Raw genomic sequence first — 142741 nt, forward strand, 5'->3', positions numbered from 1 at the left:
TCAGACTGCAGGGTGCTCTGGGAGCTGCTCAGTGGAAACAGCAGCAGCAGGCACAGAGCTGCCAGGCCCGCCATGTGCCTGGTCGACTGCTACACCTGCAATAAAAACGACACTTCTTGCAAAAATACAATCAATTAAAACAAAAAAAATATCTTATGCTACTCTGATATGGGTTTTTTAGTTGTTGGTTTTTTTTTTTTTTTTTGGGCTGATGCTGATCATTGGTTATCGCCTTAGATCGATAGCCGATATTTTATATACATATTTTTTTAATTAAACTTTATTTAACCAGGTGAGTCCTATTGAGACTGCAACATCTCTTTTTCAAGGGAGGCCTGGCCAAGACGGCAGCAGCACCGAGTTACAGTTAAATACATCAAACATTTAGAAACACAAACATTATAAAACATACAGTAACAACTCGTCAAGCAAACAGGAGGAATCCTAATTGGCTAGGAAGGACAGCTTTTACATACTCCGATGGACTCTGCCGTTGTACCCTTCACAACATTTTTAAAAGGCCTGATCAGGATCAGCTCTTGTAGCTGGAGTTCAGACGGCAAAACATAAATTACAAGTAATGTTTTAACAGCATGGCATTGCAGGAAATCTGTCATTCATAACTAGGATTCTTTATCAATAAGGCTGACTATAGCTGGATATGTAAAATAGAAACAGGAGTGATTAACTCAGGACGTTCTCCCCTTGAGATTGAACAGTTTGTCTCCTGCTGTTCTTTTTTATTTTCCTAATCTTTCACTATTCTGTCGTGTCACTAATTATTGTTTTTCAGATTCTATTTCAGGGTCATCTGTGGCTGCCTTCTAACATAGCTGTTAGCGTAGCCGTAGCCACTGTGAGAGAGGCTCATTTCCAGCTTGTGTTTCAGTTTTTTTAGTCTCTGCTTGAGAAACATTTCAGAGACCAGAGAGTGACGACAGACAGGGAGAGGCATCAGAGGTGAATAAGCGTAATCAATTTATCAATAATCAGTAAATAAAGATGCAGATAATCGGTCTATCCCTACTTTACCTACTGTGAAAATAACCATTTGCTGTTTTCTCCTGCTTGTGCGTTACCTTGCTGCGCTCACCATAAGCCCCTTTGTGACCTCAGGTGTTCTTCCTACTTGGATGTAGCAAATCCCACCCAGTCCTGCTCCAACAAAAAGAGGCCCCTGAAACCATTTAAGAACGTCCCTGCCATACACAAACCCTCACTGCTACACAAAGCAAATTTTGCAGACATTTGTGTTTACCTGAGGTCGAAGCGAGGATGTCGTTGTGCTGTCTGTCGGGTGTTGGCCCTGTCCTCTCTGCCTCTCTGGCTGACTGAACTGAAACCGCATCCAAGACGACCAAACTCCCCGGACGCCTAACATTTCCACCTGGGAGCAGTTCTCCACACAAGCATACACATGTGGAAAGATGGTTTACAGGTGCTATGTTTAGCTGGGAAAAGATTTCTCTAATCGAGTGCGATAGAAAGTTCTCCACTTTAACAACCTCTTCAAGTCCTGACCTTGAATTTGTACATTGAACAGAATAAAAAAATAAATTAAAAAAAAAGTGGAGATGATGATGGCAAATCTGGATTTCTATTCAGGTCTTATTAAATTTATTTTAAAAAGAGCCACATAATAACGAAATGTGAAACTAAATTAGAGCGTTAATCTTGTTACTGAGGTCATTAGTGTAACATGAGTGCAACAGAGCTCCCTGCTGACACACAGACGAACTGCCGTAATCTGTCTGTCGGCCTGAAGGAAGTGTTTAAAGCTAAATCTGTTTGATATGAAGTCCAAATATGCAAAAAACACATTATCCAGCAGGATTACCTGGATAATGAATGGAACTGTGAAAATGTAAAATTATTGGGACGTGCGTCTCCCATCTACTAAAAATGATTCAGACAAGCCTTCCCAAAAGACTTGAATTACAACATATATAATGCAAATGAATTATTTTTCAGGGTATTGATTACTCGTCTATGTTAGTAGAGTTTCTGGCAGCACAGAAATACACTGCTTAGGCAACTTAAACCGTCTGATATTTGGTTTGAATCACTTCTCAGCAGTACTGGTGGTGTGCGTTTCATTACCGTAGTCTGCACAGCCCTGCAGGGAAACTGTTCAAGGACTTCTAGATAGGAAAGAAAAACAAAGAAGTGCACAGGCTGTTCACCGTATCAGACAATGAGAACAGTGTTGTAAACGCTACAACAGGTCAGCCGCCTCAGCACACATCCTGCTAGCCTCCAGGTTCATGTTTCGTGCCACCTGCACTTGTTCTGCAAACATGAGCCGCCACAATAACACAATCTGCCTTCAGTCCGTCGGGGATGGGAAGGAAACGTTTACAGATCTGTGACTGCACAGGTCGTGAAGCAACAAATGTCTACATTGTGTTTACATGGTGTGCACTTAAACAGCGCTTTTATCCAAAGCGGTTTACAATGTGTTTCTCCTTCACACACATTCACACACTAATGGCGACAGAGCTGCCACTGGGAGCAACTTCGGGTTCAGTGTCTTGCCCAAGGACACTTCAGCTGTGGAGGGGCCGGGGATCGAAGTGCCAACTTGCAATTGGAGGACAACCCGCTCTACCACCTGAGCCCTACCAGTTGTCTTCCATGTTGTCTTTGTTACAGCTGTTCAGATATTTACCTCGTCACAGGTCTCGATGTGCTTCAGCTTTCCCAGGCAGATAACAGCGCAGCACACAGCAGGTGATGGAGGAGTGTTTTTGTGGAGAACTTGATTGCAGGAACGCTCTTCACTCCTGCCAGCGACTCTGCAGCTTTAAGTAAACGATAGAGCCACCAAGCGCTGCAACAGAGAAACCTGGAACTGCAAAGGAAATGTTATTGATGGTTCATGGTCACCAAGATAAAGGAAACATTGTTGTGAAAATGAAATATCTTCACTTCTACCTAATGATTCTAACACTTCATTTCTTAAAAAAGGATTTTTAAAGCAAAGAACTTTAGTGTGTACAAAAAAACCACAGAAGTCAGAGCACAGAATAGAGTGCTAAAAGGTTTTTATTAAAAGAATAGAAACACTTGACAGAGCAGTGGCTTATTACACTTCCTTAAAAATTTATATTACACATATTTATATTCAACACACTATTGATCTGCCAAAAGAAATGTTCGTAAAAACTATACACATGCTGGAATTCTTTTAACGTTTTGTTCATTCAGCCCTTTTAAAGTTAAAGGCACCCAGAATTCAACAGCATTCAAGTTCATGATGTCAAGTCAGTTTGATAGTAACCCGCTGAAAGAAACAGAAAAAGTACAGAAAACAAACTACGAGATGTTTGTCACCTGAAATCAAGTCTAGAAACTATTTTACAATCATACACTACACTGACATGTGAAGTGCTTTGTGTGGCTTGGTGTAGCATGTTTCAACACACACAGAACTACTTTACTTTCCACATGAGCTTCACAAAAACATACAGTCAAATAATGCTTCATGCAACTTTTCAATTTACTAAAAAAAACTAAACAAAGCAGGACAGACATCCCACACATGGTCAATTACTTTGTTCTTACAGTTTTTACATTATATACACATTTACATTACAAACAGAGTTTACCTTATTGTTTCCACCATGCTGTCACTAGAAAAAAAACTGTTCAGAGTCCTTGTGCATGTGTGCGCTAAGGCTGGTCCGAATGGTAATTTCTGTTCTCCACAGGCTCTAGCACAGCGAACCGATAGTCGGCTAGTCGGCTCCAGCCCTAGTGTGCGCTGTAACACTGAAGTGCTGATTGATTTTTATCTCCACAAACACTCGAGACGTTATTCATCAGCTGTTGGTCTGAATGCAGAATGTCAACATGCATGTCTTGTGTAAACTGTGCAGCTACACCTGCTTACTGTATGAATACATAGAAAACAGCAGCTCTGGACTCACTTGTGTTTCAAGGTAAACATGGTTAGACAGCGTTTGTGTCGGGAGCTGCATTAAGGTCCAGTGTGGAGGATTTAGGGGAATCAGTCAGCAGAAATGGAACAAGTTTTTAAATGCTGTAATGCACTTTGCGTTGCTGTAATGCATGAAAAGTGCTACACAAATAAAATTTGATTTGAAAATTCGGTTCATATTTACATTCACAAAAGTGTATAAATTACCTGAAATGTTTTACATTGAAGGGGCAAAGGCTGTAGGTTCTCCCTGACTCTTGGAACTGAGGGTGAGTGGGCTGGTTGCATCATAAATCCTGCACACTGGACCTTTAATACGACACCTTGAAGTTGCACTTAAACCTTAAGTGTGGAACTTTTGTCTCCCCCTTCTGGCAGTGAGGGTAATTACATAAACACAGTCAACAAATCCAGGGTTTTTGCTCCTAGTCGCTGTTGTCCTGTCCTGATATGTAGCATAGTGTGGCGTACTCCGTCTCTAGCTGTAGTTCCAAGTAACTGTCGAGCAAATTTAATGTAATATTTTAGCGTGCCCTCGATGACCAGTGATGTGCGCCTTCTTCTAAAGGCCCGCAACGCTACCTTCTGCTCAGGGGACCCACAACAGTACAGCGAGGCCACAACAAATCTGAAGAGGGGCGTCAGGGATGCGAAAGCCAGACACAGGCAGAGAACTGAACATCTCTTTGAAAGCTCCGACCCCCACCGTGCCTGGCAAGGTCTGAGGCGTATCACCAAACGAAGCCATAACAGCAGCCCAACCAGCAGCAGCAGCAGCAACTCTCTGGCTGAGCAGCTTAATTCCTTCTTCAGTCGGTTTGAGCAACAAACCCTCCAGCCCCAGACACTGACAGTCAGCCGCTCAGCTTGCAAACTGCGGAGGTGAGACACGCTCTCCAGAGCATCAGCATCCAGAAGGCAGCCGGTCCAGACAGGGTACCAGGACACGTTCTCAAAGACTGGGCTGCAGAGCTAGCTGAGGTATTTACAGACATCTTCAACTTAGCTCTTTTGCAGTGCTCCGTCCTCATCTGCCTGAAAACATCCACCATCCTGCCAGTTCCCAAGCAAACTGCAGTGACTGAGCTTAATGATCACAGGCCTGTGGCACTGACGCCTGTAGTCATGAAGTGCCTGGAGAGACTGGTGCTCAAACACATCAAGGCTTGCCTTCCACACACTCTGGATCCTCACCAGTATGCCTATAGGAGCAACAGGTCTACTGATGACACCATCTGCACTGCGCTCCACACCGTACTGCACCACCTGGAACACCCAACTCCACATCTGTCTGTGGATGATGGACTTCTTGACCAACAGGCCTCAGTCAGTCAGGATGGGCACGCACCACTCCTCCACCCTGACACTGAGCACAAGTGCCCCACAAGGCTATGTGCTCAGCCCCTTCCTCTAACCCCTGTACACACATGACTGTACCCCAGCACATAACACCAACACTATCATCAAATCATCAAAAAACACCAAAGAACTGATACTAGACTTCCAGAAAAAGAAAGACGCACACACACCACTGTTCATCAATGGCGAGGAGGTGGAGAGGGTGAGAAGTTTCAAATTCTTGGGCACCCACATCACAGAAGATCTAAAATGGACTGTCAACACCAACATGCTGGTAAAAAAAAGGCACAGCAGCAGTTATACTTCCTGAGAACACTCAGGAAGATCAGCCTGTCCCAACACCTGCTTGTGGCCGACTACCACTGCACCATAGAGTATTGTGACTCATGGCATCCTGACATGGTACGGGAGTTGCTCTGCAGCAGACAAATCACTCTGCAGCGGATTATAAAAACTGCACAGAAGATCACCAACTCCCAACTACCAGCTCTGGACAACATCTTCACCACTCGCTGCCTGCAGAAGTCACACGACCCCTTCCCACCCTGCCCATCTGGCAGAAGATACAGATCCATCAAAACCCGCACCACACGACTCTGGAACAGTTTTTACCCCACAGCCATAATCACACTGAACAATGAAAAACACTGACAGTGGAAGTGCAATATTTGAACATTTGACTGTCCTACTGCATTGGCCTGGGTACATTTGGTACTGATGTGAGTGATGGTTGAGTCCGTGTCCTGACTGTGCACCTTAATTTTGTTGTACACGCGTGTATAATGACAATAAAAGTATCTTGAATCTTGAGCAATATTTTGAAACGTTACAAAAAATAAAAACAGAGAATGACTTGTTTCCAAACGCTTTGGATCAAATAAATTAGGATGTGTAGCATTTTTGGAAGGTGGTAGTATATGGCTGTAATAAATAAAACAATTGTTGGTCAACTGCTTAGAAAAAAAAAAAAAAAACGCAGAGGAAGGAGCAGAAACAAACAAATCTTTGGCCATCTACAAGAGAAAACTGTAGAGAAGTCCTCGGAAACTGTTTTCAATTGGGCAAGTTGGAAATGTTCTTTAATGTCAGCTGGTATTGGTCAAGTTTCATTCTGTTGAAGACTACGGAAGAAGTGGAATCAGCTGACCAGTGTTTCCATCTCTCACTAGGCCTGTTATCTCGTTTTCAAAAGTCGAAACCACATAAAAACTCTTTAGCAAAAATGGAAAAATTTTTACAAATTTAGTGGTTTACGGTAACTTCTTCTAATGCAATACTTAAAAAGACGCAGAAAAATATGATTTGGAAACATGGCTTCTGTCTCCATAGTTGCTCCCATTTTCAGGTGTGGCAAAGCAAACAGCTATGATGGAAAATTTGACTGATAGTGCATCAGTGCAGGAATGTTGTCGCAGAAAGGCTAAATCAGCAAAGCTTGAACCCTTTTGGCAAAGGCTTGAATTTAGCAAATTCATTTGTTTCATTTGACCACACTACACTCTCTCTGCAACTGACTCTTTCCTGGTGTAACAGTCTCTATAAACTTTTACTGTGCTGAAAAAATTCATGTGACAGCCAGTTTTTGAGGAAAACTAAAAATCAACATGAAAGAGCTTTAAACTGACCTCATGCAGAAGAGGTTTTGGCAGTAACTGGCTGCAACTCTGTCCCTAAATGAGTAGTGAAAGATTGAAAAGCTGGCACAGTGGTTGGTAGATTTTCAGTAGCAGGTGGGGATCATTGAAATTAAGTACATATTGATGCAATTGTGTGTTTTTACCTAAGTGAAAAAGACCAATACAGATGTAGGATATTTAAGATAAAATGTTGATCCAAACAGCCAAACAGCAGGACCATGACATGTCGTCTATGGCTTCTACTGAAAACGAAGAAACATTGTTTTTGCTCATTTAGACAACTCTATAAAATCAACAGGGGTTAAAAAAATGTTGTAATTCCACCTTGTAAGTATCACAAAGAAATAAATTATTTGTTCATTATTATCCATATTAAATATTTTTAAAGTTTTACTTGCTGGAACATTGTGAGAAAACCATACCCTCTGGATATGCTTGGACTGAACCGAAAAAAAAAGAAAAACGGTTTTAAATATTGAAATGTTGTTGCCTGTGCACTAAAAGCTGTGAGACAACAGAATGGTCCTTAAAAATGGCCCATTTACATGTTTTGTGCATACTTTAGGTCCTCTCCATGATGTCAGTCCAAAGTTTAGGAAACAGAAGCAGCAACACCGTTCTTTAGGTCCAGTTCTGACATGTCGGTCAAGGGGGTGTCGACAGTGCTAACAATGCTGTACTGACCAATCTCTGTGTCTCTGGATGTCGGTTTTCTCCTGTCCTGCAGAAGAGCGTGGATCAAGGCAACCGGGACGGGCATCATGGCAAATATGATCAATGAAGCCAGAACAGCCAGAGCCCAACCAGGATATTCCAGATCCTCTTCAGAAGCCTGAAAAAGTAAATCCAAATAGTCAGTGGAGAACCCAAACAACCAGTAGAGCATTACACATTCTTCATCGTGTTGTTTCTTCTGAATACATAAGTACAGCGCCTATAAAAGGTATTTAATCCACTTAAAAGCTGTCCCCTTGTACTCAATACTGACTTGAAGGGAATGAACACTTATGCAATCACTTATTTTAAGTGTTCTATTTTACAATTAATTGAAATTACTTTGTAGAAATCTGTTTTCAAGTGGACTCCTTTTGTAACTTTGAATCGGGACTGTGGGTCCAGAGAGAGCAACAGGCAGCTTGTTGTACTTTGTAGTTTTTGATGTGCAGAAAAAAAAACTTTCTCAAGGTGCAGCATGTCTTGTGGCTGAACCGCCTGAAGCTGATGATGATTTAGATGGCAAAGAATATTATGTTCAGACTCCACTGAACTTAAACTACACACAATAACGTAAACGCATTTCAAATATTTGTTTTAAGTGTGTGTGCATATTTTTTTTCCACGTCAATAAAATCCTCCATACCGTCTCCTGGTTCCATGCCTTGTAGGTGGGGCGTTTAATAAACATGCGGATAGTGGTGGCTAACAGCAGCCCCACCATGGCAAGTAGGCAGATGTATTTCCACAGGTACTTGTAAATGACAGAGGGACGCCATCCCAGCATTGCCTCAATATCATCAAGGAATCTTAGGAAAATTTAGGGGAAAAAAACAAAAAGAAGATTCATCTTTCTGAAATGCAATGCTTATGACTTGTATGTGAGGAGGCTGATGAGTTAAATTTACACTGAATTTCAGGTGCACACAGTCGGAATAGAAACCTCACCTATCAGCGCCATATAGCCAAGATACACTGAAGGTCTCAAAAACCACGACAATGATGAGGGGCAGAGTGGCGGAGTAGTCGTCGAACATCGTCACAAAGTAGTTCCCACAGCGCTGAGTGAAGAGCAGGCCAATCACAAAGCCAACGATGCAGCTGAAAACTGTGACAACAGCAGAACAGACATGGAAGATTAAAAACAACTTCTTTAAAGAGAGCATACACAATCATACACCTGTGTTGTCAATTTCATATCTTTATACAAATGAGACACAGACTGTATGGTAATATCTTATGACTTTGTCCATAAGTCTTCCTGCTGAAAATGTGACACCAATAATGAAGGGAAAATCATGCATTTAAAAAAAAAATAATAATAATAATAATAATGTATCCCTGTTTGCTTTAAGCATCTGGGAAGGGGCTGTTGGGCGTGCAGAAAATCTTGCTTAGCTTTAGCTCGAAGACATGTGGTGAGACACTGGCTGTAACTTACTGTGCAACATAAAAGAAGAAACACCTGCAAACAGATAGTAAGATAAGACGGCACTTTCCAAAAGCACTTATTGAGTGACATAAAACAGACATCTAGTTGAGGACAGCGTTTAGAGTTTGGCTGTACTGAACTAATACCTGAACTGCAGAATCAAGATTTCACAGTTTAGACAGATATGCTGTCTTCTTGGTCACTCAGCTAGATCACTATGTTGAATCACTAATGTGATGTTAATGCATGAAGTGGGACTGTTGGTCGCAGTGATGTCACGAAGGCCTGCCTTCATAGTTGTGCTAAGGAGCATATTTTTTAATTCATTTCTTTAAGAATCTGCTTAGAGCAAACTGTTTATGCTTGGCAAATTATTGAGACATGTAAAATAATGTGAATTTAATTAAATATCATTATATTATGGGTAGATTTGGTCAATTTTCCTGATGGAATGGCTTTTTAAAGGTAACATGAGCCCTTAACCTGCTGGTGGGTAGTGGGATTAAGAGGGTTAATGAGAAAAACAACAGTAGAGGGAAAACAGGTGCTTACTTGTGAATTTGGTCTTGTTGTTTGCCAGAGTTTTGAAGCGATCAGTGAGGGGGGCGAGGATGCCCTCCATAGTGCCGAACATGGTGCTGAGTCCCAAGTTGAGCAGCATGAGGAAGAAGAGTGCGGACCAGAAGGGGCTGCCAGGCAGGAGTGACATGGCCTCTGTGAAGGCAATAAAAGCTAGCCCTGTGCCCTCGACGCCCTGAAAACAAACAGAAGAGCCTGCTTTAATTTGCATGTACTTCAACCAAGTATAAAATAATCCTCTAATTAATCCAAGAAAATCATTCTTTACCGCCTGCATCTCTTTTTCCAGGTCACAGTCTGTTAAATTGCCAGGGACTTTACTTCCATACTGTTTAAACCAGGACCTGTAGCCTTCCAGAGCAACAGACCTGGGATCAGAGTAGTTGAATTCTGGCATCAGGCTTCCGTCCACATAACCGCTGTGGAACTGTTCTGAAAGCTCCTTCAAGTTGCTAAAAAAAAAAAACAACAAAAAAAGCCAAAAGAATGGAAAATCATATATTCAATAATGTAGAAATTTGCCCACATGTTGTACACATGATATAAAATGCCAGTGAAATCAAGCATAGATTGCACTACTCTGCCCAACATACCTTTCTATACATGTTAAGACCTTTTCTTTGGCGCGGAAGCCGAGCACAGCAAACACCACCAAAGTGGCCAACACAGATGTGAGGAAGTTAATGAAGGAGACAGTGAAGGCATCACGATGGCAGTTGTTGTTCTTGGGATTGTAGGAGGAGTAGGCGATAATGGACCCAAAACCAAGGCCCAAGGCAAAGAAAACCTGCGTAGCTGCCTGCCGCCACACCTGCACATCTGCCCAGAATGCCAGCTGTGACAGCACAACGATAAAAACAGGTGGGTCAGAAAAATATTGATATCCCCTTTCTGTATATTAAACTAAACATTTTATCAGCGGATACCTTGGGGTAGAACATGTGGGATATTCCCTCTAAGGCCCCATCCAGCATTAGTCCACGGACGAGGAAGCAGAAGAGCACCACGTAGGGGAAGATGGAGGAGAAGTACATCACCTGGGAAATGAGAAGCAACGATTACCTATCAGCACAGGCACTTTTGGTTAAATCAGGGGTCTCGAACTCCGGTCCTCGAGGGCCGCAATCCTGCATGTTTTAGATGTCTCCCTCTTCCAACACACCTTATTCAAATGATCAGGATCGTTATCAGGCTTCTGCAGAGCTTGATGATGAGCCGATCATTTGAATCAGGTGTGTTGGAAGAAAGAAACATCTAAAACTTGCAGGATTGCGGCCCTCGAGGACCGGAGTTCGAGACCCCTGGGTTAAATGGAACAATTCTTCGCAAGTGGCTCCCTATTTTTATTTCAAATAATTTACAGGAGCAAATGAGCTCATTTCTACAAATGTCCATTTTTCTTGTTAGCACTCTAATAAACTCCTCTCCCCAAATTGCTTGTTTATATTCTTGCATGCTTATGTGAAGCACCTTTTAGTTAGGTCTCTGATGAATTCTACCAATTATGCTGCTATAGCAACACATTTTCCCCACAGAGAGGACTAAAGTTTGAGAACAAGACTATCAGGTTCATAAAAAACATACTATGCTTGGGCGACTGTACAAACACCATTTAACGTGTCAAAACAGGTGAACGAGGAAGTGTGAATATGCTTGCACTTTCAGTTGTTCTTCTCTACAGTTCCGGCTGCATACTTGTATTCAAGTCATAAGTGTGAACGACACATTAACAAACAGAAACCTTAACAGACAGTAATACAAGGAAAGCTACAGCCACAATCTTCACCGTTAACCCCTCATTGTTTCTTGTAATGTGCCTGTTGCTTGTTACAAACCGAACATATGGCCATTGTAATCAATACGGCATGTGCTTAAGTCTGTTATCAGCTTGCGTGGGTTTAAGCCGTCTCTCTGATATTAGCATCAGCACAAAAAAAAAACACAACTTCCACTCATGACATGTTTACTTGGGCTTGTAAATCTGAATACATAGATGATGAAAAGCTTTGCTCCACATTATTTTCTGTATATCATAAGGCATAGCACTACTGAGACGTGACTGGCTCATATGTTGGGAAAAACACACCACAGTATTAAAAAAATGTACATTTATAAAAATGTAAAACACGTAATGTGGTCTTAGTTTGAAAGCAGGTTAACACATAAGCCCACATTCCACAGATTCTCTCACCCGCACTAACCCTGAAATCTAAGCCCGACACATGACAGGGATTTAACCCAGCTCAGAACGTCCACACGAAGAGAACAGGATGCAATTTTGTCAGTAAGTCAGTGATTTTCAGGAAGACAAACTTCTCTTCACATTTCTGTTGTTTAATGTTCAGTCCTGCACTGAGCTAATTCCAAAGAAAACACGATGACATTTAAGGACGTACTGCCAAGGCACTTGTAAATTTAAAGATTGAGTATGTGGTTCAATAACCAACATGTTCAATATACAATCACACTAACTCTCTCCAGCATGACTTAAATACAAGTTTAAACCTTCTCAAATGGCACAGCTTCCATAACAGTAAAACATTTTGAAAGTCAGAAGTCACAACAGATTCCACACGTACCTTGACAGAGGACTTGATGCCCTTGAACATTCCCAGGCACACAACAGTCCAAGCTGCCAGCAGACAGCAGACGATGTAAACATTAAAAGAGCCCGTCTCATCGATTGAGTCTGTGATGTCCAAAGCTTTACGGTACCAGAAATACGATGTGGGAGAACTCTTTTCACATTCTTTTACTGGCATGGAAAGAAAAACAATATCAATTACTCGTCGTGCATGTGACACATGGTTAAATAAATGTAAAATTGGATGACGTCCCACACCGTGTGAGCTCCGAACCTTAACTCTGTGTGTTTACCTGTTACATTCCTGTGTTCTGGACACGTTTCCCAAGGTAAAGGGTACTGGAACGAGTTCCCAAGATAAAAAAGACTCCATGCAAGGATCACATTGTAGTAGAGGGCCACAAAGAAACAAACCTGAGAACATTTAAGAAGATGATTATCACGTTGATTTAAAAATTACATCATGCTGTAAAGGAAACCCTTGCTACTACTTTAATAAATCAATCCGACTTGATTTATGAAACACTTTTTCACACAAATGTGACATGAAGGGCTTTACAGATGACAGAAATAAAAAGGCAATTAAACAATGCAAACAATGCCCCCTACCCCCACCAACACCATGTTAGAAAGAAAGAACTCAATAAAACAGGGACTGAGGAACTGACGAGACACCATCATAAACAAACACATGCAATAAGGAAACACCAGAGGCATGACCTGGCAAAGTTATAAAAGTAAGATACAACAATAATTAAAAAAAAAAAAAAAAAAAAGAAAGCGATAAGGATAGATAAAAAGCCAAAACATAAGCCAAAATTCACAAAAGCAAAATAATAACACAATGAAAAACAACAAAGTATTAAACAATGGATTGAATAGAATAAAATATGTAAACAAATGAATAGAGAGAAATCCATAAATAGAACAACAGAGCAAGTGCTTTTCTCTACAATTACAGCTGTTTTCTGATATTTAAGGGACAAGAAGACAGACACCACATTTTTAACAAACAGTAGCTTTAAAGGAAAGTTATGGCCTGCATCTTGGCAGTTCGCTCATTTTTGGGAATAAAACCAGTACATGTCATCATATCATTGCTCTCTGTCTGAACACAGTTTATTTATAGTCCTACACGGGCAGCACATGTGTTTTTCTATACACAACTACACCGCACACTGAAGTTTAGGTGGACTACACAAAATGACACTTGGGAAGAATGCTAGTTTAATTAGAAGGAGGGTTAATCATTTAGCAGTTGTTAACTTACCACGCAGCTGGAGTAGCCGATGCCTGCAAGCCTGGGGGAGATGTACCTCCACACTCCGATGCTGCCCTGTCGGATGGCTTGACCCGCTGCCAGCTCCAGGAAGAACAAGGGAATGCCCACAATCAGCATCAGCAACACATACAGCAGGAGAAAGGCTCCTGAGAAGAGGTAAACAAAGCTCCGTCAGCAAAAGAGCACCACATTTGACAACGAGACACTTTCTTTTATTCACGCCCCAGCAGGATTTTACCTTCTTTTTACCCCAGTTTTCAATCTAACAATGCAAACACACAAACACAATTGTTTCATGAGTAGTTTTAACAGTTGCCAGTTAATGCATTTACACCCACAATTAAGCACAATAATATTAGCGTCTCTTTTATCACGTGCCTGTACTGCGGTAACTACGTCAACCACCTACTTTCCCATTCTAGTAAATACTGTACAGAATATATACTATATATAAATAATAACACAGAAGTTAAAGTTACAGAAACTCACCTCCTCCATTCTGGTGGCACAAATATGGAAATCTCCAGACATTGCCGAGCCCGACGCTGAATCCCACCTGAGCCAAGAAATACTCTATTTTACTGTTCCATCCTGCTCGCGTGGACGACGAGCCCTGCTGGCTCTCCTCACCAGCGTAGCCATCGACCTCTGACTCTGCTGTGCCCGTTTTCTCATCATCGGTTGGCAAAGGCTGCTTCTCCATCTGAGACCAAAGGAGACAACAGAAAAACAAAAGAAGAACATGAAGTACAATGAAAAAAGAATGTGGCTGATTACGTATCCAGACATCCTGCGATTATTTTTAGATGTATAATTAGGGATAAAACTGATTTTTGTCATTGTCAATTAACTTGTTGAGTATTTTCCTCAATTAATCTATTAGTTGGTTGGGTTGGAAGATGAATATTGTGAAAAATGTCAACTAGTGTTTCCCAGAACCCGAGATGACGTCCTTAAATGTCTTGTTTTGTAGATAAATGAAAAATATTCACTTCACAATTGTTGCGGAGCAAAGAAACCAGAAAATATTCACATTTTTTTCAGCAAAAGTCCAAGAGTTTAGGTTTTTTCTTAAAATTTCCAAAACCGATTTACAGAATAGTTGACAACTAATTGATAAATCACTGCAGCTCTTGTCAGCTGTGGCATTTACTTGTAATCCACAGATTTATAAGATCAGATTGCACTTTAATTTTCACCACCAATGGTGAAACTCACTTGTTGCAGCTGTATAGATACAGGAAAGAGCACAAAAAGGTGACAGGAAGGAAAAAAATAGAACAAACAAACTATAAAAAAGGAAGAGCAGAGAAATGCAATACAACAGAGCCACACACACACACACACACACTATGTACACTATAGATACATATAATGGATACCATGATCAAAAATTTAAAAAAAGATAAAATAATAATAAAATAAAATATGGTATTATATGATATTGCACATAATTGGTGCATTACTACTCAGACTCCAGAAACCAGTGACTGATTTTATCTTTTATTTATTTTATTGAGTACACCTGTTTAGAAGCTTGCAATAAACAGCATCTTTACCAATATTTTCATGCTAAATTTGATTTGAAATTGATTTTGAGATGTGAGATGTGTTAATCCTAATATATGGCTTTGGAGGCAGTAGTTAAGATTGAAATATATTATAAAAGAAGGTTTTTTTTTCTAATATTTGATCTCACTATTTACCTGAGTGACTATGCTGCGTTAGCTTCAGCTGAGTTACACCGAGGAGCTAGCATCCCTGCTGTCCCACCAGGTGGTGATTCACACTGAGAGCTTTGAAACGCAGGTTTGAAATAATCCCTGACTAGAACAGGGGTCCAGATAGCAATTCTTTTAATATATATATACTTAACATTATAGCTATATCTTCACTTAAACCGAACAACGTCCGTTATAACGACTTTGTACGTGCAGTAACACAAAGCACTGGACGCTACAACACGTCAAAGAGCATCCTCGGCTACTTGTCTTTGTCAGGACTCACAGAAAACAAACGCTTTGGACAAAACAAACTCACCTGTCTGCCGGTAAACGTCGTTAACGTCGTGGAGGTAGAAGAAACAACACGACGACCACACCGGAGCTAATCTGATATCCTTCGCTCACTGATAACGAGCACGTGCGGCGCCCACTTCAACAGTTGCTCTGCTGTGAATCATGTCGCGAGCGCAGCTAATCTCCTGTTTCTGTCGTTCACATTAAATTTAGCATCACGGGCGCTAATTAAACGTTAATAAACTCTAAAAGTAAATAAAAACAAACACATGTGTTGTCTCCGCCACCGTATTCTCGCGCTTAAGCGGTGATGCCGTCGTGCGTGGGATTGTTTCTTTCTTCCGTGTGATGCAACACCAGCGCCACACCCACTACATGGTGCGTTCACGGGCTGCACGAAATCTGATCACTAAGAGAGCTGCATCCTGAAGGCACAGACAATATAACTTTATTTGTGTAGAGCTTTAATAAACAGGGGTTTACAAAGTGCTTTGCCAGAGAAAGTAAATGAAGCATGCTCAGAGGACAGGAAGCTAGGCAGTGAGGCCAAACTAAGGAAGGCAAAAAGTGAATGTCAATACTAATAAATATGAATACAATTATTAAAAATAAAACAAACTTTTATTGGCAATAACAATATCACATGAAAGCAAGTCTATAAAAATAGGTTTTTAAAGATGTGATTTCTGAAGAAATCACAGATTCTGCAAGTCTTATCTCCTCATGGCAGCTTGATCCAAAGTTAAAGGCCATTTAGATTCAGAATCAACTTTATTGACTAAGTGTGCAAACACAAGGAGTTTGACTCTGGTGCTTTCTTTATCTCAAAACCTTCTGCTGTGTGTCTTCACTATAGAAATCATAAAATAATTTGGTCAAATTAACTCACATTTTCTAGTTTATTTTTTGTAAACATCCGAGTTTTGCAGATTTCCTAATAATTGAATTTAAAATGTATTTTTTTGGAAATTAAGTTACAGCTGTTTCTTGTCATAATAATTAAAACAATACCAACCATGACAAAGGTTAGAGCTGAATTTAGTTCGACTCATGATCGATGATCACTGTAACCAGATGCAGCGTCACAGATTGTTTTTGTCCCGACTCTGGTCAAAAGTGGCTTCAACAGTTGTGGCTGTAAGTTGTCAGTGCTAAATGAAGAAGAAACTCCCCTGTCCATGTGACCAGCTGATTCAAGTCTTTATCTTGAGTTTGTTCAACTTGTTTTGATCAAGTAAGTATTTAGTTTATCCCAGCTAGCGTGACACTTTCACAACTCATAAGATGACTTTGAATTAATTCATGAGCAGGGGAACTTTCTTTGCTGAATGAATTTGAAATGATTTACAGCGTAGATGGGCTTTTTAAAGTAATCAGAAAAATCTTGAAATTAATCTTAAAACACATAAGGAGCTAGTAGTGAGATGCCAGGACTGGGGTGATGTGCAAGAACCAGCAAATCTATAGAGAAAAGGATAATAAGTGTATATGAAGTGTAATGAATGGAATATGCATTAAAAATAACAGAATGGACGCAAATAAAGATCAAGGAAAGTACAAGTGGACTCATTTAAAGTACTCCTGAAAATAAACCTAATAACTTTGCTGCTTAAATGTCATCATGAAAGGCCTTCAGAGGGGCTTTTTTTCCCCCAGATTTTGTGACTTTTTCTGTAAGTGAATGAGCCGAACGGTTGAGTCCCGAAGGTTCTCACATGCACATGACTGAGCCTGAACGCAGCATAAAGCGAACACGTCTTTCAGATTTAGTTTTCCGACACGTGTGACTGTGTGATGCCAGGTAGATACAGGTAGACTTCAAAAGTGAAACTGGGATCCGAGAAATGTTTTGTTGGTTTAGCCACAGCAAAAATAAGACATTAAATGGTAGGTTCGCTGAAACTAATGAAGAAACGTTTAACTGGTAGATTTCCATGTTTGGCAAATTGCTGCTTTTCTCCATTTTACAACTAAAACTCGGTTTTCAGAGTTTATTTTATAAAAACAAACAAACAAAAAAACAAACAAACTAAAAACTCCAGGCTGATGCAATAGTGTCACTCTGCCCTTCAGTGACTGTAACAGCATCAGTGTTTAGATAATGTACAGATATAGAAAAAGTGCGTCCAGTCACACTGACCTGGCACTGACATTCTTCTGGTCACACACACACACACACACACAGACACACACACACACAGACACACACACACACACACACGCATACAAACAGTGACTCGTGAGCAGTGTGTGCCACGTATGCCTGCTCTGGAGGTAAATAAAACCCAGTCTGCTGTCCTGTCACTAAACAACTCACAGACTACAACATCATTTACGCGTTTGGAAACAGCAGCATGCATTTATGAGTAAAAGATAAATACCTCGCGGTACCAAACAGTAGAGACTCTTGGAAAAGTTCTCCGAATGTCCTCAAGCCAAAGTCAAGCGGTGAAGTCGCCCGCTGCTTCACCTGACTCGTCTCCGCCCAACGTCTCCCCGATTGGAGAATAAAAGGGAGGTCTGTCTGCTGCCCATCCAGCTCTGTTATGAAATGTGAAACCCCACTTTCCCATCTCTCCCCACCGACCATACGTGTGTTCACTGTATGAGACGTTTAGCTTGTTTTCTAACTCTAAAGTTACTAATGTCCTGCAGCGATCTCACACAGAAAGAAGAAAGAAGCTTTTCATTTCGCACCACTTCTGCTAATAGTCTTTAAATGAACCGATTTAAATCAAATATAACATAAGATGGGATCAGATGCACCTTCATTGTTCCACTGAAGTGAAAATTCTAATTGACACTGCAGCAAATGTATGAGCATAAAAGAAAAACATTTCCATAAATACCTACACATGAGATCCAAAGAGCATCTACGCATATAAATAATAAAAACAAAAAAAACTGATCTGTGCTACAATCCTGTTTGTACACATGTTCAGTATCAATTCCATAGCATACTGAATATACTTTCAATTTAATTTTATTTATGTAGCACCAGATCACAACATGTGTGATAGATAGATAGATAGATAGATAGATAGATAGATAGATAGATAGATAGATAGATAGATAGAACTATATTTGTCCACAGGAGGCAATTAAAAAGGCACGAAGAGCAGGCAGTGTAAAATTGACCTAAGAAATTAAGTAGAAAAAAGAAATCAAGACAAGAAACATAAATAAAACAAACAGGAATAAATATATACACACATATATATATACAAATGTAGGACAAGTAAGATAATAAGAATAAAAAAATAGAATGAAGAAAAGAGAGAAAACACAAAAACGACACAAAAATGAACTTCTTTTTGTACGGACACGTGCATTACCTGTGTGGTTCACTACACATATATGTGCAGTCATTGTGTATTCAGGAGTTGTGTATGGTTGTAGAGTCTGAGGACATGAAAACATCCCTCCACAAGCTTTGAAGCATAATGTCTGTGGTTGAACATGCTCCTGAGAGAGGATGTACATGCAACCTTCCAGCTTCCCTCTTGTCCTCTTCTCTGTCTCCACAACGTTCAGTCCAGTCCCCACCACAGGACTGACTTTCCTCACCAGTTTGTTGGCACCACAAGTCCTGATGTCACCTCCCCAGCAAAGCACAGCAACGGAGATGCCACTGGACGCTGACGACTGGTAGAACTTCTGTAGCAACTGAGTGCATGAATTTAGAACATTTGAATTAAAACATGAAAAATAAAGCAGTCAACCAGCATGAGTATTAGTTTAGATTGTAAACTCATGCAAAGGTCGTGACCTTAGTTTTCTTAGCTACAGTCGCCCTGCACAATTACCTCAAATGTGTGAAATACTTAGACTTGTCAGTATGTAGGTGCACAGGAGAGAGGGAGAATAAATATTTTTATCGCTAAGGTGGAGTGGTAGCTTGGGCGGGACTGCATCATGTGACACACCTCTGCTTTGTCAGAGCTTTAATACCAAAGAGAACAGAGAACAGAGCGAGATACCTGCAGACACACAGAGACTCGGAACAGGTTTTGCTGTCAGTGTTATCCAACGTACACAGCTGTTAACATCAGGGGTAAACCACTGGAAGCATATCGACCTTGGTAAGTTGGTTCTAACTCTGTTTTCAATCATCCATCGCTGTAGTTGTTTTAACACTTAAGACTATTTGATTCTCAGACACGTTCAGTAGCTATGAATCAGAAACTACAGTGGAAGAAATTGTCATTATTGATTCATTATCTGTAGTAAGTATTCAAACTACAAAAATGAATCCACTGCTGATGGAGTATTTTTGTCCATTTGATTGAATCTGAAGGTTTAAAAATGTGGTTTTGCTGAAATCAAAAACATTCTGTCACGTCCCTATTGACTCGACTAATATAGAATATTTCACAAAATATCAACTCTTATGTGACCTTTTTGCTTCCAAATGGTTTTTCATTTATAGTATCTTTGGTATAACAGGAAAAAGTGCTGAAAGGTTGATTTAAGGCAAAAGTTTTTTCTTCTTCTATTTTAGACAGTATTTTAATTTTGCCCACTTAATAGCAATGTGTATAAATGTTCACGCTTGCTTTTGTCACTTACACCGTCGCAGTCTTTCATTTTGAAATATGTACTTAAAACAGCAGCCCCACCGGTTTGGCACTGACTGTGTAAACAAATGCCCGGCAACAGTGATATTTTCTTGGTCAGACTCGTCCTCAGGATGTGTAAGTGATACTAGACGTCTGCTCTCATTGAGACCGGTGATTCCTGTACTGGTGATCGGACGGAGGAGCAGAGAAACTAAACAGGGAGAGATGCACTCTGCTGTAGACAGACTGGTTGGGCGGCTCAGTCACACAGTGTAATCCCAGATCTGAGGCACAGACACACTGAAATAGATCGAAACACGGGGAAGGGCGAGTTTGAATGAGGATGTTGATTTTATAGGTGCTGGTCATGACCTGTTAGTTTAGAAAAAACATTACTGAAGATTGATCTCCTGAGATCCTGAAGGAAAAGAACCGACACAACAATGTTTAAATATTTCATTGAAAGTAAAAAAAATCCTGCATTTAAAGTCCTACATATGAGCAGCAAAATGTATTTAAAGTATTAAGGTAAAAGTAGTGGTTTGGTCCCTCTGGCTGATATATCATTATATATGACATCATTACAACTGAAGCCTCAGCGTGTCGGCAGCAGGTTACTGTTGTAGCTGCTGCCGGGTTCAACTACTTTATGTTCAGTTTTATATACAGACACAGCACATAAATCTGAGGCGTCATCAGATGATTAATGGGAGAGGAAAGAAGAATAACACATTTCAGATGCACAAATCTGGTTCTAGTTTTTGGACTTTGTCTCTCTAATCTATCATTTTTGGTGAGATGTCGGATCATTTGAACGTTTAATGAAATGAAACCATGTGAGAAGTTTAAGCCACTTTTTGGTGGAGCTGTTAACAACTCACAGACATCCGAAATGTGATCAGACCACATACTGCTTTTTATAAGAACCCAAAAAGGTTGGAAACCACAGGTTTAATGCTTAACAGTGTGTTGTCCTTTAAAGGCTTGTTATATAAGCCGTTGTGTAAAATCTTCATCTTACATGTAGCTAAAGCTGTCAGAAAGTTGAGTGTTTGTGTCTGAAATGTAGAGGAGTAGAACTGAAGAGTTCATTCGCAAAAACAGAGAACTCCATCTTCACAAACCTTCAGAAAACCCACCTTTCCATCGTCTACCTGAGACAATATCCATCAAACTGAAGTTATCTCTATTGTTGTCATTTCTACTGTCAGATCCACTTAACTTCAGTTTGATTGATTTTATCTCAAGCAAACAACAACAAAAAAAAGTTTTCTGAAAATCTGTTTTTGCAAATGAACTCTTCAACTATTAAGCAGCATCAGATGGAAATAAAAAGTATCTCAAACTTTTGTGTCAAAAAAAGGTCAGGTTATGTACTTATTTCCACCACTGACATCCGTAGCACATAAACCATCGACATCTATGCATGGATCATAGTTACCTTCACAACACCTTTTGTAATTCCACCTAAAATGTTTTATGAATTGTACAAATATTCTGTTCCTTCCCTCCAGCTGTATATTCACAGAGAAGCTGCTCTAACTCAAACATCTCCAGAGCGGCTGACACCGCGGACGCAGGATGACAAACGTCACACGACATCTTGTTACCGTGAGTCTCATCTGAAGTGCATACGTCTTACATTAACCCATTTCCTTGATATTTTAAGATGAATATCTCCTCATTTCCTCATCGTCGCTCCTTCCTCGTTATCTGCAGCACCTCCTGACGTTCTCGCTCCAGGACGGAGACGTCCAGAGCGTAGAGGAGGCCCAGGCCCGTCTGTCCTCTCTGGCTCAGAACAAGAAGCTGTGGAGTCAACAGATGTACCTGGATGTTGGAACGGAGGCCATTCATCTCCGAGACATACAGAGCCAGGTGATGAGCAGCTGTGTACTTTTGGTTCATTAATTGTTTCTTTTTCTTTCTTTCTTTTTACTTGATGCTTCTCCCACACTTAAAAAAAAAAAAAATCCCTTCTGATCATTTACTTGCTTTTAATGCATCCCATGTTATCAGAATGTGGCCAGAAATATAACATAAATGTTCTCTTTTTCTCAACAGATTATTGCCTTTCCCACTAAACTATTTCATCATGTTTAAAATGTTCATTCAACATATTATTTGCCAGCTGCCAACACTAATTCATTGTGTAATGTTAAAGCTATTTCTTCACCTCTAAGGTACCAGATTTACAGCTTCTAATCCAACTTGATGTCTTAATATTAAAATGACTCAAAGGTATTATGTAACGTTAAAGCAACTTCATTACGTCGCCACTACTTCTGTAAATCAGACTTGATTTGTTAAAGTTAACCCTGCCCAAATGTGTACATTGTTCTGTTATGTAAAAATACAAAGACCTAAATATAAAAAAACAGAGCTGTATTGCATCTTAGAGGCAAAATATTCTACTTTTTACTCCACTGTATTTATTTCACTTTAGTTACTTTGCAGATTTAGTTTAATAACACACTAAAAAATGAACTAAATTATAGATGAAACTCATGTTGTCATTAATGGGGAATTCACACAAGGAGATAAACTGTATAAATTAGTTAAATCACCTTCATCAGCTTCAATGTTGAAGTCATCATTCTGAAATGTGTCTTTCTGCACAAGCAGTTCTTTTAATTTTAGTATTTTAAGAATATTTTGAAGCTACTGAAGTAACCTTTTCCTCACTTGAGACTTAAGTACAAGATCTCAGTACATCTTCTAGATGATCAACAGGCCTGTAGGTTTTTTTTGTGGTTAAACTAATAAAGAAGATCTCTCAGTGCTCAGCTGTGAAACCATTCCATTTTTACATCCATGATAACTCTCAGTTCCATCTACTCGTGCAGGACGAGCTGGAAAGGTACGCTTTCAAATCCATCTACCGCTGCAACGCCATCAACACAGAAAAACACTTCCCATCCCTCCTCCTGCTAGTCTGTCAGGGTGCAGATCAGAAGAAGCCAGACATTCACTTCTTCAACTGTGAAATTGTGAAGGTGAGTGTGGCAAAACTCCTGAGCAGCTTCCCAGTGAGTCAGTTTAAATTGTCCTGCTGGTTCAGGTTTTACAAGTGATGCCACTTCCCGATTCTCGCAGGCAGAGCAGATCTGTGACGACATCTCTCGCGCTCTTTCGGGTTCGTCCACCAGCAAGAGTAAGAAGGCCCCGGATGCCATCAGGTAGGATGAATGAGCTTTGACCAAAAAAAGGGGGAAAAAAAAACCACCCAAATCTCATAAAGTTTCACCACTGATTTGTCATTGCCTCCAAGCTTTTAAGTGCACAGTTCCCATATCTAATCATGGATTAAAGGGGGCGTTTCTCTCTTTCTCTCTCTCTGTTTGCACTCTTATTGTACTGAAGGAGGCTGATGGAAAGCAACATGATAACAGACCTGCAGCCGAACAAAAGGCCGACACAGATAATGAACGATAATTCAGGCCCGTCTCCCATTCGGCTCTTTTTGATTTTCTCCTCTTTTGCTGCCATTACGTCTCATTTTCCACTGAGTCAAAGCGGCCTTGTGTCACCATCCACCTGTCTGGGCGAGAGAGGACAGTGTAAACAGCTGAGAGAGAGAGAGAGGGACTAGTTTTACCGGTTTCTACATAACTTAAGAAGGTGTGACAGAGATAACAAGGCCATTGTGGCACAAAGTAGAGGGAGCAGAGGAGGGATGACAGCGGCGCTGTGCAGGTTCTGGGCCTAAACGGATTACTTGTTTTGAGGAATTGAACGGGGCACACGTGTGGTAAGGCAAACAGAGAGTGTTTTTGTGATGTATTTAGATGCTGATTGGTTAAAAATTTCCAAGAAGTTCTCACTGGAACTCTGCGGTTTTAGTGCTTTAGACGCTTTTAAACATACACAAGTTTTGACCTCAAGGGATCCACATCCTTGTCGTTTGCTTTTAAAACTGTTTTACTGCTTGTTAATTTAAGTAAAGCTGTTGTGAGAGGGTAGAACTATGAGTAAGCACAATCAGGCTGTTTGCTTTCATAGTGGAATAAGGGCTGTGGGATTGAATTTCAGAGGCAGCACATTACTACTTGTTGTTCGACTGGATTCAACGATCAAAGATTTCCTCATGTTGTTACCGACCTCCGAGCCTGCATCCATTTGAGCCCTCTGGGAACAAGGATGAAGCTTTTAAATGCGCGTTTATGACTGTGCGTTTGACTTCACACGTCCTCGCTGAAGGGCGTTTTCCTGCGATGGTGCTGAGTGAGCGGCGACGCCATCATCAACAAGAAAGCCGTCATCACCTTTTCACCTGTAGGAAGTGTTGTGAGAACGCAGGAAGTGTTGAAACCCTCCTCTCGTCCTCCAGGCTCCCTCACGGTGACGGAGAGATGCTCGACCCCTATGATATCCCAAGCCCCCCCATCCCTCACGCTCCTAATCCCCCACCGCCCAACCCTCCACCTTACCCCGGACTCAGAGGTAAGGATAAAAAAAAAAAAAGGATTTCTGTTTCTGTGTGAATGCAGTATTTGGGTTGACATGCTGAGAAGGTTGGAAGAAGGAAAGGGGAGACGTGATTGGTATTTAAGGTAGAAAGCTCCCAGGAGCACAGAGATTGCTTTGTGTGTTTGTGTTTGTAAGGAGGGGGTGGGTTTCAGGGGGAAGGAATTCCAAATGCGAGAGAAGACCAGGATCATGAATGAAAATGGATGAACTGAATCCTCTCCCTTCTTTCACGACAGCAAACGGCGTGAGCGGCGGAGCGGACATCTCCTTCCTCCGAGCGGAGAGAGAAGTGGTAAGTCTCCTCATCACCTTTATGTCTTTTCTGGCTGCATTTTGAGCATCTTAACTTAGCTGCTTTTTCTTTCAGGGGATCCTCAATCACTGCTTTGATGATATTGAGAACTTCATGGCCAAGCTGCAGCAGACGGCAGAGGCTGCCACGGTGCTGAACCAGAGGAAGAAGAAGAAGAAGAAAAGCAAAAAGCAAAATGCTGAAGGTAAGAAAAAAAATGACACTGAAACATCAGTTTAAGCAACACAGCTGCTCCAACTAACATCCTATTTCTGTGTTAATGTTGCTGCCCAACAGAGGATTTACTCACTGCGAAGGCACGTCCTCCGCCAGAGGAGGAATTCATCGATATCTTCCAGAAATTCAAATATTGCTTCAGCCTTCTGGTGTGTATTCAGTCAAGCCACAATCAATATTTACTTGTTGCTCAACCTGCTCGGCTATGAATTAAATTCCTCTATTTATTTCTCTTTATAGGCCCGTCTGAAGTCAACTATTGCCAACCCTTCATCAGAGGAGCTTGTTCACTACGTGTTCAAACCCCTTGATATGGTGAGTCAGTGTCATAGCTCGGCACCTGTTGTTGCTATTGCTGGTGTGGCACATGAACATCCCATACAGGACACCTGAAAATAAATCTGTCTGTCTCATGAAGATATTTTTAGACTGCCTTGGTAGTTAAATTATACATAGATGACGTTATTTTCATTCTTTACCTGAAGGTATTACTAAAAACAAAAGACTGATGGCACGTTCATCCAAAAAAAAAAAAAGCTGTAAGCATGTGTCATGTCAAAATAATGGAAAATCTTCTGTGTATTTCAGTGTTGCCAGAACCTACAGCTCATCCAGTGTTTACACAGGGCTGTTCCCTGTATTTCAGCCTAACTGAAACTCCAAACGTTTGATAAATGCAGCATTTGTTTGATCTGCTTTGCGTGGCAGTGTTTGTGTGCGGGCAGGACTTCTTGGTGCACGCTTCTCAAACATTTGGTCTAAATTTAAAAAGGCCGCTTCGCTGTTTCTCCTGTTTGCTGCTTTAAATGAGGTGTGTTCCTAAAAACAAACACTATCAAGTGAAGTGTTACCAAATTTAGACAAAGTGATTTGAACATTTATTTATTTATATTTCACGCTTCAAGAAACTTTCAAATTCTTGTGTGAAAGCCGCTTTGCTCTTGTTGCGTCTGCAGAGTCAGCAGAAATGTATTTCTAATATATGCAGTGTCTGATTAATCTCAAATACAACGCGAGGCATCTCATGTGGAATTTTAGGTGTGTCTTAGTTGATGTTTGACCTTATAGGCCTATACCTGGATTTTCCATTAGGCTATGAATCATCGTCCTCATCAAGAGAATCAAAGGCTGGAATGGGTGTGTTTGATGTGTGTGTACTGGCACACCTGAGTGGAAACACGCACATCTCTGGGACTGTGCGTGTCTCTTCTATGTGCTTTTGTGCATAGATACATCCATTAGGCTTTTATGTGTATCTGTGCTCCAAACAGAAGAATGGACAGTATGGTCCACTTCACTTTGTCCACCCCATTAGTGATTGTTAGCCTTTTGAATATCAGACCCGTCTCCGCAGATTTGATAGTGTTGACATTGATTTTGTCTTGTCTGGGTGTGTGCAGATGGTGAAAACAACAGGAGGACCAGCTCTCGGAGCCTCGGTGTCCAGCCCTGCTCTGACCAGCTCTGCTGTTTCCCTGCTGCAAGACAACCTGAGCGAGGAGGAGAGGCAGCTATGGACGTCTCTGGGGCCCAACTGGACCCTCCCTCGGTGAGTAGCAACGATCAGCAACATCTGAGGCCTCGATAATCACCTATAGTGTCACAGTGGTGTTTTATACTTAGCAAGACAATGAATCCAGTTTTTACGTTATTGGGCTTGGTTTATCCTTGTATAGTTAATTATGTGCCTAATATTTAATGCTATAATTAAGGTCTTTCTGTCTCATCTTGTAGGATTTATCAAATCCTCATAGTAAGAAAATGAAGCTGATGATGTATATTATCAAATGTCATCTGTCAGACATTCACCTCTCAAATGATGAATGAACCGATCACAAGCACAAAACTCACTACCCTAAAGTTTAAATGAGGAATTTGGTTCATTAATAATTATTGTGTTTTTTAAACGGTGCACTGTTAAAATAATAAGTAATGGCCTCACTTAATGTCAGTTTAAAGCTTAAAAAAACGAAATGAAGAAACTGGTATTCCTGGATGGAATCTTGTTTTAGTTGCGCTTCTAAAAATAAAAATCCAAGTGCAATAAGGACTGAGACATGACTTCCTCTGCTCTCTCAGCTCTCAGCTCAGAGGACCTGTAGCTCCATACACTCCCGTGTTCTTGAGCGGCTGGAAGCCGGAAGCCTCGAGGGCAGACGGGCAGGTTTGGGAGGATCCGGTCGAGTCACAGCACAAACATGAAGCCCTCCGAGTACAACAAGAGGTATGGAATACCTGCGTAAGATGTGAGTTTGAACTCGCTCCATTGTGTGTCAATAAAGAGCAGAACTAAAATATGAGTGTGTAAACACTCTGAGGTGAACTTTCCTTTATAGTTGTTCCAGCTCACGTCACAGTTGTCATGCAAGTGCTAAAGCCTGTCTGCCGTGAATGTTAAATCCTTTTCAGGGAGGACTGTCTTCTCACTAAATTTGTTTTGGCGTTGTTGTAGGGTTAGGGATACAATTTGGCTCTGGTGAGATGAGTTTAACATGTAGCAATCAGAAAATGTTGACTTGAGGCATGTTTGTTTTCCAAGTGCAACCATGGCAAACCCTGAAAAATAACCAAACTGTTGCACTTTCTTTCCAACGTGTGAGGCTCCAGGTTTTGTTTATCTCTTATCACCATTCTGTGGTTGCCTTGGCTGTTCAGGATGACATCTGAAGGTTGTTTTTTTGCTGTTTTAAATTCATTTTAATGCCAGATTTTAAAGGTCCAATTTTGAACAAATTCATGTAAGTCTCACGTGTCCTCAAAACGTCTATTTTAAGATTCAGCTCAGAATACTGCACAGATAATCGTTTCCACCCTGCCTCTAGTGTCCTGGTTTTGGTCTGGTTACAAACAGGCTGTTTTGGTGTCTGCAGCTTTATATCTGACTGAGCTGCTGCTGTTCACACCCAGTTCAGGAGGAGGGCCACAGACATACTTCTCTCTGGCTGCGTTTCAAGTTGCATGCTTTGTCTTTTCACTTTCAGTATTTACTACAGCTGCGCTTACAGAGTATATACTGTTACATGCAGTGCGCATACGGCTGGGTCATCCTACGTTGTCTTAATAATTCACCTTAAGCTCTGACTGTCTTGCTCATACAGTATAGCGACACAAGCTGTAGTCACTTGTCTGTTCACCCTCTGTGGCTCAAGCTTGTTGCAAAACATGATGTTGTTTGAAATATATGTGATTGTTGGTCAAAATGGCCAGAAAGGCATGCTGGTTTGCATTCTGCAAAATTTGATTGCACTTTGAAAAACCTCTTTGTATGTTTGGCATATTGCACTTGACTCATGCTATGTATTGGGACGTACTACATCTTATTCTGAGATGCTACATAAAATGCATCCTGCTATGTTCTGTGAGTGGCATACAGGAGCTCTGAGGAGGAGCCAGTTAGGAGCAGCGTTTATCCTGTTGTGACATCACAACAGGGGAAAAAAATGAAAAGCTAGATGCATTTGATGTTCAAAGGAGAAAGGACAGAAACAAGGGGATGGAGTTTTCCCATATTTTTGGGTTTCTAGACACAGTGGGTCCACCAAAATATATTTAAAGCAATGAAAAACAGGTTTTCACATAATATGACCCCTTCAAGAGCGATTTTTCTCAAATATTGGATACTCATCTTTCCTCCCTTGGCCCGTTGCCTAAACCTCTCGGAGAACAAACTGTGCATGTGTGTAGCAAGCGTTTGTGTTGTCATTCCGTAGCGCAATGTATGTTGACACCTCACCTATTTATCTGCAACTGTTTATGCATTTTTGTGTTCTTTATATTCATGAATATAATTTTTATTCTTGCAGCAACAGCCACCTCAGCCCATCGGTCCTCCAGACGTCCACATCGATGAAATGTAGGTCCTCTTTATTAAGTAGATCAATCAGCTGCTGCTGTCATTTACCTCGACTGCATGAAAACCGTGTCTGTTTCCTTTCGTCTTAGAGATGCACCGGAGTCTGACAGACTGTACAGCTGCAGCTACGACTTCATAGCCAGGAACAGCAGCGAGCTTTCAGTGCAGCAGGGAGAGACACTTGAGGTGATAAAGTCAAGTCATTTGTCTAAAACGACACAGTAAAACATGTAAATGGTGCAGTCAGGAGCCCATCAAGAAGCTTGTTTGTGCATCAGTGATCTGCTGTAGTAGTGCTGTTTGCAGCTGTTGAAACATCCTGACTCCTCCATCTGACAGGTGATTGAATCATCCAAGCGCTGGTGGAAGTGTCGTAATCGGTTCAACCAGATCGGCTTCGTCCCCTTCAACATCCTGGAACCCGTGGCTCACATAGACAGCCCCGTCGCCCACAGACCCCCACCCGTAAGACATTAAAAAAAAAAAACACACACACAGCATGCAGACACACAGGAATCACACAAACACACAGGTATGCTCTCACCTTGTACATTCCAGAGTGAATTCCAGTGTCCTTGTCTCTCCGCTCCACATTCCTGCAGGCTCCGGCTCCGCCTCCCCTCGCCAAGCCTTCCTCTGCAGTCCCACCCAGCCCCCCTGCTCTGCACTACATCCCCCCTGAGTCCCCCCAGCGGCCTCGCAGCTTACCGGGGTACAACCAACATATGGCAGCTGCAGAGGACACAGATAAAGGTACCGTGTTTTTGTGAGGCAGGAGAGCTTTAGAGTCCAGACTGTGCTGCAACTTTTGTATATATGTCACAGTCCACAGTAAAATCCAGGTGGATTTTGATTTTGCCTAGGCCAAATTAAAATCCTTCTGATATCATAATGAGATTTTAATCCTGTCTGGGCAAATTTTTAATCTATACTGTCCACACTTCACCATGTGTGAACCTCACAGTCTTTAATGCTGGAACCATCAAAGGGTCACACCAACATTTTCATTCAAATACATATGAAGAGGTGGGATTTTGTCATGTGTAACGGTCACACAAGACTGGTACAAATACTACATATATATGAATGATTTTAATTTGGTCTTGGCAAAATCAAAATTTTAATCTCAGTTTGGCAGATTTAAAATCCGCCTGGATTTAAATTTGGACCGTAACATATACATTTACAACATTTCAATTAAAAGTTAGATCTTGTACCTATTTATGAACTAGTTTGGGAATTAAATGGCGGTCTTCAGTTGTTTGAAGTCCAACACCTTTTCTGTTCAGTCATGCTGGTGAATGACGAGCTGCTCCAGAGGCTGACCAACGGAAAGGCCGGTCTGAACAAACCTCTCGTCATCCCTCGCTCCTCGGAGACCTCCGTCCCTCTCGACTATCACTCTCCTCCAGAGGAAGTGGCTCAGTGGCTCCGAGGGAAGGGCTTCAGCGAACCGTGAGTGACGTCACAGCTTCTGACAACAGACCAGATGAACCACATTTCAGTTTGGTGACACTGGGAGGGCTGTCTGCACACTTCATTAGGAGGACGAGTGGAGCAGCTCGAGTGTTTGTTTTATTGGCTTTTTTTTTTTTTAAATCACTTGTGTTTTATGTCCCTCAGGACGGTGTCATGTCTGGGTGTGCTGACAGGCGCCCAGCTCTTCTCCCTCAACAAGGAAGAGCTGCGAGCCGTGATTCCAGAGGAGGGTGCCAGAGTGTACAGTCAGCTCACTGTGCAGAAAGCACTGCTAGAGGTACGCTGAAAGAGGATTAGTGCAACTTTAACGCTGGATCTTATTTCCCTCATGCTTTTAAATAAAAAATAATCCTTAACAAAACTATTGAAAAACCACAAAAGTGTTTGACTTGTACTCAAGTAATCAATGAAGCCAGTGTGCAGAGAAGTTCCACTGTGATTAATGTTCATTAATCTTCAAAACTGAGCTTTTCACACAACCCTGAAGGTAGCTTCAGATTTGGCTGCCAAGGAAAAAGTTAAGTGAAACCTAAAGGTCTCATATGGTAATGAGTGATTTTTAATGTGGTTGTTCTTAACTTGGAGTCGTAAAAAAAAAAAAAAAAACCTGTTGCAGTATAAAGACATTGGAATTAACCATCTTTGCAGCATTTTGAGCTGAAAATTGAAGGACACGCTATGGAGAAATATGTCATCTTCATTCATTTAAAAAAAAAAAAAAAAAAGATTCACAATCGGGGACCTTTAACTTATGACTGAATCTCTGTTTTCTGTTACATTTTAATTCTGCATAATGTTAAACATTTTAGGTGGACCTTTAATGATGTATGGAACCTACAATCAGATACTTTTATTATATTTGTAAAAATGCAAAAAAGAATTAAAAACAAAACAACAACCAAAAAACACCTACAGCAGCTAAAGAGTCTATTAAATTTAGTATGATTGGTGAAACTTTCATTCTATTTGTAAAAGTGGGAAAAAAGGGATTTTATATAAAGTGATTTTTGATCTATTGAGGTCCAGATGCAAAAAAAAAAAAGCTGTGACATTTTCTCTTTTTTGCATTTTCACAAATAAATTAAAGATTTCACAAATTTGAAAGTAGGTTTCAGAAAGCACTGAGGGTTTACCTGCAGTGTCTAATATGGTTTTATCATTACAATGTGGAAAAAGCAGAAGAATTGGTCTCAGTTAGGAAATTAGGAAACTGCCAGTGGAAAGCCAGCTTTAGTGTTGTGTCCAGAACTAGATTATTTTTGCACATCATTTGGGCTTCTAGTCATAAATATGATACAGTTAAGGGTATTTTATTTACACCAGAATCAGGCGCACACGACATGATTCTTCATTTATTATTGCATTGCTTCCTCTGTACATGCACCCTAATGACTGGGAAACACCAACAGCAATATTTATTGATCACCAAGTGTCAGAAACATGGAGCAGCTGTTACATATTTATTAGTAGACGATTTATGTACCATCATGCTGATGTGAATTTATCTTATTTTATGAATTACTTTTATTACTGCTACAAGCTGTTTCTGAGCAGCAGTAGTATTAATGGGATAGTTCACTCTGAGGTCTTTGAACTCAGCTACACTAGAACTTTTTAAACCTGTGCAAACAACGTTTTATCCCCACACACATTCCATTCCTGGTAATAACAATGCAGAGCCTTATCGTCATCCCTCTTCATTTGCTTCTGCTTTCTACAGGATGCCAGAAGAGCCACAGAGTTGGAGGCTGTCATGGAGAAACAGAAAATGAAGGTCGATCTGAAACTGGAGAGCAGCACGTTGTGAGCTGCAGCATCGACGCCACAGTGTCAGATGAAGGATTGTGTTGTTCTGGTACAGCTGTCACTTAAGAGTGAATTATTAATAATATTTACCGGAGAGCAAATGTGACAGTGACTAGTAATTGTGTCATAATGGCTGTTATGACAGAATTACTTCGTTAAAATCAAAGCATTTGGCAGCAAATACATAATTATTAAGCTTCTAATAAAAGCAGGCGCTGTGCAAATTAAATATTTTAACACTGAAGTGCCCGATTTGTAATGCATGTTCATTTCAATGTGAATAGTTCTCCTGTCTCATTCTTACCTGGTAGTCAGACTAACTTAAATGTATTTATCTTTGTAACATACTTGTCTAATCACGATTAACATGCTTGGACAACGACAGGACCTTGGCAAGAAAGGCCAGCAGACAATAAAGATTGAAATGGTGGGATTTTTTTTATTTTTTTAATTGAGACTTTAAAGAAAGATTTCCAGCAGAACATAAACAGATATGACTTCACACATTAGGTAAAGCAGTGCATCCATTAAAATCTGTTTACATGTCATGATAATCCTAGTCGCACTAGTGAAAAGTTGGGCCAAAATTTGGATTTATGACTTTATTGAAAAGCTTTAACATTGAATTTCCAATGTCGTGTGTCTGAACCTACAGCTTCACATGCCAACACTAATTCTGAACATACCATTTATTATCATTATGTTAAATAAAAATAAATCAAAAGAGAAAAAAAATTATAAAACAAGAGACTTACCACCAATACAATTCAGAACAATCATTTACTTATACTGGCCAAACTCTCGACCAGACAGATTCCCTTCACTACTGGAAGCATAAAATAAAACCTGATTAGAAAAAAAAAAAAGACAATAGGAGACGTAAGTTTGATGCTAACACTAGAAACTTTAAAATCTTTGTGTTTATTGAATTTGAATCCCTAAAACTTTAAGTGGGCGTTTGGAAAAACTATGTACTGGGGACAATTATGTGGACATTCGAGACCTGCACTTCACCATGAGACAGTCGAAAGAAATCTTCAGAGGGAGAGAGGGAGAAAAACTACTTGATAGGACAAGGCTTTTCAGACCATGACAATCAGTAGGCGCAAAACATATTTACAGACAAATTCTTTATCAAAAGACCATCAGTTAATAATAAAAGAATATGGATCAGTTACATTTTATGCTCCAGTCCGGCAGACCAGTTTGTGTTTACTATTGGGCTTCTTGGAGGGTAGTTTATAACAAGACATGGGATGGACTGGATACAGACAGCCACCAAATTACAGATGTGGGTATTACAGTACATCCACTACTGATCAATAACCGACCTCCATAATCCAAAAGCAATCTGATGGATCTGGATACTAGAAAAGTGACTCCATACAATATTTCAGTTATGTGTAGACTCTGGATCGGCTGCATTGACGATTAAAGCAAAGAAAGGAGGCAGGCGGGAGAACAGAGGGATCAAGGCAAGGACTGTGTGTAACATTAGGTTATTATAAATGGACAGACGAGGTGAGAGAGACGGGAGGAGGCTGTGTGTGTGTGTGTGTGTAGTGGTGGATGGAGTTTGGTCTTCAGAGGTCCCCCATGTCCCTGTCGTCTGCCCGGCGGGAGTCTGACCTGCCGTTCATGCCGTCCCTCCTGTCTCGCTCCCGTGACCGGTCTCTGGACGAGCGCTCTCGGTCCCTGGACGACCTGCGTGACAAAACCATGCAGCGTATTCAGGAAAATAACACAAAGACAAATGTACACAAAGGCAGGGCAGAAAACAGGAGTGTATCTGTGAGGAGTCACATTACAAGCTTCAAGTGGATACAGATTCTCTCAAGTTTATTTTGGATTAGGAGTCGTGTGTGGGTGAAACTCTAACACCCATAAAAGATTAATTGCACTTCTAGCCACTGCCAAAAAAATAAAAAATCCAAGCACCATTATGAACATTTAATTATATTGACTGCTGAGTGGTGTAATAATGTCTCCAACAGCAGTTTTTAGGTGAAGCAATAATTTACTAACATCCAACACACACCTCACCAGTTGTCTAGAATCGATCTTCTCATGACATGCCTATCAGCGTTAAGTTTTTCAACTGTCTGAACACACAGAGGCAAACCTAAACTTGGCAGCGTAAGCACTTTCTCTGGAAAACAATTACAATACCCACCACACAAGTTTTGACAAAAGGCTTTGGAGGAGTTCTTGAAAGTATAACGCTGAAGGGGTTTGGTGTGAAACATGTATGCTGCGTTCGAGTGCTTACTTGTGTCTGGAGCTCTGCTCGTGGCTGTGACGGTGTCCTCGGCTGCGTGAGCGGGATCGGCTGCGATGCCGCCTCCTCCTCTCCCTGGAGCGTGAGCGAGAACGGCGCCTGTCCCGTGAAGAGGAGTGTGAGCGCCTCCTTCTGCGGTCGCGAGAACGGGACCTGACAAAAATAACAGATGACACTTTTTAAGTATATAATTAATCGCATAGCTTATTTGAGCAGAACGACCCTGACGGATTTAAAATAGAGCACTAAATACAGACTAACTAGATAAATGAGACCACTTCCTTACCTTCTATGCTCTCTGCTCCTCGATCTGGTCCTATAAAATAAGCAGATGACAAGCACAAGGTTGAGCAGTTTAATATGCATTTGATTCAACAACCAAAACTCCATAAATGTCAGCAGGATTTTAAATGTCTCCACTCACCTCCTCCTCATCCTTTCCTCCTTCTCCCTCTCTTCTCGTCTCTTTAAGCGCTCCTGGTTTCTCTTCTCTTGCTTGTCCACCACAGTTTTCTGAACAAAATAAAAAGACATTAATCAGTGAGAGGTCAAGTTTATCATCCAGCATTTTTATCTTGAGTACGTGACAGGATGGTGCGTACCTTTAGCTGGTCCAGTTTCTCTCTGATCTGAATGAAGCCCAGATGAAGCTTCCCACCGAAATGGTCGGCCAGACGACGGTCATTGTCGTGGAGACCCAGGTAAGCAGAGCACACCTCACACACCCGAAGCTTCTGTTGCTGGAAGCTGGAGGCCGGCATTGAGTTTCTGTATTCTTCCTGAGGAGGCAAAGGGGTAAAAGAGACCTTGAGGACTCAGAAGACAAAAGTAATGTAACAAAAGCACCATATTCCACTGAGCTTCAAGTGCCTCTCAAGCACTTCTTCCTCACCTCTGCATCCTTCTTCCTAGTGCGGACCTTCTCCACTTCCTGCAGGACCTTCTGAGCCTCGTCCACATTGCCCTCTGCTCCGAGCTGCTCAGCCTTGGCCAGGAGTTTCCCTATTTCCTCATTCAGCTCGTGCACCTTCTCTGCCTAAAACGCAGCCACAACAACAGAGTTTACACCAGGTTCTGTCTCGCCCAAAGCACAGCGATGGCGGAAACTGAGCATTAAAAACTTAAAGACTCAGGCTTCACAGCTTTTATAAAGTCGGATGTCAATTACCTTTGCTGCCACCTCAGCACTAATTTCTTCTTGGGTCTCAGCCAGGCGCTTCTTGGCTAGCTCTGTCCTCCGGTCGCAGTCGGCAATGAATGACTCCAGGTGATCCACCGCCTTCAGGAGTGTGAACATTTGTAAATAATGTATCTGACTCAGATGCTTATGGATGTTACAAACCAACTAATCATGGAGCTTTTATCAGAACTGCATCATTGTTTTGAATGTTGTCACTGAGCTACTGTATTTTAAACATACAGATGCTTGAGCTGAAATCGCAGCTTATTTTTAACTCTAAAAGCAGCACAATGTAGATCTCTACTCTGAATTTTATTATGGTAGCTAACAATTTACAATCAGCACACATATTATTTATAGGAGGATATGACTTACATCAAGCTCAAAGAAAAGATCTCTCTCCTTGGAGGCAATTTCATAATCAGCTCGTAGTGCCAGGTCATGGATCTTTGTGCACTCCCCCAGGTCCATACGCTGCCACAAAGACAAAGGCAGACATAAGTCACACTGCAGAAATTCAAGTATAAAAAAAAAACTAGACTGCATAATATCAGTTATCTCATGGTACATATTCAGTTTTTCTTCTTCTTTCTGGTATTTTACTGGCGAGAATGGAAGCATCCTGTTAAGATTAAAATGTGGTTTTAAAGCTTTAAACGGGACATTCACTAGAATCATTTTTATGTGGTTAATGTAGGCCACTTACAGTTCCAGACAGGATGTCATGCGGACAGCAGTTGAGAAGGTGACTTTTGCAGACTCGCTCATCAGTGAACTTGACCCTCTGCCGTGTCTCATCTCCTGAAACAGTCCAAAAAAACAACCAGTGAGAATGACCTCACATACTTGATAAGAGGGGCGAGGCATCCAGTGCTTTAATTATATATTATGGTAAATGCATTACATTCATTTGGCAAATGTGTGTCACCATTATTGCATTTAAATATTGTGTGGCCACCTAAATGAGTAAAATCCAATTACTGATGGTCAAAGTTTTCAGTAAACTTTGATATTGTAAAATTAGATTTCACATTAATTGAGTATTTGTGCCTCTACAGGCAATAGACATGTGTGATACTTCCAATTATTGTCGGTGCTTACCTTACCCAAGCCTCAATAAAAATGTGAAACTGTTAGAGGTTCAACTCGTTTTGAGGCTCGATGCCCACTTTGTAAACGTGGAGCACCGAAAGATTGGGCTCAGAAGATACAACACGATATAAAGAAATACTACAAGATGGGTGTTTTAGTGAACTAGTGTCAAAAGAGCTACTTTCACTTTGTATGATCTTCATTACACTTCAAAAGCATGAAAGATGGATATTGAGACTATGAATAGAAATTTCAAAGTTTCATACAAATGTACCAGCCAAGCCTTTTACAAACATGAAACAATGAAAGAAAATACAAAACAAAAAAATGCAAAATAAATCCAAGAAAAAAAAAAATTTAGTTTATACACACTGCGATCTGCACCACATACTGTACCCTTCTGCATCTTCAAGACCTCAGCTGCAGAATTTTAAACCCGCTGTAGAAAAGTATAAATGGGAACAGTTTTCTTGCCCATACCTGTAGTAAGAAGTTGGGAGTCATACACAAGTCAGAGTGTAAATGATGTGTGAAAAGTTTTTGTGTGGACTGATTGCTAAAATTGCCTTCTGAAAACATGGGTGTAATGGAAAAACTGCTCGTTTGGATTCAACGCGACCAGACGTCTTAGCTCAAGCTGCATAACACTACTCCAAATTGTAATTCTAGTGCCACTGAAGATTTAACAATTTGTGTGATTATAAAAAAAAAAGGGCTACAATAACTTCCGGAAGGCAAACAAATTGTTTGGATATTCATCATAACAGCTTTAAAAATTATGTGTGACTCACGGCTCGATGAACATGAGGCTTTTCTGCAACTCCTTTGCAGATTGATGTAGGCTGGCAAAGATACACTGAACCTTAATGAATAAAATAAAGGGGCCACAATTGTTCAGTTTGTATGCAACAAATGTATGGGAAGAATTTGATATCAATTTCATCACACATACACCCACAAACTCACAACACAAATTCACTCTTACTGTACAGACCGAATTATTCACTTATTAAAAGATGATCCACAGGGCTGCAATTGTATTCAAACAACTGTCCAAATGACACTCTGATTTACAAAATGGCAGGGCGCTGTTAAGCTGCCATTTTCTGCCCACAACAATCAGAGCAGACAGCTGATATACCAATTAATGTTTGGATCCAAATGGCTTTAGGCTACGACAAAAACTGTATCACAGCATATCAGCAGATGCATTAAGATAGCCAATATTGATTACACAACTACAAAATTGTGAAAAAAACAACTATTGTGAAAACAATTGAACCGATATTGTCTGCACTAATAAATGCAGATTAAGGAGCAACTAGTTACTGCAAAATTAGTATATATACGCTGTATTGTCTAAGACTGTTTGGTAAAATCAAATGCAATTTTTTTGTTTCACTTCAGTATTTCTACCTTGTGTGACTTAATACTCAGATTTATTTTACTCCGTACTGAAAGCTGCAGTTACAGGTTACTTGGCTGATCAACATTTTATGCTTAAAATATATGATCAACTCAGGATTTGCAGTATTATTAAACAAATTCATTATTATATGTACTGAAAGTAGCTAAGATTTGCCCCACCTTAAACCAGATAGAACACTGAATTACTACTGGCAATGCAATAGTTGCAATGCTTTAAAATAGGCTTTGGAAATAGTTATTAAATCACAGTGACTGCTATTTTCTGCCTCTTCCGTTGTGGTTCTCAGTGGAGCCACACTGCATTATCTTCTTAAGGCAGTAATGGACAGGTGTTTTGCTGATTGCAAGCCAGTTAGAAATGACTCTCTCACTGTATCCCTCTTGGATAAGCACCAAAATAGATGTCTTCTCCAGTCATAATTTAGTTTGGATTCTTAAGGGACTCAACATTTTCAGCTTATGGACAAAATAACAGTGATTCAAAAAATGTTTTTGCCTTTCAACGTAATTCAAAGTATTTGATGAATAAAAATACGTTTGACACGTCTCTTTGAAGATGCTGAAGCTATGATCACATTAAAACAAAATTAATAATGGTAAAAGACTGTTGTGTAGACTCTGTAAAATGAAGAAAACACAACAACAGGTGGCCCAATTATTATTTCCAAAGCTGTAAACCGCAACAACGACAAGGGGCATTACACTGCTTGGCATTTTAACTTTAAATGTGAAATCCATTTTTCTAATCATATCTATGGAGTAAAAATTTGGAGACCCTAGGAATGCAGGGTCTGACCTTGAGTATTTTTTCTTATCCAATGAACCTGCTGAGTAACACGGTTCATTTAGCAGACTGTTAAGGCGGCATTTAACGCTAATAATAGGCCTAATACGACGTCAAGCCCATTTGTGCGTTACAAGGGTGTCAACTGAAAATATTATGAATTTAACGCAGTTGCGTTAAAATAATTTTTAAAAATTGTCAGAATAACTTGTTGTATATCGACCAACGCTCAGTAGCATGGCGCCTGACTGCTCCAGAACTTCACAATAAACATAACGCTAGCATTAGCTAACTTAGCCACTAGCTAAGATTCAGCTAGCGCTAAAAGTGGTAAAGCGAATTTAAAAGTATTTCAAACACAATTAGCCAATGTGGATGCAAACATTATATCCTAACATTAATCTGTACAGGGTGCTTAAATCTAATGATACTGTATTTTACACAGCCCTCTGCAGTACATCCATTCATGCAGGTCTGTCCATCACACGCCAACACCAGCCAGCCTCAGCTGTGGCTCCATCTTGGCTAGCTAGTTAGCTCAGCTAGCATGCTACGGAGACTCACCGTCCCTCGCTGTTCCCATGAGCTGGTCGAGCAAAGCTCTCATTTGAGCTTGGGCAGACATTACTGTGGCTCCTCCGTCGATAGCGCTATATAAAAAAATAAGCAACTGAAAACAGTTCCTTAGTTAGTTTGCTGGGCTATTTGAATATTAATTTATCCGAGCATCCCCCTCTCGTAGCTTTTCTCTGTTTTGTGAACTCGCCAGTTTCCGTTTAATATTACGGACATGACGATAGGTCCTCGTTAAACAAGGAAGTTCCGCTCCCTAGAGGGAGGGCTGTATGTCTGAAACTGACCAATCATAGCCTCCGAGTACAAGTGAACTGACCAATCAGAGCGCCGTGATGATATTATTGCGTGTGCCCTGAATTTAGCCTGTCAGGTTTTAGCGCTTCACAGTTTTTGTCCACCGATAGCGCCCCTAACTACACATTGTATTTAGGTTTAGGTAAGTCAGTGTTAATCTTAAGGTTATTCTCATGTTCAAGGGCTTTAGTGTCATTTGAGGCTATCCATTTTCAGCGTAGCGCTACCTGAGAGACAAGCTCAGGATTCATACATTCGCATACTGGTGGACTTGCCTCTGATTTGTTTACGCAGCTAAAGTTGACAGGCAGCTCGGTCAAAGTGTGTCAGGCCTGCTACCTCTGTTAGCCACACGAGTAACAAGAAGCGACAGTGGAGAGTCAAAGTAAGAGAAACTTTTCTCTGATCTGCGTAAACTGTTCAGTTAAGCTAAAAATGGAGGATGTTTTTGTGCTAGCGTTGACCCTCGTCCTGTTTCTGCGGGGGGCTGGCCTCCGTTCAACAAGTTAGCAAACTAACCTAACCAGGTGTCAAACTTTTCATTCCTAACCTCGCCACCATATCCGACTATGAGGTGGAGAAAACGTTACGTGAATAAACATTACACGCTCAGTTCAGTAATTTTGACAGCCGATCTGCTTGCTGTATGAAGGTTATGAGACCAACCATTGTCTCCTCCCCGTTTGACACCGGAGTAATAAGCCTGTGGTAGCAGAACAAACAACAGGGTGTGTTCTCCTGGGCCATGATGACTGTTTATTACGGGCTTGTTGTTTTTGTGATGAGAAATCTCTGGAGTGAGAGCTGGCACGTCTGAATAGACAGAGATCCACAAAGGTTGATGCAGCAGAACTAGCTGGACTGACAGACACTGCTGCCTCCAGTATTTTTTCATGTTCTATATATCTGTGAATGCCAGACACTTTTGTGTGGTGACTTGCAGATTTTGTAATCCCCTCCACGCTGGGACAGATAGGGCCATTCACTCTGCAGGAAACTATCAGGATTTTTTTTCATTGAAGTGTTTTTGCATTTCGTAAATGTCCTTCCTCCTGTCAAGCAGCTCTGAGCCAGTAATGCATTGAGGCAGCGATGGAGACCACAGAGCATGCCACCGAGGGCGACCCCCTGAAGAGGGGCGAAGATGGGGCAGAGACGGGGACGGCACAGACGGCGACAGAGCTGAAGAAGAAGAAGAGCTGTAAGGACGGCTTGAATTTTTCCAAGCTGACCCACTGGCGAACCGCAGTCTTCTTTCTGTCCTTGTTCATCTGCCTCACCATCGTGTTTGCCTTCTCCTTCATCCTCCCCTGTCCTGTGAGACCACAGTATCTTGTTATGTGGAACAGGACTTTCTCTGAATCGGGTATGTATAATTTCATGTTTTTTTTAATCATCTTTTGGCATCGTCTTACACGTGAGACTAACTGCTTTTCCTTTCTCCTTCTCCACCTTCAGCAACCTATGACTTCTTAGCTATCGAGCATGCAAACGACGACAAGGTGATGGATGTCGTGTTCGTCCTCAAAAACATAGAAGGCACTCAGACCAAATCGTGTGCTGATGCAGGTATGAGATGCTTCTCATTTTACATCTAACTATGATGAAACAAGAGTTGGATTGCTCGCTATATAACTGCTTTGTATTATTAAATATGATTCAGCTTAACTCTGTGTGTTCTCCAGGTCTGTCTGCACCATGTGTGTTTGTGTTGGCTGTGGACGGCACAGATGGAGAGACGCTGTGGGAGAGTCCGCTGGAACGCGAGTTCCACTGGGCTCAATGTGGTTTGACCAAAGAAACAGGGAGGACCTGGGACTGCCTGCTGTCCCATTCTGACAAACTCACAGCCATGGACAAACACAACGGTCAGTGACTCGTTTCATGTCTTTTAGCGTGTGTCACACATTACAGAACATTTTTATTCTGTATTTTATAAAATATATGTGGTATACAGAACAACAAAAAACTCCTTATATAAAGTCTGTTCCAAAAAGAGCTACAACATCAAGACACCATCAATAAACAAGGTTTTTGCACAATAAACTTCCACCATTGCAGACAGCAATAATATTTGGAAAGTTGCAAATTCTTGATTTTCTGTTGCTCAGAATTTGGTCTGTGTGTGTGCACATAACACACTTTGACTGTTGGGGGGGCGGGGATGGAACCACCAACCTTGCGATTAGAGGACAACCTGCTCTACCACCTAAGCCACAGCGTCCCCATTTTGAGTTTAACACATTAAAAACAACACAGAAAATTGGAGTTGTTCAGTCACATTGATATGTAATTTTTTAGTCAGACATTTAAAAAAAAAAACAAAAAAAAACCCTTCCCTGTGGATAATTTTCACGCGATTATAGAGCATTTTAAATCTCTCTCTCGCTCTGATGGTGTGTTTTTGTGCAGGCATTACTTTTAACCCAGTTACTTGAGTGGGTCTGGGTCGGATTTGTCGTTTTCACCACAAGAACTGGATATTCCAGACAAACCGCATTCCTGTTCATGCAATTTCAGGGGCTGGGTGACAGCTAACTTCCTACAGTACACAAAAAATAGAGGTTTTAAACTCTGGTCCACATCATAACAAACGTCAGATACAGGCCTCTGTTGGTTCACTTAGTACCAATGTTGGAACCCTGGAATAACTGTTGATAGCCACGTATCCTTTGAGCAGCACACCAGAAATAGCATACAAGAGTGTAAAAAACATCTCCAAGATAATGCTTTACTTTATGACACAGAATCGCACAGCAGCACACATTATTAACTAAATCCAGGAGGTTCTGTCGTGTCATCCCTATTGTAGCATCACTGTAGTGGTTGCCGATTACGTTTAGAATATATTTTGAAGTTGTATTGATGACCTACAGGGCTGCAAGGTGATTTGGTGGTTATATATATATGATGCAGTGATAAGACAGCTGTATAACCCAGTCAGACTGAATGCTCTGCTCTTGAATGGTGGGTTTGTTTTCAGGTCAAGTCGTTTGGCAGCATCCTCAGCCCACTGGTCTGCACAGCTCAGTGCCTGTCCTCAGTGTCCCTGATCTGGATGGAGACAAGGTCGGTGATGTGGCTCTGGTGGCAACTGACAGCACACAGGTAAGCTCCAATGATGGTATTTATTTACCTTGCAACAATTTCTTGCTATTTCCTTCCTTTCCTGTTTGTATTACAGTGCAACTATTAAATTATAATACGCTGCTCAGTGTTTGGAATTTGTTTATTTTAGATTTTCCCTCTAATCTACTGTAACGGGACTTTAATATGAATGTGATGAGCCCTGCCACTGAAATCATCTTATCCACCCAGTTTTAATGTCACTTGTCATATCTGCAGACTCAGCTGGTTTTGCTCTCAGGAAAAACGGGCGACCAGATCGGTTCCACGGTAGTTCTTGACTCCACGCAGACAGCCAATCATCTTCTCCACTGCACTGCAAAAGGTTCTCACTACGTACTACTGCAAAAAGGTTTGTGTCTGAAATCAGCTCCGACGGTGACAACAGGACGTGACATATGTGCAGTCAAACCAGTTAGGCTTTTCCTAAACAATGAAGTGCTGCACTCTGTCCAAATAGCTCAAAAAGCGTCAGGAATTGTAGTTCAGGTGCTCAGGTGAACGGAAATAAAAACTATCTGAAGTTAAAAAGCCTTCATGTCATGCCAGAAACCAGTGGAATTAGATGTAAAACTCGAGGTGTGTACGATCTTCATCAGGAATGTCGTGGAAAATGCAGTTGCTTAGCCAGAGACTAAAGAGCTGCTCACTGTGGCATAAAAGTATCAGAATATGACAGAGTGTAGTCTGTCTTCCTGTTGTTATAAATCAGTTTTATGTAACACATTTAAGAAAGGCATTTGTTTGGAGTTTAAACATCTAATTTTAGTCTTAGTATTATTTCTCAGAGCAGTTCTTAGAATGGAACAACCTGTTTGTGCTCTATTTTAAGAAGCAGTGGTTTATTATGGGTTCTTTGGATCCCACTGCTGATACTGGGACAAGGAAAAGTAAACCAGTTGATGCCCCGCTACAACTGAGTGACAAATTACAGGAAAAACCTACATAAAGTGTCTTAGGAAGTTGGTGTGCCACCAGAGCAGCTTCAGTGCACCTTAGTGTTGATTCTCCAAGTCTCTGGAACAACTTTCTTCTAAAAGGCATTCCCTCGTTAGGTGTTTTTATCAAACTATTCAGTGACCCCTCAGGCCCAATGGATTGAAGAACTATCATCCTTGAAGAGACCACATCAGTCTAGCTGGAGATGTTTCATCATAGCATAAAGGCGATCCCTCAACTTTGTATTGATTTGCAGTGACTCTTTCCTCTGAGGGGACAAGTGGAGTAAAATTTAACAGAACCACCTGATCCCCTCTCTACTGGGTTTAGGTTTTTCCTTTAATTTGTCATCTGTCTGTAGACGTGTACACATGGATGTGCTACACCTGATGGCAGCAGTGAGTAAGTGTGTGTTCGCTCACAGATGCTGGCTTGTATGGACTGGCTCTGTGGAGGATCGCTGCCAAGGCTAAACCAGGGATGGAGGCAGGCCTCAAGCAGGACAAAGTCTGGGAGAAGAATGCCAGTGCCACATCTGGCCTTGTACCCATCTACCAGTAAGAAGCAGCCCACGATAACCTCTTAGTTCTCACTTGGACAATACAGCCCGTCGTCACTGTGACACTTGTGTTGCTTTGTAGGTCTGAGGCAGTGAGTCGAGTGCTCAGAAAAGAAGAAGCAGATGATTCATCGAACCTGCTGGTTGTGACCGACAAAGAGGTGGCGTTAGTTGATGGACAAACGTTGCAGCTACTGTGGAGAGTGAATACCAGCACGATCCTCAGGTAACCATTGTGTGGGACTTTAATACTACAGTTTGAGATGTGGAAAGTGTATTGTTGCATCCCTCTGTCCCCAAGAGTTTGTTGTTGTTCTAGTTTTGTAAACTTAGGTGTTCATAGCATCTACAAATTACTTATAGCTGAATTGATTAGTTGAATAATTGATCAACTGGCGGCTATTTTAGAAACTGATCACTTAAGTTCTTTTAAGCAAAAATGCCCAAAATCTGGTTTCTCAAATGTGAATATTTGATGGTTTCCTGTGACAGCTGATTGGATATTTCTGGGTTTTGGTTTGTTGGGTAAGCAAAAGGAAATGATTCATTGCAATTAATTGCTAATAATATAAATAGTTGCAGCTCTTAAAATGAATATTGAACCTAAGAATTAAAATTTATTGACTGGAGTATTTTTAAAAAACCTACATCAACATTCGTGAGGCCTTGAGTCAAGTAATTATAAGAGCTCTAATCAAATGTCCACCGATAAAACAATAAATGACAATCCAAAATAATCACTCCCTCCTAGTAAAACCATAAATCTCCACTCTCTGAAGTGATTTTTCATGGTTTGTCTCAATCAACGACCCTATAAAAGCCCTCTAGATAAATTCTGGTCATTTTTTTGTTTTGGGAGAAATCATTAAATTCCAGTGAAATATTTATTGTTGCTACATTAAGCTCAAATATATCTTTTCCTTTGTGTTCTTTCAGTGAGCCCTCCTTTGGTCACTTTAACAAAGATGAAATACTTGATATTGTGGTTGAAGAGGACATTGGCAACTACACAAAGAGGGTAAGTTGGGTTTAAAATGTATAAACACTGCACACAGTAAATTAAATGATATTTTCTACACCCTGCCTCTCTCATATGGGCATTGCACCACCTTCCGTCTTGTATGTAGGTAATGATTCTGGATGGGAAGTCTGGTGGCGTGCTGTGGAAAGTCAACCTTTTGGCCAGTCCGAATTCACCAAGACCCGCCTCAATACACACCACCAACTTCTTCTCAGTGTTCATGCTCTGGGGCATGATGCCCTCAGAGTTCAACTCAACTGTAAGTACACCGCTGCCTCCATTAAAAGAAGCATTTCATAGTTTCCTCATGGGTTAAACTTGGCTACTCAGAGATTTACAAATTGCAATCTGACAACTCAAATGTTTTCCTGCAGATACCGTTAGCAGGCGACCGCCGCTCCTACATGCTGCATCCTCTCTATTCTAAAGTTCTCCTCGAGTCTACTAATGTCATGGACCACATCATAACATTCAAAGGTGCTTTTCGCTCTCGTATTGACTTTGTTAAAACACAATTGTATTGCCAGTGACGTGTGACTAAGCGGTCGGGGGGATGGGAAACCACAGAGGTCAGCTCTTTTGGTGACCGTGTTTGTTTTGGTTTTTGTTGTCTTAGCTACGCTGATGGAGCGTGGACGCCATGCTGCCTACATCCTGCTGACGGGTCCGGTGATGGAGGGAGCTGAGGGCACCGTGGTCCTCAGCAAGCGGAAGCTGAAGCAGGACGTCCCTGACAGCAAAGTGCTCCGCTTTGGCACCGGCGGGAGCTCAGAGTCCAACGAGGACATCAAAGAGGCCTTCAACCGACTCCGCTTCAGCGATTGGTGAAAAGACCAACTGTAACATCTTAAAACCATTTTGACTTCCAAAAAAAAAAAAAAAGAAGTATGTATACTAGTTCTGACTTTCCAACTGCTGACCACCAAAGAAATTCCTTTGGGTTTAGTGAACTTTAGGACAGAGTTTTTCCATAATTTTTCCTTGGACAAACTGGGCATTATCTGTCTTCACTGCATATATACTATCAAAGGTTTATCCAGTGTCCAAAGAGCTACTGTTTGCTGACAATCACTCCGCACATATTGCTGTTCTCCTGCTGATGAATCCATCAAACTTGCCTTGCTGTGTTGTGTCTGGCACTTTCATGCATCAATGCAAAGTTGTTGTTTTTTTTTTTGTTTTAAATTGCAGATGCTGGATTATTATTTGAATCTATGCAAGTGTATTCCTGCCAGTGCTTTAAGGGTAGCAGACGCAGACCACTCCAGTGGCTACATCCTGAGTATTTGAAATCAAAGTCGCCTTAAAGAAACGGTTTCACTGTGATAGGGGTTAGTTTGGGTAGATTTGACACGTACTCATTGAAACTTGAAAAACAGCAGAAAGCCCATGAACCTTAAGGTAAACACTATGCGATGACATTCTTCGTTACGTATCCTGTTCATGATAGTATCAGTAAGGCAGTCTTGTCAATGGTACTGTACATGTCTGTTACTTACTCAATCCAAGATGTAACTTGTGATATTCTTCAGCGCACACTGACTAAACCTTCACTCAATGCTGAGTTTCAATGGTTCATATAATACTGAGTCATTGCTGTGGGTTTACAGCTCCTAGAAAGCAGTTTGTTTGTTTTTTTCTCAGTGATTTCTATTAGATAAATAAGTGAACATGAGGGTCTTGTTTTTTCTAAACATTAATATATTGAACCTGTGGAGCAGGCCTTTAATGGAGCTGACTTTTCTTTCTGACTTGTACTGAAATGTTTGAATTTGAGTTATATTAAACATTTTTAAAATAATGGCTTTGGGTTCAGAAATGTCTCCATGTAAGAGAAAACACAGTCAGACTTTGTTGGGCAACTTTCTGACTGTAGCAGATGAAGACACAGTCTCCTAGAATAGAAAATGAAGCCTCGAGCACATTTCTGTTCAGCCATTTACTGTGCAAACAGACAAACGTTTCAACACTGCTGTGTCTTCATCAGAGTCAGAGGCAAACTAAGAAGGAATATAAGCAGAAAACCCTGATTCTTCCAGAAGATGTAGGCCTCTTTGCAAAAGCAAACACTAATAAGAAATCAATAAAATCCTTTTAATTAATTTCATATAATTTATTAATATTATGCTGTAGATGGGCTGCAAGGTGGAGCAGTGGTTAGCACTGTTGCCTCGCAGCAAGAAGGTCACCGGTTTGCGTCCCGGTGAGGACACCCGGGATCTTTCTGTGTGGAGTTTGCATGTTCTCCCCATGCAGCGTGGGTTCTCTCCGGGTTCTCCGGCTTCCTCCCACAGTCCAAAAACATGTTGAGGTTAATTGGTGATTCTAAATTGTCCGTAGGTGTGAATGTGAGTGTGCTTGGTTGTCTGTCTCTAAGTGTAGCCCTGTGATAGACTGGTGACCTGTCCAGGGTGTCCCCTGCCTTCACCCTGAGTCAGCTGGGATAGACTCCAGCCCCCCATGACCCTAGTGAGTATTAAGAGGTGTATAGATAATGGATGGATGTGCTGTAGATTTAGGAAGAGGCTCAGAGTATTTTTTCTTGTGTTCACCACCAGGGGACATGAGGAAGAGAGCAGAATTTTGTATATTTAGTTGCAGGAAACACTCATTTTCAAAAACAAGTGGCAGAAACGTGAACAGTCAAAAGTTACACATTAAAAAAAATTAAATTTGAAAAGTTGCAAAAGTCAGCAAATGGTGGAATACTATAATGTTAGAAACAAAAAGTAAAAGAACAACTTTCTATTTACAAAAAAAACAATAATATTTTCCATTTTTCAACCCTAATTAACAAATTTATCGGTAACATATTTTTTTTAGGAAATACCATTTATAAAAATACAGATTTTTGATGTGGATGTTACAGTTTTGTCCTGTGTTTTTAAGGTTAAAATTGCAATTAATGCCTTTTTTCCCTCCAGTGATTTGACTTTTAACAGCCAAAAGTAAATTGTTAAAAAAAAACACTTAACAAAAATGTTCATCTGACAGTTAAGTACAATGTCAACAAATCAGCAGTATTCTGGCATTTCATTACATGTGCTGAAGAGAAGGTCGGCCAGTTAATTACAGCAGGGATTTTACTTAATATCAATTATTAAAATACTATATAATATAATATTTAACAAGGAATTAAAGTAGGCTCCAGCCTCCCCCGTGACCCTAGTGAGGATTAAGCGGTGTATAGATAATGGATTAATGGATGGATGGATGGATGGATGGATGGATGGAATTAAAGTGTGCTCTAATGTCATTCATTCTTGGTAAAGTGATTATTCAAGGCTTGTGTGATCAAGAACCCTAAAGAAGCCCTGCAGATAAATTCTGCTCATTTTTATGTTAGATGAACACATTTAATATGAAAGTCAATCTTTTAGTTTAGGTATCATAAGCTAAACATAAACCCTGTCTATTTTACACCTCATATTTACAGTCACCCTAATAATCCGGGAACCAAATCCGAATGGCATTTTGCTGCCCTCTGCTGCATGTGGACTCAGAGCGCAGCGGCCATGCGCAGTGCAGCCCCGTACAGTGAGATCCATGGATGTATGGAAGTCAGTCACGTATCACCGGGGCTGTACTGTACCGTTTACTCCCTAAATAATTACAGCGCGTGATTTGTTCGCCATGACGCACGCATTGCTGACGGGCTCCTTACCCTCACGCACAAACACTGGGAATGGAAAGTCTCTCCTTGTAGGGAAACGACCGGATCATTTATCCCGCCGCGGTACCTGCTGTCTCTTTTTAACGCGATCCCGCTACACGAGGAGGAAAAAAGGAAAAAAAAAAAAAGAGGCGAGACTGGAGGGGTGTGGAGGCGCGACGGGACTTGTGGGGGCGCACAAACGGCGGGACGCTGCTGGGTCACGATGGGGATAACGGAGGAGCGTGTTTGCATTTGGAGTACAGTGGGATGAATTTTAGCCAATATTGCAGCATTTTATTTACCATGGATTTCAAGTCCATGCTACAGAAGGAACACGCAGCTCCGCACTGAGAAAATGCCAAGTCACCAGTCTGCTGAAGCGCACACCAATAAACCGACCTGCTGTAATAAATGACCAGGGCTCTTCTTTTACCCTGTTGTACATTTGATACGTGTCATAAAGACACTGGCCGCTGCACTTACGCACGACCCCGCTGGTTCCTAGACAGTGCATTCCTGGTTCGGTCACCCCCTCACATGTTAGTGCTCCATGTCTACAAAAAGCGCAAAAACTGCTTTCCACCTGCAACCCAGCCACCTGAGCTACTTTAAACAGAACAAACACCTATTAATGATTAACAAAAAAGACTGAAGGGAAGAATGCTTCCGCCTTGAACATGTGCGCAGGGAACAGGACATTAAAACACTTGAAAATAAATAACAAATGCCACGATCCCCATGTGTCGCTTCATTTCACCCCGGGGAACCTTTCATTACGCCCTCATCACTTGGCAGCAGACCTGTGCCGGCAGCCTGCGAAGTGTCTGTCAGTTCAATGTGACCTGAGTCCGCCATACCCTTATGATAGGACTGCACGGCTGCAATATCTCCAAACCGGAGCGCACGCGTGAGGCGCGCACCGCTTATCAGAGGAACGACACACTTTCACCGTCCGGTGTAAAGTCACTTTGAGCTCGAGCCAAAGCCAGCGACAAAGGTAACGTTTACCGGCGGTTATTTTACTCCTTTTAAGCTATTTCTACTCAGACAGAGACCGGGAACATGTATTCTAACGGCGGTGAATGTATAATAAGATTTTTTTTGGAAAAAAAGGGGGATCTGCTGCTGCGTCCAAGGATTTCAGTTTCGCTTGTAGATTTGTTTTTATCCATTTTCAGAGTCATTAGAAACGAAATAATCGGATTGTTTAAATGCAATAACAATAGCATACCTGTTTATTGAATGAAAAGGAAACAGAAACTGGGCTCTATCACAAGGAAATGCCTGAAGTGGCCTGGTGGACGAGGCTGATCATGTCTGCCAATACCGTTTAACACATATATCCTACCTGCTTTGCGCATTTTTGGAGTAAAAAATACCCAATCGGGTGCTCTTTTGATAGTCGATTGCGTTCATAGGTCTATTTTATACCACAGATTGGCTCTGTTTAAGGACTATTTGATGGATTTGCAGGCTCAGCTCTCAGGTGTCGCATGCAGCACCCCTAAAATGTCCCCAAAATAATCCTCTGGCGAACCGCTCTCACTGCGCAAATTCAGAAATAGAAAATAATCCTTTCACTGCACCGGCAGAGCAATAAATGACATGTGCATTAAAATGGGGGTGTCTCTGTTGAGTCTGAGGAAATGAGCTATGGTAACTAGGTAACGGGAAAAGGCCTTTTGTTTTGCATCCTGTTACAGTCTGCATTGATGATTTTCTCCAGACAGAGGTGAAAATGGCTGAGGACATTCAAGCCAAACTTGAGAAATATCGCACTGCTCCCTTTGATGCCAGATTCCCCAACCAGAACCAGACCAGGAACTGCTGGTCCAACTACCTGGGTAAGAGCGCTGGTCAAGGTCAAAGCAGCTGACTGAACACTTTTCTAACTGTGGGTGAAAGATCCAAAGTGAGACATGTTGTGCTGTTCGTTATTAAAGTGTTCTAAGACATTGTAGGTCAAATTACAACTTTTGTTTACTGCTGTACTAACTGTCAAATGTTGCTAGAGCGTATTCAGGTCACCTGGGGTCTTTAAAGGTGTTGCCCACCCTCTGAGCTGGAGCTAATCCAATTTGACAGGTCACCGGCAGGCTATTTTTGATATTCATTGTTGCTGTTATTTTGTTCTCTATTTATAGACTACCACCGCTGTCAGAAAGCTCTGGATGCTAAAGGAGTAGACACAGCCCCCTGCGACTGGTACAAGAGGGTCTACAAATCACTCTGCCCCATGTCCTGGGTACATGTCTTTCATGTTACTTCAACTTTTTTTTTTTTTTTACACGAGACTTTGACAATCATGTTGAAGAAGAATTGCAGAATATACCACTCTCCTCTGTCAGGGGGATGAGTTTGTTTAGCAGGGGTCAAAGAACTTTTCTCGTTCCCAGCATTCCTGCGAGTCTCTGCTCAGTCCTCAGAATCAAAACATAGAAAGTACAAACTAACATTCCTCCCAATTAATCTCAGCAGAGTAAAAATACATGCAGGTACAACCTATATTGACTTCTTTATCTCTAAAAACTTTACTGTTCAACATCGTAAATCGTTACCACTTTCTCCCAAATGCTGCCTTGGGTTTAACTTTACACATTACAGGGCAACCCATGCAGTGTATTGTCCTCTGGTGTATGCAGAGTTTAATGGTAAATCCGCAGCAGTAGGACGTAAACCCCTGGAAAATATTTCTCAGTAGGCAGAAAGTCCTTTAGGTCACACCTCCATCAATAATGTCGCAAGAAAGTGTTTTTTTCATGTCATGCTGGCAGATTAATTATCATGTAAAATAAATATTTATGTCTCATGATACATTCGTCTCTGAAATCTTGTCCCTTTAGGTCCAGAAATGGGACGACCAGAGAGACGAAGGGACCTTCCCAGGAAAAATCTGAGGCCTCCAAAGCTCTTGGTCTGCAAAGATGTAACCTTTTCAGCTAAATGTTTGTAATGTTTGGTGCGAGGCTGAATGTCAGGCTCCTTTCTTCTGCTAACGCTCTGTCTTCAGAGCACACTGAAACTTAGTGGTCATTCCTTACAAATACCCTGAAATGTACAGCAGATTCTGCATTAAAGTATCTCAGGATATATTTATGGAGCTCAAGTGTCCCCTGGTTTGTTTTTTTCTTTTATGGCTTGACGAGTGTGGTATGCAGCGGTTGGCACTGTGGTCGCACAGTTCTGGGTCTGAACCTGTGTGTCGGCTGGGGGATTATTGAGTGGAGTGTGAATGTTGTCAGGTGCTTTCCACAGTGGAAAGACATGCACGGCAGGTTAATTAGTGATTCTTAATTGTCCTTAAGTGTGAGTGTGCATGGTTGTCTCTTTATGAAAGCCTTGTGATGGACTGGTGACCTGCCCAGGATACCCCAGGATACAATTTAACCTTCCGTGACCCTCTACTGGATAAACCAGGTACAACTGATAGACATGGTGTCCTGTTCATGCCACCAGAGAATATTAATAGATACTCTTTGTGTGAGATCATGCGGGGACGTGACAGTCTGAACATACAGACCTGTGGCACAGAGGGACAAGGACAGTTTTTATCTACAGCTCTCTCTACATACTTCATGTCTTCACGTTGGTCAATCTAAAAAAAACAAAACTCCAAAAGAACAAACGAGTTGACATGTTTCCACAAAACCGATTGAAGATAAATATTTTTAAATTTTATTCATTCAAATAAACCTACATCAAATATACATATTTAATCAAGATTAGAAAAATAATTAAATATTTCAAAACACTAAATGTCACGTGTACAATAATAGCCACCACCCCACAGATCAGAACTGTAACACGCAGTCATGACTATTGTTGCTGCTGGACATCCTGAAATTAAATACATAAAACTGCATTTCATATACAATTACTCCCAAGTGTAGGGAGTATGAAATAGTTTATATCAGGGGGCTCAATGAAGCAGTAAAAACTCCTCCAGACAAAAGTATTTAGGATAAGAACAGCTAATGCTGAGGACACTGTCCCATGCAACAAGTGAGTACAGTAAATATCGAATGAAAGAAAAGTACAACACCAACTACCAAGTACTATAGTGAAGGTAGAACCATATTTATCCCTTTTGAAATACCATTCGTCTCAGTTTGAGGTAAGTTTAAAGTATTTGCATATTAGAAGTTGCCTGTTATCTACTCAAAATCTAAAGTGGAAAGTGTTTCCTATTTTTCAACCAAATTACTCAAACTGCTCAAGAAAACGTTTGCCTCCAGAAATCTACCTCAGGAACAAAACAACTTCAATAAAAGGTCACTTGGATTGCAAACGAGCTTTTCTGACCTGATGCTAAGCTGAAAACACGTACTGACTTAATTTTGCGAAGCCAAATAGATGTTTGTCAACGTACTGCGGAGTTTTGTTCGGTTCTTATTTTCAGTTGAAATGTACAAAAATCTGTACTTTTTAATTATCGCAATAGCCGTTGATATAAACGTTCTGAGGGTAAAAACCTCTCTGAAAGTACTCCCCCCGCCCCCCTGCCCCCCTAAGGAAAACCATTAGACTTTGAAATATATTAGCCAACGGATATAAATAATGAATATATAGAAATTAGTGGCTGCATAGCATAGCGATCGGTTGGTGCACTGGTGGGAGTGTTAGTCAGTTTTCAGTAGGCCAAGAGCTGATCTTCCAGGCTCATCGGTGATAAATTCATTTACAAACGTTGCATCGACCACATCCTGACGTGAGAGTGTGTTCAAGTGGCCGTGGAGCTTCTTTTTTTTTTTTTTTCTCCTCCTTTTTTCTTTTGAGTATTTACACGCCACAAGCAGCATTAGAATATGCAGCACGAAAGTCACAAGTAGCAGCCACAGATATAGTGTGTAGTACTAGGCACAATAAAAGGGCTGATAAAAAATGCAGCCTTGCAGGTTTTTCTCCTGGCACTGTGAGAGGGGACGACCAGAGCAGCTGTACGGTACACGTTGAAGAAAACATGTATCTGCGGGTGTGTTTTCACAGCTAAGGAAGGGGGGTATAATCCAACCATAAAGTGGAATCCTGCGGGTTTATGTTTGTGTTTGTGTCCGGTGTACGAGCTCCATCCTCCCCAGAGTGAACCATGTGAACCACAGACACGACGTCATTACAAATCATGGCTGCTTTGGGACTCATTGTGAAGGAGGTTTTCACACCGAGAAGTGGAAGGAAACAATCGGCCGAAGGATCCCTCCGTTAGTTCTGCTCTCTTTTTTTATAAACATTGAATCCGTGTCTGTCAGTTCGTCAGTCAGTACCTCCTCTTTCCATGTTTCCCACCGTCGGTCATGCAGGTTTTAGGCCGCAGAGCTAAATCGAGGGGAAACAGATAAAAGTTAATATTTCCAAACTAGTGAAAAAAGCACATTGTAATAATTCGTCTCATTGTTTCTTTGGATCACCTGGATCTGCTGTCTGCTTCTTCTTGTTGTGATGAACTATCTGATTCTCATTGGTCATCTTCACATCCTGATCCTCCACATAATTACTGCAACACAGCAAGAACAGGAAGAAACAGCAGCTGTAAGTAAATCTGTAGCGCCTGTTGTAAACTGGAAAAAGGGAACAAGACACAAAATGGAGAGCCGATAAAGCTCAAAGCCACTAGGTCCTAGCCTTAAGGCCCAAAAATAGAGCTGGAGAGATAACGAAGAGAAAAGGAAAGAGGAGGGAGCGGGGGAGTCACAAGTCAAATGTGTGGTAAGGAGGGTGTGGGATGGCTGAGGGACATTTCAGGGCACTGGAGGAATCTTCAATACAGGGTTTGACCACAGGGAGGTGCTGACACGAGGCTTTCAGGGCTCTGTTACTCACTGTTGGTGGTGTCTGCTGCCACGAGGGCTGAAGTGGAGAAGAGTACAACTCTGTTCAAAACAACTGGGGCAGTGAGGTTTCACCTAAAGCACTTTGTCAGTCAGTCCATCTGTCTACACCGGAGTGTCAATAATTCCGTTTCACATGCAAGTTCTCTGTCTAAAAGCGTTTAACACCTAATTTTATAGATAACTCAAACCAGAAAGACTATGTGCATTTGGCCATGCAAGCAAGCAGCCATGCAACGCTAACTGTTAAAAAGCCGAGGTACCTAATGACGGTGTTCCTCTCACGATGCGCTATGTAGACATTGTCTGTGAACAGGATGGTGTGGTAGGGCACCGCTGGGTCACAGGTCGGCAGGATGCCTCTTGCCACGTGGCTCACGCTGTCCAAAATGCCGTTATACACCAGGAGGTCATCCACCAGCAGCTGTACACACACAGAGAGACGTGCAGCTTGAGATCCACATGAAAAACCAAGAGTGACTGCCAAACTCACAGCAGACAAAGATGAGCTTACTCCAAACTCTTTCACTCCTCTCTGAGATGTCTTTGAATAGTTCCACAACTTGATCATTGAAACGGTCACTGGCTGATCAAAGATGACGTACACGCGGTTCACCTGCATGAAAAGAAGCAAAACGCTCAGCTCCACTGCAAACTTTGATCTGGTAACTTGTGGCCACTCGTTCTTTCTCTCTCACACCCACCAGTCCAGGTAGCACCGGCGCTAACCACATGTGTCTTCCATCGTGGGTACTGTTGACGCCGTCTATTAATTTATCTGGAGTCCTCACATCACCACTCACGTTATCCAGCACATTAACACTGTCTGGAAAAGCGGCAATGTCTGGTAGACAGAATGTTGAGGACTGACGAGAACAGATGTTTTTAATAAATTAATTACAACAGCCGCTATTCATTTACCAATCATTTCATTAGTTCACTATGTGCATCTTTCTTCTGAATTTCACGAGGACAGGAATGGTTTTGTAGCAGTTACAGAAACTTTTTTCTCATGAAGATATTCTGGAGCAGTGTTGTGCACAGGTCCAGTTCTGCAAACCTGCAAAGCTTTTTACCGGAACCGACCTGCTGTCTGCAAAATATCTCCAAGTTAAATCTTGTCTGAGCCTGCTAATATAAACGTGACCCAATCTGTGATTTGACACATTAAAAGTGCTTCATTAACCTGCACGCCTGGAGCATGTAGAAACACAAACTCCAATTTGAGCTTGTTTGGCAGAATCAATCACCAATTATGTTGCTACTAACTATGCTGACATTTAATAGCCGTGCAGACAAAAAATTATCGCCCACAGTCACTGTTTTAAGTTGGGCTTTACGCTCTTGAAGCACAAGTCCAGGAGAGGAAATGTGTCTTTTACTTGCTGCGCTCATTGCCGAGCACATTCTGCTCAATCAGTGCCAGGTGAGGAAACATTTTAGCAAGGCTGTGTCGTAGTGCTTCATAAGAAAAATAAAAAATAAAATAAATCCTGGCAGTTGATTTGGCTTGAAAATATTGCTTGATTTAAGTGTTAAAACTACTTCAGTGCACAAATATTTTAATGTCTGATTTCTTCAGATTTAAAGAAAAATGTTAACACTGCTACCCTGTTTTCTGATGTAAACATTTTGAGTTGTAATAGCAGGACATACACACATTTAACTAACAACACGGATTATGAGTTTCATTAAGTATAAATTGAGAATATGATTTTACTGTGCACTTTTGCAAAATGGTGGACTCATCATTATAGCATCTCCATTTGGTAAGTGGTATCAGGGTAAAGTGTAAAAGAAAAATAATAATAATTTGTGATTTTATCATTTACTAATCGAACCAAACAGATTCACAATGCAAATTCTTAACTGAGCAAACAGCTGACTACGTAAAAAGTAAAATATCACATATTCCAGTAAGTGAAGAGAGCTCAGGTTAGTGAGGACAGACACGTGAAGCATGACTGACTGATAGAAAAAGGATACTGTTGTCGCTCAGACTGATCTTCTCGTGGTTCTGGTTGTAAAATTCGAGGCCGTTGAGGCCGATGTAGTACGGGTCTCCCCAGGTTGTTAACAGCTGCAGCTGAAAGATGACTGACAGGTGAAGGTTAAGGAATAAACAATACAGAGTTTTTTATATCACATGTCACATAACACACAAGAGTTTCCATTTTCCAGTAAGTCATGATGTTATAAAATCTCACGCCAGCTTTCCAAATGAAGAGAAAAGAAAAATTGTTGGATACCTCTGGCCACTACAATTCAACATAACAGCTCAGCGCTAAACTTTACTGCATAAAGTTGATAATTAAGGTCTAATTGTGGTCACAGCCTGACTGTACATCCCCTCTATGGAAGGTGGTTTGTTGTAGGAAATGAGACTTTCTTGACTTGTCACGAGTATCAGCACGTTACTGCAGTCACAGAAAATTGTTGCTTTTTGAGAAAATGTAGTTACTGTCGTCAGCCACAGTATGTCGCAATGAGAATAGTAGTAACTCAGCGTCTGCGTGTTGTGGTGAAAAAGAGAAAAACACACAGCAGAGTTTTGTGAAATGTTACTTATCATGAATAAATATTGGCAGCATAAACAGAGAGATAAATAACTGCTACTTTATTTTAACAACTGCTACTTTATTTTATTTTTAGTCCGATTCCGTCCTTGTAAAGCATGTTGGCGGCACATACAGAATCAACCAAATCTGTCACTGTTGTTGCTTGGTATTCAAAAGCCTTTTGCACTACTGCTTAATATCAGTATGCACTGAAATGAAATAGATTAATCTATGTCCCTTCCAGCCTGTTGTTTTGATTCCGTATTTTAGAAACCTGTCAGTGAGCATGTGCGTGCTCATGTTGTTACCAAAGCAACTGATGCCAATAATTTGATGTTTACTGACCTCAAATCTGATCCGTCTATGTGCAATTATTCAAACATTACTTTTTCACTAATAACGCAGTCAGGAGCAATACACACTGCTGTCAGAATCACATGTCTATGAAAGGATACATCCACAAGGCATGATGGGAGCTTCATAGTCCATGCTGGCATGTTCTTGTTTCTTAGAGCTTCCCCTGAATTCCAAACAACAAAATTATAAATTAGCAAATGCAATAATTAAATCCTTTCATGAGACAGCAGTTTATGTAGTAATTCAAACTCTGGTTTCTACCTGTGGTAGTCTTCATTACTCTTGTTATCTGTGGGCGTCTGGAGGAAGTCCACAAAGAGGATCTCCTGAGCAAAGTCAAAGTGACAATTGCCAGGTCCTTTCCTAATCAGGAATCCTTCCGTTGGGGAGATGGCAACATCGTCCATGAACAAATGGATCACTTTCACCTGAACCAAACATGTACAGATTTGTACATTTTATATGATGTACACAGATGGTAATGTAAAAACTAACAACAACTAATCCATGCCTCATATACAAGCATCATCATGTGAACTGTGTATTGTATAAGTATGTTTTTGAGCTTTTGGTGTTCATTTATACACATGAGAATACGTTTTTTTTATATTTGAATTATATTTTGGTCTTTTGATTCCAATGCTTATCTGCCCCAAAACACCTACTGAGCTCTGGCTTCACCTAAAAGAACCAACACTCTAATGAACTTCATTATAGGTTGTTGTTTCACAAAATATTATGTACAGTATTACATCATACATACATTTTATTATTATTGTTTTAAGGAAATTTTACTCCCTTGTAACGAGTGCACCATTATGAGAAATGTGGTTTTGAGCCCTGTGGAATAGTATCTCACCCCTCTGTAAGAGTCCTCAGGAGACTTATTGTAGTTCCAGATGCGAAGACCAGCGATAGTTTGGGTCTTGCTGAAGGAAATGTTCAAGATGTGGGGCTCTCCATAGGAGAAAGGAATCAGCCACATGTGCTGGTCATCAGTGGTGATGTTATGGCCGTCAATAAGTCTGCGTGAAGAGAACAGACACTGAAGACAGCACCAGTCACAGTATTGATCTGATCTAAGTCTGGATTTGGATTGTGACATCAGAGGGAAAATTACATTTAGCGTCAGACATACTTATCAAGTGTACGCAGGTCATGTCCGTATTCAGGCAGGTCGTTGAGGTCCCTGGGTGAAGCAGTTATCATACTGAGGTCTAAAGGTAAACTCTCTCCATCCTTCCCCACCACCTCCACTCCTGTCAGGCCCATGTAATGGGAGTCACCCCAAGTCAAGACCAGTTCCAGTCTAAGGCCTGAGATGGAAGGAGACAGTTACTGCAGTATCCAAACGTATCCAAAACATGAAGCAAAAAGAAAAGCAGACATGCGATGAGAAGGCATGATTAATGTACTCACACTTTCCAGTGTACATCCCAGGAATAAGGTCCAAATTCTCCTCAGATTGGCTCACGGTAGGGTTGAGTTGAAGTTTCAACTAAGAAGACATAAGGCACATTTAAAGCACAATTGTAAGACTCTGTGCTGCTGATGGTGTAGCAAATTTAGACTTGATACCCATTATTTGAGTTTGACATGAAGTTCAGAAAACACAGAAAAAACTTCAATAAAAACCTGTACTTAGTGCTGATGTGGCCTGTACTTACAGTCAGGTCTTCCTCTCTGAAACCAGCCTGTGTGAAAGGTCTTTCCTCTCCCTCTCCATCAGCAGTGCGTGGCCTCTGCAGTTCCTCCTCATACACCAAACTCTCAGGACCTTCACCTTCACTAAGGAAGGTTTCATCATAGCGAGACATGGCCTCCAGGATTTCATCATCAGTGGTGAACAGGATAGTGTCCCCAAACTGGTCCAGTCCTGAAGTGACAGAAGATTAGGTTATACTGAAAACAAAAGTAATGCAGAACAGAAAACAAAAAACTTGTGAGGCTGTTTTGGTGAAATACCTCCAGAAAGGGTCCCAGAGGCCTTGGCAATCTCTCCCCTAAAGATGCATCTTCCATCCAGCATCATTTCCACTTCTTTTACACCTCGGAATGAGTGGATGCGTGACTTGTTGTAGTTCCAAACACGGATCATGGCCACCTGGCAGGGAGCGCCGAAGTCCAAGAAGATGGTGTGACTTCGACCAGGGGTGAACGGGGCTAGCCAAAGATGCATGTCATCCTGAGTGCGATTAACGCCATCGATCAGGTTGGTGACCACACGTGGATCCTTGCCGTAAGCTGGGAGAATGTTGATGTCTGGTGGGTCAGCACGGATATGAGCAGGTCGAAGAGGCTCTCCACTAGAGCTGAACACTTCCAGGCCGTTGAGGCCCACATAGTGACGATCACCCCATGTAGACACAATGTTGATTACCAGCCTTTGGCCCTGCGGCAGCACCGGGATCTCAAACTCGTCCTCCCGCTCCACTGATGGATCATCATCAGCACCTTCACACAGCGTCCCCTGAGTGTTCAAGGAGGACAGTGGGCTCCTGGGTGCTGTGGAGGGGTTGACTGGGACTGTGGGTGGACCACGGACCTGCCGCTGAAGGAACTCATCAAAGATGTCTCCTTCGAAGCCCATGTTGGAGATGCGTCCACGCTGACACTGGTTGAACTTAGTGAGAGAGTCCCAGGACTCCATGAGGGTGTCATCCTGCTGGCTGTGCAGCTGGGCTCGAGAGCTGGACTGCCTCCTGCTAGTGTTCACCAAAGACATCGGCTCCTCTGGAGAATACACAAACATTAGAATATGAAGTACTAACATAGCCCGAAACAGTATCCTTTCATGATTGCAATTGCCTCTACATTTATCACCAAACATGGAATACAAGACAAAAAATACATTTGTATGTACGACAGTAAATATCTTACCTAATGTTACTTAAGGAGACATAAATGAACCCATTTCAAATAAAACTGTACATTTAATTTTTTTTGGATCTGTGACCTGTCTGTTGGATCAAGACAGAGTAATGAAAAGGCAGTTAGCTTTCTAAGATTTTACTCTACCCCTTTTTACAGCCTTATTTAAATACTGAAACGCATAGCAAAATGACAAATTCTCTTCTTCAAATGTCACAGAAATATTTTTTGATCTCACCGATGAACAATTAGAGTGACAAAACTTAATCAATCCCAGAAGGTCTTTAAGGCGAAAGAAAGGATTCTAGTTCTAGTTTTATTCTTTAATAAATCCAACGACAGGCATCAAACAACGCGACAGCTTCCTTTTATTAACACAAGCTCGTGTGATGACTGTCTTAAAACAAACACATTTAAAAAGTAGGGCGAACAAACCAAATTTAGATTCACCCTCAGTGTCACATTCTCCAAAATGCATTGCGTGTATCTTTGTATTTTTAATGAATGAACTTCCTTCCTCATAACACTTGCATGAGCCATCCTATGATGTGTCCAAAACCACACGACCCACAAGACTGTACTGCACTGCAGTTGAACAAACAGCAATAGACATGAGAAGCCTCAAACTATTGGAAATATGTAAGAAGAATTCAACTACAGTGACTGTTTAGTCTGTCTTCTTCATTCCTTCTTTGAGGATTACTGATAAAGATTAAGAATAGATGTATTGTAAATTTCATAGATTATAATATTACATTTGGAGGCGTGCTAGCCTGTGAACAGCCTGATCTTTCTTATGTGAAAGAGTCAGAGTAAATTCACCACATATAGAGGCATTTCATTCTGTTGCATAACATTGGGAGGAAGTAGCAGTCCCTACCGGTGTTTGTCAGCGCTGTAGCTCTGAGGTGTTGTTCCTCCGTCTGCCTGCCAGAGGCTGCAGAGTTTCTAAATGAGCTCCTGCGTCCACTGATGGGCCTGTCTGGCTTTTGCTCCCCGAGCTCCTCCAGCAGGTCACAGCTCAGGTCTAAAGAGTCAGCCTTCCACTGAACTCCATTTGTCGTCCTCTCCCCTCCTCTGCACACCCTGGCTGGGTTACATGGCAGCTCTGGGAGCATAGAAGATGATGAGGATGATGGAGGTTTGGGCTCTGCAGAGTGCTGAGGTACCAGCCACCGGGGCCTCTCCCTGCTGGACTCGCAGCCCTCTGGAGCGCCTCTGTTCAGGGGCTGCAGCCACTGAGGTGCAACCCGTGAAGAGGCTGGCTGCGTGGTGACTGTATGCTCCATGGGTGCCGGCTGCTCCACCTGCTGCCTGAGGGAGTGGGGCTCTTCTGAGGCAGACAGGTCAAATGAATTTCTTTGCGTAGACGAGCGGCGGATGGAGGATGAAGCACCCACTGAAGGAGTGATGGGTGGTAGAGGTGTATGCGATTTCTCCTGCATGTCTACCATACTCTGGCTTGTTGTGTCTGACAGGGTATTTGAACTCTGGAATCGCTGGGTGCTGCTGCTGCCCTCTCCACGCTTCCTGTCCTCATAGCGATGGGGGCTGACACCCCGCAGGTTGTGTCCTGAAGACACAGGGCTGGAAAACACAGAGTCTGAGGGCTGGAAATCCTGGAGGTCAATGGTGGTGCTGTAGTCAAAGACTTGGTTGCCACAGCCCTTCTCCAGCTCACCTTCAAACACCAATGTGCTGTTAAGATACAGCTTTATATGGCGTGCACCTATGTCAAGCTCCTGTAAAATAAACAGAGGTTCAGCTTATTTAGCGCCCTAAACTTACAGTGATATTTAACAGTTTGATAAGACTTAGAGCACCAGTTTATGTCACAAAAATAATAAGGTTTTGACATTTGAAATTTACACAAAGTTTCAAACAAGATTAGACATAAAATCAATCAAAAAACTCGAAGGGCTAAACTGCATTACAGGAACATGTTAACAAAATATAGTTTTGCATAGAGAACAAAACATATATTTTAATTCAAGCAAAGCATAAGGTGCAGTAAACTACATTTGGGAAATTCCCTTAACATACATAATTGAATAATTTCCTTATGTCTTGCAAGAGCTCTCCAAGCTAGCAGTAATTAGTGCTATCACAGATAACAAGTCAAATCTGCTCAAGCCTCCAGGCAGTAAACCACTATAAACCCAGTTTAGCCTGGAACCTACATCCTAACAACAGCTCGTTCCTTACCTTACAAGTTAAACGTCTTATTCATCCTCAGATATAAACACCAAGTCATTGCTGACGGCTGTGGTAAACTACAAAAGATACGATGGGGTCTTTGTACCCCTCCATGAACAACAGCGAAGCTGAGAGGCAGAAGCGCACGTTGTGCTAATCCTCTGGGGCTAATCTCTCACTGTTCCACATTTGGACAGAGTGACTGGTAGCTCAGCCAACCACTGCTTAAAGATAACCACACCCCTGACGTAACCACACCAATACAGTCACCCACTATTATGACAACGCACAAGCACATAAGATCCATCAGTGGGCCGCAGACAGCACAATGAATAATCTCTGAACTCTAGGGATTAATCAAAGCGTGTGAACAGATCGCACCTGTGTTGAGCAAATGCTATTTCACATTTAGACTTCTTAGTAGTGACAAACAGAAAACATAAAAAGCACATACGTTGAGGCTTCTGTTGTAATTCCAGATTTTGATGCATGATATTCCAAAGTCTGGGGAGCGCTCTGTGTTTCTGATGATGAAGTAAAGCTGGATGGGAGGGTGGAATGGGCACGTCCACATGTGACGCTCTTTGGTGGTCTGCGAATCCAAGAGAACAGCATTATCAGAAAATATTTAGTCCTTGGAAGAAAAGATATGAATTCACAAATGTCAAGAACAAATGTTTATCTAACAGGCCTTACACACCACAGTAAGGTACAAAAGCACGTGTAAATTACTAACATTAATGACAGTGCATACTGTTTAGGGGTTTCAGCTTCACGGTTTTGTTAGTGTGCATACGTGTTCGCTGTCATGACTTACCGCACTTTAAAGAAACTGTAAGTTAACTGAATTATTAAATTTTATTTCACAAATGTTTCTGTATTTTTGAAATACAATAAAGTGTTAATAAAATGGGAAACAAATACAGAAAAAAATTGCAAAAACCTGTAACTGTGGAAAACAAATAAATGACAAATAGATCATAAATCATTAATATTTCCCTTTAAATGAATAGATGTAAGATACAGGTTTAATACTGTAAATATATTTTTAATAAGAAATATAATTACTGATAGTTAACAGGAAAAGAAGAACTGGGGCTGCAATTTTACAGCGATTTGTTTGTTAAATTAGAAATCTTGTAAGATCACAAAAGTTGTCAAAACTAAAATGCTGAATTCATGTGTTTTCAATAACCCATAAGATCAATAAGAAGACAAAATACAGTTTTTATTTTTAATGAGAACAGTGGCAATTACCTCAGCAGCTTCACCAATGTTGTAGATGGCTAAGGTTTATTTTTGCAGTGTTCAACCAGTGTTATAGTATTTAAGCATGTTTATGGGTAATTTCATAGTTTCTACACATATAAATATCCTTCAGTAAACATTAAAAAATCCCCACAACACAAATGATCTTAAAAAAAAAAAAAAAAGGCTCAGTAATTGCATTTCATTGATGGTGTTTTTATGAAATGGTGATTCATAAATATTTTTCTCACGCTCCACCTCCAGAATAATAAAGTGTTTTTGTGTGTGTGGAACACTAATGCTATTAGCTACACATGTGCTTGTCCTGCTCTTACAAGTCAAAACACCTTCCATGACAAAAAATTGCAAATGTGATGAAATCTAAAAGAAATGCTAAAAAAAATAAATATGCAGTTGATATATATTTAATATATTTTACTGTATAATTTCAGATTTATTTTGTGCAGCAGAAATCATTTAAATAGGATGCTGAGGCAGCAGAAACCCACCTTCACCTTTCCGTTGACGAGTGCCCCCAGATTCCCGGGGTAGTCAGCATTCCTGATGTCTAAGTCGTGAGGCGACACATACAACTTCTTGTTTCTGAGGCAGAAGAACTGCAACTCAGTCAGCCCAACATGCAAAGTGCTCCCCCAGTTTGACAGGATCTCCATGGTAACATACAGTGCAGGGGTGACCTCTGCTGAGGACTGCCTTCTCTGCAACAGCAACACAAAACATTTGCAAGTATCACACCCAGCAGTATCGGTCTTATTCGGTCTGATCTGCGAGACGGTGTCACAGACTCACCAGCTGCTTGCTGTAGTCTGTTTTGACACTCTGAGGAATGTGGTAGCTGGGTCCAGCATCAAGTTTCTCCAACGCTTTCAGCAATTTCTGTTGTTGCCTGAACAGAAGGATGACATTCTCAGCTCATCTGCGCTGTCTGCTCTCCCTGACCTTCGTAATCGTGGTGAGCAATGGCTCCGCACTGTGATAGCTACACCAATAAATAATTCTTCAAGGTCACGGGTGTACACATCATGCATTTCCATTATCGGTTTCAAACACAATTAGGTGCACTCTAACACTGAAGCATGTACAGTATTACAACAGGCACCAGGTATCATTCTATCACTCATTAGACAAATTGTATGTGTGTTTAAGGGTCATTGTATGTCAGCATACGTGAGGCCCATGAGCGTGATTCTCTGCATGGCCAGAGAGACATTGTTGTCATCCTTGTCATGGGTGTTGTGGGTTACTAAGCCATTCATCATCTGGTGTCCCCTGGCCTGGATAAAAAGGAAACAAAATGAAAGAGTCAGATAAATAAGCTTTTGGTACAAGGTTCATGTGTGAGCCAAACCCATAAAAACATCAAGACAGTCCAGCTGCAGGGCTCCAATGTGAGCACAGGAAATGCCACAAACATTTAAGTGATTTTGACATTAACCGATTTTTATTGTCTTATTAAATGTAGCAAAGTCAAGTGACTGATGTGTGATCAGTTTAGCAACATAATGCTCTGTTATTTTAATGTAGCTCCATTGATTTATTCTGTGAATGTAGCACAGTGATCGGCTGTTGGAACAGTCCACAGTCATAACTTAGCCGGAAGCCTTCACTTTTGCAGTGTCTAACAAACTGTGACTCACTGTGATCAAGGACATTTAAAATCAGTTAGCTTAACTATGTATAGATAAAAACTGAACAAACTTTAAAGAACCTTTAGGCCTGCTGTATCTCAACTACATACAAGTAAATGCAGAGGTTACAAAGTGCAGCAATGGCTAGTTACAACAACATATCCTCCATACTAACGGCCCCTGAATAAAAACACAGACACATAATAAGCAAAAGACCTGCTGCCCTCGGTTTAAAGAGTAAACAATAACTGTCCTGGCAATCATGGACATGAATACATCCCAAAAACAAAATGAACTACCGCTGTAAGAATAAACTCCCAGTATATTATTCTTTTTTTTTTTTTCTCCAAATATTGCTAGTTTTTTTTTTTTGTTTGTTTGTTTTTTTTAACAGGACTCACAAAGTCCGTCTTTGTAATACAACAGTGTAGACATACTATTTGTGGTTCCCATGGTACTGAAAATACAGTCTGTGTTAACAGCAGCAACAACTAGCACATAGGTATAATGACTCCCAGTGGTTCTGTGTCACACATCTAATGGTATAAACAGCTGATTAGCTGTGCAGAAGTAAAAGTCAAATCTACCATAAAACCTAATGAGCGAGCACTAAACACATTAGCATACCTTGCACACAACAGAGAGCCTCACTAAATGTGTAACATTCAGTAAGGTCTACATACATTTACACAAACTGATGCCGATGGCTATTTTAACATAGAACTAATTACGCAGTGTGAGGCTGTCTGAGATAATACAGTTTAGCTGCTTCCCATTGTCAGAATGTGTGGTAACTTTGGAAACATCCGCAAGTCTTATTTTCTGTCCTCACAGTGGAGGTCTGCAGCCAGAACCCTCTCAAAAGTATCTACAGATGGACAGCAGAAAGAGATATCGAGGCATAATAGTATAGGTGCTCTGGATTACCTTTAAAACAGCTGCCAACAATGAAGAAACATGTTTTACTTTTTGTAACTAGTGGCCTAAGTTAACTAAAAAAGTCTAGTGTGGGTCAAACAGACCATGTTGCGGTTGAAGAACTCAGCAGTCTGCACAGGGTCATTTTCTCTCTGTATGGCCTGGCGCACCCTGCACGCAACCTCCTCTGGGTCTCGCTCCTCAACAGAAGCCTTTCTGGTTGCTGACAGGGGTCTCTCCACCCGACTCCTCGGCCCTAAAGCAAATAGCACATGTTTTTTTAAGCTACAACAATGCATCCACCCAACCTTTACAGACACATTTCTCCAACAGTTTAATCATTTTTAAATGTAAACAGTGAGCATCCAGTGCATTTTTAAAAAGGTGAAAGACTTACTCTGACCATCCCGGCTCTCTTTTGAAGGCGGTCTATCTAATGTTTTGCTCCTCACCAACATAGGCTTGGTAGGTATAAAGCTGTCAATGCTTTCTTTCCTTTTTGCAGAGAGAGAACGTTCAATCTTACGACCTGGATAGTGGAGAAAATTATGTCCCATCAGGATTCGATGCATCTATTCATCTGCATCCCACATGTTGACAGACCCAGGATGTGTGGCCTGCTTATGTCAGTGCTGATGAGGCAGATAAGGAGGAAATGGAACCAGTCTTGACTCACCCTAAAGATCAATAAATTTACATATGAGCCTACCTTTAGGTGAGGGTCCAAAATCCAGGACAATGAGGTTTGCTGAGTCGAAATGGCTATTGGTGCCGCTGGGCCGAGAGTTGGAAGAGGACTTGGAGGAGGGGAGAGGCAGCCCCAGTTCATCCAGACTCTCAGTGCTCTCCTCCCTCTCAATCTGCTCCTCTATCCACTCCTCATCCGACTCCTCCCCTGCCGAGTCGCGGCTGCTGCGTCGCATGCTAACCTCCAGGCTCCGACGCAAAACCTGGTTTACAAAGGTCAGCATTTATGTACGCATCCATGCACACAGCCATCAGTCTAAGCAGTCAGCGGCGCAAACAGACACACAAGTCTGCTGACAGTTTGAGCATTCCCTTGATTTGTGTGACTGCCACAGAGAACTGTCATAAATTAACCCCTAGAAGTGTGAACTAATTTATAGCATTCACTATATCTCATGCCACCTTGGTCGGATAGCGTGAAAAAAAAAATGCATACGTTTGTTTTATCTGCTCACCTTCACTTCCTCGAGGTTGAGGAGAACCTTCTCGCTGTGCTCCTGGTTTGCTTGGCCTCCCTGGCTCTCAGGCCTGGAGCTGAAGGAGCGTGACACCTTGCAGGGGTCCCTCGAGCAGCAAGGACTTCGAGGTGAGCGTGGACTGGAGCTCTGCAGGGAACATGATGATTAAGTAAAGGGGAAATGGCAGAGAAAGAGAGATGCTAAGTGGTACAGACAGCTGCATCTGACACATAGCCCCTCCCCTAAAAATAAAAACACCCACACACAGGCTTAGTAGGCATTGTTATGTCTTCACTGTACCTCCATGCCTACACTTTCATAGGGCTCAAAATCCTCAGAGTAGCGCTTCTGCGGGGATATCTGCAAACTTGATCCATCCTTTGTTCGAATTTTAACAGGACCCTGCGCACATTACAAAAGAGGAAAATGCTAATACGTGCACTTTAATAGGAATATAGTGATTTTTGATGCAAAAATCAAAAGTTGAAAATATTAGATCAAAAAATTAAAGGTCTGTACCTTCACCCATTCTTTCCTCTGGACCTTTCCTGGGGCGGTTTGGCTCCTCTTCTTCTGATTCTGCTCCAGATTACAACTATCTTCAGTTAACTGGTGGGCGCTTCGACAGACATCTGCCGATGAGTCACAGCACAGAAAGGAACATGAGCAGCGTGCAGCAGACTATTGCCTCAGAGGAGAAGGAACACACAGTCGCATACGCAGATGGTCCACAGCACATAGAGGAAGAACAGAAAAACAGGCTGCCAGCTACAACTGTCACTATCATTTATTCACTGGGACTGGGCATGGGATCATGCCATGCAAACTACAAGCCGAGAAGTGGTGGCTATTAGCTGGTGTTCCATATGGTCTGAGGATGACAGAAGCAGCGAGAACTAGGGTAAAGATGGTTCCTCTGATTTCTGCATAAACATGACTGAATACTCATAAACAATATTTCATCCTGCACAACAAAGGTTAAAAATAATGAGGGTGTCACATAGTTTTGCATGTGGGTTTAAATGAGTGCAGTAGCAGCAGCAGCAGCATACCTGCTGTACGTGTAGGCCTCCAACCAGGTGGGGAGGAGACAGACTTGCGGTTGGAGCCCCTGGGCTGCTTTCTACTGGCTTCAGCATTGGCTCCGTTGAGATAAATTGAAAAACCTTGCTCAAGCTGTTCCAACTCAATCTCCCTGGAGTCTTTGACTTTAAGGCGCTTTAAGATCCTAAAGAGCAAAGACAAGCGATAACAACTCTTGAAAATATCATCAAAATTGAACAAATTCTGTTTAGCATGGCTGAGAAAGGATTTAGGACTTAGAAAAGAACATCACACATTCTCAAGCTATTCCAACCTTCACGCTTCGACCTTTCGGGCACAAATTTCTTGTCTCTCAAAGGAAGGAACCAAACCAATCAGTGCTCCTATTAGGCAGCACTGAAAGTCATGGAGGAGTTGTGTATCTCCCCTGTGAAATCCAATCTGTCTCTCCCCAGCAGCCTGTGCTCACACTTCACCTGTTTTTGTGCTGGAGGGCGATTAAATATTCATCCAGAGTGTCATCTACAGCAGAAGCAAGCTTCTCTCCTTGGCACGTCTTGTTCTCCTTCAAGAAGACACGCATCAGTAAACACACACACACATATACACACACTGTGAAGAGTCAGAAAAGCTTGCATCAGCTGTTTGTGGAAAACAAACGGTCATAATATACCTCATTCTTGCACAGGTATTCACATTCACAAACAATCAATATCCATTTTATTCTGTGCATCACAACATTTATGCAAGCAGTTTGCTCCTCCGCTCTCGCGTAAATAAACCTTCACTACGGGGCATATATTATGTCAAGTTGTTATTTTAAGGCACATGACATTTAGGCCCAAAACTATTAATCTAACATGCTGTTCGGTAGCGTCTTTCGTGCCAAATGTGCCCGTTCAACCACCTCATTATACAAGGATGATATCAAATCAAAACACACTTAGTCAGTGTCAGATCTCACGTTAAATATGTCATGTAAAAACAAAAAAGGGGGAGCGTTGTCCTGTAAAAAACTAATTATCTGTAAAACACTGCTGCGTCGTGGGGCAACAGATCACATGCTTGTCAAACTCTGCTGAATAGGGCTGAACAAAAAATAAGCATCTGTGACTATTCTGACAGATGCTGCAATTGTGATGAGTCATGATTTCAGTGGGAATAGTATTTTTCTTTACCACTGAGAAAAATATAAAAATGATGATGCCAATCTTGGTACCAAACAAGCACGTTTCCTTATGTCTAAAATATATGATTTGTAGGCCAAGGCAGCTCTGTAACACCACAATGCTTTATTTATAATATTTTGTGACACATTTTACCTCAGTCAAACAAATACAGTTCCTGTGATTTGGACATTGCACGAGTCTATGTCGTAATTTTAAGAACATTTGGATTCTTCAGGCTTACTGCTGAAAAACACGCTATTTCAGAATTACCATAATATTTATCTCTAAAGAATTCTAAACTCTAAAGGTCTGCAGACTCTCAATTTTGAGATGAATTGGCAGAATACGGACCACAGCAAGAGGTACTGCTGAAAAATATGCATAAACTGAGGGACACGACTGACTCAGCATGGGCCAAGATCCCTGTGGAGTGAGTCCAATACTTCCATGTCAATTTCAAGCTCTTCTTTACAAGTTGGTCCTACCCTGTGCTCATTAGGCAAATGCAAAGTAACTGGAAGAGGTGCTGGTACATCCTGTAATAATATGTCTCTTTTTAATGCATTAAGTGCAGCATTTTCACTGAAACTAGCGTTGACTATACGTGTCACACATCTATGATTTAAACCATAATTCTAAATGCCTGCGTGATGGATTAACAAATTTTGCATTTAAAATCATGCTTACCATGTTTTCTAACTGTAAAACTACATGTGTCCTGTCAACATGCACTTTGCTCATAGATCCCTGGAATCCACTAAAATGAAATCCCCCATCGCTAAAACACCAGATGTCTGCCTGCTTCTAGCTTAAAATTGCTGGCCGTGGTGAATTAAGCACGTTAGGCTGAAGTGTGTCTTAGAGGGAGCATCAGTTGTCTGCATGCAAAACACAGTCACTTACAGCTCATGCCATTCTGTATTTAAAAAAAAAATCATCATGCAAGACGAGCAAAGAAATCACAAAGCCCTTACTTAGTTTCTACAAGTCAACTAGGCTACAGCATCTGTCAATGTCAGGAGCAGAAGAGAGGCAAAGAAATTTGAAGGAAGAACAGAAAAATAGTTGTTAGTGACAGTTTTATAGAGGCACAGAGTGACAGCTCAGTCACTGCTGTAAGATGTAGCATGCATTATTGCAGTTAATGCCCTGTGAGTGTGTGTGTGTGTGTGTGTCAAGTAAAATGATGGATGATCAGATGTGAACTCAAAACTAACACAGAGCAGATGAGCCGTTGCATAAAACCTCACCTCGTTATCCATCGTGTGGCTGCAGATGATGCTGCTCACATGACCCTATCCCATATTTTCGAAGAGGGCCGATCCTTCCTCAAACAAATCTCTGAAATCTGTGTTTGATCACCGCTGCTGAGGGACAGATGAGAACCCCCCCAAGGTTACCCGTGACATGAAACCTAAATTACACTGAATGCAGTTGGTTTAAAACGTCGCCACACCCGCTGGGCGACTGAGCAGGAGGGGGGAAAAAATGCCTATTATGTGATGTGTCGTTCACGTTACTCGTTTGAACCGGTGAGAAGTCATTGGAGACAGCTCGACATAGCGTTAACCTGCAGGGAGTTGGCATGTATGGCAGCGTTTGTCATATTGCATTAACCGCTAACAAACTAGTCACTGTTGTTAACGTTACAGGTAAGCTATTTTTTTTTTAAATTATTTTTCCCTTCACTGATATTTAACCGTTTAACTCCTGAGGTTATTGGTTGAGGTAACGCTAGCGAGTAGCCTGTAGCTTAGTTAGGCTAGCACTGACGCTAATAACAAACCGAGGAGGCTAACGAGTTAGCATGTAACTATTTCACATGAAAAAACGGCTGTTACTTTCGTATTTTCGAAGACACTTCACTCCGGCTCCGATAAATGTTAGAAATAATACTTACAGTCCGTGTGAAGCGCCACTTTGTTAGCCATTAGTCTTGAAATTAACGAGTTTTTCCCAGTGTTTTCTCATGTGCCCAGTGCGTTGTGTTGGTTGGTAACCAGGATAGCGCTCCACCAATCAGGAGACCCGCATCCGAGGAAGACACGCCCCTCCCCGCCAGTCCGCTGCCTGCCTCCTGCCTCCCCGCTCCCTCATCCAGCAAACCTCCACAGACACACCGTGGACAATCTGTTCCCTAAACTGTTATATGCCTACTCAAGTGAGGGATTTATGCATGAGGCTGCAAATAAATCCCATTTCCCCAACTAAAAATCACAACGATTTGCATGGTCAAAAATTCAACACTGTTTTTTTTTTATTTATTATAAATCAATACATTTTATATAAAAAAAAAGGACAAAGGGGGTCTGAAATAAAACCATTGTAGATGTAAACCAAACAGATCAGGCTATGGCCACCCTCTTACACTGAACCCCTAATCACAGACTCTTGATTAACCAGCATGTCTAATTAACACTCAGTCACTCATCCCAAAACACCCTAAGGCTATACTTAAGATCAATCTACAGTTTGGAGAAAAGGTTTCAAATGGGGGAAAAAAATAATGATGTGGTTGACATCAATCTCTCTGCAAAGCGTTCCAAAGTAGAGCAAATTAGCATGCCGTTGCTTTTTGTGCAATTCATTACAACCATCACCAGCAGCAGTCAACATTATTTGTGAAGTGCGCACACATTATTTTTTTTTCTTCTCTCTTTTGTATAGCAGTTCAAGGATGTGAAGATTCAAACTCCTGAAGGTAAACAATATAAGCTTCATGTGTCACCCAGTGTAATGGTCCTGAAAGAAATGCAGGTTTAGGCATCTTCTGTCCAGAAATGACCAAAGACCACGCTTTACGCTGATCTGTTGTGATACAGATTTCCTAAAATGAGATCAATGAGGCGGCTGAGAATGAGCCGACATCCTCGTGTTGTACACATTTAACTGCTTCTTGAAAATAGGTGGACGTCAGTATGGTAGATGCTAGAGGTCAAGAAGGGAGCACAGCAGCTGCTTAAACAAGCTAAGCTGCTCACTGCACTAGTAGCACTCAAAAACACTCAACACAGAAGAGAGGGTGGGGCTGTTACCATGGAAACAAACTGGGATTTTTAAGTGGATATTGATGCATACAAATCTAATTGTCATTTGTATTATTATTTTTTTAAATAAAAATGCCCTTGTGACAGAATAGTAATCCGTTACTGTTTGCCACGTAATTGCAGGCCAACAGTTGTGAAGGCAATACAAGTGCAACCAATTCATCTTCACAGCACTGCAAGATAAAAGCATACAATCAAACTACATTAGTCCGATCAAGATAATTTTCACTGACCCTGACCCTTATGGTGAATATCGTGTTTGGTAGTAAGAAATTATTTGTAGATAGGCTACCCAGATTTCCCTTCTTCTTCTTCTTCTTCTTTTTTTATACATATAAACCATTTCTTTTACAAAACATTTCAGCAGTGTTACCAGATCAAAATTCTCTATATGATAATTGTGGGAAAAGGTTATGGCTTTCTGTTGCCCATTTTAAAAACCAAGCTTTTACTGAGCTAACTCTGCGGGGTTACGGTAGGTAGGTGTACATTAAAATGGACCACATGTCCAATTACTAAAAACACATATGGGAGGAGAAGAAAAGTAAAACAATAACTTAAATAGAAGTGCTTAAAACATAACAGTTCTTAGAGCCCTTTCAAAAACCAAAAAAAAAAAAAAAGGTTGCAAAGCAGAAATCCCACCCCAACAGAAAAGGAGAGCCAAATGAACAGCTGTAATGGTAATACTAATATTCATCCAATGATTCACAGATGTACAGTTCACTTATAGGTCATATCCTTCTCTCGCTTACAAATATTTCTTGTTTCCTGGTCAGTGGCCCCCCCACGTCTGTGAGCCGCGGCTTCCCTCTGTTTCAAGTCTATCTGTAGTGGGAGAACACTCTGTCTCAGTACACCTCCCCTCTTCCTCTTTCGCCATCAGTGCCTGTTCCTCCTCTTTTTTCCTGCGCTCCAACTCCCACTCTACGAAGGTGTCAAAGAGGCTGGGCCAGGCCTCGTCCTCGCTGTAGTTGCTCAGGTCGGGCCCGATAGCCTGGGTGAAGTTCAGGAACATGTTCCACGTGTCCCTCGAGATGCCCCGTATACTTGAGGGGTTCTCCGCCAGGAAGTCCAGCCAGTGCTCCAGGATGGAGGGTGTGTCCTGTGTGAAAACCAGACGCCACAGGGCGATGGCGATCTCGCGCTGCAGTGAGCGTTGGCCCTCCTCAGCGTCCAGGCCAAACTGGAAGGTGAAACGGTACAGGTCCTTGAAGTTCTCCTCGCACTGGGCCTCCAACAGCATGCAGGGGAAGCGTGAACAGATACCCTCGAGGCTGTCTGCCTGGATGGCCTTGCAGCCATCGACAAACTCTTTCCTGATGACACAGACAAAACAGGACTGAATGTCACAGCGGCACAATCTCACTCATGATGAGGTCCAGAGAAAATATCAAGACATAAACCTATATGATAAGACAAAGACCATTTACAAACAGTACAATAAAACATTGTGAAGATATCCAGTACAAACAGAGTGACTGTGTAGAAAAACACGACTCGCCCCAAAGAGTTTAAGAAACCCATTGTAAACTTTAATGAAACAACTTCCTCATTTCAACTTAACCAAATGTTATTTTCACGTCAGTGCTGTGGGCTCTGACTCAGGCAGATATACTTTATTTGACCCCTACAACGGTGTAGGCTTTTCAAAGTCTAATGTAATATAAAGAGCTTCAGTAAGCATCAGTTGACAATGAAACATGTTGGTTACCAGAGTGTGGTATTGTCCAAAGCCTCTGGATAGAAAAGTGCTGAGTTAAAAATCAGAGAGGGGGAACAGGGACGAGTGACCCAGCCAGCAGGCATCCCTATTCATCTCTGACAGTAACTGCAGAGCGGGATCCACTTCCTGTGTGCCCCCTACCTGACAGTCGGTAACCGAGCATGTGAGTGTGTATTTGTGTGGCTCTCTTTGTAAGGACTAGTTTGCGTTTTGCACACTGGGAGTGAGGCGCAGTTGGTCGGCCGTCATTTTCTGGCGCACCTTGTAAACATTTGATGAGGGTTGGCTGTATGTGAAGATGCTTAATGACATCACCTACAGGTTTCCTATGCAGCACATTAAAGCTCAGGGTGTAGTCCAACGCCTATACTACTATGACAAAAGCACAAGGACGTGCTACGACATCCTGTTGCAGTATGGTTTGCTGTACGCAAGCCAGAATGCTTTTCTCACCATTCTGACCCACAAATCCTCTCTTACATCACATACATTCGCTCTTACAGACTGTGACATATGAGGACACCACAATATGCATGAAATAGTACATACTTTGTCAGGGCAGCTGATTCTTCCTAACTCCTGGCTGATTTAAAAATAAGCTGAGAGGCAGAGTAGAGCTAAGGTGAGCCATGTAAAATGTTTTGAGGCCATGAACTGTCCAATGATGGCATCCACCTGTTAATTCAAGTGACTACACCATTAATTATACATACTTTTAAGCCTTATTACATTTAAATAAGTGCACTATATGAAAATTCACCCCCCATACAGTTGTCATGAATGGGACTAAAACAGCTTCAGTAAACATGTTCATTTCTGCTGTAAAGTTGGCCATTTTCACAGGAGATCTACGGGAACTGACTTGCTTTTGGAGGCAGACTTAAGTGGCCTTTCAAGGAACTGTTTTTGCCACTTCTGCCTTGGCAGATAGCTGCTAACAGTTTTAGGGTTAAAGGTACAACAAGGTTTAGGATAAGGGTTGGGCTTAGATATTACTTAGATAATGGTTGAGGACAGGGTAAAAGCCTAGGGAATGTATTATGGCTGTAGTTACCCTCACAAAGATACAACTGTGTGCGTGTGCGGGCTGTTAACCGTGCTGCTGAAAACTTAAAAGATGGGTGGATGAACCACTGCACAGTTAAAGAGCGAATGGTAAACAGAGCAGGGAGGGGCAGCTGCTGCTATCGTACAAAGTACACAGCAGTATGTAATGCTATCGCTCAAATTTGTCTTTGTTTATTGTGTAGTTTGTTTTTCTGTTGGCAAATAAATGACACTACATTACAACACACAGTGAGGCAGAAAGAGTCTGTAACCAGGACTGTGTCGTGTCAATCAGATCGTTAGTGGCAGTAGATGATTTAGGATGTTAACACGTTATCAGTATTGAATTAACAGTGTTATCAACAATAGCAGTGTTTCATAACACCCCTAAGTAGAACCAATTACGACACACAGGCACCTGGAACTGAAAGCTAGCTATGCATTATAGTGATCCTATGCCTTCTCCTAAATGTGACAATTTCCGGCTGTGTTTTCTCTGAATATATTAAAATGCTGAGGCATTTACCCAAACTTTTCTAATCGTGTCCAAGTGATTAAGTCCTTAATTGGATATTGGCAGCGCCGTGCAGAGAAGAGGGCCTGGTCAGAAACAAATAGCGCTACTCTCGGTGACTTGCAGTCGTGTTTATGTGCGGTTCTGATCATGTGGAGATGCGTCAACAGTCTGGCTTTACAACATGTAGGGGGTTGCCCCAACATGAGTCAAAGTTAGTAAAGCCTATCTACTTTAGAGAGGAGTTCATCTGCTTGTCGGTTTACAGTGCGACACAGCATCGGTGTGGAATTTTGTGTCAAAAAGTTTGCCTCTCGTATTATCCAACATTAGAGCTGATCGTTCATCTGTCATTAAAGGCAACTGCTAGCAGAAGATATCATCAAAGCTGGTGGCAGAGAGACAGCAAATGTTGCTCATTTTAAATGTCAACTTATCTCATAACACATCTGACATTAACCTGCATTTTGTTTCACTGTGGCAGATAATACCGCGATTGTAACAGGACACATTTGTCTGCAACATTAAGAGTTCTCCCTCCCTCCATCTTTTTGTCTTGCAGGGCTCACAGCAGTAGCAGCAGGCGCACCACTCATACTGCAAATCTGTCTTAGGAGGGTTTAAGGTGCTCTCAGACAGCAAACTGTTGCTGCCTCTGTTGTTTTCAATGTAAACATGACAGCAGCGGCTTGGAGCCAAAGCGCACGGCTCTGTGTTCGTCCAAAATCGCCGCTACGGCTTGCTGTGCTTCTGTGGCAATCGCTGAAACCTCAGAGTGGGAAACAATACAGGAGGAGATTTCACAGGTACTGAGTCATCTGAATGACATCTCTTCCCCAGGAAACGGAGACAGCTCAGTGAAGAGTGATTGCGCCAGAGCAGCATGAGCCACAAAGTCTGATTATCCGATCTAGGACAGCGTCTGTGATACTACATTCAAAACTTTCTAGATTGGCTAATCATATCATATTACTAGCAATTTCCTCTATTTTAAGCCACAACCCACTCTATTTAGCTGCATGATTAGATTATGCTATGTGGACTGGAGCAGCCTGAGGTGTACGGGCTGGTAAGGATGAGAGGTAGCTGGGAGCCGCCGCCGCCGCCGCAGCGTTACGCCCTGATGCAGTGACGGACTCATCGCTTTAAGTCTTTACTCAGTGCAATGAGAAGTTTGTGCGGCTGGAGTGAACAGGTTACAAAGGTTAGGACATAAATCGGGCTGAGTGTAAGCATTAAACAAACACAAAGATGTGACTGTCCTCATCCAAGAGGAATCCCCTGAAAGTTTGCCACATGAGGTAATATTGTTGACAGCGTGTTACAGCGAAGAGAAGGACTGAAGAGGATTTCTTTAAATAATAAAATGAAGAATATGATTTTTGGTGTTGTTGTTTTTACATCATACATGTTTGGGATTTAAGAGGACATGCCAGTTTATTTTTTTTACATCTTGAACATTACTGGCCAGACTTGACAGTGATGAAGCAGACAGGAGACACAGGGAGAGTAGCAGGTATGACATAAAACAAAAGACTCTTTCGTAGCACGTTAACGCCCTCGTGGTATGCGCCTTAACCACTAAGCCACCAGAGCACCCAGGAAAATGGCAAATATAATACCAGAGCAGATGTGCAATGTTTTATGAATCTAAATTACTCTTTGTGTGTTGAGTGTTGGAAAAGACTTGAAAATGTCCTCCTGTTAGTTAATAAAACCGCTGCTGACAGATGTAAAACTATGTTTTTTTTTCTGATCTGGGAAAGGGATGCATCTGTAATAAAAGAAATATTCAACTAGAGCCAGTTCCTGAGCAGTAGTCATGCTAGTTTATCCTGATCAACAAAACACCAGTGAAAACAACACGCCCAATTCTCCAGACTCCACCTTACCTTGTAAACTTGCACATGGTGGCTGCTTGAAACTTCCAGGCGAGAACGAGCACGCGAAACTCTGCTGGGTCCACGCATAGATCATTACAAAACCTCTCCATGCCCTCCTCCAAGATGGCATCTTCGTGTTCGTCCTTGTAGCAGCAGAACAGCTCCTCAATGCGCGGCATTGACAGCCCATCTCCGTCCGGACACTCATCCTTGCACGGCCCCGAAGCAGGAATGACGGGCGTCTCCACTGTGACCTCTAAGGCTTTGGTGCCATTTGACAGCTCGCTGGTGGCTTTGCTACACGGGGCGCTCGGCTCTTCTTTGTGGCCCCCACCACCAGCACTGCCGCCTTTCTTGTGGGACTTGGAACCGCTCTCCTTGTCTCCACTCTTGCTGCCGAGGGAGGACGTCGGATTCTTACACTTGGTGACACACTGGCCCATGTCTTCCTCCCTGGTCCCTCGTCTGTCTTTCCCCCTCGCCTTCAGTCCCCGTCCGAACCGCCTAGACGCCTCTGCTCTGGCCTGGCGAGACGTCTCAACATACCCTCAAGCCTGAGGTGAAGAACAAATAAAACACAGTTAACGATCACGCAGTGTAGCTCCACAGCGATTCCGTCTTGCTCACAATAAAAAGGTGAAAGTTGCAGACATTAGTGGAATCAAACTCAAAACACAGGGATTTTTGGACACTGACGGTCAAGAAGCTAAGCTACCTGTGCCAAATCTGCCACGTTCCAGGTCTTCAATTAGCAGACTTAAAAACCCTAAAAGTGACCAGAGAAAACAACAGTCTATATGCATACATACAATGCTTACACAATACACAAAAAAACACCCCTGGTAACCACAGACACCCACTCAGGTAAAACTGCTTTTGTGTTGAGACAGAAGATTCGTATGACATTAACAGGACTTCTGTTGAACCCTTTTACCACCAAAGTTTCAGCCACAGGAAATGAGAACACATTTTTTATAAGTTAACCTCATCACAACCTTCCCTGTTGTTTGTTTTATGCTAATGATCTGTACTGTCTCCATACAAACGGCTCGTGTGCAATTACGCGAGTTTATCGAGAAGTGAAAACAGAATTTGACAGAGGAAGTTTACGATCAAACATTACTACGCACCAGCACTAATGGCAGCAGATGAAAAAAACGCAAACACAAAAATGATGAGCGTATGACAATGACGTTACTATGGTTGTCCATTAAAACTGCAATATATCTTCTATGACATTTACAGCAACCTTTTTTTTTTTAATCACATGGACTATATGTATCCCAATTCTTAATATTTACAACACTTGGCAGCATAAAATATACATACGAAAGCCTCCTCAGATTAGAAATTAAGATTAAAAAAAGCTATGACAAGCTTTTGAAAGGCTTTTAAAGCTGCTCATGTGCATGGGAAAGATTAGGGGAAGTTGTGCTATGTCTGAAAAGTTAATTTACAAATCTTCCTAATGAACACTACAGGGGTAACTAAGATTGTGACTGGCTAGTAAAAATATAACAATAAAAATTGATGACTAAACAAGATGTGTAAACAATGCATTCTCTGTTTGGATCTACCCGTTTACTCAGCATCGCCTGGTTTTATGTGTACATGTTCCTGCAGTTAACTTTCCTGCTGTCACATCTTCACACACACACAGATGTATGAGATGATCGTGCATCCAATAACACAGTAGCTGATTAGGATGTTACTTACAGACAGTCCTTCAGATGGCATTGTCTTTCTATTCTGCTCCATCACTGTGACCTTGACATCCGCAATGCTGAAAAGACACATTATCTTGTCATCATAAGCAGAAAGTGATAGCTCATCATCCCCAAACCTGCAGGACCTATTTTTGTCAACATGCTATGAATATGTAATTTGAGCACAACGAAACAGTTTGCCTCATTGCAGAATTAGTCAATAACTGATTTATAATAACTACAAAGAAGACAGTTCACTTAAAATATGTAGTGCACCAGCAGGGCTTTCACAGCTCTTGCTCTAGGACTTCATTTATATCGTCAGGTGAGGGCAGACTCGCTTTGTCCTGCTTCGGCTCTATTGTAAAAAACCCACAACTTCTGGTTTCGGCTCAAAACAACTTCGACTTATTTCTGCGATCGCCGATTGTGTCGAGCCATGATCCTTAGTAAGGACAATACATGTTGAGCAAATCGAGTGCACTGATCATCAGTGGACATGTATGGGCAAATCTCTCACAGGTCTATTCAGGCCAACTTCACTAACATGAGATGGACGTCTGAAGGCCTATTTATTACATTCAAATTGTAGCTAAACATCATCCACAATAAGCTAGCACGACAGTTTAGCAAACACTAAGTAATCTAGTAACCAATCCATTAGATTAACCAGCCTGTTAGCTGCTCCTACAACTGTCCCAGATAAAGTTAAGCTACACTACGAACACTGTTGTCAATGGACACCTTCAGCTAAGTCTGATAACGGACCTCTACTAACATCAGCACTATTTTAACAAGTTGTGTCTGTCGCGAAGTGTCGAGCACAAACAGGATCAAGTGAGCTTAACAGCACATGTACAACACTCCCAAAATGTCATGTAAACAGAGTGCTGATTATCATTTACACCTGGCTATTTAAACGATTACACGCTACTTTAAATGGTGCTTGTTGTTAAAGTGTTGTGGTCCCACAACACATCACCGTCACCGGGCCATTTAACATCCGAACTGGCTGGCCCGGGCGACGTCGCCATAGCTAGCTAGCATCAGCTCGGTTAACTAAAAGTTAGCTATCGGCTATGCTAGGTCTTTTTCGACTAAGACATCGAGAAACACCACCAGTGCTCCTCGTAAAGAAACTTACCTCTTTGGAAAATTCTCTTGTGTGGAATGTGGATGTACATCACTTCGGGAATGCCAGTACAAATTAAATAGTTAAATAAGTTGGCCGAAATACCATATACGACCAGAAACGAACTGAGGCAAACTCGTCGCGTTAACTCAGATTGCTAGCTAACTAGCTGGCAGCTGACGAAAAAAAAAAAAAAAGAAAAAAAAAACTTCCACATCAATGTCGAATTCTGTTCCGCCTTCAGAAAAAAAACAAGTTAACAGCTAGCAACCTGGGCCATCTTTTGAATCCATTTTCTATTATGTTCGCTCTGTGGAGTGAGTTAAAAGACCATCTCGGACTAAAGCAGCCAATTTCTTTGTGCTTCCCCCTTTTAGTCATTGAGTGTAGCTACATTATGGACATTTTCCTGCATCACTTCCTCCCTGCCTACCAGCGACCAACAGCTGATCTCCATCTGAGCGACGATAAGATACATCTCATAATTTTAACCAACTTAACTCCTTGAAAAAACGACGGACACGTTATTATAAAAACACGAACTAAAGCACTTGTTTTGTTTATGACAGTTTATAAGATCACTGAGAGAATAATATTCAATATTAAAAAATGTGTCGAAACAGCGTTTTAACTCAGGTTAAAAGGCTAAAATCGAACATATAAACAGTGGATTGTAGGTAATTATCTGACACTTTAAATACGTAAGACAGCTGTAACTTCACGTACGACTAAAAGTAGAGACACTCATTTATTTTCCTGTGTTAATTCGTTTCTTCCCGATTAACAGCCAGCTCAGGAGAGACGTCATCACTGTGCGACAGCTGTGCGTCTGCTGCCCTAGCAAGCTGCTGGCAAACTAGCCTCTTCTCCAAACACAGTCGGTAGGTCACGTTTTGTCATAGTAAATAAAAAAATATGAGTCGCGACATCTCAAACGCGAGTTGTTTAAGTGACTGGCACTTATGTCGTTATTATTTTAATCCCCGTTGTCTGCTTGCAGATACAGACTTTGGGCTGTCAAAATGAGGTTCAAGGATAGCTAGCTTAATGTTTACACCTGATGCTAAGCTGCTCTGGGAAAGATTAAGGTGCTCAAATACTGTCATGGCATCGTTTTTATAACCTCTTTTAATCTTAATACATATCAGAACCAACAATTATTACCTTATACTGAGTCATGTAACAGTTACTTAAGGCTGTGTTTGGGGAAAACAGCTCCGTGTTGGTTTTAGTGGCATCTAGCGTTGAATAATGGGAACACTCAGAACTGGACAACGAAGTAAACAGAAACTACCCCAGACTGACAGGGGCCCAAAATGTCCATAGTTCTCTGTATGTGTACAGGATTTGGTAGTTTGATTAACCTCAAATTTATTTGCAATACTGCAGCACTTTAGTGCAACACTAATGAAGTTGTGTCCTATATTACACTGAAAATGTGAAAGCAGCATGTAATATTTGATCAGATTCTTCTGGTTAACACGGGAAGTGAGTATTTATTTACAGCATCTCAACAACAGAATTGAGGTCATGAAACAACTAAGTATGCATGTCTGTGAAAATTCTCAGCCATCCAGGTCATGGTTATTCACATAGATTAATCATAGCAATTGGACTTGCTTGAGTTCCTTGAAGACATTTCACCTCTCATCCAAGAAGCTTCATCAGTTCTGACTGACGAGTTGGGAGATCCAGATGACTCCTTAGGGATATAAGTACCTGGAACTCCCAACTAGTCCGTCAGAACTGATGAAGCCTCTTGGATGAGGTGAAATGTCTTCAAGGAACTCAAGCAAATCCAGTTGCTAAGATTAATCTACGAGAGTAATGAGGCATGCACCACATTGGAAATAATGACGGTCAGCTCAAGAGTGGGGTCATAGACCACAAGTCAGTAACAAGTCACACATCTGTGACGTATAGAGACAATGAGACTGTTGCTGTTGGCTTGTTGATTGTTGTCCCACTCTTCCTGAAGGACTTGACTAAGTTAGTGGACATTTTAGGGCTACAGAATTACTTTGAACACATCCATCCAGAGCATCATGCGAGCAGATTATCTGTCATACCGCGCTGTCTGAAACAATCTCTTAGACGACAAGCAGTAAAGCTGTGGACATTCAAGGCTCTGGCTATGACCCGAACTGACATGTCAACATCCGGCATGTCGACGCTTCCTGTTTTTGCTTGTCTTCAGTCATCTGTGGCGTTATGTCATTTAAATAAAGCTGCATTTTAAGGTGGCCTTTTGTCATCACTGGCCAAAGGTACTGGTCATTTATTTGTACATTGTCCTTTAGAGTCACATGTGACAGGGGTGTGGATGAACTCAGTGTTTGAGAATTTGTCACCAGTTGGACAGCTAATAAACTTTGTGGCACAGCTGTCTAAATGTAACCCTTTCCCTACCAGAACAATAGATGAGATTGTTTACTTTTTCTCCAAGTCAGAAAAATGTGTTAACTAATCCTGTTGCCCCGCAGCTTTATTGCTCTGTTTTGGTTCATTTATTTCACATGATACATATTAGTAAATCTAAAATTAAATGAGTTTTTTCTCAAATTAAATTTCCACAAACTTCCTGTAACACTTTTTGTATCATTCTAGTTAGAAACTGGTTGGTTTTGTGGTCTCTGGACGAATGCTGCCACATTTAGTTTGCTGTATGTGCTATACTTATTGGAAAGACATCAATAGAATAAAAAAAATGCAAAAGCCTTTTCTAAATAAGCCCACCAGCCATGCATTTCAACTCATCTCATCATCTTTATCGGATTTATGCAGATTTATTAAGCTGAGTGTAGAAGTACGAAACGGATAATTAAAATTGAATTACTAGGGATTGTAATGTCCTTTAATTTCATTTCCTTTATTGTGCCGGCATCTGTTGTTTTCTCAGATTCTGAGCCCTGATGACGGCCTCGACTCGCAGCACAGTGCTGTCGCTGTACAGGCGTGTGATTCGCATCGCCCGAACCTGGCAGGCGCAGAGTGGTGTTACAAGTGACACCGAGACGGAGAGGAAGTACATAGTTCAGGAGGCCCGCACTCTGTTCAGACAGAACCAGCAGGTGTGAAAAACAATACAACACTAGTTATGTAAAAACAGTAGGAAGTCGTAAAACTAATTCATTGTTCTGTTTGTTTTTTTAGCTCACAGATCAAGAATCAATAAAGAAATGTTTAGAAGAATGTGAAGCAAGGATAGAAATAGGTAAGCGTGGAAAGATACTGCAAGGGTTTCTCATCCTGTGCAGGCAACGGGCCACGGTAACGGTTCAAAGTAGCACTATTTTTATGTTTTTGTTCCCATGTTTCCAGCATATCCATGAATTTCAGGGTTCTGATTTTCGTTTAGCCTGAAGTCTTTAATAAGCAGCGTGGTGGTGAGATGGACCAAATTCAACAAAACATCCAACAGGTGCTGACTTGTTAAGTCATGCAGCATGCTCGCACTTCCACTCAGCTCTTTTGAGAATTTGATTGGCTGAGTGATTCTACTGTCAAGTGCTCGTGCAACGTCTCGTAGGCCGGTTTCATTTTTGGTCACTTACAGCAGATGTCGATCCAGCAAGGCTGCTTGACAGTCAACCAGTGTGATGAAGCATCTTTCATGGGGCGACTGAGCAAGTTCAGCTGAAAGTCTCGAGTGTTTCAGCATGAGTAAGCAGAGGAGTAAACACCGATCTGGACGTTATTGACAAAATAATCTTTGGAGACTGCAGAAAAAGCAGAACCATCAGCACAAGCGCTATTGTCATTAGTCAAGGGAAATAAAAGCCTGCTGTGATAACTGGTGCAAATAAGATCAGAAAAGTGCTCCTCTTTTGCATGCTTGATGATTTGTTTTTGATACATTAGAAGACATTAATTCAGCAAATGGAATTTTAGTGATGTTATGTAGCCTTTGATTTTTGTAGCTACTTTTATGGGTTGATATAATATTGATAGGAATATGTTTTTTTTTACAGGTCTACATTATAGGAACCCGTATCCAAGGGCTGTAAGTAATATCCATGTATTATACTGATTCAGTATTCTTCCTGTTTGTTTTTTTAGTGCTGTTGAGAGATTTAATTGTATTACTGTATTTTATTCTCTGAAAATTCTCCCACAGACCTACTTACCACCGCTGGGACTGGCAACACAGAAGGGCAGGAAGCTGCGAGCACAGCAGCGCCTGAGGAAGCAGGCCAAGCCAATTTACTTACAGTCACATGACGAGACCTGATGCTTGATATCCTTGATCCTCGCCAAGAGTTCAAGTTACCAAGGACAGGAAACTAGAGTGCAGTCACAAGCTGATCTTGTGCGCCGAGTTGTTGCGAGCACTCACTGATGCACAGCTCTCATCATTCAGGGAAAAGCCACTTTTCATTGTTATTTTTATTTTATTTTTTTACCATGAGCATGAGTCATAACTGTAGGTGAGGATCCAAAGGTCGAGATCAAGTTGTATATTTTATTTATACCTATGTCTGAATAATGATGATTGTTTGAGTAATAAAGTGTCTTGATGTGAAGAATATCTGAGGATGTGGTTTCATGATAAAATCTACTGACAGAATGACTAATGAAATCAATGTTTTTACTGTAGAACTGATGCTTGGTTGCATATTTGAGGAAAATGTGTTCACGGCTTCTTTAGTCTGAGATATAATCCAAATTTCTGAATGTATATTGAGAAATTAAAGGTTAAACAGAAAGGTGACACGGTTCCTCAACAGTGGTCACGCAGGCAGAAAATAATAGATCCGTTTAGATTTTATTTCCGTGCATGTGACCTATCTGGTTATGCAGAAAATATGAAGCGGTGCAGAGACAACCGAATTAAAAACTCAGGGCTATTTTAGTGCATGATGACGTTCTTCCATTCAAGTACTGAAAATTAAAGAGGAAGGTACAGAGCAGCAGGAAGAGCTTCTACAGTTTGTACATCTCTACAACAAGACATCTACAGAAAACACATGCAGTAACAACATGATGCACCTGCTTGCTTTAAATAGTATAGACGGCACTGAGACACGAATATCACTACAGAGACCACAGAGAAGCTGCTCTGGTGGTTTTGATCAGATCACAGATCTTATCATCAGCAGATGGAGTTTGTCCCAGAATTGTAAACGTGCTTCAAACTGAATTTTCTTTTTTTAAAATTTTTTTTAACAGTCGAGCACATGACGTGACAGATTGTCTGCTCTGAGGAGGCTGCAGAAGGAGAGAGGAGGCGAGATGTTGTACTTACTGTTGCTTTCTGAGAAATATGCTACGCTTACGATTTCACACCGAAACACTTCAACATCTGGTCTAAAAATATGAAGAAAAAAAATAATCTTTATCACTTATTCCATATTAATTGTATGGAATGCAGGCCCAGAATGCTGTGATAGTGTCCAGCATTGCTTGGACATGTATTTCAAATCTTATCACAAAGTAACAGAGAATTTTATGGAATTGCTCTGATATTTCTTTTGTCTAACCCAGCTTTTCCATAACAGTGATACCTGTGTGGTGAAAGAGCAGCTTGGTTTGTACATTGCTTTCAGTTTCATTTAGAAATCCATCCATCCATCCATTATCTATACACCGCTTAATCCTCACTAGGGTCGTGGGGGGCTGGAGTCCATCCCAGCTGACTCAGGGTGAAGACAGGGGACACCCTGGACAGGTCACCAGTCTATCACAGGGCTACACTTAGAGACAGACAACCAAGCACACTCACATTCACACCTACGGACAATTTAGAATCACCAATTAACCTCAACATGTTTTTGGACTGTGTGGGAGGAAGCTGGAGAACCTGGAGAGAACCCACACTGCACGGGGAGAACATGCAAACTCCACGCAGAAAGATCCCGGGTGTCCTCACCGGGACGCAAACCGGGGACCTTCTTACTGCGAGGCAACAGTGCTACCAACTGCTCCACTTTTCAATTCTCCATTTAGAATTATATTCAGATATTCACAACAGTTCTAGTGACCTGTAGGTGGGGTCAGTGGTCCACATTTAGTGTGATGTGTGTTCTAATTTACTGAATATTGACTATTTTTCTAGCACAGACTTGTGACCATTTACTCATATTACTATAATGTAGAAAAACAGTGTAAAATGTTCTGTTCTATTTTAAATGTCTTGTTTTGATTACAGGAAACTGTCTCATATCCACCAATAAACTGCAGTCAGTGATAGCAGTGCTTGTATTACACATATGGACTCACTTATAGCAGTCACAACATTAAAACCACTGACAGGTTAAGTTGATAATGTTGATTATCTCATTACAATGCCCTGATCTGCTGGGAAACCTTGGCTCCTGGTAGATGTTATTTTGACTCATACCACCCACTTACTGCAGACTAAGCACACCCCCTCATGGCGACAGCGCAGCTCGACACCAGTGGCTTCCCCTAACAGGGAAATAAGCCCCACCACACCACAAAAACTGCTCGGGGATGGCTCGAGGAACATGACCAAGAGCCCAAGACATTAACAAAATGCCTCTGAACTCCTTTGATTTCATCCGCAAGCTTGATCCATGGGAGGCCACACTTTGAAATACACTCAGAACCTAAAGGATCCTTGCACTACCAAACACAACAGGACCCTCCAAGAGGTCCTGTGTCCATGACCCAACAGGTCAGAGCTGCCCCAAAAGAGGGCCTTACACAATACTAGACAGGTGGCTTTAATATTGGCGCTGATCAGTTTTGGTGCAACTGTTCCCGCCTGCTCTAAAAGATGTCACTTTAAATTAATATTCCAAGAGAACAAATTCTCTTTGCAAACAGGGGATTAAAAAAAAATTTGCATTTTAATAAGAAAAGTAAACTAGGTGTCCTGGATTTAATTGGTCGTCTAAATTAGTGATCTGAAACAGTTAAAGAGTGCAAGATAAGTGGAAGTTAGGTGTTTTAAACAGCCATGCAGAAATAATTGTCTTCCACTTCAGTAACGTGGTGCATTTCAGTAAGTTGGCTCCAACCCAAAAGTACTTGAAAAGCCCTCTGTAGCGGCTAGATTCTGTTGGGACTAAAGCACATTTTTATGTTCTGCTCCATTTTCCAGCAATAAGTGGAAAATCAAAAATGTGGATCAGCAAATATGACCTGCGATGATGTCAGCGGGGCGCACGTTCAAAGTTCGGCTGTATATCACCGAGCTGTAGCACCACAGAACTCTCAGATCATTTTAATTTCACTCTCTGGACGGAGTCACCTTGACGAGCAACGCCTCTCCTCTTCTAGGACGCTTTGAGGTCATTTTCTTTGTCCTCCAGCGCCACATTAACCTGCATGCAGCCACATGATGGAGCCCAGTGAACACCAAATTAAGGGAAGTGCTCGTGTGCTGTTGGAAGAGGTCAGTCCGGTGGACGACACACGAGGATACAACCTCAGGCGTCCGGGCTGTGGCGTCTTCGGGAGTCCTGGTCGAATTGAATGGCCTTGGTTTAAACATGGAAGCAACCTGTCCTACATAGACGGTATTCTGTCCTCGCACCGCTGGGGACAGACAGAAAGAGCGGATATATGTTTCAGTCACAGATCTACATGACTGCTACAGGACCTAGTGAGTGACGCACACAGAAAATAAGGTTTGTAAAGGAATCCTCAAGGGAGACTGTCTGTAAAGTAATCTCCTGAATGACGAGGGGTCAGACGAGGAGACGGTGGGAAGGTGAGCCTGTAACGACACCAGAATTAGCCAAAGAATGGGTTCTACAAAAAGTAAACCTATAAATGAGGGCAGATAGTCATCATTCACTCTGGCATTGGCTCTGGATTTATCCTGATGAGCTGTGATTGTGGTTGATACTCAACTCTTTAAAACAATAGAAGCCAGTTAAAGCGAAACCGTCTTTTAATCAAAAAGGATGGGATTTTGTATTGGTCTCTGTGAAATTTTAGACTGATGTGCCAAAACCTGCCGGCATTTATTATTTTTAATATTTTTAATTACTCATCAACTCAGTGTCAGCATGTTATTGTTGCACATTGAAATCTGAGTCTATGTTCGGATGCCAATATCTGTTCAGGTTCTGCTTCATCACAGCCAAAAACAGCATTCTTTTATTTTATATGACCAAGTATGTCTTATTAAAAAGTATATATGTTTTGTTTTGTATTATTGTGATGCAGAACCACACATGGCTCAAAAAATATCACTATTTGACTTCTGCATTATCAGTTGTTTTGGTAGCGTGTGCTCAAAGATGGGACTTTTCTTGACGGCTTGATTTTTCTTTCTTTATATTTCCACTCACCTATAATCTGAGATTATTTAATCTGCTTGTATAATACTGCATTTCATTATATATTTATTATTACATTCATGTTCTTAATCAATGGTGCGATAGGAAATACCAGTGACAATTTCAGACCTGGATCTTTAACTGTTGTTGAGCTATTGTTGTTGAAACACAGCCTCAAATTTCAATGTGTGGAGGAAAAAAAACAAAAAAAACCCTCAAAACTGAAGATGGGTCAGCGGGCAATTCTGAAAGTATTTGACAGCAGCTAAAGTTTCACAAATATCTTTATAAATATCCATATTATATGTTACCAAAAAAGGGCAAATCAAAAATGGTTGAGCTGAAATCTTTCTAAGGTGATTTGAGATGGAACGACCACGTTGGAAACCTTCAGAAGTGTTGCACAGGACCAGTCAAATGTAAGAGGACACATCAGGCAAAATACGATTTAAATTTTTAGAAAATGCTGCAACCAATCGCTATTGCAACTCTTTATCCACCAGGGGTCACACCACACTTAGTGCTGAAGCCTGGTGTAGTTCAGAGAGTTCACGCCTCACAACCGTGACTGAACTTTAGCAGTGGGAGTGAACCGCAGCCGTGACTACGCATTTAAGGTCTGTTGTTCTGTATGACACCAACTGGATGCTCAGAGGGGGGAAAAACACTTACTGGAAATGACCACACACAAAAAACACTAATAAATCACAAATGCAACTTTTAACATAAACTGAACTACAAATGTTTCTCTGCTGAACATTATGCAGTGTCTCACTTGATCCTCTGTGGACTCAGCGTAGTCATTTACCACTCCATACTTGTGAGGCACAGTGAATAGGTTTGGTTAAAGTGTGGGGCCGCTGCTACTCCCTCTGTTCTCTCTGTTCTTTCTGTTCTCTCTCTGGAGACCATATTACCTCAGTGATAAATGACTGTCCTCACTGTAATTGACCACTGATGGGAGACCAGTGGCGGCAGCAGACTGTTTTAACATTAATAGTAACAGTGGGTACTCGCTCTGTGCGTGCATATATAGCATTCATGGTCAGAGATGACCCCTTTCTTTTTCGGAATCACTCTTGCTGGGATTTCATTCATTTAAGCAATTCATTGCATACATCTGAACTGATGACAGCACAGGTGTTCCTTCTCTCAGTGAACTAAATATCAGTAAGAAACAGTCCTCACATGCACATCTCTTATCTGGTCAAACTAAAATAAAACCCATTTGAGCAGCCTTTGTAAAGATTAGATTGTAATATTTTGTATCTGATCTACTGCTGATGCAGTAAAAACACAAAACCTGATTTAAATCCACTGGAAGCACTTTATTGTTATGTTGAAAACAATGGTGGCATATTAACAGGTTGACTTTAGTATGAGGGTAAAGATAAAGATGAACTTTATTGATCCTCCTAGCACTGCTGTGTTCTTATGCTAGCATCTTCACATAAAACACTGTGTTTGACATATATCAACTAAATGTTCTCAAAGAATATTTCTAGTCCAACTGTTGGACCCCATAAAACTAAGTGTGTTGCAGTATGATGACCAGAAATGTTTTGCTTTTTTTTCAATGTCATCCAATTCTGTGGCAAATTTTACATGAAAAAATATGTTTAAAGGTGCAATATGCAAAATCTTTAGGTAGTGAGCAGACCCAGTCGGTCCCCCGGTTTGCTCCAGTCCAAAAGACTGTGGAAACAGACACACATGGAAGGGAACAGAGACAAGTGTGACGATGGGTGAAGTGAAGATAAATTTAACATTTCAACCTTTTGTTTTTTCTTTTTTGTTTTTTTCTCAATGCTAGCCTACACCACCTACTCATGTACACAAACTTTCTGGTTATAGATGCAAGTAAAGGGAGGTGGGAGGTGTGGCCAACGTGTCTGCTTGTTTTCATTCTGAGATGCTGGTGCTTGAGCTTAATCCAATAATTTTGAATGTTGCACAAAGAAACTTTAAAGACAAGACATTCAGTTTTAATGAAGCAAGTTCAAAACTGAATAAGGATAATTATTAAATATGCATATGTAAAAATATGTCAGTTACAACATGCTCTAACTGCACTCTAACCTTAAGGCATCGGTCCTTTTGTTTTGGACAGAACACACACTTTACACATTTCATATATGTCACAATTTCTTGATAAAAAATTGTGAAAAGACTAAATAGTCAGAATATTCAAAACTTTCAGATTCATTTTACAATCCGGTCATTTTTGGGGGGATTTCTCTCACCTCTTAAACTCTGTGTTCAATCTTCAGTGTATTGTTGCTCCTTATTCTTGCAGTGAGCTAATTTCCCCACAGGGATTCTTAAAGTTTCATATAGTTTGTTTTAAGTTTTATTTATGCTGGTGAGAACACAAGTTTTCCCTCAGGGGCATATTTACTTCTTTCCGAAACTAAAAAGTTTTTTAAGCCAATCAATAAACATTATCCCAAAGGGTAGAAAGTGTATACAGTTTGTTTAAACTTGTTGAATTTCTATCTGTTGCCAGTTACATCTTTAAAGTTATTTTTAGTTATCGTTTGACGACAGAGCTGCTTTCTAAACTTAACTAAACCACAAAGCAAGTAAATAACAATGCTTGCCTTAAGCAAATCAGTTTCGAGATTTTGATGTTTTTGAAAATTCTGAGTTTAAAAGTAAGAATTTGTACAGTTTCGCCGAAACATTACAACCAACAATTCCCTGTCTGTAAGCAAACTCCAAAATAAAAGTCTCAAAGCAGTTGTATGACCCATTTTTGCTGTGATGTCACACGCTAAAAACTGGATCATAGAAAAAAAATTGTGGTTCTTTTTAAAGATTGTCTGGTGTAAATATAGATATTTAGAGATTCACCTGAGAGCAGTGTCATTATGGATATGATAAATAAGCTTCAGCACAAGAAGAATACAACAGCTCCAGAAAGAGGAGAGTGATCCATCATACAGCCCCTTTAAGCCCTTCACTCGCTGTGCATTATTTAGGGGTTTCAGAGAGACCCTGGGGGAAATATGGTGGAAGAAACAGCGGGAGCAGGGGTAAAGAAAAAAAAAAAAAAAAAAGGAAAGGGATAGGGTAAAGAATAATGCAGGAGTTGGACATCTAACGTTGTACTTAAAGAGCTACGATAAGGTAATTAGATGCTTGTAAATGGGGAAATCCATCTCCTCGTCTTACCTGGTCAACCTGCCCTAATGCTTTGATGCAGATCGCATTATCAGCTGTCCGGACAACACTTGAACCGTCATTAAATAAATATCAAGCTTGTTTTCGCTTTACAATGCAGTCAAAACACGCGAGATAAGGCAAATAATAGTGGCACTATAATGGAAGGTCATCTCCAATGAGGTTTATAACAGACTCCACTCATCCTGACACAGTCTATCACTGAGGGCAATTAAATTTAATTAAACTCTTTGCCATATAACGCTTCAGCATTTGATCCTCTACTGCAGCTCTGGCCTTTATCTGTTTTTATGCTTTTTTATATTTAAAAAAAAAAAGCACAATCTCTGAAGCACATTTAATTTGGACAAATGTTAGTTCTTGATTAGTTAAGTGCTCCAGTGATTCAGTTATGGGAAATCATCCTCATCAGAATACATAAAGGCAGTGAGCTTGTGCTGTTTTTTTTGTTTTCCTTCTTTATATACTTCCTTTATGTGCACGAGGCACAGTTATTCATCTCTGGTCCATTAGACCCACAACTTATCACAGCATATCAAAATGATATACTTTAACATGTGATCCATTAGAGTCGTAGAGCAGCAACATGGAAAAAAAGGGTTTCTATAGCTCATCTTTCAACTTTTTCAATGAAGACTAATTGTAAAGCTGCAAAACAACAACATATATCGGACAGTGGCGTTATTTATTTAATGAGTTATATTTAGAGTGACACAATATGAAAGAATGAGATGTTCTTTTATGACTAAGTGCTTAATAACGCTTTCATGTTGCCACAGACGTTTGTCTCATCTCCAGCTCTCCCGCTCACTGCCGTCCCACTCACTCTTTGTCTTTCTCTTGGCTTTTGTTTGGACTATACGTTTCACATTGTCTCAGCTCACGGAGCATCTACTCGGCGATCAGGGGAGGAGGACCGAGGTGTGTGTGTGTGGGTTGACTGGAGTAGTGCGGCGAGTATCGCTGAATGCCTGCAGTATGGAGAGCGCAGACGAGTGCTGATGCATGCTTGGTTGGGCTCCGTCTACTGGGACGCTGCACGGAAAGTGTGTGAGAGGTGTGCAAGAGTGCCAGAAGGTCAAGGTGAGGTCAGGAGTGACTGGATGATGATGATTAACTGACGATGAAGAAGACTGCAAATGCAAGGCATGAAACTATATTTCTAAAGGTAAACTAGTAAACTCCTCACATCGCGTGGCAGAACATCTACACCTGAATGAGTCCATGCAGTGCACCGAGGACCACTCTTTCTCTTTGTTGAGAGTCATTACTGCGTCCACGGCTTCAATACAGAGAGCAGAGCGAGCACAAACCTGAGAGTGCTTTATATTATTGCCACCCAGAGTCATGTGCCCACTAATGTCAGCCGGTGTTCTGTAGAGGTGTTTAACAATGACTGGATGTGCTGAGGTCCAACTCTAGTGTTGGGTCACAGGGTGACTGTTCCTGAGTAACTTGAAGAAGCCATCAAATATTTAGCTGGCCTCCTTTTCATGATCATGGTATGTAAACAAACATATTATCTGTGTGATTGACATACAATCTTTCATCCTGGCACGGCAGTGAAAGCCTAGACAGCTCTTTAGTGTAAAAGGAAAAGAGGGTCACAGAGGAGGATTAATTATCAAATTAATTTCCGCAAGATTTGATCAGACTATCGGGAATATCACACTTCTGCGGGCGCACTGAAGAACACAGTTTGGGTATTGTAAAGTAAGCAAACTCTTGACTGAGTATAATTAGTTTTGCGAGACAAATGAGAACGTAAAAGACAAATCAGTTTCAGTGCTACGGTTTGTGCTCCACATTCAGCTGTTACAGTTTTTAGGGCGCCTGATCTGTTGAAAAATGCACCCTCATGTTGCATCGTCTGCTCCATTATTTAATCCTGCCTCACTCGTTCATGTTACGTTACACATAGGGACACTTAATGCAGGATAGATGCACCATACCTTGATTAAATTCAATTAAAGTGATCAAACACTATAATTGTATCTTTTAATTGTGGGAGATGCATGAAGGTGGATGGAAAACTCATTAAAGGAGGCAGATGAATAATGGAGGAGGGTGTGTTGGTGTTGTGCTAGCTTAGTTTACATCTTCGCTGGATGGAGCGCCGTTGTGGCTTCTCGGGGGGGGGAGGTGTGTGGGTTCGGGGCAGATGGGGTGGTCAGACACAAAGCAAGGGGGCAGGAGGAGGAGGCTGGCAGGGCAGTGAGCCAGAGTGTCTCAGCACAGTGCAGTGAAAGTGAGGAGACAGCTTCACTGAAAGGCCCAGCCAGCACCGGCCTCATCAGGTAAAAATGGAAAAAAGGTTAGCCAGCCAGACAGCAAGCTGCAGGGATGCAAGGCAACCATGACCACTGGCAGCCATGACAGGAAACACAACCTTTCTCATTGTAGTTGGTGGGAAAAAAAAAAGCGTGGGTGGGAATTGCTTCGTGCAATACGATAGGCTGCCTGATTATGCATGTTTAATGCACTTTTTGATTTTGTTACATACTAACTTGGCTGTACGCGAGTCTGGAAAATTCCTAATGTGTTGAAAAATTATTTCAAAAAATTTGTGGCCACCCTAAAATAAAAATCTGTTTTTCAGTCCTTATTGATAAGTCATCACTGGCTCCTTAAAGGCAAACTCCACCTTCAGGAACAGGATATGTACTTTATGTAGTACAGTGTGTCTATGTGCAGAGCAGCGGGGTGAAAGTGACAAACGAAGCCGACTGCTTGTAGGTGGCTCCAGGTGCTGGGTTTCAGGTGACCAGTGTTGCATGGTCAGTGTGGTAACCAGAGCTGGAATCTCCTTCACAGAATAAAGAGTCCACACTCCATCATAGTTAGTCTGATACGTACAGGACCAGACGTGAAAGGGGGCAACACGGCACAAATGCTGATACATTAAACCAGGTACATAAAAATCTAGACGGCAGCATGCATGCATTCCTAAACGCACACATGCGCACACCAAATTAATGTCAGTCATGCTGGGTGCTACTGCTCCTTTTAACCAGCCGTACCTCCTCCTCCAAGGTGTCAGGCAGCATCTGGAAGTGAAAATTAATAATCACAGATCCTAAAGTGTGAACTTCTGCACATCCTTTGCATGTGCCTTGTTACGAGGGACAAGGCACTGATGTGCTCCTCTAAATTTAGAATGTATCTAATTGCTGTTGGTAAATCATCTGTCACATTTGTACCGAGTAAAATCTGAGTGGAGATTGTAGCGGGGTTGATAGATGGCAAAAGATTCATTCGTAGCTCAAAACATAAAATTATTTCAGAGGAGTGTGGAGAAATATTGCAGAGGACAACATCATTTGCCGTTACATTCTTAAAGACTTTTCTTTTCGTCATTAACAATAAATTTAACTGGATCCAAGTGCGGGGGACGCATTAGTCATTCTACTTGACAGAAGCATATTCACCTCTATTGCCTATTTGTTTCATCAGCTTTTTAGATGTTGTACATACAAAAGCCTTTCATTTTGTCACTGCACCATTTCTGTCTATTTAGAAAGAAATGGGATTCTCATTTGTTGCAAGTCACCTGTGGATTGATCCGTTTTGAGCAGCGAGGCAGGCAGTGGCTGCAAACTGAGAGAACGGCGGTGGCAGAGATAAGGTTCAGCCGAGGTTTGCGTTGGTACAGCGCTGGTCCTCGTGCAGCAGGTAACCTGGTCTGAAACGACGCACTCAGAGTGGCAGATGATTCATGTTGAGTGCGTTTGCACAGCACTGAGAGAGCAGACAAAGAGAGCGTGGTTGAGAAAACACTCACCGTGAGTAGGAAGACTAACAATTCAGAGCTCGGCATTTAAATCACAAACAGATTCATCTTCACCGCACCTATGTGTAGGTTAACATTCCGAACAGCCAAATAATATGTTTTGTTGAGGTACTGTTGTAATAATTTATAGGTGACCTGTCCAGCATGTACACCGCCGCTTGCCCATTGTCAGCTCATACAGCTGCCTGCAACCCTTGAGGATAAAGCTAGTACAGCAAATGGATGGATGGACTATGATATGATGAATACACATAAAGAAAAAGCCAGTCCATTTACTCATTAGATTATTATTAAGTAAACGCAAAGCCAGAGTTCCACAACACTTATAGTACCTACATATGCAGGTAACAAAACTAGAGCTTTCCACACAGTGCAATGGAGCAGTTTAAGACATACGTTAAAAAAGAGATCAAATATAGCACTTAATATAAACTATTTCAAATTTACTGTTAAAAGCACTACGTCGAGCTGTCGAGTGAAGAGAAGGGAATGACCAATGAAGGCTACTGTCCAACGGTTGCTTGCAAAAGTTTGAACACGCTTGTATAAATTTCACATGTTCCCGATTTGAAGAGATAAGAAGGTAATACAAGCCCTGCAGGAAACACACATAAAAATTACAAAGCTCTTCAAATGCTTTATTGCTTTTGATTGCATGAACTTAAAAAAACAGACTAAAAACCCCACTACGCTGTGCAATTTTTGGCTGTTGTTTGAAGTGGAAAGTTTCTACAGGCACTAAAAATATCCCTTGGAGTACAGTCAAATCCATAATTGAGAAATAGAAGTAATGTGGCACCGTCCTCAAAAACTGAGTGGCCATGCAAGACAGAAAGGCCACCAAGACACCTATGACTCCTCTGAAGGACTTACAAGCTTCAGCTGCTGCGGTGGGAGAGACTGTGCATACAACAACTGTCAAAGCTTTATGGGAGAGTGGCAAAGAGCAAAACACTGTTGAAAAAACTCGCAAAAAACTTGTAATAATGTGCAGTGTTTTGGTGTCAAACACAGCATCTAGATTGATGGAGACACCAAACACTGCACATTACTACAAAGACACCACCCCCACCATGAAGCACGGCGGTGGCAGCATCATGATGTGAGGATGCTTCTGAGGAGGAGGTCCCTGGAAGGCTTGTCAAGTTAGAGAGGAAAATTAATGTGGCAAAGTATAAGGAAATGCTACTTTTTATGGACAAGTTTTAATGAGTAAGTTGAGCCTTATGCAATAAAAAAGTAGAAGGTTGCTCAAACCTCAAAAGTAAAATTGAAAGAGGCGAACTGAAAATATAGGTAGGACCATCTACAACCTATATGGTGTCATTTAATTACACAGCATATTAATCAGCTTCTTTGAATTCTATTTTCATTCCGTCATAGTGAAAACAAATTCATTCCATCATGCAGGATGACCTGGACCACATTATGAAACCTTCTGTCATAAACTGATTGTTTTGAAGTTTGTTTTGGGGAGTGGAGTGGACAGCCAGAAAAGCACCAAGCACTTATTACTGAAGTAGTTGCGCTTTGGTAATAGATAAAAGATAAAACAGCCCTTTTTTCCATTTTATTGTGCCTGTAATAGACTGGTACAGGTCCTCAGAGGAAAGTTTTTGGACTGGATGTTTGCCGGTGTGGGCAGGGCAGTGGTGATCCTTCCTGTCGCTGCACATCACTCTTAAGACTGCCTGTTGGCTGTTTGAAAAGACGTGCCCTCTTGAAGGTCACTGCTGTGTTTAAATGGCAGATAAAAATGTTGTTTAGGACAAATAAATGAGGCAAATTCTTAAAAAATCGAATCATCAACAACCAAAGTTTTAACACATGTGGTTTGTGGTGTTATATCTTACTTTTTGACACAATCTTTATTCTTCGATTATGAGGTATTTTTCTGCAAAGCATCCCCACAAAGACTAATTATTACTGAGCTGAATCGATCAGTAACAGTAAGACTCACATTTATTTATATCCAAATGTCACCGATTATTATTTAGAGTTAGTGTCTATCTTCACAGATCCAGTCAGTTCATACAGGTCATAGGGACATCAGGCTGACCTAGATACTAAAAATACCACCGGCTACAGTTAATTAGTGAAGTAATAAGATTAGATAGCTCGATTGGAAAGAAATGGACAGGAGCTGGAGCACAAGAGGACTAATCCTACTCAGCAGCTGTGAGCTTAATCATAGATCCATACACAGCATTAATAGAGCTTTGACTCATTCGGTTGGAGGAAAAAAAAGCTGAATTGTGATGTTTAATACATTACCATAAGAGTAGCATGTGAGAATATGTACCATGGTAACAATACAGGTTTATAGCAGCAGCCATAGAAAGTCTCTGCTTTTTTACACATTTTTTAGATCAGATTTTAGATTTAAATTGAAGTGCCATTTTTATAACTGGGAGACAGAAACACATCATGAGTGTTATAGCAACAGTTCCCAGTTTTGCATGCATTTTGATGAGATGTCTGCTTGAAACTACTTTTAGCCATTGGCTGAGGGATAGCCAGCATCCATAAAAAGACAAGAGGCGTCAAAGAAGCAGATGGCAAATGTTGGCGATTTGCATTTTTGAAAAAAAAAAAAACCTGAACAAGACGAAACTGGGAGAGTGTACCTGTGCTTTTGGACAGAGCCTTTGGTGTTACATGATTTACCTAATTTCACCTCTGCTGTGGCTGTAATTCCCTGTTTTGCATCTATTTTTTTTAATCTATCAGGGCACAAACTTTTTAATGATTAATTTTTGATTGCCTGTAACACCTGAAACTAAAGAATAACTGCGATTCAGTGATGTAGTCTCATAGCACTTGACCCAGCTTTGAGTCAGCAGTGACCAAAGAAGAAGGAACACTACACTGACCCTGCAAAATACGCAAAGTCCTGTTGTACTTGGGGACTCTCACTTCTTTGACAGCGCAGTAGTTACTTTGCCGGACAGCCGCACGCTCAGCAGGTCTATAAAAGCACAGAGCACTTTATGATTCCTCAGAGAGAGTACAAGTACAAACACAAAGTGACACTACATTTTGGATTTCAAAAAAAAGAAAAAGGAAGCAAAGTTGGAAGAAATTACATCTGTCTGACCCAGTAAAAGGGAAATTGGTCGACTTCCCAGTCGAAGCACAGCTTGGTGATGGTTGATTGCTGCTAAATGAAACCAAAAGCTCCTCAAAGCTTTTATTCAACTTGTGGCAGACAACTGTGACAAGCTGTTCAAAAGCTGTTTTTCAGTTTGTATCTCTAAGACAAAAAACACTGAAACAGGTCATATGAAACGATATATTTAGCATTATGTTCTCCACTAATAGCAACATGTAACTTCCATTTAAAAAACAAAGTTGTTTTAGCATGAATAAAATCCTATTACATATGCACTTTGGGAAAGAATATGTAGAGAACAGGGCTACAAACAACTTGCAAAGTATTGTCAGATATAAAACACTATAAATCTTCCCCTTTTCCCCTATCAGTGCAGATGGTAATACTCTATAGTACTTATATGCAAAAGAAGGCCTGACAGGACAAAACACATACCTATAGAGTAGGAACCGACAAACCTTAACATCAAACAGATGAAAAGACCACAAAGTCTGGATAATTATGCATTCTCTTAAAGGTTATAAGGTGAAAAAGTGAGAAAATGTACAGCATCTTATTAGAGTTCCCAGCTCCCTGTGGACACGCCGTTCTCTATTGTAACCCAAAGTACCAATGGTGAAGCAATAATTGCTCTTGCCAGCGCTACAGTTCACATTGTGTGTGTGTGTGTGTGTGTGTGTGTGTGTGTGTGATTAGAGCCGACGTCCCACTCCTGCAGATCATCTTAACACAGCTCCAATTACACAGGAGTTGATTAGATGTTCCCTAAAGAAAAGGCCAGAAGGAATACAGAGGACCCAGACAGACAAATGGACCACACACACACAAAAAAAATGTGCCTCTGATAATTATGAGAGCAAATAGCTTTACTGAAGAAAAGGTTTCTTTTTGAATCGTCAGACAGGCAGGTGCCAACCAAAACACATGACATTTAGACATTATCAGTGATTATAAATATTCATTTAGCAGCAACATTTGCTGATGTCTGACCTTCCCTCAGAACACTCAGGAAGATTGTAAGTCTACGGTGGCACTTTGAAGCGATTCTTTAAGGCGCTTTGGTTTGTGCTAATGCTGACATGCTCACAGTGACAGCGCTAACATGCTAAAGAGTATTTAATATATTTTTATATATAAATAAGACCATTGATCTTTGAGGAGGGTTGAAAGGTGGCTCGGTGGTTAGCACCGTTGCCTTGCAGCAAGAAGGTTGGCAGTTCGCGTCCCGGAGAGAACACCCGGGATCTTTCTGTGTGGAGTTTGCATGTTCTCCCCGTGCAGCGTGGGTTCTCTCCGGGTTCTCCGGCTTCCTCCCACACAGTCCAAAAACATGTTGAGGTTAATTGGTGATTGTAAATTGTCCGTAGGTGTGAATGTGAGTGTGCTTGGTTGTCTGTCTCTAAGTGTAGCCCTGTGATAGACTGGTGACCTGTCCAGGGTGTCCCCTGCCTTCACCCTGAGTCAGCTGGGATAGACTCCAGCCCCCCATGACCCTAGTGAGGATTAAGCGGTGTGTAGATAATGGATCTTTGAGGAAAAGTTAAGGAGTCACTAAAGTCTGCAGGATTCATTCGAGTGACAATCCATAATAATATGTATTGATATATTTCAGTCTGGACTTAAATGGTGAACCACAATTAGTTGCATATGCAGATGCTTACATCTAGGAATCCTTTTACTAAAATGATTTGTTTAGATTGTTTGACTTATTGGTAAAATAGTCGATAGATTAATCAACAGAAAAGCAGTAACCAATGGGAACCCTATGGCTGAAGAAAATAGTGAAGGATCGCTCCTATTTCTTTTAAAGACAACCACCCTGATACTGCATTAACACACACACCCTCCTCTCCATTCACTGACACCACAGGTCAGATTCTCAGAATGAATGAACCCAGACTGTCTAGAAAAGCGTTTTCAACACCCATGCAAAGGGAAACCCATCACACAAGTGTTAAAGTTCTCAAACCATCTAAAAAGAGAACCCTCAAGACGGCGCGATGCAAAGCAACAAAAAGGCATTTTGTGTTCGGTGAGGGGTGTTACTCGCAGCTTTTATCAACTGAAAATTCTCTCACTTCAGTACATTTAATTGCTCTCTCTGCCTGCTGTACACATGTAAACCGCGGCTGAATGCAAGCGAGTTCACACCCAGTCACTGGAGGCTTCTGAGAAACACTCTGGGAAATGTAGAAAAACAATAACTGAAGAAAAGGCAGACGAGGCTGAGAGAAAGCAGGTACATCACCGATAGAAACACAGACATTACAGGAAAATATATAGAAAGATATACAAATCCTGTAATTTTGTTAAATATCAGAGGGTCTAAAAGGCACAATGACTGCATGACACTGTCCTGAACTGCGTTATTATCGCAGTGTGGTATAAAAAACATAAGATAAGAAGTAAAGGCTACTCCTGAGACTCCAGTGGAGAGAGCAGTCCAGGGTCACTGTTGGGAAAAGGTTGCATGTCCTGGGAGTGTCACCGCTCTGCTGGTGCCCTGCCTCGGAGATCCACTGACAATAAACCGGGCTGACAGCGCCTCGTTCGCACTCCTCCTACCTCAGGTACTTTCAAAACTGATCGGTTTTAGTTAAAAAAAAAATCTCATTGGACTGAAGCAAAAACTTCTTCAAGGACACTTTTTATCTCAAGTTTTGCCTCATGTTTTTATTTTGGTATCTTCATGACAAAATGGGGGTTTTAAGGTTTTGATTATTTAAACTCCTCCATAAAGCTTGTTCCTGTATTGATCTGTACTCATTACAATAATGCTGCGGCACAGTTTTGTATGTTTTGATGTGTGAATGGGTTGAATTTTAGTAGGTTTTGCTTCTAAATCCCAGACAAAATCAATCATCAATGAGCAAAATAATTGAGGAAGTCAGCCTAAAGGTGTAATTTTTACCACTCATGAATAAGTACAACATTGCAGTATATTAAATTACCCCTAAAATTACAGTGTTCAATATTTTATCCCCATCCACATCACTATTATACCAACGCTCCCATAAAGCTTTCAATAAAAGCTGCAGGTCCTCTACCCACACAGAAACACAGAATCCCTCCCCGTGGGGTCGTCAGGGGGGTGGATGTGAAGAGCAGACTGGTGAAACACAATCCGGGAGGATAGAGTGGTTGGAGGTGATAAAGCAGCTGAAGCGATGACGCTCGGAGGACAGTCAGAGGCCGGTGATCAGGGTGCCACCGTGGTTCTTCCATGCCACCACACCAGCTTCCTCGCCAACCAATTACAGTAATTAGAGGATCGTTTCCAGTTGCTGAAAGATTAAACGCTCAATTTCCTGGCTGCTAAGATCGCTCTTACTTGACATGTTTCATTATCAGCATGGAAGGTGGAAATGTCATGCAACAGTTTGCCAAAGCTCTGAGACTTACAAACCATCCGATAACACATCGAGCATGTTCATATGGAAATGTACACATGAGTCAGTCTCTCATGAGCTATATTAAGTGTCAAGTGTTTTTTTTGCACTATTTCTCAGAGATCAGCATTACAAACACGCTGTGTGTACATGTGAGACTGAGCAAATCAGGGTTTCTGTTGAGGCTGACTCACATCTTGATGTAGGATGTGGGTATAAGTCTGCCGTCGGTTGCTCTTTTAAGGCAGTCTCCCTTCCACTGTCTGTATGGTACAGGTTACTTATGACAACAACAACCTCAGAGCAGCAACCTATCAAAGTAAAATTTAAAGTTTTGCAGAGGATTTGGGTCGTGCAGTAAGGCAGCTCTGCTATGCTTTTCTTAGCGAATTGTCCATTTTTAATCACAATATGCATGCAAATGTTCCCAAAAACTATTTAATCTTGTCACTCTTCTGAGGGATTCGTATTCGTCGCTTAGCTCTGCCAACAACATCTATACGGATGAAGAAAATACAAACGGGTTGGCAAGCAAAAAAAAGACCTCAGTCTACTGAAATCGTATCTATTCTTGTATCAGCTGATTGGTTGGAGGTGAAAAAAGAATCTAGAAAACCAAAATCAGCCACAGTGCACTGAGTGGACTCTACCTGCAGGCCTCAATATCTTAAATGAATTACATATAAACACATAAGCTAGTTTTTGCAGCATATCAAATCATATTATTCAGATTTTTAATACTGCAATGATAACAACAGACTTGGATCATGCACCTGCTCATCTTCACATGATTTGCAAAGGCAGAACTATTTCAACTTGTGATAGAGAAATATAACACAGAGAGGTTAGTCTACTTGTTGCCCATCCATTCTAACAAAATGTAACTATTTCTTTGACATTGAGACCTGACTCCCAGTAAATGTTTAGTATAAATTAAACAAGTTATACCTACTAGTCTCAGCGGTGATTGTCCAACCAATCAGAATGCGAAGAGTTCATTTGCAAACACAGATAACTCCATCTTCACAAACCTTCAGAAAACCCACTTTTCCATCGTCTACCTGAGACAATATCAATCAAACTTAAGTTATCTCTATTTTTGTCATTTCTACTGAGTCAAATCCACTCAGCTTCAGTTTGATTGATTTTATCTCAAGCAAACAACAAAAAATAAGTTTTCTGAAAATCTACAAAAATGGAGTTATCTGTTTTTGCAAATGAATTCTTCATCTGTCCAAGTGAGAGCATATCAACCAACCAACTGATCATTTAAACCAGAATAATTCAACCCAACTTTTTCGTTTTTTTAACAATCCCCTCCACTCTTTATGCTGACAGTTATAGTTTCTCTTCTGGGTATTATCAAACAGTTTAATGCACATTCGTGTGACTTTAAAATATTAGCTTTAGGCTGAATCACCATACAGAACAAAAAAAAAACAATATCTGATTGAAGGTCTGATTCCTGACATGAACCAAGTCAACGTAGTTTTGTGCGCCACACTTCTTGCCAAAGCAAGCTCTACCTGTCACGCATTAATGGCCGGGGCACCAAGGTTACCGTACAGTGCTATTGGCACAGCCACTCAAGCTCTTGTGTGTGGCGAACGAGCCAAAAATAAAATAAGCCCTCCAAAATGAGAGCATGAAGCATCACCACTTGGGATCTTCCTGTCCTCTACCGTTATTGCCTTGTAAAGCTCTGATGCAACCCAGTGAACAGTCCCGCAGCAGTAGGACACTTGTGCCTCGGTCAGAATGTGCTGCAGCCTAGTAGCACCCTGACACAAAATGAAATTCACAAACTGAAGGAGAGGGAGTCATTTATAGGAGCCGAGGTCTGGACAAAAAAAAAAAAAAAAAGCTGCCTTTGGGTCAGGATTATTTTCAGGGATGACGAAGCCTCATCATTGATTTAGACACATTACATGAGCTGTGTAGATCTATTGTGATTCTGAAACTCATTATTCACTCACCTACCGTATCTATCCGTACCCACTGTCCTGTCCTTAAATGCATGCTGGTATGCACAACAGACACGTATAGCCAAAAAAGTCACACGAGACATTAACCGTGAAGCGATGCATAACGCCTTACTTTTATAAAATGACCGCTCAATGTGACGCTGGAAATAGAAAAACGCATGACTCCAGAGCTGACCTCATCTCAGCCATTTGTACAAGCAGCTATTATTGAATTATAGTGAAGTGTCAGCTGGAAAAAAAATGACAGAGTTTAGAGGAGATAAGGTAGAGTTACGGGTGAGACAAAACCTCAGGGGGTGTCCTCTGTTCCTAACCTTACTGACGAGCGTATTGTCGGCTTAATAAGAGCCTCTCCCCATCAGTGTAATAGAGACGAGTGGTGACTGCTAGTTTGCACCTCTTCTTTCATGTTGCTGTGGGTCTAAACCTAATGGTGACATGAGGGCTCACTCACGAGGCTCAGTGTTGTAATGAGAGCACCCCGTCCCAGTGTCTCCTGAGTTGGATAATGTTATGAGTGCGCAGCTTTACGCTTTAATGCGAGAAGATTGGATGCACTAAAGCTAAATGTTACATAAGTTTGGGTCCTCCGTGTCTGAAGTCTCCACTGTGATGAAAGGATGTCGCACTAAGCAGGACAACAAGTCTTCCCCAACAACATCTAGGAATGGACAATACCTTCAAGCCTGTAAAGAAAACTTATTGAAAGCCTCATTTGAGGCTTTTACACTGTTAATTTTCATACTGATTTTAAATTTCCATTTTTTTTTTAAATTTTGTTTAGAGGGCACTACATGTCCATACAGCAGAAACTTCCTCTCAGAAATGCACCAGCTATGAAGCAGCTAGGACTCAGAGCCTCCGTTTCTTCTTTGTCAGTTGTTCCACAAAATACGGCAGATACATTTGGTGATACTGCTTTCAGCAATTACGCTTCAAGTTGCTGAAAAACATTTTCACACTGAAAAAAAAAACAGAAATATAATGACAAATATCTGTAAAGTATCAATATTTTTTTTAAGCATATTTAATTACACTAAACAATGTCATTTTACAGTTACACATTGAAAATGCAGAAATTGCTATTTGTGAAAATACATATTGTTGATGTGGGCATTATTTTTTTGGTCTTTTTTTTTCTTTTCACAGTTAACATGTAAAATAAACTTTTTTTTTAATTTCACCAGATATTATCTGGAATTTAGCAAAACAGGAAGAATCAGAAAAATAGCAGCTAAACTTATTTAACTTTTTTAAAATCCTTACAGTACATCGTTTTCTTTAAATAATGTTTTTTTTCTGATTTACATACAGTGAAAAGAGTGTAACTTTATGGTCAAACATTTTAAATGAACAAATTACAGATTTAATTTTACATAAATTAATGAATAAATGAATGAATGATGTGGACACTATTTACAGTTTTGCCTGCTTTTTATGATCAACATGTAAATTAACATCTTTATCTATGATTTTATAGTTATTACCTGTAATTTAACAAAACTGTGAAAATATGTAAAATAACTGAATTTTCAGGTTTTTTTGTATTTCTAAATATTTATATTATTCTACTCAATGAACATTTCATTGGCTTACTATAATCTATTTATTTATTAGTTTCTTTTTTTTTTTTTCATAATTTTTCCCCCCTTTTTTCTTTTGTTTAGTTTTTTGGTGTGCATTACTCCCTAAATCTCTTTTTACATTCAATGTTTTGTCATTTGCTTTCAGCTACATTTGGTTTGTCTGAAAAGTGCTTTATGAATAGAACTTGATTGATTAATTTATAAAGAGACGTTTATGGTTCATGGAAGTGTATTTGTCAGATGGCTGTTTTAGCTAAACTTTCAGACATTTTTGTATCCTTCACTTTGTATGTTTTAATATACGTTTAAATTCAGCTGCATGTCTCATCATCACAACAGTTTTTTTTGATGGCCACTAGAGTAAGACCACAAGATGCTCTTATCTTAAACGGGACCATTAACAGGCTTACAAGGTTACAAGCATCATATGGACAACTCAGAGCCATGAATTCAACAAATGGTCACGAAAACAAACATGCAAAAAAACACTAACAGTGTGTTTTCATGTGTAGAAGGTCAGGTACTATTTTGATTTCTCTTGCATAGTGTGTGTGTCGTTTAAGAGGAGTGACTGATGTAAATCCATACCTCTCTCCCAACATTACGTGACTCCCACAACTAAAACGAGGGCTGACTTTAATCATTTCACACACCCTCAGTCTATTTCTCACTTCTCATCTACACACCCACAGTGAGAGCTGTTAAAGAGAGACAGCAACTCAAAAAGCTTCATCTCACACGGAGCCAAAGTGAATCCCTCTGTCTTATCTTGGGTCAGTGACACCCAAACACACACACAGACACACGCACTTTTCTATCAGATATTTGCTAACAGTTGACATAAAAAAGGTTTTGGTGAACTTCACTCATGTAAACAGTAGCAGTCCAACAAAAAATTGCTGAACATCATCCCCTTCCCCTGCCACCCCTTTAAATCCGGCCTCTCTCGTGGGAACAATGGGAGAAATGTTTGGCCTTTGGAGCCGGTGAGCGGGGCCATTGAGCGCCTTGCAGCGGGATCGGATGCAGTGAATTAGTGTAAAGCCTCAGTGGAGAATAAAGCTGACGCAACGACACTGCTGTGGCCTTGCTATCAGCTCCTGCTATGCAACGCTGGGCCCAACCTGAAAAGCTCCAGAGTTGGGAACAACTGATTCTACCACGCTGAGCGGCATGCAGATCTGAAGGTTGAGTCGTGCTCGAAAGATCTGAAAGTCAATCTTCAACTCGAGGTTGCGTAGAATTTTCCAAAGGTTTAAGTGACAATCAAGAACTTCATCTCATACAATGTATTTGCAAAAACACATCATAGTGACGGTTTAGTTCATTAAGGTTAAAATCGAATACGTTTTTAGATTCATGTGTAACTTCTTACACAGCCAGCGGTTTACAAGTGCAATCACTTCACAGAGCTGCAGTTTGCTGGCACTTGTGTAGGTAACGGTTAAGAAGACATTATCAATAATTTAGTCTGTGTTTGTGAAGGTTAACTTGTGTTTCACTGTGCTGCAGGAGAGAGCAGGTACCATGTTGAAAATTCTTCTTATGGTTGGTGCATTTAAAGACATCTTGACATCCAAGACTTTTGGGATGCTAGTAAATAGGATTTCTTTTATCAACAATGACGTCAGACTGCCTGACATCCGAGTCGGAAACTGTTGGTGTCCTTGAGTTTCTGTGAGCACTCCAACAGGTGCAGTTTTTAAAGTCCCTACACACAGCACAGCAAAAACAAAAAGTACCTTTAACAATTCTTTAACGATCTCCTTTAACGATTCCAGTAAAGCTGCACGTCTCTTCAAGTTTGATTTTCATATTACACCAATATGAATAGAAACCAGTAGCTGCCTGAAGGGAAGCACTGTTTGTAGATATTCACGTTAAAAATGTAAAGCCACAGATACGGTCCCTTACATTCATACAACACATGGCCCTGGCATGTCCTCTTTACTCCAGTTCTCATGTGTAAAGCTTCCTAGCACAGTCTTATGAATGGCATCTTGGTGCGTTCTCCAAAAAGCCTCCGAGCTAAAGGAGCAAGTGGCATCTTACCATATGCCTGCACAAAACCACCATATGCCCCACTGGTTGATTCATTTTTCCAAGGCCACGGGCATATTTTCCAGCATCTCAACATAGCGGTCATACCACAACACACTTTTAAATATTTGTCCAACCCCCCCCCTTTACCGCATAGCATTGAAGTTATCCAATGATATCTCTGACTCCCCAAAGCTCGGTGCCACTTAAATCTGCTGCTTCTTGTGCCTATTCTAGTGACATTACAGATGAGTGTGTGTAGGTGTGAAAGAGACTGCGCCGCCCCGAGTGTGTGAAAGAGCATACGGAGAGTAAAGATAGGTCTTTATGAGTGTGTACGTCGGTGAGAAAGGGGAAGTGGGAGAGAGTAAAGCAGAGTGTGAGTGAGAAAGCACAGAGAAAGTAATAGAGAGTGATGCCTGGAGATATCGGGGTCTATGATGCCACTGAGAAAAAAGGGTCAGCTGCTGGTAAATTTAGGGTAAAATTAGGGCTACGCTGGGCTCGGCTGTGTGGAATCGACAGATGGAGGATGGGCTCCCAGGGAGCTAGACCTGCTACAAATAGCTGTGTGCGCACACATTCTCCGGTGTGCTTGTACAAGCGATCATGAAAGAAGCTCGGAACAAGGAGACAAGCTCTAACACAGATGTACACCCTCCCACACAGACAAATCTGAAAACAAGTACATGGAGTATTCTACCTTTGAAGCTTTCAGACAACACACACAGGCTATAATTAACCTTTGGCTTATGAAATGGACAGAGACACATACTATAAGAGGCGAGTACAAAGATGTCAGGTTTGTTCTCTACTATCTCTTTGTGCATGGCGGCATTTGATTTGCTTTGGCCTGGTTTTGTCTACAATTCTGTGACCAGTTCCTTTCTTGGGACTAACTCTGAGGCATCTACAGGAGCTGTCCAATCCCACTGCAGCTCCACCATCAAGGTTACAGGAACAGAGAAACGAGGGAACACATACAGTAGGTTTGATGAAGTCACAATCTGCCTGCTGACTCCTCACTGCTCTCGTTGTCCCCGTTCTGCCATTTAAAGTGAGCTCATTTGCAAGAAATGCAGGGGATTTTAAAACGTTGAAGAATATGAACCATTTTAATAAGGATTGCGTGTCCTGGTTCTGTGACCATTCACCCAATTTCTTTGTGCTAAAGATGGACACTCTGCATAATGTATTCGCCTTTTACCGGATGAGTGACAATTAAGTCTTACACAGCAGGTGTGCCTGTGAAAAAATAAATTAGCCAGATGATTTTTGTGTTGCCTTTTTTTTTTTTAAAGGTGTGAAACCACCTGTAAAATCTTAACTACAACAACAGATAAGGAATCAGGAGTGTCTGAAGACAGTCAGTTGAGTACAGAGGCTGGATTTGTGTCATGAGTGACAGCATTTGTCGAGTTGAACTTGCCAAGACAGAGCGTCACACGGGAAAGAGGAGGCACAACTGGAACATTAGGTGAGCGGCTATCTCTCATCCAAACATTACCTCATTTAGTAGTAACGCTGCACCGGAGCTCACTGTGGCTTCGGTAAGTGTTTTGTATGACTAAATTAGGAGCACTCGAATGGCTTAAATCCTAACATAAACGGATAGGGAAACAATCCAGCTGTGGCACCACGTGGACGTGATGTTCCTCAGAAGAGGAGATTATGATCTGATGAGCATCATCTCTTTGAACAACCTCTGATCATGATCAGACAACAGAGAATATTATTTAAAAGTGTAGTAAAATAGCACAAGATAGGCAACCCCACGAGCAATACTTTCTTTTACAAATTAACGTGGAATTCCCAGCTGCATAGAAGTCCTGGTGTTTTTTTTCTGCCGAGGCCAAAGGTGCTGAATGTGTTACATTAAAAGCACGAAGCTTAAGTATTCATGATTTCAAATTACCTCTAATTGCTGATGCTGGTAAAGGGCAGGGGTGGAGGGAAAGAAAGCATGTTTGAAATTCTTCAAATGACATCTGCGCCTCCATCCTCACTAAAATATCTGGAATCTTTGACTGTGCAGATATTTCTTATTTGCAAAAGTTTGTGTCCTGGATACATGATGCCACTGGAGACAAGATGCCACTTGAAGAGCATTCTCAGTGTACAATGCCAGCTTCAAGTGTCTACAGCTCATAAGTGTCCAAACAGACCAGTTTCAGATGCCAAAACTGGTTGAATTCTGCTCCCCTTAACTCGGATTTTAGTTTCGCACAGAGAAATTGTCACATTCAAGGGCAATGAGGACCAAAACACATTTGTCACAGAGGACTCTAAGTAAAGTAGCAATGCTCCAATGTAAAAATGCTCTATTATAATGCAGTATTAGCAGCAAAATAAATGTATGTAGATAACAAAGTAAAAATGTGAATTTTAGTGCATTTTATTTTTAGAAATACAGATTTCTTTCCAATGTATGTTTGTTAAGCAGCATTACAATGCTGGTTGATGGAGCCACTTTTTTCTAAGATAATCACTATTTCTAACTTTAATCAACAAACGTACGACTATTTACGAAGTAAGACGAAGTAAAAAGTACAATATATCCATCTGATATGACGGAAAAGCCAAAAATCCCTTAATAAGAAACTATTCATGGAAGGTACTTTAAAAATGCTCGAGTAAATATACTTTTACCAACGAGTCGAGAGCTTTACTGCAGGGGTGGTCTGTCGTTTGGGCAGAGGCAGAGGTCGGGGTCAGCAGAGGGAGGGGTGGCTGCCAGGACACTGGATCCTGAGCCGATTAATTTCTCACCCCCAGGGTATCAGTGGAAAGGCAGACAGGAGCTTTTCTCAGCGTGCTGTCAAGGTGAGGACACGGTGAACCATAGACACGCAACAGCCACCCCCAGCATCTCTCCGCACAGCGCATTAGATAATGAAACCCTTGTGAAAAGTGAGGATACAAGTTTCAGGCGAGGTAAAAAAAAAAAAAAGTACATGAAGTGTGGCAAATGAAATGACAACATTCTTCTGACAGACACTTATCAGGTGATTTAATAACTGACTGATTGTGCTGACGGGAGATGAAAACAATGTCTTGGAGTGTTTTCAGGAAAGCACCGGTCACTGCAGCGTGAAAGACGTCTCACTGAACAACAAAACTCTTCAGTGTACGGTGCCAAAATATGCACAACAGCGTCCAGGTTGCTGCCACACACACACACCTTTGTGTCACTCACCACCCCAGGACGACACACTGGTACGATTCCAGCATCAAAACTTAGATTCATCTTGTTTACTAACCTTCACGAGACAGCTTGTCATTGCGTCACCAGGCCTTAAAAGGTTCTGTAAGATGATCAAATTGAGCAAGCACGCCTAAATCCACCATAGATTAGAATTAGCACCAAGAAAGATGCCAGCTAAGCGGGAGCAAAAATACATTCGAAAACATGGGACGGAAAAGGATTTCAGGACACGTGGATTAGCTGAGAAACTGCGAAGGCACTGAGTTTACACAAGTAGACAAATACATTCATCACATGTGGAAATTAACTTTTGCTAAGTGGGCAGCATGGTAGCACAACGCTCCGAAAAGACTGGTTTAACTGGTGACTCTGAATAAAGAAAGCACACAGAATAGTTGTGCTTCTGTGCCATTCAGTGACCTGTTTAGTTGTTCATTAGTGCTATTGTTTAGTTTAAGAATAGTCATAATTATATCTAAATATGCAGCTTACAATGTAGTCATTAAAGACATTTTTTCCTTTCCATGATAAAGGCCTGCTAGGATTTCTGTCATCATTACAGCATAGTGATAAAAAGTAGACGCCAGCTTTTATTAAATAACTATTTGTCCAGACTATCATAAATAAGTCCAGGAAGGGAATTTATGAAGCACGAGAAAGAGGTGGTAACTGAAGTCAAACAATTAATTGATTTCAAATCTAAACTGTAATTAAAGCTTCCAGGGCTAACGTATGCTTTCCCATTGATCATAATATACTACGTGGTTCATTCGTGTATGTTCTGGTTCGACTGACGTAAGTCTTATCATTTAATAGCAACACATCATATTCTCGCAGCACGTCTGACCCGGGGTTTAAAACGTCATGTCAGTGGCTTTACAAATTCAGGGCATCCTCCTTTTGTGACAGTCACACTTTAGATTGCATCTCGACTCCTCCATCTTTTGTTTTTTTTTTTTAAGTTTAGTACACAGTGAATATTGAACTGAAGCTTGACATTAAAAATTATACGGCAAATCAAATTGCAATCTCTGGCGGAAACACAGTAATTAAATCGTTCAACCCCGCAGACAGCACATGACAAGAAATGATTGAGATCATGGGAAAAATAAAAATTGGTTAGTTTCACAAGTAAATGCAGAATTGTTGCTATGGTCAGGTACAGTTCACTGTCATCTGTTTACTGTTGTAGTTTGCAGATACTATTTGAGAAATACCTTCCTGCCAATCATAAAGTTGGCCGTTATTCCTCGGCTACCTAATCACTTAAGTTGAAGCACACTGGAGGTAACAGCGCGGAAGTGTAAGTAGGCCGTGAATAGTTAATCCAAGTGTAAGATAGGGCTAACGTTATTAAGGGCAGTTAAAATGTCCCTCAGATCAAACCTCCATCATTGTCCTTTTCCTGGACTTAAAGTAGCCCCAGCTGCCCGGAGTGAGGCGTGGAGAAGGCAGGATGGTGAGTGCAGCTGTAGGAATCATTACGTAAAAGCATTAGGTCTCTGTCTTGCAGCCGTGGCTCCTGCGACTGTGATGGTGTAGGTGTTGTGGAATGCAGCGGTGTTGTTTTGTTCGGACCTATCTATACTTTTTCAGCACAAATTTGACAGTGTCGAACCTGGCTTACTATGAACTGTGGGTTTGGAAAATACGAGGAGGGATTATATAATGGTGTAAACTTGTGCTGCTCGAGGACAGGTGACAGTAAGCAGAGCGTTCACTGGTGGGCGCCTTGCAGGTTTAAGACGAGCAACAAAAAAACAGCTAAATACAAAACAATAGGATGTATACAATGGGTTAGGGTTAGGCATGACTACTTTTCAGTATTTTTCTTAATTTCTTTCCAATAAACACACTACTTCCTTCAAACTGGAACCTGCTATTAAAATCACTAGCATTATGAAGCAATTACAAAATAAAATACATTTAAAAAACTGAAAATCTGACAGCAAGGATGCCAGGATGACAAATATGCTAAAAATGGAGAAATTCTGCAACATTTAAACTGAAAAGAAACTGGAAAAAGGCAAATATCTGTAAAACAATGGATGCAGATAGTGTAAAACGGTGACTTTATGGCCACAAATTGTAAAAAATAAAATAAAATAAATTTTGAAAAGTGAAAACAGTTGTAAAAAATACATATTTTTGATGTGGACATTATGCACAGATTTTTAATACAGTCATGTATGTAAATTATTGCTACTTCTGTGTATTTAATACACATAATTCTTTTTTCAAATTATTTTTTATTTACAGTTTTGAACTGTTTTAATGCAAATTCATGCTTTTGTTTGTGATTTTATCTGTAATTTAAGAAAACAGTTTTATTGTTTTAAAACAGTAATTGTTCAAAAGATTACAGTTGAATTTTTTTTGTTTCCAGTGTGTTTATCACGCTCTATGTATAATCTATATTTTGCAGAACAGAATCAGCTCCAATTAAAAGAATGACAAAAAACAGAAACTTTGCTTTAAAAACCCAATCAGGGCTTTACGCTTGTACTACGAGCAACATTTCATTCTGTGTAAAATATTGTTTCCACATTGCCAAACAATGAATCAGCCCCCCAACACAGACACACCACCGCCACGCTAAGCAACAACCAGCTGGGTCCAAGAACAAGAAGGCCTTTGCACAACTAATCCAGCCAGTGCGAGTACAGTAATATCACATTCCTAATTCCCACTGACAAGAAATGAAGTTGCAAAAAATGAAATGAACAGGAATGGCTCCAGAGCCTGAAATAGCTGCATCAGACAGGAGACTCAGAGAATAATGTAATTGGGGTGCTTAGTGACAAGCTGAGCAAGGGTGGAGGGGCGGGGGGAGTTCAGAGCTCTTCCGGGCTTCCACACAGTATAGAGATGGATTAGTGCAGGGCAAAAGATGAAAGGCAGAGAAAGGTATATAGCCGTCGTCTAGTAGAGTCTAAATAGCGCGCTAGTTTGCATCATTTTAAATAATGTGCAGTGAGTCATTGGGACAGAAAGCTGGAGTTTTGCATTCTATATAGTCCAAAAAACAGGCTCATGTGTTACCTTTAAAAGCTCCAGAAATGAATCTAAATTGGAAAAAAAAACACATTCGTTAAAATCAAATATTACAAATCACTAATACAGCAAGCATTTCACATGTATTCCTCCGTGTGTGTCAAACCCTTTTAGATGATATTTCTTGATTATGATGGAGAGAGATTGAGCTGTCAGCAGCAATAAGTCAACAGAGCTCCTGTGCAGTGTCTGCCTTGAGGCGAGTGTCATTGTAAAAAATGAAATGCCACAATCACTATCACCAGAAAGATCGTGAAAAGTTTATTCTTAGGACCCTTCTGATTAATGCAAATTACACCTTGCTGCATACAACTGGCAGGAGTAGAGTGATTGCACTATCACCAACTTTTTTCCTCACTTTCTCTGCTCAGCTGCAGTTTTAATACCTCAGCATGCCACCTCTCGCTTCCATTTTTACTTTCAGGCTTCACCTCGAAAAGCTCCCAGATTAGCTTGTTTTAAATTACACCGCAGCTACATTTTTCAACATATCAGCCTATTTTTTGACTTATTTGGTCAGTGAATTTGAAGCATTTTTCTTGATGTGCAGAAGAGTCACAAAGAAGTGCTTCAGTTTAAATGGTTAAATTAGAGGATGCATCGACTGGAGGCTGTAAAACAGATTTATAATCATCCATCCATCCATTATCTATACACCACTTNAAAAAAAAAAAAGCTGCCTTTGGGTCAGGATTATTTTCAGGGATGACGAAGCCTCATCATTGATTTAGACACATTACATGAGCTGTGTAGATCTATTGTGATTCTGAAACTCATTATTCACTCACCTACCGTATCTATCCGTACCCGCTGTCCTGTCCTTAAATGCATGCTGGTATGCACAACAGACACGTATAGCCAAAAAAGTCACACGAGACATTAACCGTGAAGCGATGCATAACGCCTTACTTTTATAAAATGACCGCTCAATGTGACGCTGGAAATAGAAAAACGCATGACTCCAGAGCTGACCTCATCTCAGCCATTTGTACAAGCAGCTATTATTGAATTATAGTGAAGTGTCAGCTGGAAAAAAAATGACAGAGTTTAGAGGAGATAAGGTAGAGTTACGGGTGAGACAAAACCTCAGGGGGTGTCCTCTGTTCCTAACCTTACTGACGAGCGTATTGTCGGCTTAATAAGAGCCTCTCCCCATCAGTGTAATAGAGACGAGTGGTGACTGCCAGTTTGCACCTCTTCTTTCATGTTGCTGTGGGTCTAAACCTAATGGTGACATGAGGGCTCACTCACGAGGCTCAGTGTTGTAATGAGAGCACCCCGTCCCAGTGTCTCCTGAGTTGGATAATGTTATGAGTGCGCAGCTTTACGCTTTAATGCGAGAAGATTGGATGCACTAAAGCTAAATGTTACATAAGTTTGGGTCCTCCATGTCTGAAGTCTCCACTGTGATGAAAGGATGTCGCACTAAGCAGGACAACAAGTCTTCCCCAACAACATCTAGGAATGGACAATACCTTCAAGCCTGTAAAGAAAACTTATTGAAAGCCTCATTTGAGGCTTTTACACTGTTAATTTTCATACTGATTTTAAATTTCCATTTTTTTTTTAAATTTTGTTTAGAGGGCACTACATGTCCATACAGCAGAAACTTCCTCTCAGAAATGCACCAGCTATGAAGCAGCTAGGACTCAGAGCCTCCGTTTCTTCTTTGTCAGTTGTTCCACAAAATACGGCAGATACATTTGGTGATACTGCTTTCAGCAATTACGCTTCAAGTTGCTGAAAAACATTTTCACACTGAAAAAAAAAACAGAAATATAATGACAAATATCTGTAAAGTATCAATATTTTTTTTAAGCATATTTAATTACACTAAACAATGTCATTTTACAGTTACACATTGAAAATGCAGAAATTGCTATTTGTGAAAATACATATTGTTGATGTGGGCATTATTTTTTTGGTCTTTTTTTTTCTTTTCACAGTTAACATGTAAAATAAACTTTTTTTTTAATTTCACCAGATATTATCTGGAATTTAGCAAAACAGGAAGAATCAGAAAAATAGCAGCTAAACTTATTTAACTTTTTTAAAATCCTTACAGTACATCGTTTTCTTTAAATAATGTTTTTTTTCTGATTTACATACAGTGAAAAGAGTGTAACTTTATGGTCAAACATTTTAAATGAACAAATTACAGATTTAATTTTACATAAATTAATGAATAAATGAATGAATGATGTGGACACTATTTACAGTTTTGCCTGCTTTTTATGATCAACATGTAAATTAACATCTTTATCTATGATTTTATAGTTATTACCTGTAATTTAACAAAACTGTGAAAATATGTAAAATAACTGAATTTTCAGGTTTTTTTGTATTTCTAAATATTTATATTATTCTACTCAATGAACATTTCATTGGCTTACTATAATCTATTTATTTATTAGTTTCTTTTTTTTTTTTTCATAATTTTTCCCCCCTTTTTTCTTTTGTTTAGTTTTTTGGTGTGCATTACTCCCTAAATCTCTTTTTACATTCAATGTTTTGTCATTTGCTTTCAGCTACATTTGGTTTGTCTGAAAAGTGCTTTATGAATAGAACTTGATTGATTAATTTATAAAGAGACGTTTATGGTTCATGGAAGTGTATTTGTCAGATGGCTGTTTTAGCTAAACTTTCAGACATTTTTGTATCCTTCACTTTGTATGTTTTAATATACGTTTAAATTCAGCTGCATGTCTCATCATCACAACAGTTTTTTTTGATGGCCACTAGAGTAAGACCACAAGATGCTCTTATCTTAAACGGGACCATTAACAGGCTTACAAGGTTACAAGCATCATATGGACAACTCAGAGCCATGAATTCAACAAATGGTCACGAAAACAAACATGCAAAAAAACACTAACAGTGTGTTTTCATGTGTAGAAGGTCAGGTACTATTTTGATTTCTCTTGCATAGTGTGTGTGTCGTTTAAGAGGAGTGACTGATGTAAATCCATACCTCTCTCCCAACATTACGTGACTCCCACAACTAAAACGAGGGCTGACTTTAATCATTTCACACACCCTCAGTCTATTTCTCACTTCTCATCTACACACCCACAGTGAGAGCTGTTAAAGAGAGACAGCAACTCAAAAAGCTTCATCTCACACGGAGCCAAAGTGAATCCCTCTGTCTTATCTTGGGTCAGTGACACCCAAACACACACACAGACACACGCACTTTTCTATCAGATATTTGCTAACAGTTGACATAAAAAAGGTTTTGGTGAACTTCACTCATGTAAACAGTAGCAGTCCAACAAAAAATTGCTGAACATCATCCCCTTCCCCTGCCACCCCTTTAAATCCGGCCTCTCTCGTGGGAACAATGGGAGAAATGTTTGGCCTTTGGAGCCGGTGAGCGGGGCCATTGAGCGCCTTGCAGCGGGATCGGATGCAGTGAATTAGTGTAAAGCCTCAGTGGAGAATAAAGCTGACGCAACGACACTGCTGTGGCCTTGCTATCAGCTCCTGCTATGCAACGCTGGGCCCAACCTGAAAAGCTCCAGAGTTGGGAACAACTGATTCTACCACGCTGAGCGGCATGCAGATCTGAAGGTTGAGTCGTGCTCGAAAGATCTGAAAGTCAATCTTCAACTCGAGGTTGCGTAGAATTTTCCAAAGGTTTAAGTGACAATCAAGAACTTCATCTCATACAATGTATTTGCAAAAACACATCATAGTGACGGTTTAGTTCATTAAGGTTAAAATCGAATACGTTTTTAGATTCATGTGTAACTTCTTACACAGCCAGCGGTTTACAAGTGCAATCACTTCACAGAGCTGCAGTTTGCTGGCACTTGTGTAGGTAACGGTTAAGAAGACATTATCAATAATTTAGTCTGTGTTTGTGAAGGTTAACTTGTGTTTCACTGTGCTGCAGGAGAGAGCAGGTACCATGTTGAAAATTCTTCTTATGGTTGGTGCATTTAAAGACATCTTGACATCCAAGACTTTTGGGATGCTAGTAAATAGGATTTCTTTTATCAACAATGACGTCAGACTGCCTGACATCCGAGTCGGAAACTGTTGGTGTCCTTGAGTTTCTGTGAGCACTCCAACAGGTGCAGTTTTTAAAGTCCCTACACACAGCACAGCAAAAACAAAAAGTACCTTTAACAATTCTTTAACGATCTCCTTTAACGATTCCAGTAAAGCTGCACGTCTCTTCAAGTTTGATTTTCATATTACACCAATATGAATAGAAACCAGTAGCTGCCTGAAGGGAAGCACTGTTTGTAGATATTCACGTTAAAAATGTAAAGCCACAGATACGGTCCCTTACATTCATACAACACATGGCCCTGGCATGTCCTCTTTACTCCAGTTCTCATGTGTAAAGCTTCCTAGCACAGTCTTATGAATGGCATCTTGGTGCGTTCTCCAAAAAGCCTCCGAGCTAAAGGAGCAAGTGGCATCTTACCATATGCCTGCACAAAACCACCATATGCCCCACTGGTTGATTCATTTTTCCAAGGCCACGGGCATATTTTCCAGCATCTCAACATAGCGGTCATACCACAACACACTTTTAAATATTTGTCCAACCCCCCCCCTTTACCGCATAGCATTGAAGTTATCCAATGATATCTCTGACTCCCCAAAGCTCGGTGCCACTTAAATCTGCTGCTTCTTGTGCCTATTCTAGTGACATTACAGATGAGTGTGTGTAGGTGTGAAAGAGACTGCGCCGCCCCGAGTGTGTGAAAGAGCATACGGAGAGTAAAGATAGGTCTTTATGAGTGTGTACGTCGGTGAGAAAGGGGAAGTGGGAGAGAGTAAAGCAGAGTGTGAGTGAGAAAGCACAGAGAAAGTAATAGAGAGTGATGCCTGGAGATATCGGGGTCTATGATGCCACTGAGAAAAAAGGGTCAGCTGCTGGTAAATTTAGGGTAAAATTAGGGCTACGCTGGGCTCGGCTGTGTGGAATCGACAGATGGAGGATGGGCTCCCAGGGAGCTAGACCTGCTACAAATAGCTGTGTGCGCACACATTCTCCGGTGTGCTTGTACAAGCGATCATGAAAGAAGCTCGGAACAAGGAGACAAGCTCTAACACAGATGTACACCCTCCCACACAGACAAATCTGAAAACAAGTACATGGAGTATTCTACCTTTGAAGCTTTCAGACAACACACACAGGCTATAATTAACCTTTGGCTTATGAAATGGACAGAGACACATACTATAAGAGGCGAGTACAAAGATGTCAGGTTTGTTCTCTACTATCTCTTTGTGCATGGCGGCATTTGATTTGCTTTGGCCTGGTTTTGTCTACAATTCTGTGACCAGTTCCTTTCTTGGGACTAACTCTGAGGCATCTACAGGAGCTGTCCAATCCCACTGCAGCTCCACCATCAAGGTTACAGGAACAGAGAAACGAGGGAACACATACAGTAGGTTTGATGAAGTCACAATCTGCCTGCTGACTCCTCACTGCTCTCGTTGTCCCCGTTCTGCCATTTAAAGTGAGCTCATTTGCAAGAAATGCAGGGGATTTTAAAACGTTGAAGAATATGAACCATTTTAATAAGGATTGCGTGTCCTGGTTCTGTGACCATTCACCCAATTTCTTTGTGCTAAAGATGGACACTCTGCATAATGTATTCGCCTTTTACCGGATGAGTGACAATTAAGTCTTACACAGCAGGTGTGCCTGTGAAAAAATAAATTAGCCAGATGATTTTTGTGTTGCCTTTTTTTTTTTTAAAGGTGTGAAACCACCTGTAAAATCTTAACTACAACAACAGATAAGGAATCAGGAGTGTCTGAAGACAGTCAGTTGAGTACAGAGGCTGGATTTGTGTCATGAGTGACAGCATTTGTCGAGTTGAACTTGCCAAGACAGAGCGTCACACGGGAAAGAGGAGGCACAACTGGAACATTAGGTGAGCGGCTATCTCTCATCCAAACATTACCTCATTTAGTAGTAACGCTGCACCGGAGCTCACTGTGGCTTCGGTAAGTGTTTTGTATGACTAAATTAGGAGCACTCGAATGGCTTAAATCCTAACATAAACGGATAGGGAAACAATCCAGCTGTGGCACCACGTGGACGTGATGTTCCTCAGAAGAGGAGATTATGATCTGATGAGCATCATCTCTTTGAACAACCTCTGATCATGATCAGACAACAGAGAATATTATTTAAAAGTGTAGTAAAATAGCACAAGATAGGCAACCCCACGAGCAATACTTTCTTTTACAAATTAACGTGGAATTCCCAGCTGCATAGAAGTCCTGGTGTTTTTTTTCTGCCGAGGCCAAAGGTGCTGAATGTGTTACATTAAAAGCACGAAGCTTAAGTATTCATGATTTCAAATTACCTCTAATTGCTGATGCTGGTAAAGGGCAGGGGTGGAGGGAAAGAAAGCATGTTTGAAATTCTTCAAATGACATCTGCGCCTCCATCCTCACTAAAATATCTGGAATCTTTGACTGTGCAGATATTTCTTATTTGCAAAAGTTTGTGTCCTGGATACATGATGCCACTGGAGACAAGATGCCACTTGAAGAGCATTCTCAGTGTACAATGCCAGCTTCAAGTGTCTACAGCTCATAAGTGTCCAAACAGACCAGTTTCAGATGCCAAAACTGGTTGAATTCTGCTCCCCTTAACTCGGATTTTAGTTTCGCACAGAGAAATTGTCACATTCAAGGGCAATGAGGACCAAAACACATTTGTCACAGAGGACTCTAAGTAAAGTAGCAATGCTCCAATGTAAAAATGCTCTATTATAATGCAGTATTAGCAGCAAAATAAATGTATGTAGATAACAAAGTAAAAATGTGAATTTTAGTGCATTTTATTTTTAGAAATACAGATTTCTTTCCAATGTATGTTTGTTAAGCAGCATTACAATGCTGGTTGATGGAGCCACTTTTTTCTAAGATAATCACTATTTCTAACTTTAATCAACAAACGTACGACTATTTACGAAGTAAGACGAAGTAAAAAGTACAATATATCCATCTGATATGACGGAAAAGCCAAAAATCCCTTAATAAGAAACTATTCATGGAAGGTACTTTAAAAATGCTCGAGTAAATATACTTTTACCAACGAGTCGAGAGCTTTACTGCAGGGGTGGTCTGTCGTTTGGGCAGAGGCAGAGGTCGGGGTCAGCAGAGGGAGGGGTGGCTGCCAGGACACTGGATCCTGAGCCGATTAATTTCTCACCCCCAGGGTATCAGTGGAAAGGCAGACAGGAGCTTTTCTCAGCGTGCTGTCAAGGTGAGGACACGGTGAACCATAGACACGCAACAGCCACCCCCAGCATCTCTCCGCACAGCGCATTAGATAATGAAACCCTTGTGAAAAGTGAGGATACAAGTTTCAGGCGAGGTAAAAAAAAAAAAAAGGACATGAAGTGTGGCAAATGAAATGAAAACATTCTTCTGACAGACACTTATCAGGTGATTTAATAACTCTGACTGATTGTGCTGTCGGGAGATGAAAACAATGTCTTGGAGTGTTTTCAGGAAAGCACCGGTCACTGCAGCGTGAAAGACGTCTCACTGAACAACAAAACTCTTCAGTGTACGGTGCCAAAATATGCACAACAGCGTCCAGGTTGCTGCCACACACACACACCTTTGTGTCACTCACCACCCCAGGACGACACACTGGTACGATTCCAGCATCAAAACTTAGATTCATCTTGTTTACTAACCTTCACGAGACAGCTTGTCATTGCGTCACCAGGCCTTAAAAGGTTCTGTAAGATGATCAAATTGAGCAAGCACGCCTAAATCCACCATAGATTAGAATTAGCACCAAGAAAGATGCCAGCTAAGCGGGAGCAAAAATACATTCGAAAACATGGGACGGAAAAGGATTTCAGGACACGTGGATTAGCTGAGAAACTGCGAAGGCACTGAGTTTACACAAGTAGACAAATACATTCATCACATGTGGAAATTAACTTTTGCTAAGTGGGCAGCATGGTAGCACAACGCTCCGAAAAGACTGGTTTAACTGGTGACTCTGAATAAAGAAAGCACACAGAATAGTTGTGCTTCTGTGCCATTCAGTGACCTGTTTAGTTGTTCATTAGTGCTATTGTTTAGTTTAAGAATAGTCATAATTATATCTAAATATGCAGCTTACAATGTAGTCATTAAAGACATTTTTTCCTTTCCATGATAAAGGCCTGCTAGGATTTCTGTCATCATTACAGCATAGTGATAAAAAGTAGACGCCAGCTTTTATTAAATAACTATTTGTCCAGACTATCATAAATAAGTCCAGGAAGGGAATTTATGAAGCACGAGAAAGAGGTGGTAACTGAAGTCAAACAATTAATTGATTTCAAATCTAAACTGTAATTAAAGCTTCCAGGGCTAACGTATGCTTTCCCATTGATCATAATATACTACGTGGTTCATTCGTGTATGTTCTGGTTCGACTGACGTAAGTCTTATCATTTAATAGCAACACATCATATTCTCGCAGCACGTCTGACCCGGGGTTTAAAACGTCATGTCAGTGGCTTTACAAATTCAGGGCATCCTCCTTTTGTGACAGTCACACTTTAGATTGCATCTCGACTCCTCCATCTTTTGTTTTTTTTTTTTAAGTTTAGTACACAGTGAATATTGAACTGAAGCTTGACATTAAAAATTATACGGCAAATCAAATTGCAATCTCTGGCGGAAACACAGTAATTAAATCGTTCAACCCCGCAGACAGCACATGACAAGAAATGATTGAGATCATGGGAAAAATAAAAATTGGTTAGTTTCACAAGTAAATGCAGAATTGTTGCTATGGTCAGGTACAGTTCACTGTCATCTGTTTACTGTTGTAGTTTGCAGATACTATTTGAGAAATACCTTCCTGCCAATCATAAAGTTGGCCGTTATTCCTCGGCTACCTAATCACTTAAGTTGAAGCACACTGGAGGTAACAGCGCGGAAGTGTAAGTAGGCCGTGAATAGTTAATCCAAGTGTAAGATAGGGCTAACGTTATTAAGGGCAGTTAAAATGTCCCTCAGATCAAACCTCCATCATTGTCCTTTTCCTGGACTTAAAGTAGCCCCAGCTGCCCGGAGTGAGGCGTGGAGAAGGCAGGATGGTGAGTGCAGCTGTAGGAATCATTACGTAAAAGCATTAGGTCTCTGTCTTGCAGCCGTGGCTCCTGCGACTGTGATGGTGTAGGTGTTGTGGAATGCAGCGGTGTTGTTTTGTTCGGACCTATCTATACTTTTTCAGCACAAATTTGACAGTGTCGAACCTGGCTTACTATGAACTGTGGGTTTGGAAAATACGAGGAGGGATTATATAATGGTGTAAACTTGTGCTGCTCGAGGACAGGTGACAGTAAGCAGAGCGTTCACTGGTGGGCGCCTTGCAGGTTTAAGACGAGCAACAAAAAAACAGCTAAATACAAAACAATAGGATGTATACAATGGGTTAGGGTTAGGCATGACTACTTTTCAGTATTTTTCTTAATTTCTTTCCAATAAACACACTACTTCCTTCAAACTGGAACCTGCTATTAAAATCACTAGCATTATGAAGCAATTACAAAATAAAATACATTTAAAAAACTGAAAATCTGACAGCAAGGATGCCAGGATGACAAATACGCTAAAAATGGGGAAATTCTGCAACATTTAAACTGAAAAGAAACTGGAAAAAGGCAAATATCTGTAAAACAATGGATGCAGATAGTGTAAAACGGTGACTTTATGGCCACAAATTGTAAAAAATAAAATAAAATAAATTTTGAAAAGTGAAAACAGTTGTAAAAAATACATATTTTTGATGTGGACATTATGCACAATTTTTTTATACAGTCGTGTATGTAAATTATTGCTACTTCTGTGTATTTAATACACATAATTCTTTTTTCAAATTATTTTTTATTTACAGTTTTGAACTGTTTTAATGCAAATTCATGCTTTTGTTTGTGATTTTATCTGTAATTTAAGAAAACAGTTTTATTGTTTTAAAACAGTAATTGTTCAAAAGATTACAGTTGAATTTTTTTTGTTTCCAGTGTGTTTATCACGCTCTATGTATAATCTATATTTTGCAGAACAGAATCAGCTCCAATTAAAAGAATGACAAAAAACAGAAACTTTGCTTTAAAAACCCAATCAGGGCTTTACGCTTGTACTACGAGCAACATTTCATTCTGTGTAAAATATTGTTTCCACATTGCCAAACAATGAATCAGCCCCCCGACACAGACACACCACCGCCACGCTAAGCAACAACCAGCTGGGTCCAAGAACAAGAAGGCCTTTGCACAACTAATCCAGCCAGTGCGAGTACAGTAATATCACATTCCTAATTCCCACTGACAAGAAATGAAGTTGCAAAAAATGAAATGAACAGGAATGGCTCCAGAGCCTGAAATAGCTGCATCAGACAGGAGACTCAGAGAATAATGTAATTGGGGTGCTTAGTGACAAGCTGAGCAAGGGTGGAGGGGCGGGGGGAGTTCAGAGCTCTTCCGGGCTTCCACACAGTATAGAGATGGATTAGTGCAGGGCAAAAGATGAAAGGCAGAGAAAGGTATATAGCCGTCGTCTAGTAGAGTCTAAATAGCGCGCTAGTTTGCATCATTTTAAATAATGTGCAGTGAGTCATTGGGACAGAAAGCTGGAGTTTTGCATTCTATATAGTCCAAAAAACAGGCTCATGTGTTACCTTTAAAAGCTCCAGAAATGAATCTAAATTGGAAAAAAAAACACATTCGTTAAAATCAAATATTACAAATCACTAATACAGCAAGCATTTCATATGTATTCCTCCGTGTGTGTCAAACCCTTTTAGATGATATTTCTTGATTATGATGGAGAGAGATTGAGCTGTCAGCAGCAATAAGTCAACAGAGCTCCTGTGCAGTGTCTGCCTTGAGGCGAGTGTCATTGTAAAAAATGAAATGCCACAATCACTATCACCAGAAAGATCGTGAAAAGTTTATTCTTAGGACCCTTCTGATTAATGCAAATTACACCTTGCTGCATACAACTGGCAGGAGTAGAGTGATTGCACTATCACCAACTTTTTTCCTCACTTTCTCTGCTCAGCTGCAGTTTTAATACCTCAGCATGCCACCTCTCGCTTCCATTTTTACTTTCAGGCTTCACCTCGAAAAGCTCCCAGATTAGCTTGTTTTAAATTACACCGCAGCTACATTTTTCAACATATCAGCCTATTTTTTGACTTATTTGGTCAGTGAATTTTTCTTGAAATGCAGAAGAGTCACAAAGAAGTGCTTCATTTTAAATGGTTAAATTAGAGGATGCATCGACTGGAGGCTGTAAAACAGATTTATAATCATCCATCCATCCATTATCTATACACCACTTAATCCTCACTAGAGTCGTGGGGGGCTGGAGTCTATCCCAGCTAACTCAGGGCGAAGACAGGGGACACCCTGGACAGGTCACCAGTCTAGACTTATAATCAGAATTTTTCAAATTTTGAGGTAATAGTTTGAATTCCCACAGACAAAGGAAACACCTGAACCCTCGCCTCCTACAGAGAGAGGCTCATCTTGTCTCCGTACATGAAGCGTCACTGCAAATCAGTGCAAAATCGCTCTGAGAGACCACCTTCTTTCCCGTGATGTAACATTTCCAAGGGAGTGGTTTCTTCCAGGATGACAAAGCTCTCATCCATATTCCAGAAAGTATCGAAGACAGATTTGATGACATTAATGTGAATCATATGCAAACTCAAACCAGCTGCACACTGACTGATCAGCGCTCTCCATGACCATCGTCAAAACACCAAATGAGGGAATCTTTTCGAAGAATGTTGTTTCATTCTTTCCTTAGAGTTACAGAGAACTAATGCCAAGATGCAGTTAAGCTGTTATGGCTGCATGTGGTTGTCTGACACCTTACTGGGAGAGTTCATGTTGTTTTTTCCTTTATTTGGTTGCCTGTCTGCCAACTGTTTAACTGCTTATAACCTCTATTTTTCATTTTTCCAAAACATTTCCAGTGGCCCAATTCTGCAAAAGCCTTGACCCTCTATTTTTTCTGTCTCCCCCTGTCTCTCTTATTGCTTAATTTCTACCAGTTCTTATTGGTCTGAAAATAGTGAAAATGTGTTATACCTGTAGCCATGGAAGCGGCACTGAATCCCACTTAGCCATCTCCCTGGGAGGCAAAACCCTCTCATTTAGACACAGACATCCAAAGGATATGTGAGCAGCCACCTGTGATTATGGTGCAGTTACATAACAAGGTTTACAGGCTAGATGTGTGAACCTTGTGATCTACTGTTCTCCAAGCTTGCAACGCTACGGCGTCGAAGCCTTACATTATGCAGGATCCAGTACAGTACCTGTTGCCGACACAGACGGAGAGGGACCTTAAAAGGACGCTTTGAGCTCCATTAGTTGACGTCCTCGGCCAAACACAATAGCCTGGTGATGATCACACACAGGCTATTGCAAATCACCCTCAGAAGTCTGAAATCAGAGGCTGCGAGGGAGAAAGAATAGGAGCACAGAGAGAGAGAAAAAAAGAGAGAGAGAGAGAGAGAGAGGGTTCCTGCACTGATGAATCATTAGTGATAAAGCTGGGGCTGAGCCAGTATGGCTGTATTTAGAAACTTCTCACTCTTTCAACCCCCTCCCTTACTAATTGTCATCTCTTTTAGCATTTGACTGATGACTGGCTCTCTGAAAAGATGTGAGAAAAGGGGAGCGGGCACTCAGCTCTGAGGATAATGTCACACTGAAGTTGTCAAGGGTAACAGTAAAGTACTCAACAGTGGTGGTAACGGACAAAAAGCTGCAGCTTGCTCCCGAAAAAAAAAACAACAACCAAAGGCTGAAGAATGTTACAGGCATAGTGACACATTAGTGTGAACACTGAAAACAGATCTTCCTCTGGACTTCTCCTGAAGATGTACAAGCGTGTTACGGAACATGATGAAATTAAAGAGCTGACTAATAGTGATTGGCATCGCTGTAATAATTTCAATTCCTCTGACAAGTAAGTCCTGGCAGACTGTCATTTCACTGAGCACACAGGCGCACACTCATCCTCGGGGTCAATTGTAGCTGATTAGTTGTTGGTGACAAGTGTGAAAGGCATCAGTCTGCACGGAGACACAGCACCCAGCAGCATGATATTTTGAACCCATACAGTCTTTCATTACAGCAACTGGCTGTCACACGTCAAAACGACACATGAAAGTTTGCCCTGGTCATGTCGTAGGGGTACAACAGTCAATGCTGTCACTTGATGCTGCTAATACCATGCACAGAGAAACCCAAATGAAATGACATCTTTCCGCTAGGTGGGATAACTGGACTTATCGCCAGAATTAAAGCAGAACAAATGGATTTAAATAAAGCAGCGAATTCTGGCCTCCGATTTTATCCTTTGCTCCTCCCAGTGTTGCTTATATCTACTTTTGAATCAAATATGATTTCAGTCTGCTTGCGTTTTCTGAATGATATGTCTGTGCATCAAGTTGCTGTCAACTGGTAGTGCCGTGATGTGGGAGGGAGGGAGCGAGACAACAAGATAGGGAGAGAAAGAGAGGAGGGGAGGAGAGAATACAGGGAGGGAGGGAGGGAGGGAGGCTGCAAATGGCAGCTTCTGTGACACCACAGGAAGGAGGGAGGGAGAGAGAGAGAGAGAGAGAGAAACAGTCAGAGGGAGAGAGAGTGTGAGAGAGAGAGAGAGAGAGAGAACAGCAGTCCAACTAGATCAGATTGCAAAAGATTGATAGCGGGAGCTGTTCAGTTAATAAGCAGTGAGGGGTTATTAGACAGGTTTATGGCAAATGTGAAGGATAGACTTAATGTTAGTCAAAAATAAAGGATGTGCAGAAGAGCCGCTGAAGAAATCGCCTCAAAAGATGGAGATACAAAAACCTGACTTTTCATTTGGATAGTTCGCGTTTAAACCTTTTGCACCTGTTTCGCAAGTCCAGCACTGACTGAGCAGCAGCAGCAGCAGCAGCTTGACCCGGGGTTCTGGTGCGGTTGTTCAGCCTGCTCAGAACTGCAATTCATCTGCGCTCGCAAAAGCTCCTGAAAAAGAGAGAGACAAGAGATCAAGCAAGGATGAAGAAATTCAAAGGGGGTCTGTGCCTTGTGCTGAAGATGCTGGAGTGGTTTTCTCCAGTATCAGAGTAGCACACCAACAAGGAGCAGCTGTAGTGGCAGATGCAGATAATGCCTCAGTTTGGTTAACAGGGACACTGGGAGAGAAGATACCAACCTTCTAGTTCTACAGCCCCGGAGTAGGACAGGTAGAAATAAAGGTAAGGCAAGGACAGAAAACTTTACTTCAAACTTTAAGCCTGACTGTAACATCAGTGTTTGTCGCAGGTCTGTAGGTTTACAAAAGTGGAAGTGGAAGACAATACCCACTGTCAAGCATTCCCTATGGAGCACGTCCACGTCATTCTACTGAAATTCAATCAAACATCTAATGTTATGATTTATCATTTTTAAAACAGTTGTTCAGAAACAGCATCAGTTTGAGTTTCACTAAACTAGTCACTGAGTGCAAAGGCGAACAAAGTAAAGTGGGATGATTTCATCTTTTCATCTACGCACGTCACCTCGAACTGGGAGAACACGTCTAAAACAGCCTTTTCATGTGATGTAATTGTAAACAGCACAAGCTGAAGCTGAAATCTTTTATCTCACTGTTCTGTTTCAAATCCATTGTGCTTCACCGCAGAGCCAAAACAACACATACTGTGTGATAGTGTGGAGTCCACAGTAGTGAAGCTTTTCTATAGCAACTGTTTGAATATAAAACAATGCTGTTGATTATTCCTCCATAAATCCCCCTTTTTTTTAAAGTCTTTAGATTTTGGGCTGGTCCAGAAGGCCTTCCCTTTCCATATCACACACTGATTTTGACAAGCTCCCAAAGGGTTAAAACAAACAACTGAGATGTAACTGAATGGCAAAAAAAGATCATCCTTAAAAATAATCACTTAAAACAAACCAAAAAAATCAGTCCTTTAGTACGACAGATGAAATTCGAATCCATAATAACGTAGCTTTCCCTTCGATCCAAATTACATCTTGTTCTCTGAGCCAGGATAGCAGAGAGAGACTACATAGAAGCTTTATAACAGCATTGGTGAAATTATCAAATGATTAATAATTTACTGAACACATTCATGTGGTGACAATCAATCGTCGGTTAATAGGAGATCAAAGATAAATGTCGGTTTTTAAATAAAAATACCTGAACATTTACTGTTTCCAGCTTTTGAAATGTGGAGTAGATTCGTTTATATGTGTTTCTTATCATAAATTAAATAGCTATGATTTTTAAATATGCAAAACTGTGAGAGGTATTTGCCACAACTTTTGACTTTTGATATAATAAATAATGACAATGATTACTTTTCTAATAATCAATAAATAACAACAACATTTTAACTGTACTCAGCAGAATCTCAAATGCAGTCAAAGTAAACAAACTGTGTGTTGTCTGCGTTACATCTCCCCAATTCAACTTCAGCAAATAACTCTGGCACCCAGTGTCCTGGGAGTAGAGGACGGACTTGAGGAGGTATTAATGGATAAATGTGCTGCCTCCGATGTTGCACTTTTCTGCCAGTCTATAAAGAAATCACTGATGTGCAGGTACAAAAGAGACAGAAGATGAAGAGAATGAATATTATGCAATGTTGCCTGACAGTTCAATGACCTCATCCTGCTTTTCATCTCAGCTTAGCTCAGTTTGATTCACTTTTATTACCCGAAAGGGGAAATTAATATGCAGTCGACAAAGTGAAAACATAAAAAACACATTTATCAAAATGGTACAAACATGAACTACTGCGTATATATCTTTTTGTATCTGTAATGGCTGACAGTTCTGCATTTAAAGCCTTTAACCAACAGGTGTCACTTAAAATTGGAAATGACAGAGTTCAGGTTTAATATGGGTGATTCAGCCTTTGTACACGGGCACAAATAATTAAAAAGCAAACTGCAAAAAATAAAGATCAAAAAAGCCCAGTGAGAAGCTCACATGTGAGGATGATCAATCAATGGGAACCAGGTGTTTGAACAGTGGAACAGCTACAGGTGCAGCAGAGGGTTGGGGGGTAGGGGGGGTGGGGAGGGTAAATACTGATTTTGTTCTACTTGCACACAGAATACACAAGCTGTTATAACAATGTGAGAAGGTGACTCACTTCTGTAAAGTTTTATCGGTTCGAGATAAACACTTTTTTTTTTCAACGGCCGCCTGAGATGACATCTCAGCACAGAGGATGGCCTACATACACAATCTCACAGCCTCCAGGGTTGGTTACTGTCTGGGTCTAAGTTTTACTCTTGTTGTCTTTTAGTCTAGCAGCCTTTAAAATGACTTCCACCACCTGTTGCATTACATTTGAAAACAACAAAAAAGACAAGCTGTTCTCCAGTTTGTTTAATATGCTTGCAATCAGACGTCTGTGCATGTTGAAGTGGTGTTGCTTTCTATAGGAAAATACTTGTAGGTTACTTGAGACGCGATGAGTTCCGCGTGGTGAGCTATAGGAAAATACAATGATACCTGAGCCTTGGCTCTTCCTTCACAATGGCCTTGGGAGGTGGGCCGGGATCGTAGCTCCTCAGTAGCTCAGTTTCCTGTATGCATGTCTTGAGCTGAAGTACCCTCTCCCACTCCACTTCATTGTTCCTCCCCAATCCGTTCTATTATTTTGCACATCCAATTATTCATTCTATTCATCCTAATCAGCTGCAAGCTTATCATCTCCCCTAGTCGCCCCTCTCAACTCCCCAAGAACCCACACAGTGGACGAGGTCACAAAAGGTTATTGAATAAAGTGCAAATCACTTTCCGTGTTCTTCCTTATGAATCAAAGATACACAATCTTTGGTTATTATGTATTCCAAAGCAAACCCGGTTTAACTGGAGGATAAGATAACAATATAAATATAAAAAATACACTATTAAGGGCCCTCTTCTGAGAAGTCTTCTCACACTGCTTGTAGTACATTTGCATTTCAGTGTTGTAGAACTCTAGGAGTCAACACATGGCAATAACAGTACAATCTGTGATGCCAAAATAAAGACAACTGTCATCCTATCGCCAAAATTCAACTGTAACCTGTTCCCACTTCCAGACTGACTGACACATCTCTCAATACAAGGACTAACACTAGACAACAACTACATCAACACACAGTTAACAGCAGCACTTAAGTTATATTTAGTTGTTGTCTTTTGTTGAAAAAAATAAAATAAATCCTCTGTAGTTTTGAGTGTGGGACTCGTCACTACAGGTTCAGTTAAAGTGAAAAAAAACATTAAAGCAGATGTATTTTTACAAAACAAAAAAGATCTTACTTTGTCTGTATATGATCAGCTCTCTGGCTAGTTAGGCTAATATGATGTACTCATGTAAAGAACTGTGAATTGCCACTTTATCTGCTGAAGTATTTGAATTAAAGCACTTGTCAAGTCTGTTCGACAGTGACTTGCCAAACTTTCTGGCATGATAAAGGCAACTATCAAGTCCATGTCAAAACCTGGTGACAAAGCTTGATCTTTAAATACTTTATACACATTAGAATAGAAGAATAGAATAGAATAGAATAGAACTTTATTGATCCCTGGGTGGAAACCTCAGGGAAAATGCTGAAACTACACACATATCGTCTCAGTGGGACAATCTGATTTAAAAGAGCTCCCTACGCAGCTACAGAAAAGCTTTCTGCATGCTTTGAGCTTCAAAAACACTTGTCTAATGACTCCAAGGTTACACAGATGGTTTTTACTTTCATTTGACCAATTCGCTGCACACCTGATACTGCACGACTACAGTATTATATGGACACTGGGCAACATGAAGGGCTAGTCAGGTCATGCATGTCGTGTGGAGACCAGGATGCGTAATGGGAAATGCAGAGACAATATTCAGTGTCAAGATTCATCTCAGTTATATAACTCGGTCAGCGTGGCTACTATGTCAGCCCACCTACCTCCACATGGGTAATACAAAGAGTCCAAACTAGATTAATTAAATTGTATGTGTAAAATTGAATATCTAGATTCCATTAGAAAGGATAAGACAAGCCAGCGTTGCCTATTTCCAAACGTAAACATTTGAGAGCATCACTATTTTTAGCATTAACAGCTGTACTCTTTTGGGATTGGAGTGTGCTGAAAGTCAAAATGGGCGCTTGGAAGTATAAAAATAGCACATTTAGCGACAGTATGTTTTCTTGATACGGGTATGTGTTTGACCCAAGGGGACAGTTTTAAGATTGTGCAGGAGGTAATCTGACCCTGTATCAGGAGAACTTCCACCTGAAAGCGTGAGTGAGGCGGGGGGGGGGTGGATTTAGTGTGAGTGTGTGGCAGACAGCAGGGCTCTTGGGATTTGGGAGCGCACATGAGTGAACTGTCAAGTCTTCAGGGCCCAAATCAGAGCGGCAGACACACAACGGATGTGGCCAGGCGATAAAAGCTGTCTGCACCCAGAGGGGTTTCGGTCCAGCTCCCGTGGGTAAAACTTCTTGACCCTGAGGCGCAAAATCCAGCGCGGCGGCCAGGTTATCTGCTGCCTGACCGAGACAATGACTTGACAGCTGTACTGACGTATTTCAGATTAAGTTAATTTGAAACGCACATTCCGACACATACGTTACGAGCATGTGCTGTCAAGCTTCAAGTGTGTGGCGTGTCTAATCTTGTAAACTAAAGTTCTAGTGTGTAATTACTATAAATATATGTGATACAGGGCATTGCACCAAGGAGAAATATACTTGTACGGAGCGCCAAGGGAAGCGAGTATAAATTTACTGCATCCACACCACATGATTAATAACGCTGCATATTGAACAGAATGGGGTCAAATACAGTCCTCCTCCCTACATCGCTGTATGTAGCATCTGGAATTGCATGACCGTGGAATCAGTGGCACACATAGAAATCCCTCAGGAGCTAAAACACACACACACACTCTACACCTATAGTCCCCTAACAAAAGTAATGTACTAAAAGGACGATGCAAACTTTGGCCACAACAGAACAGATAGAAGAGCTTGTCTGTGTGAAGAGAGCACGGCATGCTGCTGATAGACTATAAATACAACCAAGAAGTGCTGAAAAATGAACACGTGACAGCCTTTTCCCTTCACTACTGGTAGGCTTGGAATTTCATAAACCAGATACGAGCAGAGACGGACACAATGGTAATTTTTTGTCATTAAATAATAATAAACATCTGGTGTGACTTCGTTTGTCTCCTCTGCCAGCCGTCTTTATGATTTGACAGAGAAATGCACAGGAAGTGCCATGTGTCAGAAGTGGATGTGCTGCGAGGCCAGCTCTTCACTCACCCAGCAGACATCAAAAGACATGAGGACCCTTCAGCGAGCGCCAATTGGATTTTGAGTCGTGATGTTTAAAGAGAGCAAGATGGCGAGTGGAAGGAGTTTGAAGTAACTGAAGTAATTGGTATAAATTCGATTCAATTCAATTCAAATAACTTTATTTATCCCCTAGGGGCAATTCAAAAGCTCACTGAGTATTTAAATAAATAAATAAATAAATGAATAATGAATATATATGTATATATATATATTCAGGAACACTACAACTCTTGTGCTGAGAAGTAAAAAATTCTCATATCTGTGTTGAAAATACTATAAAACTTCACTGATGCCCAGCTCTGACAATCTCCGTTGTTATGTTTGTTGCCTAAGATCTGACTCCTAAATCCTATAATGAACAAACAAACATATTAACAACAGGGCTAGTGAAAAATACATGGTTCATAATAGCATTTAAGTCATGTTTTATCATATGCTAAAAATAAAAATCCAAATCAAGTTCATCCAGTGCTGGTTTACTAGTTCCCAGAAACATTTTAATATGATGATAATAGCACATTAAAAAATAGATATAAGTGATGCTCATTTGTGCTCTAACACGCAGACAGTTTGTTTAATAAGCTGTGGCCTTTGCTGTTGGCCACTAAGAAAACTGTGACCAGAGTATCACAAGTACAACAGTGTTTTACCGTCCATTCATTAAAGCTTTTGTGTTTTGTGTGTGTGTTTATTACACATTGTGTAAATTTGACCCTTATGTCAAAGAAAGATGCTCATCCATGTTCTCTTCTCCCGACTCTCTCTGCAGGGACTGGATTAATGCACAAGGCTCCCACCCGGCTCCCGGTCTATGACTCACTAAAATGCAGCTTAGCCAGTGATCACGCTGCGAGAGGCCTTGGTCACACACTGGGACTCCAGGCCTGCCCTTCTGCTCCGACACTGCAGCTGGAGGCGCCGTCAGGAGCATGAGTGTGGGAAGGATCAACCGCTACAGCATTGTGTCATCTGAGGAAGAGGGCCTGCGCCTCACTACCATGCATGGCATGAACGGCTTTGGCAATGGCAAGATTCACACGCGACGCAAATGCCGCAACCGTTTCGTCAAGAAGAATGGCCAGTGCAATGTGCAGTTTGCCAACATGGACGAGAAGTCGCAGCGCTACATGGCCGACATCTTCACCACATGCGTTGATATTCGCTGGCGATGGATGCTGGTAGTCTTCACGCTCGTGTTTGTCGTCTCCTGGCTGGCCTTCGGTTTAGCCTTTTGGGTCATTGCTCTGCTTCATGGAGATTTGGATAACCCAGCCGGAGATGACAACTTTACTCCATGCGTCCTGCAGGTCAATGGATTTGTGGCTGCCTTTCTATTCTCCATTGAAACACAGTCTACCATAGGTTATGGCTACCGCTGTGTGACTGAGGAGTGCCCAGTGGCTGTCTTCATGGTGGTCTTCCAGTCCATAGTGGGCTGCATCATTGACTGTTTCATGATCGGCGCTATCATGGCCAAGATGGCAAGGCCTAAGAAGCGAGCGCAAACACTGTTGTTTAGCCACAATGCTGTCATTGCCATGCGGGATGGAAAGCTGTGTCTCATGTGGAGGGTAGGGAATCTTCGCAAGAGCCATATTGTAGAGGCCCATGTCAGAGCCCAGCTCATCAAACCTCGGATAACTGATGAGGGGGAATATATTCCTCTAGACCAGATAGACATTAATGTAGGCTTCGACAAAGGCTTGGACAGGATTTTCTTGGTTTCACCCATCACTATTCTCCATGAGATAGATGAGGAGAGCCCCTTATTTGGAATCAGCAAACAGGACTTGGAGACAGCAGACTTTGAGATTGTCGTCATTTTGGAGGGAATGGTTGAAGCAACCGCCATGACCACGCAGGCTCGCAGCTCCTACTTGGCCTCTGAGATCCTTTGGGGTCACCGGTTTGAGCCAGTCTTGTTTGAGGAGAAGAACCTATACAAGGTGGATTACTCTCACTTTCACAAAACCTATGAGGTGCCGTCCACCCCCCGCTGCAGTGCCAAGGACATGGTGGAGAACAAGTTCCTAGTCCCCAGCTCCAATTCCTTCTGCTACGAAAACGAGCTGGCCTTCCTAAATCGAGACGAGGAAGAGGAGGAGGGTGTAGGTGGTGGGAGCAGGGCACTGGCGAACCTCAGTCCAGACCGGAACAGCCGACACGAGTTTGAACGCTTACAGGCCACCAGGGCACTTGATCAAAGGTCATATCGTAGAGAGTCGGAAATATGACCTTTACCCATTGACCCTGGGTGAAATTTCAATAACACTATCCAAGGGTAAAAATGCAGAACAATGCAAAGTGCCATAGGAAAAGCTGACTACTGTGAAAGAGTGGAAAACAAATAGGACAACAGTAAAAGGGACATAACTGGAAGGAATGGGGGAAAGCAGTACACAGCTTAAAACATTGTGGTAAGGAATGTCTACAATCAAGGAAAAGGCTAGAGAAAGACCTTCTTCCTTCATGGAAACTTGAATCTTTTTTTTTTCACATGGTCATTTTGAGTTAAGAGTGTTTAATGATAGTGCATCAAACTACTATTACGACAGAAACCTTATAATCAAATAGGTGTAAATACATTTCTTAGGTAAGTTATGTTTTGTGTGCAGTATCAGTTTCCAAATACACCTCTACAAAAAAAATAGAAGTTGCTATTTCAACTTGTTCTTGGCCACAAACAATAGTGTTACAAGGCGTCTCTTAAGCCTTTCTCGCATTGCTGGACCTGCGTTCAGTGACACATTGAAAATTCATGCACTGCAGCATTCAAACGCACCGAGCCATGATAAAACATCTGACCGTGAGCCACTATGAACAGCACAATTCAACAACTTCGTCTTAGTATTGCTGAGGTCCCACAGTCTAACCCCAACATAGGGAGAGTTCGTAAAATGAATTGCACTATAAAGAACCTTAAAGAATGTGTTGAACAGAAATTAAACATTATAAACACTATTTATTATCACATAATGCCTCTTCCAAGGCACCAACATCGTGATTTGGCTGCCTACACATAAAATGACATGCACCAACACTGATAAGAAGTCAGTAAACTACAGCACAAATGTTGGACAGCTGACCTTAACAAACCGTCTGTAAGAACACTACAGTTTGAATTTACAGGTTTAGGTTGTTTAAATTAATAAATAAAGAGTAACCCCACGAAGAAATGCACCTTAAAGTGTACCTTTAGTTACACTCAAACTTGTATGTTGGCAGACATTAACATGTGTTTTCCATTTTGTATAGAAATTAAGACAAACTGGCATAAATTGATCAGACCTAATGTGTATTTGTTCTCTTTAAAAAAAAAATCTATGCATGTTAACTGTATCAGGGGAAAGACATTCTACTGAGTTCTGTTGAAATTATGTAATGGCGTTGCAAGAAACAACACCCAAGAAAAAAAAGGTGGCATCAAGCCAATTTCAAAGAAAAGCTGTTTATCAAATCTGTTTGACCAGACTTAAATTAAAATGACAGCAAGTAAGTGTAAAAACCACACAAATTGCTTAAATTGTACAAAGGCAGTGATCATTTTTCTTGTAGTATTTGTTTGACCAAAGAGTCGTCCTGTGATCAAGCCACATAGGTGTTTCTATCCACCACACAAGCACCTATCTCAAATGTTAAATTAACAAGGCACAAGGTATAAGAAACAAACATGACAAAGACACTGAGTTATACTAACACTCTGTGTTGTACTAATAAGGTTAGAATACTCCAAATGTATAGGCAAACTTACAGTAGCTGCTCCTACATCTCTGTTCATTTGCAAATCAGCAGTAGCTAAGGTCCCTATATGTTGCTATTTAGAGAGCTCAGCTGTTTGTAGACTACTTACAGGACGACATATTTATTTACGATAGACAAAATACTCCTTAATGAGGCTAAAAGCAGTACAGATATACAGATATACACGGGCAACAGCAAAACAAAGAAAGAGACTGCTTCCCCTTTTTACATTACTTGATTCTTGCAAACTGTAGACAGCTCGATGTATTTGAGCAATATGCTAATACGAAGAGTTAAGACACTGGAAAGACGTCTGAATGGGAGCAATAAACACTGAAGCACAATTTATTTTTGAATCAATGTCAATAAACATATTCTTAATGATTCCCTTGACCGACACATACATATATAGATATCTCGCTTCACACATGACATGTCGAAGGCATGGTGCGAGGAGAGTGACCATACAATGTTTTTGTTGTTATTGTACTTGTATGCATATGATTTCGCAGATTTGATACCAAAGTAATGGAGTGTAGCTCAGACTCAAGTTTTTTTTTAAACGATCGTTCACTCCCCAAAAACCAGTTTAGACTGATGTTGAAAAAGACGGGTAGCTATATTTTAAAATGGTGTTGGAGTCTCCATTTTGCAACTGGTTTCTCTGTAGATTTAAATCATTGCTAAGAAAAAAAAAAGAAAAAGAAAAAAAAATGCCATTCAATGAAGGAAGTCCCTGTTGAATCAAAAGATAAAACCAAATCATGTAAAACTTAATTTGTTCTAAGATTTATTTGTTATCACTATATACAGTAGTTTAAGAAACAAATTTATTATGCATGACACTTTTTTTCATTGGCATGGGCGATAGCATTCAAAAATGATCCCTTATTCTAGATGCCTTGTCAGAGTTATCATTCAAACCTCAACATGTTCATGCTGTATTGCAACATACTATTAATCAAGTCCAGTTTATTCATTACCTCACTAAACATGTGGATGTCATGTTCCTATGAATCTATTTTAGTAAAACTTTCACATATAAAGGATGTGTAAAGAAGGAACTTATGGAATATGGTGAAAAGGTAGAAAATGAAAACTAGGAGGAGAACCATAAAATGGTTGTTATGTTGGTCACAATGACTAATATTTTCCTAATAGTCATTTAACTCTAATGCTATGTTTGAGTCTATGATATTTCTTGGTTACATGTTGCTTTTTTAGAAAAAAAAACTTTAGGATGTAGTAAAATCTAAATAGATTTTTTGGCTGATAAGTAAAGCATTCTTTATCCAACCCCAACATTTATTATGCTCAATACCTTCTGGGAAGGTTATGTACACTGATGTGTGAAGCCTCTGCACCATCTTACAAAATTTCAGAGGTGAAGAGTCAACAGCTTCGATGCTGCATCACTGAAATGGATAGCTCAATCATTTCTACTTTTTTTCAGATATTGTTTTAGCTTCGATGTTTCCCATCTGAGCCCTTAAAAAGAAAAAAAGAAAAAAAGAAGCACACACAAATCACAAATGTTTTAGCTAAATATGAAGATTTATAGTGTAAAAATCATAGTGATGTTATAAAATGGATTATAGGGAGCAGCCAGGCTGAACAAACCTGCTTATTTTTATACAAAGTTCTTTTTGATAGAATACAGCAATCAATATTTATCTGTTTTTACCAGAGTACTACGATGAAATCACCATTAAGAGGCAAAAATATAATACTTGTCTTAGTTTTCAATTATTTAAGTTCTGTTCTTTTCTTCCTTTCTTTCTTTCTTTCTGCACAGAAGCTTATGATTAAACAGGTATTTCTCTTAAAGGGATGATTGGAAAAACTTTTGACCTCTGTAGAAGTCTTCCTATGTCCAGCAAAATGTCTACTGGGCTTTTGATTTTAATTCAAAGTCATTTAAATTATTCAATTAAAAAACTAACTGTGAAAAAACAATGTTTTTATCTCTTTTGTTGAAAGTGGTTCACCAGTGTGCGCTGTATTGAAATGTAAGATCTGACCGAAACCCTGGATTTCCTCAGGCTTGGCTAATCAATGGACAAAGTGGTGGCTGAAGTAACACATCACCACGAGGGCTGGTTTAAGACGAGAGATCAAGCTTCGTGTCACCACAGTCAGATGACTTACTGGTCTTTGGCCAATTATTCAAGAAGGCTCATCAATTAATCACTGTGACACACAAACAACCGGTGAGGCCAGGGGCCTTTTGGCCCTGTGGACCTAGCCAAGAGGAATATAGCCGGCTTTGTCGGACCAACTGGGTAAACAGCACAAGAGAAATCATTATTACTCTTCTACCCCTGCATAAATGAAGCCTTAATGTTTTAAAACATTACATTTCATTATCAGTCTTTTTCATACAACACTTTTTGACATGGAACAGAAGAAAAACATCAATAATAACATTCATGATGGCCAAATTCCATCAAGCTGCTTTAGTTTCTAGTATTATCATCAGGAACGCCGTGATTTGCTTGCTAGGAAGTCAAAATTTCTGCTGTGAAGAAAGCCTTCAGCAATAACAATAACTCCACATTTAGCTTTTCTTGTCAGCTGAAGATGTCCAGTATTTAGTAGTCTGCCAATATTGTATATTTACAATATAATAATAAATAATAGCAATTTCCCCGAGGTTTTGTACTGAAGGGATCAATAAAGTTTTATTCTAATTCTAATTTATTCTAATGATATTTGAGAGGAAGTTAATCTGATACATACAATCTGAATGATATATGTGTGTATTTATACTGTACAGAGAGGGATTTTTTTTTTTAAGGCTGCCTGAATTTGGTTATCAAAGAGGGAAATAAAATGGGAAATCTGATCATAAAAAATTAATTTCTGACTTCTCCTGGTTGACAAACTATGGAATGGTGACACTTTTGCCACACTACCTACCACAAGTTTGGGGAATCTATTTTATTTGGTTACTTTTCAGTCTGCTTGTACACTGATAACAATCTATATTATTCATTACCAAAACTTTGCAGCTCAACAGTATATGGTTTGAAATAGAGTTTCACAATTCTAATGAGACACAGAGCATGCAACATGGGGTTTCCAAAAAGCAGAAATGACAGACATATTGATATTTTGATAGAAAACATAGGTGACAAGACATTCATGTATGCGAAAGATCTATGATCAAATGTTGTATTTCTGTGACAGGGCTACCTTTGAGTAAAGAGCTGAAAGAAACATGACAGTTATGCAAGCTATGCAAGCAATGTAATCATCGGCACCACTGAACAAAATTTTGCTGGGTAATGACAAATCCTGAATAGTTTCCATGAGCTCTGCGACCATCAGTTCTTTTTAAATAATTCAAGTTGGGGTGATTAAGTCACCCGCAGTGAGTGACAGATGTGGGATTAACATGCTGGCCACTGGTTGCGCTGAGCTCAGGCGTTGGTTCTCAGCAATAACTGACACTGGGATCACAGAGGCTATGCTGGAAGCTTTTGCCAAGTTTGATTATGTAACACAGCCTGGGTAGTGTATGTCAGGCTTTGTGTGACTCGCTATCACACACACAGAATAAAAGTGAAGCTTTCAGGATTAGTAGTGGATGGCGTTAATGAGCGCCTAATGCATGAGAGCATTATAGATTTTTTCATCAGCGTAGCACGGGTCGTAGAACTCAGAATTTGACTCGACGAGGAAAAGGAGCTGCCATGTCAAATTGGTGAAGCGTCGTGTCAGGATTAGACATCAAGAGGTCCTGGATAATTAAGAGCATGTCAGGATAAACTGCCCTGCAAGTGAGATGGGTGCTATATAATCCCAAACACACGGCACTCAGCTGGGATGGAAACAGTCCATAGGGTTTGAGAGGCTATGACTTCAGCAAGTTCTTGTTATGCTTAGTATTTTAGAGCCTCCTCTTATCCCTGTCAACTGTTTATCATTCACTGAACAAAAATATAAATGCAACACTTTTTGCTCCCATTTTTCATGAGCTGAACTCAAAGATCTGAGACTTTTTCTATGTACACAAAAGGCCTATTTCTCTCAAATACTGTTCACAAATTTGTCTAAATCAGTGTTAGTGAGCACTTCTCCTTTGCTGAGATAATCCATCCACCTCACAGGTGTGGCGTATCATGATGCTGATTAGACAGCATGATTATTGCACAGGTGTGCCTTAGGCCGGCCACAATAAAAGGCCACTGTAAATGTGCAGTTTTGTCACACAGCATCACAAGATGTCACAAGTTTTGAGGGAGCGTGCGATCGACATGCTGACTGCAGGAATGTCCACCAGAGCTGTTGCCTGTGAACTGAATGTTCATTTCTCTACCATAAGCCGTCTCCTACCACAGACCACATGTAACCACACCAGCCCAGGACCTCCACATCCAGCCACCCAGTCAGCTGCTGCAACAATCGGTTTGCATGACCAAAGACCTTCTGAACAAACTGTCAGAAACCGTCTCAGGGAAGCTCATCTGCATCGTCCTCGTCGGGTTCACGATGTGACGGCAGTTCGTGGTCGTAACTGACTTGAGTGGGCAAATGCTCCCATTTGATAGCGTCTGGCACTTTGGAGAGGTGTTCTCTTCACGGATGAATCCCAGTTGTCACTGTACAGGGCAGATGGCAGACAGCGTGTACGGCGTCGTGTGGGTGAGCGGTTTGCTGACGTTAACGTTGTAAATCGAGTGGCCCATGTTGGTGGTGGAGTCATGGTATGGGCAGGCGTATGTTATGGACAGCAAACACAGCTGCATTTTATTGGTGGCATTTTGAACAGACCC

At 41.0% G+C, this 142741-nt stretch overlaps 9 protein-coding genes across 14 annotated transcripts; 5 read left to right on the plus strand and 4 right to left on the minus strand.

Moving 5' to 3' along the window:
* Positions 1-5900: 5900 nt before the first annotated feature.
* On the minus strand, positions 5901-17980 carry LOC103373071 (sodium-dependent neutral amino acid transporter B(0)AT2-like). 2 transcript variants are annotated; one of them, XM_008302874.1, is made up of 12 exons: positions 17927-17980; positions 14017-14230; positions 13516-13673; positions 12539-12659; positions 12241-12416; positions 10588-10698; positions 10255-10496; positions 9930-10113; positions 9635-9836; positions 8599-8758; positions 8297-8459; positions 5901-7768 (listed from the first exon to the last, which is right to left on the minus strand). In XM_008302874.1, the coding sequence occupies exons 2-12, from the start codon at positions 14228-14230 to the stop codon at positions 7529-7531; spliced, it is 1971 nt and encodes a 656-aa protein (XP_008301096.1). In that variant the 5' UTR covers positions 17927-17980; the 3' UTR covers positions 5901-7528. The 2 variants fall into 2 exon arrangements, with proteins under 2 accessions (XP_008301096.1, XP_008301095.1); XM_008302873.1 differs by lacking the exon at positions 17927-17980 and adding an exon at positions 15568-15882.
* A 1546-nt stretch (positions 17981-19526) lies between these two features.
* On the plus strand, positions 19527-32674 carry LOC103373074 (epidermal growth factor receptor kinase substrate 8-like protein 1). Its single transcript, XM_008302878.1, has 19 exons — positions 19527-19627; positions 21619-21715; positions 21824-21982; positions 22951-23100; positions 23201-23283; positions 24435-24547; positions 24811-24866; positions 24942-25071; positions 25164-25252; positions 25344-25418; positions 26504-26652; positions 27183-27327; positions 28907-28956; positions 29046-29142; positions 29296-29421; positions 29559-29709; positions 30246-30411; positions 30580-30712; positions 32156-32674. Exons 2-19 carry the CDS (start codon positions 21686-21688, stop codon positions 32240-32242), a joined length of 1989 nt encoding a protein of 662 aa, XP_008301100.1. The 5' UTR covers positions 19527-19627; positions 21619-21685; the 3' UTR covers positions 32243-32674.
* Positions 32670-39781, minus strand: luc7l (LUC7-like (S. cerevisiae)). 3 transcript variants are annotated; one of them, XM_008302877.1, is made up of 11 exons: positions 39568-39653; positions 37583-37653; positions 36406-36500; positions 36075-36173; positions 35688-35798; positions 35412-35555; positions 35122-35298; positions 34944-35032; positions 34806-34835; positions 34511-34672; positions 32670-33945 (listed from the first exon to the last, which is right to left on the minus strand). In XM_008302877.1, the coding sequence occupies exons 4-11, from the start codon at positions 36168-36170 to the stop codon at positions 33825-33827; spliced, it is 930 nt and encodes a 309-aa protein (XP_008301099.1). In that variant the 5' UTR covers positions 36171-36173; positions 36406-36500; positions 37583-37653; positions 39568-39653; the 3' UTR covers positions 32670-33824. The 3 variants fall into 3 exon arrangements, with proteins under 3 accessions (XP_008301099.1, XP_008301097.1, XP_008301098.1); XM_008302875.1 differs by lacking the exon at positions 37583-37653 and having other exon boundaries at positions 39568-39781; XM_008302876.1 differs by lacking the exon at positions 39568-39653 and having other exon boundaries at positions 36406-37271.
* A 306-nt stretch (positions 39782-40087) lies between these two features.
* fam234a (family with sequence similarity 234 member A) lies at positions 40088-47319 on the plus strand. Its single transcript, XM_008302882.1, has 12 exons — positions 40088-40258; positions 40937-41239; positions 41332-41442; positions 41559-41741; positions 42857-42981; positions 43219-43351; positions 44363-44495; positions 44580-44723; positions 45434-45515; positions 45625-45777; positions 45893-45995; positions 46135-47319. Exons 2-12 carry the CDS (start codon positions 40966-40968, stop codon positions 46344-46346), a joined length of 1653 nt encoding a protein of 550 aa, XP_008301104.1. The 5' UTR covers positions 40088-40258; positions 40937-40965; the 3' UTR covers positions 46347-47319.
* Positions 40563-52274, plus strand: cox6b1 (cytochrome c oxidase subunit 6B1). Of its 2 annotated transcripts, none has more exons than XM_008302880.1 (4): positions 40563-40567; positions 50904-51017; positions 51318-51418; positions 52017-52274. In XM_008302880.1, the coding sequence occupies exons 2-4, from the start codon at positions 50912-50914 to the stop codon at positions 52068-52070; spliced, it is 261 nt and encodes an 86-aa protein (XP_008301102.1). In that variant the 5' UTR covers positions 40563-40567; positions 50904-50911; the 3' UTR covers positions 52071-52274. The 2 variants fall into 2 exon arrangements, with proteins under 2 accessions (XP_008301102.1, XP_008301101.1); XM_008302879.1 differs by lacking the exon at positions 40563-40567 and adding an exon at positions 50040-50170 and having other exon boundaries at positions 50900-51017.
* Positions 52275-53928: 1654 nt separating this feature from the next.
* Positions 53929-72175, minus strand: katnip (katanin interacting protein). Its single transcript, XM_008302883.1, has 28 exons — positions 72114-72175; positions 71464-71577; positions 69521-69609; positions 69053-69228; positions 68520-68632; positions 68301-68402; positions 67998-68147; positions 67505-67745; positions 67193-67324; positions 66900-67051; positions 65417-65523; positions 65039-65135; positions 64738-64947; positions 63435-63572; positions 61665-62526; positions 59879-60646; positions 59581-59789; positions 59333-59411; positions 59052-59229; positions 58773-58938; positions 58175-58341; positions 58012-58076; positions 56985-57095; positions 55703-55842; positions 55513-55614; positions 55262-55422; positions 54579-54664; positions 53929-54486 (listed from the first exon to the last, which is right to left on the minus strand). Exons 2-28 carry the CDS (start codon positions 71473-71475, stop codon positions 54428-54430), a joined length of 4872 nt encoding a protein of 1623 aa, XP_008301105.1. The 5' UTR covers positions 71476-71577; positions 72114-72175; the 3' UTR covers positions 53929-54427.
* A 277-nt stretch (positions 72176-72452) lies between these two features.
* On the minus strand, positions 72453-81573 carry dcun1d3 (defective in cullin neddylation 1 domain containing 3). Of its 2 annotated transcripts, XM_008302884.1 has the most exons (5): positions 81281-81573; positions 80147-80213; positions 79146-79196; positions 78440-78984; positions 72453-74579 (listed from the first exon to the last, which is right to left on the minus strand). In XM_008302884.1, exons 4-5 carry the CDS (start codon positions 78871-78873, stop codon positions 74036-74038), a joined length of 978 nt encoding a protein of 325 aa, XP_008301106.1. In that variant the 5' UTR covers positions 78874-78984; positions 79146-79196; positions 80147-80213; positions 81281-81573; the 3' UTR covers positions 72453-74035. The 2 variants fall into 2 exon arrangements, with proteins under 2 accessions (XP_008301106.1, XP_008301107.1); XM_008302885.1 differs by lacking the exon at positions 79146-79196.
* Positions 81574-82055: 482 nt separating this feature from the next.
* Positions 82056-85796, plus strand: lyrm1 (LYR motif containing 1). Its single transcript, XM_008302886.1, has 5 exons — positions 82056-82149; positions 84168-84339; positions 84422-84482; positions 85240-85271; positions 85386-85796. Exons 2-5 carry the CDS (start codon positions 84181-84183, stop codon positions 85497-85499), a joined length of 366 nt encoding a protein of 121 aa, XP_008301108.1. The 5' UTR covers positions 82056-82149; positions 84168-84180; the 3' UTR covers positions 85500-85796.
* A 49355-nt stretch (positions 85797-135151) lies between these two features.
* kcnj12a (potassium inwardly rectifying channel subfamily J member 12a) lies at positions 135152-136456 on the plus strand. The gene has a single exon (XM_008302887.1). The coding sequence runs from the start codon at positions 135152-135154 to the stop codon at positions 136454-136456; it is 1305 nt and encodes a 434-aa protein (XP_008301109.1).
* Positions 136457-142741: the final 6285 nt, after the last annotated feature.

This window comes from Stegastes partitus, unplaced genomic scaffold (genome assembly GCF_000690725.1).
Source record: "Stegastes partitus isolate 25-593 unplaced genomic scaffold, Stegastes_partitus-1.0.2 Scaffold1901, whole genome shotgun sequence".
In the NCBI taxonomy this organism is placed as follows: domain Eukaryota; kingdom Metazoa; phylum Chordata; class Actinopteri; family Pomacentridae; genus Stegastes; species Stegastes partitus.

Excerpts from the sequence above, each read along its gene's own strand:
- kcnj12a (XM_008302887.1), top strand. The coding sequence starts at position 135,152 with ATGAGTGTGGGAAGGATCAACCGCTACAGCATTGTGTCATCTGAGGAA.
- luc7l (XM_008302875.1), bottom strand. The coding sequence starts at position 39,628 with ATGTCTGCCCAAGCTCAAATGAGAGCTTTGCTCGACCAGCTCATGGGA. Across the intron at positions 35,556-35,687 it reads GTGCTGAGGTGGCAGCAAAG|GCAGAGAAGGTGCACGAGCT; the intron begins GTAATTGACATC and ends GCTGCGTTTTAG. Across the intron at positions 33,946-34,510 it reads GAGCAGAGCTCCAGACACAA|GTCGTCCAGGGACCGAGAGC; the intron begins GTAAGCACTCGA and ends TTTGTCACGCAG.
- dcun1d3 (XM_008302885.1), bottom strand. The coding sequence starts at position 78,873 with ATGGGCCAGTGTGTCACCAAGTGTAAGAATCCGACGTCCTCCCTCGGC. Across the intron at positions 74,580-78,439 it reads ACCATGTGCAAGTTTACAAG|GAAAGAGTTTGTCGATGGCT; the intron begins GTAAGGTGGAGT and ends CTGTGTCATCAG.
- cox6b1 (XM_008302880.1), top strand. The coding sequence starts at position 50,912 with ATGGCTGAGGACATTCAAGCCAAACTTGAGAAATATCGCACTGCTCCC. Across the intron at positions 51,018-51,317 it reads CTGCTGGTCCAACTACCTGG|ACTACCACCGCTGTCAGAAA; the intron begins GTAAGAGCGCTG and ends CTCTATTTATAG. Across the intron at positions 51,419-52,016 it reads CACTCTGCCCCATGTCCTGG|GTCCAGAAATGGGACGACCA; the intron begins GTACATGTCTTT and ends TTGTCCCTTTAG.
- lyrm1 (XM_008302886.1), top strand. The coding sequence starts at position 84,181 with ATGACGGCCTCGACTCGCAGCACAGTGCTGTCGCTGTACAGGCGTGTG. Across the intron at positions 84,483-85,239 it reads TGAAGCAAGGATAGAAATAG|GTCTACATTATAGGAACCCG; the intron begins GTAAGCGTGGAA and ends TTTTTTTTACAG. Across the intron at positions 85,272-85,385 it reads GGAACCCGTATCCAAGGGCT|ACCTACTTACCACCGCTGGG; the intron begins GTAAGTAATATC and ends ATTCTCCCACAG.
- fam234a (XM_008302882.1), top strand. The coding sequence starts at position 40,966 with ATGGAGACCACAGAGCATGCCACCGAGGGCGACCCCCTGAAGAGGGGC. Across the intron at positions 41,240-41,331 it reads CAGGACTTTCTCTGAATCGG|CAACCTATGACTTCTTAGCT; the intron begins GTATGTATAATT and ends CTCCACCTTCAG. Across the intron at positions 44,724-45,433 it reads AATACCAGCACGATCCTCAG|TGAGCCCTCCTTTGGTCACT; the intron begins GTAACCATTGTG and ends GTGTTCTTTCAG.
- LOC103373071 (XM_008302874.1), bottom strand. The coding sequence starts at position 14,230 with ATGGAGAAGCAGCCTTTGCCAACCGATGATGAGAAAACGGGCACAGCA. Across the intron at positions 10,114-10,254 it reads GTCTTAACATGTATAGAAAG|CAACTTGAAGGAGCTTTCAG; the intron begins GTATGTTGGGCA and ends TTTTTTTTTTAG. Across the intron at positions 8,759-9,634 it reads CAACAAGACCAAATTCACAA|TTTTCAGCTGCATCGTTGGC; the intron begins GTAAGCACCTGT and ends CTGTTGTCACAG.
- katnip (XM_008302883.1), bottom strand. Across the intron at positions 59,790-59,878 it reads CTCTGGGACCCTTTCTGGAG|GACTGGACCAGTTTGGGGAC; the intron begins GTATTTCACCAA and ends CTGTCACTTCAG. Across the intron at positions 54,487-54,578 it reads GAAGCAGACAGCAGATCCAG|CTCTGCGGCCTAAAACCTGC; the intron begins GTGATCCAAAGA and ends CCCTCGATTTAG.
- LOC103373074 (XM_008302878.1), top strand. The coding sequence starts at position 21,686 with ATGACAAACGTCACACGACATCTTGTTACC. Across the intron at positions 23,284-24,434 it reads AAGGCCCCGGATGCCATCAG|GCTCCCTCACGGTGACGGAG; the intron begins GTAGGATGAATG and ends CTCGTCCTCCAG. Across the intron at positions 24,867-24,941 it reads TCCGAGCGGAGAGAGAAGTG|GGGATCCTCAATCACTGCTT; the intron begins GTAAGTCTCCTC and ends TTTTTCTTTCAG.